General features: G+C 42.3%; 1 protein-coding gene across 1 annotated transcript; it reads left to right on the top strand.

Moving 5' to 3' along the window:
• The first annotated feature begins 70210 nt into the window (after positions 1-70210).
• LOC126267861 (uncharacterized) lies at positions 70211-133420 on the top strand. Its single transcript, XM_049973171.1, has 6 exons — positions 70211-70361; positions 90364-90545; positions 108310-108711; positions 121528-121652; positions 133039-133081; positions 133169-133420. The coding sequence occupies exons 1-6, from the start codon at positions 70211-70213 to the stop codon at positions 133418-133420; spliced, it is 1155 nt and encodes a 384-aa protein (XP_049829128.1).
• Positions 133421-144179: the final 10759 nt, after the last annotated feature.

Here is a 144179-nt window from a genome sequence, read left to right as displayed (position 1 = left end):
GTGGACAGGTCGAACAAGCGTGTCATAAACCATGTCAGTATTCGCCAACAGTACGATCGACTGGATTCCGCGGTGAGCACCTGCATTGCCACCTATGGATGGTACGCCACGTTCTAATATGGGTATTTCAGCATAGGTTGATACCTGCTACCTCAGAGCCGCTTGTGCTATTGATCTGTAAATGTAATCAGTTCATGTATTTCACATAGACTGTTGCAACAATAAATCTTGAGTGAACCGGAAATCTCTAAACGGGTGTACTCACTTTTTTCCGTCATTGTGTTGTACTGACTCGAATCTTTAATGTACAGAAGGAATGATGGATCAAAACTATAAATATTCTAAAGGTAAATACTAAAAACATTTTCTGGAACTGTAATCGATGAAAATATTCTGCAATGGAGTTGTGAAGTCGTCTGTGTGCTGAAGAAGAAATGGTTTACTTTGGCTGGTAACTTTGCAACAATGTCGGAAAATAGACTACCTACAATGACATTCCCTGGAGCAATAGTTGAAACGAGATGAAGTGAAAAACCTAGAATTAGGTGACGTTGCAACATCCGCCTCACACAGTTAGAATGAACATCAACCCAGTATGGGTGCCAATGTCCTCAACATAAGAGTTTAACAAAGCAGCAAATTCTTCTTAAGTTCGTTATCACACTTAAAATTAAATCAGATACCGTTCGACGGAGAATAAATATCACAAATCCTTTTAAAATATTCGTTTCATTAGTTTGCCGGTAATTTAAGAGATTGCCATTATTTTTGAAGTCGCTTCCAACGTTAGCGACAAATTTTGTGGGCACTTGCAGATATCCAGTTATTAACGGCAACGCATCTATTTATGCTGTGTTTCTAATTTCTTTATATTTTCAGAGATATATTTCTTAATAGTTCTTATATCTTAATACTCACTTGTTCAAGAAAATGACTGATAAATTAAGAGCCACAAGTACCAGGACATACTCCATTATATTTTCAGGTTATGTAATGACACTGTGCGAAACTGGAACCACATTAACGGGGGTTGTAAGTCAAACAGGCCAACTCGGAGCAAGAGAGGCACCACAGGACATTTAAATTTCAACTGTCTATACTTTTGCAAATAAATTCATAAAACTTTGTCAGCATGACCAGGAAGGATTCAGGATTCACGCTCATAGCAGTGGAAGTTCAAAACCATAACAAAATAATTTTTTTACGTGTGAAATTTCATCTTTTTTGACTTACTATCGGCTGCATTCGTTCCTATAAGTACACTTTTCCTCATAAGTAAGAGAGAGCCTTCGGTGAATTCTGCACAGCATACAAACCATACATAAAGGTGTATGAAACTATTTTCCAAATTTATTTAAAACTTTGGCAAAATCTGAGATAATTAACTAGAAAATTTAAGTTTCCTCTAAACATGAAGTTGAAGATGTAACATCTCATTTATTTTTTCATCAGTTAAATAAGTTCTAGAGATTCATACAGCTGTAAGTATGGTTTGTATGCTGTGCAAAAATCAAAGAATCTCTTACTTATAAGAAAAGTGTACTTACAGCAACGAATCCAGCCAATATTAAGTGAAAAAAATGATGAAATATTACATGCTATGTTTTTGAACTTTCACTGGCATGAGCGTGAATCCTGAATACTTCCTGGTCATGCTGACACAGTTTTAAGAATTTATTTGTAAAAGTATAGACAGGGGACATTAAAGTGTCCTGTGGTGTATTCCTGCTCAAAGTCGGCTCGTTGGACGTCCTACCCCCTTAAGTTCAAACACTGGAAGTCAATCTTTCAAGCCGTCTTGTGCGTGAAACAGACGCGTCTTTTAGATCTTTTGGGTTAATCAAACGAAAATGAGCCTTCTCTATAGTCGTCGAACACACATTAGCCAATATCCTAATTATGTAACGGGGGAGCTCGCTCAATGGTAAGACGCTGGAATCGCCTTCGGGAGGCTCGTGATTAAAACGCCGGTCCTCTGACCATTAAGATTTATATTGTATATCGTATCCATAATTCGCCTAAGAAAAATGACAGGGCAATATCCTTAAAAGAACATGGCCAGTTTCTTGTCCATCCTTACAAAAACCTGCTTCAGCTCTGTATCTGACAGCGTAGTGAGCGGCACGCTAAACCTTAATTCTTACTTCACTATTTAGTTTCTACACGGGATTTTAGAGCGTTGATGTATGCGGAAACAATTTCTGGGGCTGTACAGCCTTGTATGGTAATGAATCATGGACTGAGAGGAAACAGGAAAAGATAAGAATCGAAGTGTCTGACGTTTGGATGACTGATGAAATAAGAACTGATGGGGTTCTCCACAGAATAGCGGAAAGGAACATATGGGAAACATTGACATGTGTTATGAATTAATAGATTCTTTGGGACTCTAGACGAAAAAAACTGTAGGTGAAGACAGAGACTGAAATGTGTCCAGCAGGTAAGAGATGACGTTAAGAGCAGGTACTACTCTGTGAGACGAAGAATTTGGCTCGAATTCGCACTGACGCTGTTTTCTGTCTGAGACAGCGGTAGAGTATATTTGATAACTAATGTCTAGTTGGAGTTCAAATCGTTCAAATGGCTCTGAGCACTATGGGGCTTAACATCTGAGGTCTCAGTCCCGTAGGCCTCGAACTACTCAACTCTAAGTAACCTAAGGGCACCACACACATCCATGCCCGAGACAGGATTTGAACCTGCGACCGTAGCAGCAGCGCAGTTCAGGACTGGAGCGCCTAGAACCGCTCGGTCACAACGGCCGGCTTCTGATTGGAGATTAGCAAGCAGTACAGAAGCTGATGCTGTTGCAGTCACGACAATTAAGAATGAATGTTTTGAGCGACACTTCTTAACCACCAGAGCACAGACATCTGTAGAGTAGTTCGCCGTAAAGTGACGTGAGACCTGTCGTGTTCAGAAGTTTGACTGCGATATCTTACTGCATAGAAAGTAGAATATTTTCGTACCTTCCCTCACTCTGATAAATTCCGTTATAAGCTCGATCCTGGTAGTAACGTTTCGTCGATGCATTATGTGAACGGTCTTAGTTCATCGCAGATGACGTGGTTTGGGACATTTAATGATTCATCTGAAAACTGGAAGATTCTTCGCAATGTAACTCGGTGTTAGTTGGAAACGTTTGCTCCCAGTGCCAATTTCAGTAAACATATCTGCGCTTTACAGGCGAAAATTAATAATGCAATTCTCTTGATATAAAAACTGAGGTGACTTGTACATGAATCAATCCATTGTGCAAACATTTAAATACGTATTTTCATAAGAAAATGTACCAATTAACTATCCTCAAAGTTTCTAAACTCATTTACATACATAGAACTGCCAGGTACGTTTGAAATTATTCTTTACATTTTAGCAGTGCAAGTTGATATGGTGCATACTTTCAAAGAACTGTCAGAAAGGAAAGAAGGAATAATAATCATATTTCATAACTACTTTACATGTGGTTTGCAAAGGTACCTTAAATTTACAAGTCCAAATATTTTTACTCCATTGCAACAGTAGGAGACTCTCACACCTCACCATTCATTGCACCTAAACTCAAAGCGGGTAGTGAGTTATGAGTAGCGTACAAATAGGAGTGTCGAGGAACGGAGGCTCTATAGAATAGTGACTACTGTAATACTTTCTCCAATTCCAATAGTTAATTTGCCAAAGAAAGAAAAAAATATTTGGGAAGTTATTTGTCAGCTTCAGCCACAACGTTCAATAATGATGATGATAATTATAATGCCCTAGGATCTCGCGTATTCGGACTATATCTATATTTACACCCCTTCTCCACAATTCACCTTGCAATGTATTGGGGGAGCACTTTATGTACCAATTTCAGTTACTCTCTTTACTGTTCCATTTGCTAAAGGTTCGCAAGAAGAACGACGGTCTGTAACACTACATCCGAGCTCGAATATCTCTAATCTCATGTTCATAGTTCGTTTGAAGAGATATACTTACAAGGAAGTAACATATTTTTAACTCTTCTAGGAACATACTTTCTCGAAATTTTAACAGTAAACCCTGATATGATGTAGAGCGCCTCTCATGCAGTGCTGGCCACTGGAGCTGGTTTCATCGCCTCCGTGACACTTTCGTGCTTATTAAGTGAACCTGTAACGAAATGTGTTGCTCTTCTTTGAATCTTCTCTGTTTTCTCTATCAATTCTAATTGGTACGGATGCCGTATTGACGAGCAGTATTCAAGTTTTAGTCAAACGAGCTCTCGTAACATACATTTCTTGTTGACGCATTGTACTTCCTGATGATTTGTTCCAATGAACATCAGCCTGGAATTTGCCTTTCCTGCGATGTGTTTTTGGTGGTCATGCTCTTTAAATTGCTCCATACGCTTACTTCTAGTTATTTTATGGAAGTGATTGTTTCTATTGATTGTTGTGTAATCACCTAATCATAAATAATGGGTCTTTCTGTTTATGTATACGCAATACGTTACATTTATCTTGATGGTCACAGGTCTCCCCTTACACCAAGTGTCGACCACCTGCATATCTTTCTGCACTCCGTCACAATATTCTACCGTTTCGATTTTTCTGTATGCAACAGCACCATGAAACTTTCGACGTTGCCTACTAAGTCTTTTATATACGTGGTGAAAATTAATGTAATTATAACACTCGTTTGAGATACACCCGAAATTACTTTTACTTCTGAAGATTTCTTTCCGTTGAAAATGACATGTTGTGTTACGTTTTCTAGAAACTCTTCAGTCCAGTCACACATTCTGCTACCTCGCACGCTCGTATTTTATTCACTACGCGACAGTGTGAAACCGTTTCGAAGGCCTTCCGGAAGTTAAGGAAGACGGTATTTACCTGGGTGCCTGTATCTACTGCTTTCTAGGTCTGGTAGATGAACATAGTGAGCTACGTTTCACACGACCGTTTTTTCGGAACAGATCTTGATTCCTACAGCGGAGTTTCTCGGTATCCAGAAATGTCATACTACGGGAGCGTAAAACACTTTTAAGAGTTCCACAAGAGACCGACGTCAGGGACATAGGCTTATAGTTTTGTGAGTCTGTTGGAGAACCCTGCTTGAAAGCATGAATGACTTGTGCTTTTTGAAGTCATCAGGAGTGCTTGACTCCTATGGCCATCCACAGTAACCTGCTGCTAGAAGAATACACTGTGTAGAATCGTATTGATATTCTGTCGGGTCCAATGGCCTTTTCTCTGTTGAAAGATGGGACCACAGATCGTGCGGATTATCGAAAATCCGGGTAATCTGCAAATTCAGGGAAAAAGAATGACATGGATAAAATTCCATAAACTCACCCGTTATATGTACGTCTGTTTACACTTGTAATCGCCCCCTTCCTAATCGGACTATAAATGATAGTGACCGCTAATACCTAATGCAATTTTACAATGAGTTAAGCTATCGTTACCGAATGGAAGTGATGCCGGTTAGTGGAAGGAATATATGCAACAGACCCTTCTCAAGAAAGAATGTATTCTTAATCTAATCTAAATACTGACAATACTTTTGAAATGGGTGGAATTTAGTACAGTCGCTAACGAAGCAAACAGGGAGAAAATGGTTCAGCTTAATATTTAATACAAAACATAAAGATTAGGAGAACAAGGGTAATTAATCGGTCGCAAGTCCACTAGGGCAATGAATATCCAAAGGAAATCAAGCAAATAATCGCTGGCATGGCAACAAAAGGCTGTCACACTTTCCCATAACACAGTAGGTCACGACGAGATAAAAGAATCAGGAAGCACTGAGTCTGCAGTTACTTATTCTGAAATACTAAATTTTGAAACCAAAGTTAGATGAAGTTGCTGGTTAAATAAATGACTGACTATAACTGAAACTTTGTTATATAAAGAATGTCTTTCAATAATCTCAGCGTAACGTAATGCAAAATGTTGGAAAAGACAAGAAACTTCCCTTTAATTATTGAAAGACAGAACTGAATTTACTTTAAGCAAACGAGCAACCGATTCACTTTCAGCCTAAGCACAATAAAATACGTACCAAGCCAACAGACGTCACTCGCTAAGCCAAGTACAGAGTGAATGAAATTACGCTCTCTTTATTTGTGTTGTATATTTAGTTAATAGTTTTGCTAGTGACATTTTACGTTACTTTAAGTGAGTGAAGTTAATACTCGGAAACTACAAAACAGTTAAGCCTCTGTTACGAAACTTTGAAATTTGTGGTAAATTCCTATGGGACGAAGCTGCTGAGGTCATCGCTCCCTAGTCTTACCCATTATTTAACCTAATTTAAACTAACTTACGCTAAGGACAATACACACACCCATGCCAGAGAGAGAACTCTAACCTCAGATGGAGGGAGCCCGGCGAACCCTGGCAAGGCGCCTCACCCCGTGCGGCCACCCCGCGCATCTGTTATGCAATAAGAGAATAAACAGTTACTGAGGTAGCAAAATTTAGACTGATACTGGTCATTAGCAAACAAACAAAACTGGCAATAAATAGTTAATCAGTTTTCACATCTTTACGACACTCAGTGACTACATGGAAAGAAAAGGTACCCGGTTTCGTAATAATCTCTGAGGACAATGATTACCCAGGTGTCCTACAAACTTTAACTATTGTTGGTTATTATTTAAGAAAGTTAGTTATTAAAGTTTATTAAAGAAATGATACTGGGTAATGCCTGTACAACATAAATTATACTTTGTCAGTTAACAGTTTTAGGATGTTGTAGCTATTCGGACGACAAAGAATGTAGCCGACGACAATGCTCAACTGATGCTGCTGGTGGTCGTGGTTGAGAACCACGAGTCGTCCCCAGAGTCACAGATATTATTCGACAGCCAATAGTTAGGATTGCAGCTTCCTTCGTCTATCTACCCTGAACGTGCTCTCAATATTCGCTAGGTAATACATTAGGTGTGCCTACAGCGTCTCGCGATCAGAACTACTCACCGCGTCTTAGGGAGTGCCCCACAAACGCTTACGCACTCTTTCAAGACTCAAGCTCCTGCGTCTTCTCTCTGCTCGCAGCACGACAGAGACTCCCCATACGCAAAGATAACACCCGCACAGAGACTGCCAGTTCGTCGTTGTGTGGCGTTCGCTGTGTTATTCAGTGATTTGGTATTTAACTAATTCGTAAATGAAAATAATAATGATATTTCATTACAGTGACTAACTAGAAAATAATTTTTTATCCCGGCTAAAGATTTGGTCAAGTTGCTAAAGAAATCCAAGAAATGTTGTGTTAAAATGTTGTCTGTAAGCTGTGTCAATGTCACTAAATCACAGTCCATACAACAGATTCTACACAACTATTGATTATGATGGAAACAGTTATCTTCAGTAAAATGATCACTAAAAGCACAGAATATCAGCCACGCACAACACTGACGTATGTTACCTGAAACAATATTCTTCGCAACACGTGCGTCATTAATTTCGGCACCATACATCAGCAAGAAAAGTTTGTTATATGGATCGTGCTATGAGCACTGTTTTTAAAGAACCAATCTGATTTGAATTATATTCATTAAATAGAGTTCGGGACCACCGGCACACATTTATTTTTACTTTTTTTATTACCTTCGGCATTTACGTCTGCAGAGTTGCGCAATTTGAATTTTCCGCTGAGATAATTGTTAAGATGGCGGCAGATAATTGATCGAGACTTTCTATTGTTAGAGCAAATTTCCTTTTAACAGGATAAGTATTTGAAATGCTTATTAAACTTTACCATCATATTGTGCACTATTTAGAAAAATTTTCATCAAGCAAAGCTTTGATACTTTCGTAAGAAACACAGATACAAATAACTATCATCAATGGCTGCGCTCCTTGCAGCGGAAAGAAATAATTAACACAGATAATGCTTATTGAGTGAGGAATTAATGTTACACGTAATTATTCACTCATATTTATAATAATAAGGAACTCTATTCTAAAGTAATAATTAACAAATAATGACAATTTCTTAACAGGCCTCAGTTTGATATACGTCTTGCGTCCGCAACCTACAAAAGCCAACCAACAAAAGGTAAAAACAAAGAACGACAAACACAGATCATAAAAGAAATTTACAATTATCATTGTGTTTGTATGATACACGTCGATATGTCCAATTACATCAAAAATATTATATAAATAATTAATATTTATCTTAGTTTTGTTTCACTGTTTTTTCCTATGTTGGATAGGTAATGTTTATAACTGTTAGAGTCATAATTTCCTCTCGTCGCACTGTAGCTAAAATTCATCTAGTGGATGTTACAGTTTCTACATATACATTTAAACAAAGTTACCTTGACGATTACCCAGCAATTTACAATATTTACATTACAATTAAAATCAGTTATATACGTTCACAAATTAATACACTATCCCATTCATTAGGTATTGAATATAGTTTCTGTAATAAAGCTTATAGGTTCAGACATGGCAGTGTATTACAATTTATCAGCAGATATTAAACAGTGAAAAATTTTGGATGCTGAAGAAGGTATTTCATCTACATTTTAGGTGTTACACACTGACGAAAAAAATATCATCACCAAAAAGGAGTTGTGAGAGGCAAACAAAGTTGGTAGGCTATATCTAAAACATGAAGTCTATACAAATTTCTCGGTAGTCGCATAAGAGTGGCACTGTACGGTTTCATCAAGTTCTTTGATGTATCTTTCATAGTTGTCATGTTTTCATGCATATTTTTTATACTGTGGCACGAAATCGGAGCAGCTATTATATCCACGAGGCATTCAGTCGCACGTTACCATATTGCGATCCCCGATAGTCAAGATTACGAACAGATAGAGAGAAGGCAACTGAGGTCGGCAGTCACAAGAGGAAAAGTTTTCCAAGACTGCTTATCGCATTTGGAAAAGGTTTCCAAAATTGTTTTTCGCGTTATTGCAGGTGTTTACGGAAATATGTGTTCTATGAAGCTACAGGAACCCCGAAATCGATTATCAAAGTGAACAAGCTACTAACATGATGCCTTACGCTCAATGAACCGAGTAGACAGTGGCCGTCGGCTGTTGTAATTTCAGAGCGGATCCAATAGCGGAAACAACTTTGTGTAGTTTGGCTACATTAATTCATTAAAAATTCGATTCCAGCAACGAATGAGCAAAAGATAAGTGTACCAACTGTAGTCATAAAAGCAGTATTGCGTCATCACACCTTGCGTCGCTAAATTATGAAGTTACTTGCTCATTACAAAATTAAAAACCAGCGTACTTAGAAAATATACTTCCCGCAAGAAGTATTAATACAGGCCTAGTAGCTTATTAAGAGGATAGCAGTAATCTTTTTAATGGTAGACAAAATCTACTCCAAAGCTTGCTAAACTGCCATTCAAAGAACTTGTACCTGTGAACGAAAATCTGTGGAAGCATCACAGACACTGACGCACCCTCTCTAGAAGACGACATGAAGAGTAGGAAAACGAACAAAGAAATATAACATCGGACGTAGAAATACAGCATGTATTTATAACAAACATGGTCATAGTAGTAAATATAAAATGAAACATCACCATTTCGAATATTATCACGACTGAAGGCTTAGTAAACCACATGAGAAGCATGTGGTTACTTTTACACCTCGCAAGCTACGAGAAACATGAAACTCGAGAAATGGCATAAGAGACACACACAAGCTAGACTGCGATACAGGTTGGTTAAGCCCCTCACTCATCGATAAGTTGCGGTAGGACAAAGAACTGAGTTAAAGAATAGAAATATTAATACACGTGGTAACACTCTCTAACTGAAATAAATTCTATAGCATGATTAGGTGTGATCACACCTGAAACAAACGAATTAGAAACTAAACTAAGTTATACACGCTCCAAGATCCTAACTTACATTACTAGAGTTGACCTGAAAGGACATCCCCATTTACGAAGCCCCAGAACACAGTGCAGCTCCAGCTTACCAGACTAAGTTCCAGAGATAGCAAGGGAAGCGGTGAGAGGAAGTACGGCCCAAGCACCTGCACCAACCTATGCAATATCTGTTGACTAAAAACTTCCTGGAAGATTAGACGTATGTGCCAGACCGAGACGCTAACTCAGAACCTTTGCCTTTCGCGGGAAAATGACCTACCATCTGAACTACCCAAGCACGACTCACACACCGTCCTCACAGCTTCAATTCAGCCAGTACCTCGTCTCCTACCTTCCAAACTTCACAGAACCTCTTCTGAGAACCTTGCAGAGCTAGCACTCCCGGAAGAATGGATATTTGAGAGACATGGCTTAGCCACAGCCTGGGGGATGTTTCCAGACTGAGATTTGCACTCTGCTGCGGAGTGTGCACTAATATGAAACTTCCTGGAAGATTAAAACTGTGTGCCGGACTGAGACTCGAACTCGGAAACTTTGCCTTTCGCGGTTAAATGCTCTACCAACTTGCCCGCGAAAGGCAAAGGTCCTGAGTTTCAGTTTCGGTCCGGCACACAGTTTTAATGTTCCAGGAAGTTTCATATCAGCGCACACTCCGTTGCAGAGTGAAATTCTCATTCGAGCTGACGACTCATTTCCACAAAAATACTCATTGACCCCGAAGAATACTACTTGAGTTTAAGTAGCACAAAAGTTGGCTAAACTGCCATTAAAATAACCTATATCTGTGAACCAAAGTATTTTGGAAGCATCACACACAGACACTGACGAAGTCTCTCTAGTAGACGACGTAAGGAGTAGGAAAATAACAAAAAATATAGCTTGGGGCATAGAAATAAAGCACGGGTTCATAATAAACATGGTTGCAGGAGTAAACATAAAATGAAAAATCGCAAGATATGAATACTGAACTGAATGTGTGGCTGTCTAATGACGCACTCTGCAGTTCTTCTTTCCCACCAGTTTAAAGGACAGATGCACTGCCAATTAGGGGTGCTATGAAGTACCGGAAAGCTGAAGTCAGCTCTCCAGAACGAATGGGTGGCTCGCATAGGCACGTTTCGCCATTTGTTGTCTTGGCCTATTCTAGCTTTTCTGCATTACGCTGGGATTTTTTTTTATCAAGTTGTCAGCGTTAAAATGAAGCTGTAAAAGAGCTGATAACTTGTTTCCTTGCAGTTTATTAAATGAGAACGTGTGGGCTTTTACCACTCCTTTTCAATGTGTAACACTTAAGCGTCGCCTTCGATACCTTTGAGTCGATGCCACGTTAATATCATACGACAGATTCTTCATATTTGTTTAGTTTTCAAGGATTTATAGTTCGTTATACAGCTCTTCGTTGTACAGTTCTTCCAATTTGTCCTTTATATCGCATTGAAGAACATGAATTTTGTACACGCTGGCTTTCTGAAATTCATTATTCTTAACCTTAACTCTGTAGGTTCTTAGCTATGTGTTGTCAGTTTGACTGACAATATCCGCAAGCACAGCATGGATAGGAAAAAATACACAGAACACTTATGCAGAGCTAAAAGACATTAATAACAGATTAATTACTAATAAAAAATGGATGCGACTCAGAAACGTCACACGTTTGGTTTCCAGAACAATCTGGCAAGACGAAGGATAAAACCTATTTCCTGACATCGAACTGTTTTCGGTACCATCATCCGAGGCAAAGAGAAAATCGGTCAACCACAGGAAAAGCAGAAAGCGTTCATTTGATCAGAGCAGTGGCGGCCAGAGGATGTGGAGTTAACGATGAGTGTGCTCCGAACTACTGTTTCGCGTAATGTCGTTGCAGGCTAAGAAAAAATGAAGAAAGGTAAATGACATACTATATGGTTCATATAGAACAGCTTCTCTAAGAATACAGTTTGTGATGGAATATAAATTCGTATACTTACACTCCTGGAAATGGAAAAAAGAACACATTGACACCGGTGTGTCAGACTCACCATACTTGCTCCGGACACTGCGAGAGGGCTGTACAAGCAATGATCACACGCACGGCACAGCGGCCACACCAGGAACCGCGGTGTTGGCCGTCGAATGGCGCTAGCTGCGCAGCATTTGTGCACCACCGCCGTCAGTGTCAGCCAGTTTGCCGTGGCATACGGAGCTCCATCGCAGTCTTTAACACTGGTAGCATGCCGCGACAGCGTGGACGTGAACCGTATGTGCAGTTGACGGACTTTGAGCGACGGCGTATAGTGGGCATGCGGGAGGCCGGGTGGACGTACCGCCGAATTGCTCAACACGTGGGGCGTGAGGTCTCCACAGTACATCGATGTTGTCGCCAGTGGTCGGCGGAAGGTGCACGTGCCCGTCGACCTGGGACCGGACCGCAGCGACGCACGGATGCGCGCCAAGACCGTAGGATCCTACGCAGTGCCGTAGGGGACCGCACCGCCACTTCCCAGCAAATTAGGGACACTGTTGCTCCTGGGGTATCGGCGAGGACCATTCGCAACCGTCTCCATGAAGCTGGGCTACGGTCCCGCACACCGTTAGGCCGTCGTCTTCCGCTCAAGCCCCAACATCGTGCAGCCCGCCTCCAGTGGTGTCGCGACAGGCGTGAATGGAGGGACGAATGGAGACGTGTCGTCTTCAGCGATGAGAGTCGCTTCTGCCTTGGTGCCAATGATGGTCGTATGCATGTTTGGCGCCGTGCAGGTGAGCGCCACAATCAGGACTGCATACGACCGAGGCACACAGGGCCAACACCTGGCATCATGGTGTGGGGAGCGATCTCCTACACTGGCCGTACACCTCTGGAGATAGTCGAGGGGACACTGAATAGTGCACGGTACATCCAAACCGTCATCGAACCCATCGTTCTACCATTCCTAGACCGGCAAGGGAACTTGCTGTTCCAAAAGGACAATATACGTCCGCATGTATCCCGTGCCACCCAACGTGCTCTAGAAGGTGTAAGTCAACTACCCTGGCCAGCAAGATCTCCGGATCTGTCCCCCATTGAGCATGTTTGGGACTGGATGAAGCGCCGTCTCACGCGGTCTGCACGTCCAGCACGAACGCTGGTCCAACTGAGGCGCCAGGTGGAATTGGCATGGCAAGCCGTTCCACAGGACTACATCCAGCTTCTCTAGGATCGTCTCCATGGGAGAATAGCAACCTGCATTGCTGCGAAAGGTGGATATACACTGTACTAGTGCCGACATTGTGCATGCTCTGTTGCCTGTGTCTATGTGCCTGTGGTTCTGTCAGTGTGATCATGTGATGTATCTGACCCCAGGAATGTGTCAATAAAGTTTCCCCTTCCTGGGACAATGAATTCACAGTGTTCTTATTTCAATTTCCAGGAGTGTATTTCGAGGCACTGTTGTATGTAATTAAACGATAAGGGGTAGTTTATAGTTCGAAAAGTATATAATTTGATTCCTAATTAATTCAATGAGAGTGACAAACACTGGGCTCCAAATTTCATATGCACAGGTGCTCTGTGGAAAGAACCTGATCAGTATTCAAGAAGCAAGCTCTAACCACCAGCTTTTGCAAAATCTTCCAAGAAGACAAACTGTTGTGTCTAGGTGTAGAATTCTGCACTATGGTGACCAGTACATTAGGTGATGGAGGAGGCATTCATCTGATTTGTCTGGAAGATGATCGGCTCTCCCATGTGGGAGGTGCAGATTCGATGTGCTGTCAGGGGCGACTGGAATCCGTCGGAGGCGAAGGTGACTGCCGCAGGCTTTTGTGTAGAACGCTCAGCAACTGACTCACGAACATCATTCCAAACAAAATGTTGTCGATGACAAGCCATAACACCTAGGTAGCAGAAGGTAATGAAACTATAAAAGATATTGTCATTCAAGAACAGGTCATTCGAGATAGAACTAAATTTGGAGCCTCAGTTGGTGAGAAGCCTACAGGACCAAATTAATAACGGATAAAATAACGTAAAAAGAAACTTGGTGAATCTATGTAGAGATACTGAGAGGGAAAGAAGAAAAATTCTGCGAAGTGAGCTCTAACGTACCCCTTAGTTGGGCACAAAGAAATTTTAAAAAAACGCGTATCAAGTATATTAGTCTAGTGGATCCGCAGGGAATAAAAGGTAAGTGCCATTTAATGTCGTCCATTTTAAGGATAGGAGGTAGTGGTAATTATACATGTGATTTAATGCTTTCTCGGCGTATTACAATGATAAAATCTTCTCGGGTGATCACGTTTAGTGGTATCACCTCTTCGTAAGGTTTCACTGAGTTTCGTACCCATCATCAGCAGCTGAAGATGATGGATAAGAAACTCAATGAAACGTTGCGGCAAGACGACGCCACTACTCGGCTGATCATCCGAGAACATTTTATCAGCGGTTGTTATAGTTTAACAGCATTCAGCAGTCTTATGTCTTACACACAAGTCGACAACGCGTTTCGGGAGACACTGCTCTCATCATCAGGTTGTTATAACACTACGAAGTCTGCCAAGAAATTTTCGGCGTTCATAAAATGACATGGAATGAAAAAGACATCTGATTTCGGATCGTCGTATTACATTAAAATAATCGACTTGTGTCCGTAGTCGACCCATCTCACACCGAAAATCGTACCAGACCGCGTTCTCGTGATCAGCTGTGAACTCCACGGGTGTCAAGTTAACTTCCTCCAGGTGCCTGGAAGATGTTGGGAACTGACTTGCGCAAGGTGTTATTGTCCAAGTGTGCGGCAAATAAAACCGTTCAACATTAGCTGTTATTTCTGTTGGAGCCACTTATAAGAGGATGGAGGGCAATAACTAATTAGTGAGAAATAAAAAGAGAGCGATTGGCATACTGTTTCAGCGGAAGATCGGACGGTCCTCCACCAGACAGACGTTCGGAAACAAACCGTAGCATCTGCAAGGTGTGGCTACGAGACCGAACGGCCACCGCGCTGATTTTCTGGTTTCATCTTGCCCCCAGACTAGAGCGCTCTTCCTTTTTGCCTCGTGTGCCAGTCGGCACCGTCCCGTGTTCTTTCGTATCAGAGCGCCGGGCATAGCACGCGCTAGCGGGCCCTGGAGGCCGCACGAGAGTCCTCAATGCACGCCCTCATTAGCGTCGGCACCTCACCTCACCTCACCTCCGGCACCTCAGCTTGCCTCCGACACCTCCCCACGGAGAAAGCCGTAAACCTCCACCCGCTCGCCTTCTGTTGTTGAACGCCTTATCGATCTTTCGGCGTCCCGAGCTGCGGAGAAGAGCTTTCAGAGTTTGCTCGGTAATTTCTGAAGTGGCCAAGTCACACTGAGAGTAGTGCGCGAGACAAATATTTCTTCGGCCCTGACTTCGCTTGCGAAAATTAATGTTGCAGTTATTTTAAACTTCTAAAATTATGATCTTTGGTTTCGAAGTTAACGTTCAACTCTGGTATGTCCTTTGCTGCAGAGCAATTTTCGCTTAAAGCATTCTTTGCCTTCTGTCTCCTGTATCGCTATTACTCCATCAATAACTTTCGGGGTCAACTTCAGTTGATCTGTTATTTGTTTCCCTTTCGTCTTACATTAGATTCCCGTTAGAAGACCTAAATGAGTACCAGAACAGAAGAAATGTTTTCTTTGTCTAACGACATTCTTAGTTTAGCGATTAATAACAGGATACCGGAATTCTTCTTTTGTTTAGTTTGTATTGTTTGACACATTCGGGCGTTTAAGCTCTAATTGTTTAGTACTCCGTGGCACAGTCACGCTCGTAATATCATCTGCGTGTAACTTGTTTATGAGGCTAACCGACGCATGTGTGCGGGAATTATAAATGCTTGTATTTTAATGTACAGGAGAGATGGCAAACTTTTTCATCTCAAAAAGGTTTTGGATAATTGAAATATTCGTACTTTCTTTTCACGTATACAAATTGTAACTAAGGCCTCACGAAAAAAAATAAACATACTATCACGACTTCAATAATCACTTGGTACTTCTAGCAGTGCTTTAGCAGACCTGTGTGGAACACATACTGTGATTTGGTGTAACGAGAAATAATATATTAAATGTTGCGGTGGTTTGAATGGCGTGCCGCTTATAAGTCTACGTCACTCTACATGAAGAACACAGCTACCAAGACAAGAGATCCGTGATGTGTACACCACTCCCCTCGTTTCGATAGTGTCGCTAAGCATTACGAAATAGACTCCCTTTCTGCGAGTACCCATTGACGTCAGCTGTTTGCAGCACTCGAAAATTTGCGCGGGACCGGGAACGAACCCGGATTTCCCGTCTTGTCGCAAGCGGTCGCCTAAACCATTTCGACTATCCGAACACGGCTCCACGACAGATCCCAACTTTAACATGTCACGTATTCGCAACTGTTATTCTCGCACATTCATGATTCCCGTACATGGAGATTAAATATTATATAGTATTTTTAGCCCGTCGAGGCTGTTAACAGTTGATGGCTGGAGAGAGGACTTCACAGTTACAGGTAGGCCGCGTAAACCGGTTATGTTGGCCACTGATGCATCGTAAGTGTGGATCTTGGTAACCCCTCCAGCATCAGCTAAGGCCTGATAATGGTGCACTGAAGAGCCGAAACTGGTAGCTGCACAATGACTAACGTCTTAAGGAGGACTGTAGGTACTTCATATTTTAACAGAAGTGGTATGTGGCCAACCGTCAGTTGTTGCTTGGCGAGTGGAAAATTGAATATCGTTCTTAGCAATAAAAGCATTTATTTCACCTCCCACTTTCCCATACTGCGCATACATAGGAAAGGAAGTCCACTAGTGTATAGCTACACCGTTGATGACAAACCGTATCTGCCGTAAAATATCTAGGAGTAACTATCCGGAGAGACCTTAAGTGGTATGACTGCACAAAACAAATAGGGGGAAAAGCAGATGCCAGACTCACATTCATAGGAAGAATCTTTAGGAAATGTAAGTCACCCACGAAGGAAGTGGCTTATAAGGCGCTTGTCCGACCGATTCTTGACTATTGATCATCTATCTGGTACCCGTACCAGATAGGACTCATAGAAGAGATAGAGAAGATCCAATGAAGAGCGACAGTTTCGCGAGGGAATCGTTTAGTCGGCACTAGAGCGTTACGTAGATGCCCAACAAACTCCAGTAGCACATGTTAGAAGAGAGGCGTTGCGCATCACGGAGAGATTTACTACTGAAATTTCGAGAGAACATTCTCCGGGAAGAGTCGGATTACATGTTGCTTTTGCTCACATACATCTCGCGTAATGACTGTGAGACGAAAATTCGAGCCAATACAGAGACTTACCGACAGTCATTCTTTCCACGCGCTATCCGCGAGTTGAACAGTTAGTGGTACAAAATGTACCTTCCATTATACACCAATGGGTAACTCGTGGAGTATGATGTGGATGTAGATCTGCTGCAGTAAATAGAAAAACAGTGCAATTACAAAGAAGAGGTCCCTCTGCAAACCAATAGATCCGATACCAACTGACACATCGGGTGACAGGAAGCAAACACCGGCGTTGTCCTCTAGTCTGGACACGTCACAGCAGACATTGGTAGGGTAATGCAAGCATCTGGCACTTCTAGACCACATACACAATGTATCTTAACACACAAATAACAAATTCGTTTAATAAGCCAACTCAGGCTGTTAATAATCGAAACAATTAAGAAAAATGAATGTTTTTCCCGTAGTCAAATATTACGACTTTTTAGAAAAATAAATAATGTTAAGATCATGACACAGAATAAAATCTCGAAATGATACGATGCGTTAATTAATTAACAGGCTATTAGGAAGTTGCCATGTTTGATATCGGGATCTCTATCTGACCATGATGTAATATAACTGAAATCTTCCCGTATCACAAGGTCTTTTCCAAGTATACCTCGTTCTCTTGTGATTCTTGAACAGAGTATTCGCTGTTACTATCTGAACTTTATTACGTAACTCTATTATTCTTTCTCCCCTCTCATTATTTGTCTAAAGTCCACATTCTCTACTCCTTCCTCTACCAGTGCATTCCAGTCCCCCATGTCTACCGAGCACTGGCTAGCACACTGGACTCGCATGCAGGAGCACGACGGTTGAATCCCGCGTCCGGCCATCGTGATTTTGGTTTTCCACGATTTCCCTAAATCAATGTCGGGATATATCCTTTGAAAGGGGACGGCTGACTTCCTTCCCTAATCCGATGAGCCCGATGACCTCGCAGTTTGGTCTCCTCCTCCAAATCAGACCAACACTCCCCCATGTCTATTACAGTCTCCATTTACGTACTGTAATATCTTGTTTCTATCTCCTCAGTTTCCGCTTGCGAGGTCGGCATGTATACCTAAACTATCGTTGTCGGTGTTTGTCTGCTTTCGATTCTGATAAGAACGACCCTATCACTGTACATATAACCTCCCCCTCACGTGTCGACCTTAATGACAGTGAAAACTTAAACCGCGGGTACCTAATGGAAATTTCGGAAAAGCCATCGTCTCCGAAATTAATCCGCCCGTAAAGAGGGAGGAAGGGTTACATCTAAATGAAAGGAAATATGCAAATGAAATTGGTGTAACTTAATTTTGAAAAAGGGTAAAGTTAATAAAGAAAGTAAATGTGCGGTCGTTACATTAACAATAAACTGGCGTTAATTAGATATTTGAGATTTGGGGAAAATTACGGTCGCCAGTCCCATGGGCAACTACTATAATAACTGAAAATGAAAGATTAATGCACGTATAATCAGCACTAAAAGCATGGCAACTGAAGGCTGACTCGAGTTGCGTGAAAACTGAATGTTCGTCAGAAGTAACAAATTTCGCTACACACTGACTTAATTTAGCAAAAGAATTAAGAAAGGAAAATTGAAAGTTAATTTAGTGACTGAATTTAATAGTGAACTTTGTTTCTGAAGCAATACGAAATTAAATTAAATAAGGTTACTCTTGGGCTACCTCAACAATTATCTCAAAAGCTACTTGAAACTACTTACAAATAAGAGATTTAACTTTGAACTTTGAGTTAAATGATGTTGAACAATTAACAATAGTAAAATTTAGTACGTACCAAGCTGAGCTGCAGTCACAGGTAAGCTAAAACATGGTAACAAAACTCGCACTCTTAATTTGTGCTTGTATAATCTAAATATTGTAGCCAGCTATGAACACCTTAACTGAACTTTGAAATTAAAGCAGTGAAATGGAATAATATTACTTTAATGCTGGCGTTTGAATATCAACGACACACGGGTTCATTTCGGAAAAGGAAGGGACCCTGTTTGGTAATGCAATTGGGACAATGAGCAACAAAATTTCATGCCAAGTTGCCAAATTTTTGTGATGCAAATGGAACAGTTTGAAAAGCTGAGGTCTACCATACAGTTCAAAAACTTGACGTGCTTTCAGTCTTCCTTGTTGGTTGACTGAAGTCGTCGATCGAGGAGGTGGCGACAATCACTTATTATCGGCCGTCGCTGTTGCAGAAGCTGGATGTTGGAGCGCCTTGTTCTCGACATGGTCTCAAGGCGAAACGGGCTCTTGATGTGCGCCAGCTAATGCTTCCCGTCCGCGACACCGTGTCAGAAACTATTATAGCAAGTCGAGCGCAATTACATGCTGCCAAACCCCGAAAGCGAGGCAACTAGCGGGAGTGTCACACAACACACCTGCTCCACCGCCCTACTCCAGCCAGGCTCTGCTCTGCCCGCGCTCCACACGGCAGAGTTAACACTACCAAAGATCCTAAACACTTTGGTTCTCCACACGACCTATCGATGTAATCGTTCGATAGCATAGTTTTCCTTATGCAAGATCCAGCATAAAACTACAAATAATATTTACAAAACAAACCTATTAAACATCGACATAAATGCATAAATATATATACACAAATTGTAAAACAATTGCAATAAATAAAGACACTGAAACATCATATCTTCAGGTAACAAAATGAGGATAAAATTTATAATACAATAGATGGAAATAGGAAGATATGCATTTCCGGTGTTACATACTGTTCACAGTAACGTACTCTCTGACCTACCTTCCTGCTCGTAATGAATCCTACTCCCATTATACCATTTCCTGCTGCTGATATCACCCTATTCTCGTCTGACTCAGAAATTCTTGTCTCCTTTCCATTTCGCTTCACTGACCCCTAAAATATCTACCTTTAGGCTTTGCATTCAATCTTTTTCTCATGATCATTTCCCCCTTGGGAGATCCGAATGAAGGACTATTCCGGAACATTTGCCAATGGAGAGATCATACGGACACATTTTCACTTACAGGCGACATGGAGGGGTAGTACAAAACGAATAGAACTTATTTTGAATTCCATCTACGGAGTGGGTTCCAATAAGACAATTGCACATAGCAATGGATATAGTTAATGTCATGCTAGCAAGAGCGCTCAACAGCCGCCGGAGGGACAAACAGTGTACCGATAAACTAAAGACGTGCAAAACAGGGATCATTACCCCCATCCAGGCTCGCAAACTCACAACTGTGCGCAACAGTAAAAGGCCCGCAGTCAGTCAAGTTTAGCACAGACACTTGGAATACCGAGCATGTATTAGTAAATATTAAATTACAGAGACACCAACTACATGCACACCAAATCGGAGTAACACATGACGTCAGGACGAATTCCACATGTCAGGAAAAATTCCGCTCACTGCTGGTAAAATTATTCTTTATGAAAACACTACCGTTTTCGTGGCTTAAAGTCGTGTTTTAATAGACAACAGTTTTACCAGCTGTGAGCGGAATTCTTCCTGACATCAATCTTTTGAACAGTTTTGGTTACCCGGAATATAAAAATGTTTGTGGCGAATTAACGCAACTAAGCCCAGATGGCCCCAAGGAAAGCCAATATCATGACACAGGAAATATAAATTATGAGCACATAGGTGGCTACATTCAAATCAGGTGAACAAGAAATTTAAACCTAAAAATGCTCAGGTCAAAGCCACATCAAAGATGCTATAAATCTAGTTGAGAAAATACCCTGTTATAAATCTGCCTTACAGTTGAGACGTGGATTGCCAGTTTCTTACTTCAATAACATTGTCTGTCAGGTTAATATTCATATTTTAGGTCATGATCTTGGTGTTCCCCAGTAGTACATTTGTTATGTGTGATTTACGACATTTTTACATGAAGAAATTATAGCCAAAATGTACTTATAATTCTATGTGTAACATGTAGAGAACTTGTACCTGAGGGGTTCTAGTGGAGGCGACGGGGCACAGGCGAGATGGATTAAGGACTATAAATTCTGAGTGCAATGGCCAGGCTGTGTGAGTGGTTCCAATTGGCTCTGAGTTCTATGGGACTTGACATCTGAGGTCATCAGTCCCCTAGAACTTAGAACTACTTAAATCTAACTAATCTAAGGACATCACACACATCCATGTCCTAGGCAGGATTTGAACCTGCGACCGTTGCGGTCGCGCGGTTCCGGACTGATGCGCCTAGAACCGCTCGGCTACACCGGCCGGCGCTGTGTGAGTGGCTCTGGGAAGCCACACTCAGTGGATTGTACCTGCTGATGGACTTCTGGCCATATCACTCTTCTCCTTCCGCTTACAGTTGTACAAATGGGCACCAGTTCACAAAATATTTTATCTGGCCCAGGTGGTAATCCATCACAAAGGCAGGCAGTAGGGAGAAAGTGCTGGAGGAAGCCATTTAAGATAAACTGCTGAATACTGAGACTTCTTGCAAATGGTGGGAAGATCATAAAATTCCTTGCATTCTCATGTTAGAAGCTGGGACGATACGGACAGAGCAGCTGAAGTACGTGTTTAGTGGTGGAAAGACTGTAACACCACTGATGCCAGGAAATCGCCAGGTTCTTTTAGCGAGCAGTAAAAACATATACACTCCTGGAAATGGAAAAAAGAACACTTTGACACCGGTGTGTCAGACCCACCAGACTTGCTCCATCGCAGTCTTTAACACTCGTAGCATGCCGCGACAGCGTGGACGTGAACCGTATGTGCACTTGACGGACTTTGAGCGACGGCGTATAGTGGGCTTGCGGGAGGCCGGGTGGACGTACCGCCGAATTGCTCAACACGTGGGGCGTGAAATCTCCACAGTACATCGATGTTGTCGCCAGTGGTCAGCGGAAGGTGCACGTGCCCGTCGACCTGGGACCGGACCGCAGCGACGCACGGATGCACGCCAAGACCGTAGGATCCTACGCAGTGCCGTAGGGGACCGCACCGCCACTTCCCAGCAAATTAGGGACACTGTTGCTCCTGGGGTATCGGCGAGGACCATTCGCAACCGTCTCCATGAATCTGGGCTACGGTCCCACACACCGTTAGGCCGTCTTCTGCTCACGCCCCAACATCGTGCAGCCCGCCTCCAGTGGTGTCGCGACAGGCGTGAAAAGAGGGACGAATGGAGACGTGTCGTCTTCAGCGATGAGAGTCGCTTCTGCCTTGGTGCCAATGACGGTCGTATGCATGTTTGGCGCCGTGCAGGTGAGCGCCACAATCAGGACTGCATACGACCGAGGCACACAGGGCCAACACCCGGCATCATGGTGTGGGGAGCGATCTCCTACACTGGCCGTACACCTCTGGTGATCGTCGAGGGGACACTGAATAGTGCACGGTACATCCAAACCGTCATCGAACCCATCGTTCTACCATTCCTAGACCGGCAAGGGAACTTGCTATTCCAACAGGACAATGCACGTCCGCATGTATCCCGTGCCACCCAGCGTGCTCTAGAAGGTGTAAGTCAACTACCCTGGCCAGCAAGATCTCCGGATCTGTCCCCCATTGAGCATGTTTGGGAGTGGATGAAGCGTCGTCTCACGCGGTCTGCACGTCCAGCACGAACGCTGGTCCAACTGAGGCGCCAGGTGGAAATGGCATGGCAAGCCATTCCACAGGACTACATCCAGCATCTCTACGATCGTCTCCATGGGAGAATAGCAGCCTGCATTGCTGCGAAAGGTGGATATACACTGTACTAGTGCCGACATTGTGCATGCTCTGTTGCCTGTGTCTATGTGCCTCTGGTTCTGTCAGTGTGATCATGTGATGTATCTGACCCCAGGAATGTGTCAATAAAGTTTCCCCCTCCTGGGACAATGAATTCACGGTGTTCTTATTTCAATTTCCAGGAGTGTATTTCTGGGGCTTGACTGTCTGGCAAGCTTAACAGCATTCTTTCAGAATTTGGACATTGACACACCGAAAAGATTATATCTCCCCATAAAGGAGAGACTATGGTCTTTTCTAGGTAGATGTTTTTGCCGAACACATGGCCATGCTTACCATGAGAGCGACGCCTGCCAAGTCTAAAATCTTCCTTTTTCAGACAAGCGAAATTTCGAGCCGCTGAATGGCTTCTCTCATGGTATGCAAAGTGAAGCCTTGCTCGTCCAGTGTGGGAACCCTGGTGCTATGTCTGGATAGGCTACCAGGCTAAGAGAAAAGCAAAGAGTAGATATTCTATGAGTATGGGATAGTTGGAACGGTTTGTGCAATGTAAGTTGTTTCGTTCTTGCTAATTCGGCTCCTGTATGGAAACTTGATGGAAAGCGATGGTAATTCTTTGTTTCTTCATCTTCTGATCCTCTGCTGGAGGCGAACTTAGGTCTTTTCCAAGTGGGGGAGACTTGCGTTCTGTATCTTGTGGTGCACTAAGAGCCAGTGGCAGTTCCCAACTCTACCGGCAGTGGAACTGCATATCATGTCGGACATTTCGTGTGTCACGAGGGTGAACTTATCCGTTCTGAGTCGGCCGTCTGACGTTTGACCATTCCAGCACACACCTTCATAGCTGTGAGTCAAATTGATTTGGCCAGATCAGCAAACAAGTGCATCTCAAACTGGACTATGACGGGATTTCAGACCTTTGATAGCGAAGTTTCCAGCGTTCTGACCATCAGTACGCCTGACTGCCTACTTGACAAATTTTCGTGGACGCGTCAAAACATTACAGCTGCCGCAGCGCATCGCTACTTGCTTACAGCGGGCCTTTTTTGTTGCAGCCTGATTCAAGGTGAAAGGACGAAGTACCGCTGCACGGGGGTAGGATTGTGAAATAACATCCACAGCTCCCTGTCCTCAGGTGAACCTAATATACACTTGTTTGTAGATGATTCCGTTGGAACAGAGTTGGTCCTCACAGCGGATTCATGTAAAAAATGTCAGACTGCGTTATAAAAGGTATTAGTTCAGGGAGAATTTGTATAGTTTCCACCCCAATATATGCTTTGCAAATCAAACTCCTTCCTTTTCTGATTTTTGTTTGCTATTTTTGTGTAAGTTTATTAGCTAGTTGTACTAACAAAATGATTATTAAAATCGTCATTATTTGGTAAACGCAAATACGCCAGTGTTCCTGTTCATACTCCCTCAACAATTCATTGTTTTCATTTTGATATGTTGGTGCAGGGGTACACCAGCAATGTAAGGTTCAATCTTATTAAATTAATTAATTTTATTATTAAATTTTCTGAAAGTGACCGCAGGCATAGGCTTGGTTCAAATGGCTCTGAGCACTATGCGACTTAACTTCTGAGTTCATCAGTCGCCTAGAACCTAGAACTAATTAAACCTAACTAACCTAAGGACATCACACACATCCATGCCCGAGACAGGATTCGAATCTGCGACCGTAGCGCAGGCATAGGCTACAAACGTGCCAGGAGTAAATTCGCTAATTTCATATACGAAAACTAAGGGTGTAGCTCAAGATATGAAAGTTATTGAGAAAATAATACATATATTTATGTGAAGATTGTAACATTTAGCACCCCTCGGAAATATATGATGGAATAAGAAGGCTGTGGAATACGACCTCTGCTCGGCAATGCACAGTGCTGCCTGGAACAGACTAATTGCAAGTACTGAGAGAGGGTGTAACAACATAAGTATCATAGTTTTTCGATGCAACAATGACGGTGAAACAACTCAAAACTTGGTGCGGGTAACTTGCACTACCATTCAGCATCATTCTGAACCTAACGGATCGCTAACACCGACCCTCGCAATAAATCACGAACATTAAACGAGATTTCAGCAGGAAACCGAAAACAGCACTTAAAACAACTTTGGGGTAAACATACCTGCATATATAGAGGCCAGAAAACATGTTCAAATAACTCGAAGGAAGCCTAGGAATATAATCTTAAACCGTATTCAAGAGTCCACGTCTGATACCAGAGTTTCTCCAGTTAGCAGATATGTGGACCACGTCCACATAACAACAGCCATCAACTGCCGGCAAGTGCCTGGGCCCCCAGCTCATCCTCAACACACCGCAAATACTACCAACGCCGGCCAAATCGATGACCACTTCGCAAGACACTTGCTAGGCTCGTATTGCCCATACCTCTCTCCAGCGACCCGTTTCCTGTCCGCGAAAGCCTGCCACTTCGCGGCCGAGGACCAAGGATAAAAAACGCAGGGCAAGGGTCGATATCCAGAGAGCGGCCGCAGTTCATAAATATGTAATGTTTTGTATGAATATGGCACCAATTAACGGGAGCTTAATTCAGTAACTAGCAAAGGTGAAATCAATGCTCGTAACACGTTCATATCATCTGTTGTTCAACATTTTATACTACGAAAGTCATTCCTAGGTCACTCGTTATAAATACTTGCGTGGTACGAAATCACCATAGACGTCTACACGTTTTGATTTTGAAACACAGAAATAAACATATGAGCAATTTTTGTATGAAGGTTCTACGGTCCCCTACGTCCACCCGACGGTACTATGACCTGTATTCACTCTTGATGTCTCATGAGTAATAAGAAACCCGTTCTCAGATCCAGACCGAGGCTCATTCAGCACTCTATACCTGTGAAATCATGAATTTATAGTACTGAGCCTAGTTTTCAGCAATTTATTGTTTTTATCTTCAATTTGTATAAACATATAAATAACCCGTAACCTCTTCGTATTACGTTGCAGCACATAACTGTATCTCTCTTCCTTGCTGTAGGTAAAATGGTCCCTCTCATTGTTGCTCTGTACTAAGGACCGAAACTGAATGCACAGCAGATGTGTAGGATTAATCCTAATACAAACAATGACACAAGTAACGTTCATGTGGTTTGAATTAGTTTTTCACGTCTTTACTCATCTGTTGACCGATAGTTAGGTTTATAACTAACTGACAACTTGCTAAAGAATTTGCCGTGCTCCGTCAACTGCACACCTCGGACACTTACGTTAACTGTAATTGACACAAGTTCTGTCAACCGAGTGGAAAAAGGAGCCATACCGCATAAACGAAATTTCGACTATGAAGTAAATATACTGAATAATCTTGTAGTTTCATCTGCGAGAAATTTCACAGTTTTATCGTGTCAAATGAATGAAAGCAGTCACTGTAGTTTACTTCTCATTTGAAAGATTAATTGAACTGCTGGTTCTACTCCTAACTAGAACAGGGAATAGTTTTTTGACGTCACACTAGAGTTTTGCAAGGGATGACATTTCTGTAAATCTAAAAGTCACAGTGGGAGCTCGTTTGGAATTAATTTATTATCCTGTCCTATCACTTTTATTTCTACAAAATGACCAGTTTTCTTCAGATTATAAGAAAATGGCCGATACCAGCTTCAACCGGCCATAAAGGAAAAGTGACTGTGCGGGATAACAAATTAGTCTTAACCCTTGTGTTTATTGTCTTCCTTGCGTGGGAACCAAAGTTCACGAGATCGACTCTTATGCCTTAAATATAACGACATTTGGCTTTAAAATTATTTATGATAGTAAATAATTGATGAGATAACATAATATGTCACGTTATGAAAATCTGTTCTGTGTAGTTCGGTTAATGGTAGGATTTTCAATAAGGTTGGGTATTAAATTCATATACGCACTGACTGAATCAGTATAGATCGTACAGGTAGTTCTCTATGAGGTTAAAATGGGTGATCCCTTATCGATTGAAATCATACTGATTTCAATGTACTAAGTCCCCTCAGTTTGCCCTTTTGCACACGTTCTTTCTTCCACAATACTGTCTGTATAAATGAGCTTTCAAATAATGTCCCTTCTTGTTTATGTGTAGCACACCTGATACATAACCTCTTAAGCAGTTGCTTGTAAAAGTTACCCTTCAACCTGCAACAGTCTAGACACACTCTATACAACCTTCCACAAATATGATTACATTTTATGTCGTGTGTCTTAGCTTAACATACCACTCTCTCACAGCTTATCAACAAAAAACCTCCGAAAACGGTGTTACAGTCTCTCTCTCTCTATCTCTCCTGGCTTCGCTCGACTACAAACTATATGTCAACTCTCTCTAGTCACTTTATACAACACCGCACAGATGATTAGTATTGAATGTCCTTTACTGTAACATTTTGTGCTTCCCGTGCGTCATACCAACAACCAGTTCCAAAGACGCCATTATTCGTCCTCACCGATTCATTACTCTCCTTCATCTTCGTCTCCAGCTTCCCCTTATTTTACCCTCCTATACACTGGTTTCAATATTTCCAGACACTGATCTTAAATTACAGAATGCATGCAGATGCAATATTTAGCCTACAAACAGGTATAATTTGTGTATTCTCACAATGTTATCAACACAAACTGAATAAAAAGGAACAAAATAAAGAACACGCAACAAAGATAGTAAAAATTCCATTTATGGCTATGGTCACGCATGGTGTCGTAATGGTTAGAATTTTTTTCAAATTTTGATATTTTCGTGGACGCTTACAAAGGCGAGAAATACACTCCTGGAAATTAAAATAAGAACACCGTGAATTCATTGTCCCAGGAAGGGGAAACTTTATTGACACATTCCTGGTGTCAGATACATCACATGATCACACTGACAGAACCACAGGCACATAGACACAGGCAACAGAGCATGCACAATGTCGGCAGTAGTACAGTGTATATCCACCTTTCGCAGCAATGCAGGCTGCTATTCTCCCATGGAGACGATCGTAGAGATGCTGGATGTAGTCCTGTGGAACGGCTTGCCATGCCATTTCCACCTGGCGCCTCAGTTGGACCAGCGTTCGTGCTGGACGTGCAGACCGCGTGAGACGACGCTTCATCCAGTCCCAAACATGCTCAATGAGGGACAGATCCGGAGATCTTGCTGGCCAGGGTTGTTGACGTACACCTTCTAGAGCACGTTGGGTGGCACGGGATACATGCGGACGTGCATTGTCCTATTGTAACAGCAAGTTCCCTTGCAGGTCTAGGAATGGTAGAACGATGTGTTCGATGACGGTTTGGATGTACCGTGCACTATTCAGTGTCCCCTCGACTATCACCAGAGGTGTACGGCCAGTGTAGGAGGTCGCTCCCCACACCATGATGCCGGGTGTTGGCCCTGTGTGCCTCGGTCGTATGCAGTCCTGATTGTGGCGCTCACCTGCACGGCGCCAAACACTCATACGACCATCATTGGCACCAAGGCAGAAGCGACTCTCATCGCTGAAGACGACACGTCTCCATTCGTCCCTCCATTCACGCCTGTCGCGACACCACTGGAGGCGGGCTGCACGATGTTGGGGCGTGAGCGGAAGACGGCCTAACGGTGTGCGGGACCGTAGCCCAGGTTCATGGAGACGGTTGCGAATGGTCCTCGCCGATACCCCAGGAGCAACAGTGTCCCTAATTTGCTGGGAAGTGGCGGTGCGGTCCCCTACGGCACTGCGTAGGATCCTACGGTCTTGGCGTGCATCCGTGCGTCGCTTCGGTCCGGTCCCAGGTCGACGGGCACGTGCACCTTCCGCCGACCACTGGCGACAACATCGATGTACTGTGGAGACCTCACGCCCCACGTGTTGAGCAATTCGGCGGTACGTCCACCCGGCCTCCCGCATGCCCACTATACGCCCTCGCTCAAAGTCCGTCAACTGCACATACGGTTCACGTCCACGCTGTCGCGGCATGCTACCAGTGTTAAAGACTGCGATGGAGCTCCGTATGCCACGGCAAACTGGCTGACACTGACGGCGGCGGTACACAAATGCTGCGCAGCTAGCGCCATTCGACGGCCAACACCGCGGTTCCTGGTTTGTCCGCTGTGCCGTGCGTGTGATCATTGCTTGTACAGCCCTCTCGCAGTGTCCGGAGCAAGTATGGTGGGTCTGACACACCGGTGTCAATGTGTTCTTTTTTCCATTTCCAGGAGTGTAGCTTCTACTGAAAACGTATCCATGCCATCTCCCGAACTGATGACTTCCAGATGCACGGACGCCAAACAAGTGTGTCGGTCAGACAATGGAGCAGTACGAAATTAATAATAGACTATCTGCTGAAGAGACAGGAACTTCTGGTAAACCGTATGACACCATAAGTGATGTCCTAGTATTGTTAGGCGAAAGCAGGTCGTACAATAACTATTCACGTGGACAAGCTACAAACCATTTAGGCAAAAAACTGTCATCTAATTTCGCCTTCAAAGTCACAAAACAAAGCAAAAAGCAATTAAAAATAAAATTCTAAGAGTGGATTGTAGTCTTGGTGTGCGGGCGAGCATCTATGACCAGTGGCGCATTTATATGTAGGTCCACTAGGCACGGGCCTAGGGGCGGCACCTTAAGGAGGTTGGCATTTTTTGCTCTGCACTCATTTGATTAACATTTTACGTTTTTAATGCGCTTACAAACGACAAAATTTTTTTAATATTGTTTAACAGATTGCTATTTTAAATAAGCCTTAAGGAAGAAATTAGACAATACCTGCTTGGAAATATATGTAGTTCACTTAGTGACTGAGTGGAAAGTTAACACTGGGTTTTTGTCTGGTTTCATCTTCATGATTGTTCAAAATATTTTGAAGTAAGTTCTCACGACCGCAATCTACAATACAATGTTTGAAACGTTATTATTCCAAGAACGTTGACAGCTTCTACTTAATCCTACCATATTTTCCCCGCAAAAATACCGGGGCCTCTGAAAAGCTGCGATAAACTAATCAGCAGTTTCTTAAATACTGTAACATGTGTGGGCCTCAGTATGTAAAGCCTGACTCTACTTAAATATCTTGTAGAAATTACGGAGGAGTATAAGTCAATCCTCCATTAAAGCAAAAAAAAAAAAAGGTTCAAAGGGCTCTGAGCACTATTGTCATCAGTCCCCTAGAACTTTCAACTACTTAAACCTAACTAACCTTAGGACATCACACAACACCCAGGCATCACGAGGCAGAGAAAATCCCTGACCTCGCCGGGAATCGAAGCCGGGAACCCGGGCATCAGAAGCGAGAACGCTACCGTACGACTACGAACTGCGGATCCATTACTGCAATTAATGTGAAAGCAATTAATGTCGTCTTCAATATCGGAGCTTTGGTTTAATGACACCCGTTTAAAAAAACTTGTTGATACTGGGAATGTTTTAAATTTTTAAATACATGTTTATACAAAAAGAACATAAGCAGAATGCCTAATAATGTGTGAAATACACTTCACAACAGTTTAAAAAATTTATTTATTTACTTACTTACTTTTCTTGGCGAAAAAAGAAGAAGGATCCAACTTTTGTTTGTCTCACTTTTTGTCCTGCAGCCTGCACGATATCAAATTTTCCACTCTGTGCAATGAAATAGTACGTTGCATTACAAATTTAATATTAAACTTCTTAACTAACCTTTTTTTCTTCGAGGAAAGGTTGTTTTTATTTTATGTTGGAACAAAAGGTGCATTTGCGAGTTGATATAACTGCAGTATTCACACAAATGACAACACACCATATCAAATGCCAACAAGATTATTAAACTTTGTAGTCTGTCTTCTCTGCCCACAGAAACCGCTAAAATAGTATAAGAATAAATGAGATAAGAGACGATCGAGCACACCTCACTGCAAGAAATTGCAAAAATTATTTGCTTTTTAAATTAGAAAGGCAGTGTCAGGAGTATTAAGAACATATTTGCGTCGCAGCTAAAATTCCGGCAAGGCGAGAAACAGAAGCCAAAAAAGGGACTGTCTCATTTTCTTTACGAGACGAATTTCAACCAACTGGTGTGCTTCTTCTGTTCACTGACACCAGAAAAACAGGCGACAGTGAAATTAAATTATTCTGCATTGTTGTTCTTTCATAGCACAGTTACGTCGAGTAATCCGAGTTGGTCAGTTCATAGCTCCGTGTTTAAAGTAAAAATATTCATGCTCTTGTGCCATGTTTAAAGTAAAAAGCTTGGTGCTCATGTGCGGTGTATTACGATTAGAACTGGATACGGTCTTTCTTTCTTTCCTTTTACAATTTCTTTCTTTTGTTTTGACTGTTGCCTGACAATTTTGTAAGCCCCTTAACACGAATAACAGCGACAAAAGCACATGTGCAAAATTAAGAGACGCGGCATTTCGGAAATTATCGAAGGAAAGGCGAGAACGAGAAACCAATGTTGTAAAAACGCTTGGCAGAGTATATAAATTTTTCATAAAAAAATTTTGCTGGTTCGAATACACAGAAGCTACAATTGGTGTGAAAGGGTACTGTACCACCCGACATTGAAAATGGGTACAACGTTCTTCGTTATTCTTGTCAGAACAACATATTTTTTGTAATAATAACTCAATTTCACTTAATACACCGAAGCCGGATACCATTGTAGGAAAGAATGACAATTTATTTATTTAATTGATCACATGTGCACTCCCACAAAATAAAGCCCTACATCCAATTTAGTGAGATCTGTTAAATGAATGAATGTATGGTCGTCTGCTAACTGCAGATAGTGAATGTGAATATATGATCATCTTTGAGATGGTCCTTTGGTCTCCTTTGGTGGAACCAAAGAGATGAAATTTACCGAAGCTTTGAGCGCCTGAAATGTGGCTGCCCAATACGGTAGCAAGGTGCTCCCCCACTTCGGCAGAGGCGCGAGATGACTTGAAGAACGACCATGTTTTCAGCAATCTGTCGCTGAATCTTGTGTTGGTAAGACCGGTCTTAGGTGTGCTCCGTAAAGACAAAAGAGTGGAGGCATGGTATGCATGTGAAATACTTAAGAATAATTTGGAATAAAAATTTGTCTATTTTAGGAACTTTTGTGGGGAGAATTAAATGTCAGGCAGGTAATATTAAAGGGATCGTAGTAATCTTTGGAAGTGACCGACGGTCACAATGAAACCACGTGTAGCAATAAGTTGAAATACTTTCGAGTGCGAAAGTTAAGCTGAATTACTGGCGTGTGTACTATAAGTTGGAAAAATTTAAGAAATGGCGTGTGCAGGACTTGAAATTAGAGACGAGTACTTCCACGTGGTGAGTACTGTGTGAGTCTCAATCTGTGTATGAGACAAAGGATGAAGAGAAGTACTCGTCCATGGTATCAGTTGAGGACTCGCGTATGTGACGAATATGTTCTTAATATTACTTTGCTGTTATGTTTCCGTGTGGCGCTTGATTCAAACTATAATACTCTGAGAGTGCAGCAAGGTGAGTCAGCCGTCTATCCAGCAACGCCACTTGGCTTGCATTGCGCAGGAAGACGTGCATATATCCTCCAGAATTCATAGCAGGAAGGAAAATCTACGAAGTGGGGCAGTGTCGTGTGAAACTGGGATGAATTGTAATTGAAGTGGAAAAGCTGAAAGTGATGTAATTATAACGTTGTGACTATTCCTTGTGTTGTATTCCATGTTGCCAGTGTGGTGTATTTCATGAAATTTAAGTATGTGTGGTTGGCATGGGAGAGTAACAAGATAATTTCAGAGGCAGTGTGTTATGCATGTTCATTTTTGTACCACTCGGTCTGGAGAAAATTTTCGTGATGATGGGTGTGAGAGTCGAAGTGTGAGATATAGCAAAAGATCCACCACCCTATCCAGAAAGTGCACAGTAGTATTAGATAATTACGAGACCATAACATAGAGAATCGCCAATGTAAAGACATGCCCACTGGGCAGAGTTCCTCATGTGTAATTGTTGTAGATAGTGTAATGGGGTGTTTACGTTATAGAATTTATCGGAATAAAAAAGAGAGTGAAAGGAACAAGATTGGTGGCCTTTTACTTCGAATAGTATGTTGTCATGATATCCAGAATTTATAATGTGTACGCCCATTCATATTCAGTGCGATGGTCACGTGTTGATCAAAGCCGTTGAATAACAAAGAAAATGTGGTGTTGCCAGTGCGTAGTGAACAGTCAGAGTTGTGTAAATTACTAATAGCCAGATGTACGTTTCCGTTTCCGTTGTCTAATATTCAAACAGGAGAATAATTTGTAACTTAATTATAAGTACTAGAGGTCATGTTACTTGATAAATAAGAATGAATCCACTCGCTTTGCAGACCACTCATCTTGCATGCCTGACTGCTTGATGCCACAGTATGAGCAAGGCATGTGGATGCCTCTCAGGAGAAAAGCAAATTGCTCCTCATTTCGAGTTTCACTTGCAAAAAGAAATAACCTCGTTAGTGATGATCCTGCAGAATGGTGTGTCAATTAATCAACAATCGACATTCTTATACAGCGTGCCATTCATCAAAATTGTAACGGTGATTTTTCTAATTCAAGAAGATCAATAGGCGACAAAAGCAGATATTTGAACAATAATTTATTTTACCGTAAACTTGTAAATGGTTAATCAACCTTGCGTGATTTTCTAGTATACTCCTGTAGCATCGGTGTTGTTTTTGTGCACTATGTAAATTGTTCGGAGATAAGGCCGCGATTGCTACTAATGGTATTACAAATTGGAAGAATATTTCTAATGTTTTATGTTATCATAAGAATTCACTTGAACACAAAAATTCTGATTTATCACTGTTAGGAAGAAAACAGTCACTTGAAACAACAGATAACCATTTCAAGCCTTATGTTGAGACATAAATAAAGTACTGGCGCTGTGTGTTGAAAAGAGTGTTTGCAGTAGTGAAGAAGCTCACAAGTCGTGGATTTCCCCTACGTGGACATGTTGAAAGATTCCGTTCATTACATAATGGTCAGTTTATGATGTCTCTTGAACTTATAGCCGCGTTTGATCTTTTCTCCCAGATCACACTGAACGATGTGGAAATCCAGGGCAGGGACATACAAGTTATCTTTCTTCAATAATCTGTGATGAAATAATAGAGCTTCTTTGTGAATGAATAATAAGTGGAATAAAACAGTCTCAATATTTCTCTATAAAATTAGATTCTACGGAGGACATTTCACACATTGATCAATTATCTTTCATATTAAGATATGTGAATGAGAATGGTGAATCTGTTGAACGTTTCCTTCTGTTTTTACTAAACCCATGACACAAGTCCGAAAACTTAGCTGAGGCCATACTAAATGTCCTGCATACAACTTCCATTGATATTACTGACTGTAGAGGCTAGTTTTGTGGCAACGCAAGCAATATGTCAGGAACCTACACCGGTTTGCAGGCACTCATTAAAGAACGAAATCCGAAAGCGCATTGTGTGCCTTGTGCAGCACATTCTTCGAATTAGATCGGTACTAGTGCTGCAAGCTGTTGTCAGGAAGCATGTTCACGTTTCAGTGTAGTGCAAAATCTTTATAATTTTTTCCCTGCTTCTACACAGCGCTGAAATAAACTTCTTTCTTTCATGAAACCAGGAAGCAAAACGTTAAAAAGTTTATCAAAAACACGTTGGTCAACAAGAGAGGAAGCGTGTGTAAGTCCATATGAAAACGGGGAGGACGTTGTCAATGCCCTCACACATATTGACAATAATACGTTTGAAAAACCACTTGTGTGAAATGGGGCTTCAGCTTTATTGAATCATTTCAGAAGACTAGAAACAGTATTAATGATGACAGTTTGGAAGGACATACTCCAGAGATTTAAAAGTGTAAATCTGAAATAAATATTGACACTAAAATAGTGCACGAATTATATGAATCACTTGTAGGATTTATTGCATCTATTCGAGGTATGTTCGACTATTATGAAAATAAATCCACGGAGATTGTGACATATAGACAATGAATGGTCGTATAAAAGATCACGAAACCGCAACCTTCATGATGACGAAGAATCGGATTGTGAAGAAGTTTTTCTGACTGAAAGGGAAAAATTTAGAGTCGAAACATTTCTTCCAGTACTCGACAGCTTGTACGCGGAATTACTGAGGAGGAAGGAAAGCTATAAAACACTATTGGACTCCTTCACAGTTTTCAGTAACCTTAACAAAAGTACACCTGATGATATTGCTGAACGTGCAAAGAAACTCCAAGCGTCATATGACACAGATTTAGAGCCTTCCATCCCCAGTGAATGTGTACATTTCGTGGAAATTTTGAAACCTGCTGAGATTAGTGATATACCAGACGAAATGAGTAAATGTTTTTACGAAAAGAGAGGTTACAGTCCGTGTTTTCGAATGTTGACTATGCTCTTAGAATATTTCTATCTATGGTAATTACGAATTGCTCCGCAGAAAGCTCGTTTCCGGCGCATAAAAGACTGAAATCGTACCTACGTTCTACGGTGTCTGAGGAGAGATTGAACGCCTTGTCCACTCTTCTCATCCTAACCGACCTTGTAACTGGTAACCGTCTGAACTAAGAAGATATGATCAACGAGTTTTGTGCAGTCATAGCCAGACGCAAAACTTTGCTGACTGATGAGTTTGTATTATTTATTCATTTAGTTTTAAAAATTTAACATTATAATGTGATTTTTATTATAACTTAGAGTACATTCATTGGATTTACAAACTGCATATTACCTGTTTATTTTACAATTGCCGATGGCAGAACACGGATCGAAACCTCATTTATGTGCAGACGTAACCGAAGGCGCCCGACAGTGCTAAGCAACACCCGAATGACCCAGGCCGCTCGGCGCTAAAGAGTAAAGTCATACTGATACTCTGGTATAGTGCAACTGATGCGTATTCCTGGCGTTTACTGAAATGTATAGTTATCGGAGAGTGCGCTCAGATGAAACAGTGTTAATAAATAGCGTAGTTCAGTTCTGTCGATAAATATGAAAAGGTTTGCTAATGCCCTTAGAAAGAGGGCAGCTGCTGCAGTACAAAACTGTTCAGCCCTTGTATACTTGTATAGATTAATGGTATTGTGTACACTTATTATGCAGCGTCTAGCTACACAGACCCTAATGCTTTACACGTTAACAATTAGATTTTAAATCAAATTTCATTTTTCACACTAGACTGTAAAATTATGTAATCGAAAATCCAGTTCTGTGGTTGTTCGTCTGTATTTAGCTATTAGTTCGTACACCAAAATCTCTATTTCATTTTCATTTCTTACGCTTTTCTATGGAGACAGGTATTAATACCGAACGTGTTTTCTTTTGTGTGTTACACATTCAAGTTATTAGATCGTAAAACGACAGTTTAATTTTAGTATTGAACCCATCGCTGTAAAAGTACGCATTAATTTCTAATGTATGACACGGTCTCTTCAATTTTTAGATCGTAACACAACTTCTTTTATTTTCGTTTTCAACGGTTTCGTGTAAAAGAACGTATTAAAAGTGATTGTATAACAAAAATCCGTCGTCTGCTACACGCTCTTCTGAATAATTAGGCCATAAAAGGAAAGTTATTTTCCTTGTGTTCCTTTCTGTCGTCTTTCGACAGAAGAATGTGTTTACACAATGTAATTTTAAGTTTGTTTTATCCTCCGCCGTACACCAAGTGCAGTTCAGGAACCATACTACATTTTGATTGAGCTTACTAGAGCGCTGACGCGTCCTTCAGAACAACGAATACCAGAGTGCGGAAACAGCTTACACTGTTCCCACCATAAACGGCAGTTGTGAAGTGATCGGCCAATAGTTATAAACTGACTATGACGCCACTGATGATGTACTGCCAGTGTCTTTCGCTGGCCAACACGTTGGTGACCTTGAGATTACCCTTGAGGGATACGAATATCAAGTCGCACAGAGCATTTACTACATTTACACAGTCACAACAGATTTAATAAAGTCATCGTGGCACCATTAAAGAATAGCATTTTTCAGCAGACATACTGCCGGTAGTGTATTACAGTGGGTCTGATGCAGTGGCTCTGATACCTCGCCACTATAACATTGTGTAGACTCGAAATCTTGCGCCGATATCATTTCTATGGCCCGTAGTCCTACGTTTGGCAGACACAGTACACTGGATCGGCAGTCCGTATCTCTACACTGAAGCCTTCGGCATGCAGACTTTCAGATAGAATTATTACCTCACCAGTTTTGGGATGTGCTTGAATTTGGAACTCTGTTTCAAAATGTGCTCTTACGTCAGAGAATTTTGGGTTTAGTTATCGGATCTGCTTTTGGTTCACGTTACTTGCAATTTTAACATTCACTCTCCCTAACATATTCAGTTATCGATTACCCGTCAATTTTGGTAACGTCATCGCTCACTTACCTTCACAAACTCGACAAATTTGCTCTAGAATCTCCCTATCTGCCTCGTTCAATTTGGGTACTATCTTGCAGTTTAATTACCACTGACAGGGATCCATTCGTTGGGGCCAGATCCAGAAGACGTATGTGGAATTAGTATTACAATTAGCGTACAATCAGCAGACGTACTGTTTTCCTACAGAGAAATGACAGTTTTGGAGTACGAGCTGTTTATTTCCTACGTTCGTATCTGAACGATCTCCGCCTCAAATTTGACACTAAAAAATCCTGAAATGCTTAGTAGTTGTCCGCTTTGCATGCTGCTTTAACTGTTACAGGTGTTGCCAATAGCAACTTATGAATCCAGACACAACATAAGATCACCGAGTCAAAATTTTAGATTAAAATGTGTATGTACGTCGCTTCGGTGCACTGTAGATACTACATACGTGACCCAACCACTGACTACGTCATGGCAGCATGTGTCATTCGGTTGAACTGAAGCAGTCGAGTGACATACCTCAACGCGTAGAGGCAACAAAATGGCAGAAAGAAGTTGTTGATTTTAACTTGCACATGGTAACACCACGAACGGATTTGACGATTTGTTGCTGCATCAAAGCGAAATGTTCATCTTGTGTGCAAGCAACGGTTACTAGTCTCAGCCATGTACCATGGTTGAAGGAATAATGGCCAACAGTGCGTAAACGACAGGGAGGGAGACCAGTGTCGTGCGTAGTCATGCGAGTCGGTTTCAAACCCGACAGATAATGCTGATTCTCGATTCCAAGTTGTTTCCAAGTGAACACTGCGAAGGGTACTGCGTGCCGCCGACAGGCAACGGCAGTACATCATCAGTAGCGTCACAGCAGCTCGGCCGCACACTAAGACTGCAATCCCCTCCACGCGCTTTTCACTTTTTGTTCTTTTGCTTGGTTTATTCTGTGACCTCGGAAGCGAAACCAGACGACAGTTTCTTTTTTCCATAATAGGGTTGCAGCTTGTCCATGTGAGCAGTTACTATACAGGAGTTCTAATGACGACCTGCATTCGCCTAACAATACTAAATCACTTACGGTGTCATACAGCTTATTAGACGTTCAAACCTCCTTAGTTGGTAGTTTATTGCCGATTCTTACTCCTCCATTGTCTCACTTGCCTCGCATTTGTACATCTGGACGTCTTAAGCTAGTGGTCTGACACAATAAGTTTTTAGTTGAAGCTATTTTTGTCTTTAGAAACGTCTACGAAAATAGCAAAATTTGAGAAAATTGTAACTATTACGGCACAAATTGTGATCGTTGTCCTAAATGGGACTTTTATTCGCTTGTTTTCTACTTTGTTTCTTTTTTATTCAATTAATATTGCTTACATTTACATCCATTTTGTAATTTAAATACTATACGTAGATATATTAATATCAACTTAAAATATGCCAAAATAATAGATAAGCTGCAGGTGAAGACAGTTGAAAGAGAGCAGTGAATTGGAAGATTCGAGTAATGGCGTTAATTGGATTTGTTGGTGTCACGATCGGTGGGAAGCAGAAAGTGTTACTGTACATGCCTTTCACAATTAATCATCTCTGCAATGTGGATGAAAGGGACGAGAGAGAATCAACTTACAGTGTGTAGTCGACTAAGCTAGGAGGGAACAAGAATGTAATGCCATTTTCGGAGACTGATTGCTGTTAAGAGGTTTAAATGTAATTATCTTTGTGTAAGGTAGTTTAGAGTGATTCTATACAGTTGGGTGTTGAAGAGCAACATTTACAAGCAAACTGAAGTGCACTTTTGGAGTTCTGTAGCTAGCTAAAGGTCATTCGTGCTAAAATGGACCGTTTACCAATTGCGGAAAAGGTCGATATTGTGTTGAGGTATGGCTATTGTGATAAAAATACCCAACGGGCATGTGCTATGTATGCTGCTCGGTATCCTGGACGACATCATCCAAGTGTCCAGACCGTTCGCCGGATAGTTACGTTATTTAACGAAACAGGAAGTGTTCAAACACATGTGAAACGTCAACCACGACCTGCAACAAATGATGATGCCCAAGTAGGTGTTTTAGCTACTGTCGCGGCTAATCCGCATATCGGTAGCGAACAAATTGCGCGAGAATCGGGAATCTCAAAAACGTCGATGTTGAGAATGCTACATCAACATCGACTGCACACGTACCATATTTCTGTGCACCAGGAATTGCATGGTGACGACTCTGAACGTCGTGTCCAGTTCTGCCACTGGGCACATAGAGAAACTACGGGACGATGACAGGTTTTTGAACGCGTTCTATTTAGCGACGAAGAGTCATTCACCAACATCGGTAATGTAAACCAGCATAATCTGCACTATTGGGCAACGGAAAACTCACGATGGCTGCGACAAGTGGAACATCAGCAACCTTGGCGGGTTAATGTATGAAGCAGCATTATGGGAGGAAGGATAATTGGCCCCAATTTTATCGATGGCAATGTACGCTGATTTCCTACGTAATTTTCTACCGATGTTACTACAAGATGTTTTACTGCATGACAGAATGGCGATGTACTTCCAACATAATGGATGTCCGGCACATAGCTCGCGTGCGGTTGAAGCGGTATTGAATAGCATATATCATGACAGGTGGATTGGTCGTCGAAGCAACATACCATGGCCCGCACGTTCACCGGATCTGACGTCCCCGGACATCTTTCTGTGGGGAAACTTGAAGGATATTTGCTATCACGGTCCACCGACAACGCCTGACAACATGCGTCAGCGTATTATCAATGCATTTGTGAACATTACGGAAGGCACACTATTCGCTGTTGAGAGGAATGTCGTTACACGTATTGCCAAATGTATTGAGGTTTACGGACATCATTTTGACCATTTATTGTATTAATGTGGTATTTACAGTGTAACCTCCCAAAAAAATGGTTAAAATGGCTCTGAGCACTATGGGACTCAACTGCTGAGGTCATCAGTCCCCTAGAACTTAGAACTACTTAAACCTAACTAACCTAAGGACAGCACACAACACCCAGTCATCACGAGGCAGAGAAAATCCCAAACCCCGCCGGGAATCGAACCCGGGAACCCGGTACCTAACAAAAGTAAAAATATTTGTATCATTCACATTCATTGTAACCTCCCAAAAGTTTATTATTACGTAACCTCACAATAATAACGTGACTAATCTCCCAATAAAAAAAAAAAACGTGCCTCATATATAACCTTCAATAATTAACTGACTGTTAATCTAAACTGATAAATTTGGACGTTAGCCCCATGGCCCTGAAAAATCATTCTGAATAAATTGATAATTCTTACCTCAATGAAGTCGCCGGATAACGCGTATATGTCTGCTCCTATAAGAGATTTTTCTGGCACAGCCCAGTGCAATGTTGTAACAAACTACATATGCGCGAGGCTGCTTTTACCTTATACTACATCGCTCAGGTACCTCCATCGCTCCCCACGACCGGCCCAGCCAGCTCTATACACCACACAGCTAGCTACTACTTACTCCTACCGCCACTGCTCTTACTGCAGCCAACACTGCTCTCTGGTCTGAGATTGTTTTATAGCTTACATATCGCAGGCAGCGTGTGAGCAATCCACCGAAATTACCTCTTCTCGAATGCACATTCATGAATAATACACACAACAAGGTAAAAACCTTGAAGCATATCAATATCATGAACATCTTCTCTTGGAAAAAGTACAAAGTGAAAGAAGAAATGTATTCATATTATGCTAAAAAGTAGTAAACTTCGAATTAACTGGTAATGAAATTTGTACTTAATATGTATGTACTCTAGCTATCTGTCCCAAAACATTCAGTCATTATACTATGCGACTTATGACATACTGTCAAAAACAACTGCAACAAATACTTTAAAAAACTACATAGCATTTCGTACCTAATAGAAAATATATAAACTTCATCATTATCATCATCTGCAAAGAAAAACTTCATTATTCATATTACCATATTCTTAATGCAACTGTTCATCATGATTTCTTATCATCTGCAAAAAACTAGACACTTCATTATTCACTATTCATTATTCATATTCGTATTACCATTTTCCTCATACAACTATTCATTATTCATACATTATTTTATATATTATAGAGTTTCTTACTTCTAACATATTTAATCACTAACATTAACATGCGTAGTTCTGTCTGACAGCCAGCAATAATCACCTCGTATTCTGAAAGAAAAATAATTAGTCAAGACTGCTATCATACAGTGTGTATAGTACATTCTTGGTAATGCTTGTTAATTCTGATCCATTTACTCTTCATCACTAGATATTGCATTTTATTTCGTTCATTCCAATGGTGAAATTTCCATTTCATAGTAAACCATTGTAGTTTGTTTAATTTATTTCTTTTACACGTTAGTGCTTACTGAAAATGATGAATATGGATTAATATCTTGCATTTAAATCATATACTCATTAAATGAAAATTTGTTTCTAGTGATATAACTAAGCACACAGCATAGCAAGACAGAAAACGTATTAGGCCAGAAACATAGACAGTTTTCAATGGTGAAAATGTACACAGAATATCATAATGTAGTAGCAAAATTGTAGAGTAGTCAAGATATTGGGATATCAAAAGGCAAAACGTCAAAGTCAAGTGGTGTTTGTTATATTTTCAAGATTTCATAGTGCATACACATAAAATTCTACTTTCGATAGGAAAACCGTCATATATACATTGAAAATGGAAAATTTGCATGGTCTGATATCTAACTACAGGAAAAGCGACCGGCTAACCTTACCTTACCGGGAACTTGCCAAAAAAACATTATCATCATCAGTAAGTGGTCACATAGATATAATTGCATAAGTGGTCACATAATATGTAAGTTTATCTGGAAAGATGTGCACGGTCTGATGTATAACGACAAGAAAAGCGAGCTGCTAACCTTACCTTGCCGGGCACTTGCCAAGAAAAAATATGATCATCAGCAGTAACTGGTCATATAAATATCTGGAAATGCCGTTACAGTGCGATAAATCGTAAAGTATCTTCATTCAATAATGGGTTTAATATTGGAAATATGGTAGTTGCCCTTGGTTTCTCTGGTTCTCAAAGTTTCGACATGTATGATATTGGGGTGAGGAATGCTGCAAATTCTATATGGACCTGCTTATAGAAGCTCAAATTTATTGCATTTACTCTTTCCTTGGTTGCATAAATAATGTGTGCGTACTAATATCCGCTGTCTAATGTGAAAAATCTCGAGGAATACAAACCTGTATTTGCTGTCTTCTCCGGCGCTCTGCGGCATGTCTGATGTTGTTGAGCGCAATGTCAATTATTTAATGGTGACGTAGTCGACGAGATGTAGGAAAATATACTAATTCTTTAATTAGTGGTTCGACATTTTTCGATATAACAGTCGGAGATAACATAGTAGATTCATTTGGTATGGAGGTAATTACACCCTGGAATAAGAGTATGTGTGTGTCCCAAGCAATATGTCTTTTATGGCAGTATATTCTACATAGTTTACAAATTTCTTTCATCAGTCGTTCAGAACGGATCGAGGAAGCGTGATACCTGGATATACAGATCGGAGAAATGTTTCTAGCTCGTAACATACGTGTCCATATCGCAGATAGAAATTGTCGTCCATTGTCAGAAATTACTTTCAATACATGCTCTACATGAAATGAAAAATTATTTACAAATGTATTCGAAATAGACTTTGCAGTAGCTTTGCGTAACGGAGTGAAGGTAACAAATTTCGAAGTGAGTTCAACAGCGATAAATATGTAACAAAAACCTCGATTAGATCTTGAAATAGGTCCAAAAATGTCTACAGTGGCCATATGTCTCAATTTAATCGGTGCAATGGGATGTACCGGAAGAATATGTGAAATCGTGTCTGATTTAGCTTTCTGGCACATTTTATATGCCACTAAAACTCGTCGAATACGTTTCTCCATGTTGGCAAAATATCAGTTCTGTCTCAGTATAAGAAAACATTATCTGGCTCCATAATGTGCGTAACTTAAATGAGTATACCAAGTTAATTTGTTAATAAGCTCGTCAGGAATGCATAATAACCAGTTGTTGCTGTCAGAATGAGAGCGACGAAATAAAACGTTGTTGCGTACAGTATAATGGTTCCTAACGGTAACGTTATTCCTATCCTGTCAAAGGTGTTTAATTTCTTTCCATACGTTATCTTTGCTCTGCTCTTGTGCTATGTCTCCTAATGAAGACGAAATGAAATCTTCAAATGCAACTTGTTGAATATACATGACGCTAAAATTTGCTTGGCAGAACTTGGTTCCCATGTCTTGCTGATTGTTGCTGAGAGAAAGAGATAGTGCGTCTGCAACAATAATTTGTGTACCGGGAATGTGCACAATTGTAAAATTAAATTTCTGTAAATAAAGTTTCTATCTGCTTAACCTGTCATGTGTAAATTTAGCGGAAAGTAAAAACTGTATAGCTCTATGATCTGTATATACGGTAGCATGTCTTCCATAAAGAAAATGCCTAAATCTGGTAAATGCCCATACAACACATATTTAAAGTTCTGTAACAGAATAATTGCGTCCAGCAGGTGACAGACTCCGACTAGCAAAGGCGATGTTTTTAGTTACTGTAGTACCTTCTTTCTCAATTTCCTGAAACACGTGTACGCCTAAAGCGGTGTTAGAACTGTCGGTGGCAATGGAAAAATTTCTGGTGGGATCTGGGTGTGATAAAAGTGGTGCGTTCAACAAGGTATGTTTCATATTAGCAAATTCAGACCGTACTTGGCTATCCCAGGACTAGATAGCGTTTCTACCCGCCAACTGGCGTAATCCCTAGGGGTGTCTAGAGCAGAGTAATGAATAAATTTACGGAAAAAGTTAATTAATCCCAGAAAGCTGCGTAGTTGTTTCATGGTCGGTGTAACAGTCATGTCACGTAAAGCTTGAAGTTTTTCCGGGTCAGGCGCAATGCCTCCTACTGAAATTACATGTCCAAGAAATTTTATAAAAGTTTTGCCAAAGTGTGATTTGCTAAGATTAACTGTGAGTCCTTGTGCACGAAAAGTTTGCAACAGTTGTTCAAGAAACAAATTGTGTTCAGACTAGTTTGCTTTTGCTATAAGGATGTCGTCTACATACGTTGTGATTCTGTCTTTCAGTTCTGTCGGAAGTATACTATTCAAACCGCGAATAAATGCTGCTGAAGAAATTGTTAGACCGAGCGGTGATTTGGAAAATTGATAACAATCACCAAAAGAGAGAAAAGCTGTGTACTTTCTGCAGTTTGGATGGAGCTGAATTTACCGAAATCCCGATATTAAATCTAATGTGGAATAAATAGGGTTACCATGAAATTTCTGTAGAAGTTCTTCTAGTGTCTGTGGGCGATCTGTTTCATTAATAATAATGTCGTTGACATGACGCGAATCAAGAACGAGGCGAAGTGATCCATCCTTTTTCTTAACAATATGGAGCGGGTTTATGTACGGACTAACTGCCGGTTCAATAATTCCATGGTCAAGCATATCTTGTAATTATTTCTTAATTTGTTCTCTGTGGATCTAAGGAATGAAATAATGGTTGGCTTTAAATGTGTCGTGCTGTTTAACTTGAAATTCATACATAAAACCAGACAGAGTACCAGGGATGTAGTCAGAAACAGGATCTTGCTGTAAAAGATTGTTGCGTAGTTGAGTACGTTCGTCATTTGTATTTGCATTGATCTGTTTTACTTTATTAGAAATCATATGCATAACGTCAAAGTCGGCTTCGTCTTGTGTATTGTGGTTGAGTAGATACGTATCTGTGAACAATGTGGAATGACAGTCTGTGTTACATGATGTACAAATGACCTTTGTTCGCTTAATTGCTTGTTCTTCTGCAGATAAAGCGTGCTGAAATTCTAATACCAGTTGCACTTTTCATCCTTTAACATTAAATAGGAATTTTGAAAGTCAGTAATTGCGTCATGTTGTATAAAAAAAAATCGTACCTAAAATAACGTCTGCTGTCATTAAGGGAACAATCCAAAAATTTGTGTGGAATGTATGACCTGCAATACAAAATGATAAGTGTGTTTGTAATTTTACATCTACTCCTTTACCAGATACTGATCCTTTTACTTTAGTTTTGCCTAATGGTAACGTAGTATAAGTGTTCTCTTTTTTACATTAGTTTAAAGTTTCTTCATTGATAACTGACATAGGTGACCCAGAATCGATTACTGCTGAAAATGTAGATGATTCAATCTTTGATTGAATAATAGGGTGAGAAATGGTTTTTTGAATAAGTGGTTTTTCATGTAAAAGTGTATTCTGTGTATCAAAAGTATTGCTTACGTTGCTAGAAGATGCAACATGTACTGTATCTAGTCAAATTCTTTCTGACGCGCTGTTATTTGCTGGGGGATGCTGTGGCATTTCGACTATTTGTACTGTTCTGTTATTTCGTCCTGACGTAATAGGTTCGGGATGATACCGATTGTCTGGTTCATTCATTCATGATAATCTGTGATTGTGGATGATTCTGCTGCTGATAAAACCGACTGTTACGCTGAAAACTGTGCTCATTATTTTTACGTCTGTCATGATATTCATTACTATACGGCGATAGGAGTTGAAATGATGCGTCTTCTGTACATAGTGATATTATTGTTGCTGTGCGTTACTATTTCGTGGAGCCGCCGCTATACATAGTGATATTATTGTTGCTGTGCGTTACTATTTCGTGGAGCCGCCGCTATACGTGTAGGCGGCCCAACATTAAAGCTTGGTGGACCATGCACATTACATTGTTGGTTAGGTATACTAACCGGATGGTTCTGGTTTTGTCGTGTGGAAAATCCTCTATTATTTCCAAAATGTGTTTGCTGTTGCTGATAATTTTGACGATATTGATAATTAAAATTTTGTCTCTTATTAAAGTTGCGGTAGTAGTCATTTCTGGAGCGTCTGTCACCTTTGTTATTAAAATATCGTGGCTGATATTAATTGCTGTATGCTTGTTGGCCTTGATTATGATGTGAAAATGTTTTGTTTATGAAGGAATAGTCTGATTGCTGAACTTCCAAAAGCTGTAACAGATCTCTAAATGCCGAAATATTTTCTATCTGCTGTCCTGTTAAAAGTGATACTCTTAACGATCGTGGTAACTTTGAAACAGATAATAGGATAAATGCTAATTCACCGTATGGCTCACACAAATATTGGTTTGTTGTACCATATGTTCAAAAAATTGTGTGACAGTGGGAAAATTTGAGTTCTCATAATTCGGTAAGCTAAAATTAACTGATCCTTGATTACGCGCTGTATCGTCTTCGACCATTATACTGACAGAAAAGCGTTCTGAAATTCTTCTACGGAGTAACATTGTCTCGCGATCGGTCTCATACGAGTTGTTGGTTCGCCTTCCAAAAAACTGCAAATAAACTCATGTTTGCGTTTACGGGGCAAGTTGGTGGAAATGCAAAACTAAATTGTAGTATCCAGTCCAAAGAGTGAATCTGTGTTCTATCAGTTTTAAATACGGATAGAAAGTGCTTATAATCAAAATTATCGTCTCTGAATGTCTGAGCAGATTCATGATTGCATGAGAGTTTATTTGTCTTTGTCTATTTGTAATCTAAGCCATGTAATCTCTGCAAATTATCTAAATTATACTGGCTGTGTAAGTGTGACAAATTTTCAGAATATGGCATATATAGCTCTGACATGTTAGAGGCTGAAACATTTTTCATTTCTATCACTTCTTGCTATAAAGATGACAATCTTCTACGTAATATATTATTGGACGAACCTATCTCACTGATTATCTGCTGTATGTTTTGGAATTCGGGTGCTTGATTGAACGAAATTGGTGACGTATCGTCTGATTTGGTGTCATAGCTATTTTCGATAACGTCAATGCGACTGGCCAATTCATCTTTTTTTTTCAGTCAGTGCTTTCACCTGATCATCATTTCTAGTGTCACAAGCATTAATATGTTTTTGCATTTTACTTGTGGTTTAGGTCAATTGCTAAACGTCTGCTTTAATGGCATCAGGATCCTGTATAAATTCCAATTGTTCAAGTCTGCTTGTCATTGTCTGAAAGTCTACTGTGTGTGTGTGTGTCAGTTTTTTTATTTTATTTTTATTTTTTAAGATCAGAGATTTCATCATGCAATTCGGTGTTCAACTGTTTGATAGTATTTATTTCGTCTGATACTGTCGCAATATTGGTGTCTAAGTATGTTTTTGCTTATGTAAACAACTTAAACTTGTCTTCCTGTCTCTGTGCAGTAATTGTTTCCATGACTTGTTTCTTTACTTTGTTCCGTCTATGTATGAATTTACTGTAACGCGTTTCACTGTTTTGTAGATGGTGATTAAAAAGTTCGTCAATTCGGCTGTTCAGTTGTTCAAATTTCTAGTCTACTTCCGCATCCAGTGTGCGTGAAAGTTCTACTGACATTAATTTAAACTCGTCATGTGACTGTGTTGCCTTTTCTGAACATTGTTTAGCAACTGCACTGATTTCATCTCAAAGACATTTTGTTGTGTCTGCAAGTGTATTAATTATTGCTTACGGATCTATATTCTTCACTACTGTTCCTAGCACAAGCCTTAATTTCCTAACGTAATTGTTCTTTCGTATCATAACATTACACGGCAACGGCTGCAACCTGCTCATTAACCTGTTTAAAGTTCTAATTAATTTGTTTGATCTATCTGTTGTGTTTTGCATTCTGCTGTTTGAGATTTTCATTAATCTGTTTGTTCGATTCATTAATTTGACTATAATTGTTGTCTTGTTTTTCATTAAGTTGTATGAATTGTTCTCGTGTTTTCATTGAGTTGTAGTAATAATGCCACAATTTGATCCATGCCAAAATTAGCGACTCTGTTTTCTGTGCTGTGTGATTGTGTATCTGCATGTGTCACGTTTTGTGCAACCATTAGATCATTCTCTGAGTCACGAAAGGGTCTGCTAATTCGATGTTGTCTGTTGGTCACTACATCGGAATCAAATAACTCTGACCTATTTTGATTACATTGTTCATCTCAGTTAGAAACATTTATCTGGTCACTGTGTAAATTTTGCAGATCACGTGTGTCACACTGGGAACCGTTCATTGCAACGGAACGTGCCGCGTTATCAATTGTCAATAAATTTACTGTGGACATAGTTGAATTTGCTTGCTCATCATTTAGAGTAGAATCATTACTGGTGGTCGGCACGCACTGACTATCTGTAACTGGAGGATTATCATCAAGACACTGAGTGTCGCTAGTATTATCAGTCAAATCATTCAAGTCGGCTTTTTCACTCATTGCGCATCGCGATGTACTGTCGGCAGTTTTTCACGGCATTTTCACAAGTCAAAAGTAGGCACAGAATCAGAGACAAAGCAAAGATAGAACAAATGCAATAACAACAAAGAGCAATAAATTGCCGATGATCTGTGAAAGAAGGAGTGACAAATTAGTAAATGCATTGCGCCAGATGCAAAGTACATTTAAATTATGTAAATAAGAGCAGATATATAACTGACTACTACTCAGAAATTCACAAAAAATACGGTCCTGGCCGGTTGTCGACAAGTGTAACCAAAAATGGTTCAAATGGCTCTGAACACTATAGGACATAACTTCTGAGGTCATCAGTCCCCTAGAACTTATCTTTTTTTTTTGTCGTCAGTCTACTGACTGGTTTGATGCGGCCCGCCACGAATTCCTTTCCTGTGCTAACCTCTTCATCTCAGAGTAGCACTTGCAACCTACGTCCTCAATTATTTGCTTGACGTATTCCAGTCTCTGTTTTCCTCTACAGTTTTTGCCCTCTACAGTTCCCTCTAGTACCATGGAAGTCATTCCCTCATGTCTTAGCAGATGTCCTATCATCCTGTCCCTTCTCCTTATCAGTGTTTTCCCCACATTCCTTTCCTCTCAGATTCTGCGTAGAACCTCCTCATTCCTTACCTTACCAGTCCACCTAATTTTCAACATTCGTCTACAGCACCACATCTCAAATCCTTCGATTCCCTTCTGTTCCGGTTTTCCCGCAGTCCATGTTTCACTACCATACAATGCTGTACTCCAGACCTACATCCTCAGAAATTTCTTCCGCAAATTAAGGCCGGTATTTGATATTAGTATACTTCTCTTGGCCAGAAATGCCTTTTTTGCCATAGCGAGTGTGCTTTTGATGTCTTCCTTGCGCCGTCCGTCATTGGTTATTTTACTGCCTAGGTAGCAGAATTCCTTAACTTCATTGATTACGTGACCATCAATCCTGATGTTAAGTTTCTCGCTGTTCTCATTTCTACTACTTCTCATTACCTTCGTCTTTCTCCGATTTACTCTCAAACCATACTGTGTACTCATTAGACTGTTCATTCCGTTCAGCAGATCATTTAATTCTTCTGCACTTTCACTCAGGATAGCAATGTCATCAGCGAATCGTATCATTGATATCCTTTCACCTTGTATTTTAATTCCTCTCCTGAACCTTTCTTTTATTTCCATCATTGCTTCCTCGATGTACAGATTGAAGAATAGGGGCGAAAGGCTACAGCCTTGTCTTACACCCTTCTTAATACGAGCACTTCGTTCTTGATCGTCCACTCTTATTATTCCCTCTTGGTTGTTGTACATATTGTATATGACCCGTCTCTCCCTATAGCTTACCCCTACTTTTTTCAGTATCTCGAACAGTTTGCACCATTTTATATTGTCGAACGCTTTTTCCAGGTCGACAAATCCTATGAACGTGTCTCCCAATAAAAAAAACGTGCCTCATATATAACCTTCAATAATTAACTGACTGTGAATGTCAACTGATAAATTTGGACGTCAGCAGTGCTCCCTCATGGCCCTGAAAGATCATTCGGAATAAATTGATAATTCGTACCTCAATGAAGTCGCCGGATAACGCGTGAATATCTGCTCCTATAAGAATATTTCTGGCTCAGCCCAGTGCAATGCTGGCCGCTAGATTTGTCATGTATAAAAAGAAACAACTGATTTTTCTTTACGTTAATCGGGTTGACAATGGATTGCAGAAATAAGTAAATTCTTTAAATTCAGATGAATGTATTTCAAAGAGTAAATTTTCTAAAAAAAACATTATTATTAAAAGATTTTTTGTTTTAAATTTACATGGGACTTGATATAACAATAGAACAAATTTTGTTGTGACTAACTACATAAGCGCGAGGCTGCTTTTACCGTATACTACATCGCTCTGGCACCGCCATCGCTCCCCACGTCCAGCCCAGCGAACTCCATACACACGACTGCTAGCAACTACTTACTCCTACCGCCACTGCTCTTACTGCAGCCAACACTGCTCTCTGGTCTGAGATTCTCTTGTAGCTTACATACCGCAGGCAGCGCGTGAGCAATCCATCGAAATTACACCTGCTCTAGTACGCTAGCGATATATTTCTTAGTCATGGACCTCTTACAACAGATAATGACGCTGTAACAGCATGCGTTCTCAGAGATGATAAGTTCACTAAGGTACATGTATCACATTGGAACAACCGAAATAAAATGTTCAACCGTAACTACGTTCCGTATTTTAATGTAAAAAACCTACCTGTTTCCAACTGTTCGTCTAAAATTGTTAGCCATATGTTAGTGACTATTACAGCGCCATCTATCACAAAGCGAAAAAAGTGGTCCAACTTAAACATTCATATTTCTTTACGTACTACACGAATATGTAATAAAAATGTGGGTTCCTGTTTTACAAAATCGCTGTTGATATCCATTTGACCTATAGTAGTGCCATCTAGCGGACCAAACATAGGGCCATGTGGTTCCCCCTTCAAGCTAGACAAGTTTCGTTATTTGTAGTTTTTTCGTTTGACGCTTATTTCGTGAGATATTTGGCCCAGTCACGATCAGTGGACCACCCTGTATATAGGATGGAATGTCTGGGAGCGATACCTCACATCGTTGTGAAAAGTTTTGTTCGAGACAAAATGTTTGCTGATGCTTTCCATCGACGCTAGGTGTTATTTCTATGCGTTCAACCCTGAGAGAAGCAGGGCGCAGGTACGCTCTTCCATATGTATATCTTGTATCTTTCCTACAGTCCAGGCATTTGCTGCATGAAAGCAAAATTAAAGTTCCTTATTCGCGTTTAAAGTTTCCTTCTTCACTTAGAAACACTCATTGATGATGAAACCGACGCTATGAAGTTACCGGGACATGTTGTATGCAGCCCTCCTGGTTAGCAAACCCCGCTGTACAGGATAGTCAGAAACAGTATGAAAAAGTTGTAAGGGTAGATTGTCCTGAGAAATAATTGTCAAGAAAAAATTCGATACTTTGCGCCGTTTCCGAGTTAACTAGCATTGAAGTTAGCCAATGAGGTCGTTGTGCCTGCAAATTCAAGTGATCAACCAGACACCAGTGGAATAAGTTGTTCTCATAGCTTAGATGACAGATCACGAGACTGCTCAGCGTTTGGCTCAAGCTCCATCATTACTGCCGTCCCTCGTAAAATTTTTGCATCATCAAATTGTTAGGTTTTAGGAAGCCGAACAAAGAACATGTTCAGCAACACAGTCTCTGGCGATCCGCTTGAATTTGCTTGCGCAACTACACGTCAGCGCTAATTAACTCGAAAACGGCGCAATGTATCTTTTTTAATTTTTTTTTTTTTTTTACCGGTTATTCCTCAGCACAGCCTGCCCTACAATACACAAGCTCTTCAGACGTTTCAGACCACCCTGTACAAACATTACTGTAAAAGTAATATGAATGGTAAATCCTAGAATTAACTGGTGAAACCTAAGACATACCATCACGGTGTGGTAAAAGTCCGAAATTTCTTATCATACGCATAGATTTCGAACTTTTACCAAGAGACATTGGTAAATATTAGGATGTACCCATAACAACTGATACAAACACATTCATTTAAATAGATTGTATTTATTGGAAATTTATGTACTCGTATTTTAAACATTCTTGCATTCCAAACTGATTACAAGGAGAAATATTCCATATTAGTGAAAAATGTTGTAAAAAGTGTTACCTCGTGAATGTTAATTTTTGTTACAAGGCTGACTATTGTGAAATTTCGAATTATATAATATGGAAGACGATTCACAGAAGTTTTTAGTTGAACACTTTTTTTAAGCAATTGCACTATTTGAGCCCTTGTCCTCCAACAAAATATTATTTGACAGCCACTTCCCATAGACTATTTTCTTCTCTTGCTGCTTCTTCGACGTTGAAAAATTTTCCTTGCACGCTGTAAATTGGTTCCTAGTGCACAATAAGTACAGTTTCCCAGCCATGGTACCAAGATAAAATTCATCACTACTGCTGTTATAGATTTTGCATCAATTTTTGCCCTATTTACATCCGATACTTTAATTCTCACATTCTGTCCAACTGAAAGTTTCGAAATTTTGTTACATGAGGCCGCTTTCATTTTATTTGCCTGAAACTGAAGACCTTCTTTGCAGCTTCTCGAATCCATTTCACTTTATTAACACCGTTGGAAGTTGCCAGCGTCTCGTCACAACCATCATCAGTGGGTGCCGGGGTGTCGTTAACTGTCGTCACATCCTGTGTCTCTGGTGCTTCCTCACGTGCTGCAGCCTCACTTCCCCCCCCCCCCCCCCCTTTCCTTTTGCTCCATTACTTTATCCGCTGGCATCAATTACCTTGCCGTCATTTTCAATTTCCAGTGAGCCAGTGGAAGCGGTGTTTAGCATTTTTCCAAGTCTTCTTCAGTGTTTACATTTCTTATGATATCACGTGGAACTTTTGAGGTCGTAATTCCAATTTTCATTGAAATTCAAACAAGGCTTCGTATGATGAACATCTGATCCCTTCATGATAAGCCCTATTTTTCACGGCTTGCACAAACTTCAGCCCTTCAGGTCATTCTGAGGTTTCATTTGTTTCCATTAAAATTGATCACATGTGTTCGATATTTTGATTTGCTCTTTCGACTTATCCCTGAGACTGACTGTGCCTCGGCTCCCCGTGGACTGTCTTTATATCACTCCACACTCCGCCCCCGGTACATAAGTGGTCAGCGCGACAGACTGTCAATCCTACGAGCCCAGGTTCGATTCACGGCTGGGTCGGATACTTTCTCCGCTCAGGGACTGGGTGTTGTCTTGTCCTGATCATCATTTTATCCCCATCGACTCGCAAGTCGCCGAGGTGGCGTCAAATCGAAAGACTTGCACCAGGCGAGCGGTCAACCCGACGGGAGGCCCTCGTCACATGCCATTATTATCACTCCCCAACCCACATAAACTTTGAACGAATTGGTTACAAAACTCTCTGCCATTATCAGAAAGTGTCCCAAAAGATGATATGCTACTTCATAAGCACTTTTCGAAGTTAGTGTGCGGAGGATAACAAATTTTGTCAAACGATCTCGGTATACAAGTATGAACTTCGACTTCGGGTTTGCCTGCATTTGGTATTGTGAATTCATTTCACTGTGTATGATAGGTTTCACTATACCAACCCATTTCAATGTTTTTTTTTGTTTTTTATTTTTTTATTTTTCTAGCATGGTTGACGTAATCACAAATAAGTAACGATTGCTTCAACAGTCACATTCTTCTACTTACGATTCAGTTCCACAATCATTCGTGTTCGACCACCAAGGCGTATAGCAACGTGGGTCTCAAGTAGTATGTTAAACAATTCATCAAAACGAAAGTAATAACAAATTTCATCTTTTCCACCAGACACCAGCGCTATGAGTTTTTCTTCAACTCCGATGTTGAGAACATCATATCGCTTCAAACGCCTGTAGTGAACAGATTTTATATTGGAAACGAGTTTTGCATTTTTAACTTTATGTAACATATTATATTACTCAGCAGTTACATAAAAGTTGTTGTTCTTCTTCTTATTCACTAATTCGCTTAAAAGTTAGTAAAATCTGTTATCCATAACATCACTCATTCTGCTACAAATCTGCAGAAGAAACATCACTAAAACGAGTCGCAAAGACGGCCGTACGCACGATGCTCGACACTGACTGAAACTACGCAGCCGTGAGAGGACTGAGAACTCATAATTGCTAACAAAGAAACTTACCTGAACACAAAATTGGCAGCAGTGAAACTTGTCTGAACCTGCACGGCGGAGGCGAGAGTCTTCGATCCAGCTTTTATCAGTCTGCATTCTTAAATCCTAAGATTTACCACTGTCTCTTGGTAAAGTTTGAAATCTATGCATATAATAAGAAATTTAGGACTTTTACCACACCTAAATGATAGATCTTAGGTTTCACCGGTTAATTCCAGGATTTACCAATTATCTTACTTTTACAGCAACATATACACTCCTGGAAATGGAAAAAAGAACACATTGACACCGGTGTGTTAGGCCCACCATACTTGCTCCAGACACTGCGAGAGGGCTGTACAAGCAATGATCACATGGACGGCACAGTGGACACACCAGGAACCGCGGTGTTGGCCGTCGAATGGCGCTAGCTGCGCAGCATTTGTGCACCGCTGCCGTCAGTGTCAGCCAGTTTGCCGTGGCATTCGGAGCTCCATCGCAGTCTTTAACACTGGTAGCATGCCGCGACAGCGTGGACGTGAACCGTATGTGCAGTTGACGGACGTTGAGCGAGGGCGTATAGTGGGCATGCGGGAGGCCAGGTGGACGTACCGCCGAATTGCTCAACACGTGGGGCGTAAGGTTTCCACAGTACATCGATGTTGTCGCCAGTGGTCGGCGGAAGGTGCACGTGCCCGTCGACCTGGGACCGGACCGCAGCGACGCACGGATGCACGCCAAGACCATAGGATCCTAAGCAGTACCGTAGGGGACCGCACCGTCACTTCCCAGCAAATTAGGGACACTGTTGCTCCTGGGGTATCGGCGAGGACCATTCGCAACCGTCTCCATGAAGCTGGGCTACGGTCCCGCACACCGTTAGGCCGTCTTCCGCTCACGCCCCAACATCGTGCAGCCCGCCTCCAGTGGTGTCGCGACAGGCGTGAATGGAGGGACGAATGGAGACGTGTCGTCTTCAGCGATGAGAGTCGCTTCTGCCTTGGTGCCAATGATGGTCGTATGCGTGTTTGGCGCCGTGCAGGTGAGCGCCACAATCAGGACTGCATACGACCGAGGCACACAGGGCCAACACCCGGCATCATGGTGTGGGGAGCGATCTCCTACACTGGCCGTACACCATCTGGTGATCGTCGAGGGGACACTGAATAGTGCACGGTACATCCAAACCGTCATCGAACCCATCGTTCTACCATTCCTAGACCGGCAAGGGAACTTGCTGTTCCAACAGGACAATGCACGTCCGCATGTATCCCGTGGCACCCAACTTGTTCTAGAAGGTGTAAGTCAACTACCCTGGCCAGCAACATCTCCGGATCTGTCCGCCATTGAGCAGGTTTGGGACTGGATGAAGCGTCGTCTCACGCGGTCTGCACGTCCAGCACGAACGCTGGTCCAACTGAAGCGCCAGATGGAAATGGCATGGCAAGCCGTTCCATAGGACTACATCCAGCATCTCTACGATCGTCTCCATGGGATAATAGCAGCCTGCATTGCTGCGAAAGGTGTATATACACTGTACTAGTGCCGACATTGTGCATGCTCTGTTGCCTGTGTCTATGTGCCTGTGGTTCTGTCAGTGTGATCATGTGATGTATCTGACCCCAGGAATGTGTCAATACAGTTTCCCCTTCTTGGGACAATGAATTCACGGTGTTCTTATTTCAATTTCCAGGAGTGTATATACAGGGTGCCTCAGGTGTCCCTCTCTTTGGGCTTTGGGAACCCCACATTGCCTGTAAAAACCACTTGCGAGATTTTCATATTCCCTCGCTTGCTCCACGCAAACTATTAGACATATATATAAAATGAAAAGGACTGAGACGCCCTGCTAAACGCTCAGGGGCCAAAATAAGCGTCTGTCAGTTACACTCGAACATACAATTTTATTTATTTGACCAAACATTACAAATAATTAAAAAAAACAGCATTAATCTTTGGAACTTAATTACCGGCTGATTCCCGGATTAATTTAAAATCGGCTAAAAGCCAACAACTGAAGACTCAAACCAAAATAAGAAATGTAAAAGGCAGAAGGCCTTATCTTTAATCAGTTCTTTCAATTAGGCTGAAGGCCCAAACAATCTGTCACCTTAAGAGCAAAACAACTTTAATTTAAAAATCGGCTGAAGGCCCATCACTTAGGACTCAAACCAAATAAATTTTTAAAAGGCCAAAGGCCTTACCTTAAAACAGTTCTTTAAATTATACTGAAGGCCCAAACAATTTTACGCCTTGAGGGTAAAACAACCTTAATTTAAAAATCGGCTAGAAGTCATACAAATGCAAACAACAAGAACAAATAAGAAAAGACAGTACACTGAACGGCGCTCAGAAGTTTCCGTGGGTCGGCCTGGAATTCAAAGACTAACGCTCGCTTGGGTGAGACAGGCAGTCGTCCCAACCATTCTCGATCCGACGACAACCAAACTGACAGACAGTCAACGGGCCCACCGACAAGATAACGTGCACTCCAACCGACCAGCACTCAACAGGGAGTTCGATGGAACAACGTAGAAGGTATTGGCGCCCACAACCAATTATACATTGAGCTGTCAAACTACGCACGGTGCTGGACAGCGACAACACGATGAGGAAAATACACTGCCTAAATTTACGTCAACGGCCATGGCAGGTAACCGGAACGTTAACGGCCAAACTGAAGAAAATTCCGCTGGTGCGCTTCAATTCAAACAACGAAGTACAGTTAAATCCGCCGGAAGGTGGCTAAACTTGAAAACACACGTTGTTGCTAGCGGGAAAGTCCCAACAGCCGGACTGAACGGTCGCAGGTTCGAATCCTGTCTCGGGCATGGATGTGTGATGTCCTTAGGTTAGGTAGATTTAAGTAGTTCTAAAATTCTAAGTTCCAGGGAACTGATGACCTTAGATGTTAAGTGCCATAGTGCTCAGACCCATTTTTTTAACGCAACAGCCGATAACGAAATCCAAACGACACAATGTGAACAGACGTGACTTCGTGTCCAGGAACGGTGAGCCACGGATTTAGCAATGGGAACAGCAACACACACTCCGACGACGCGTGGATACCCCCAGTGGCTTCTGGAGAAGTACGCTCCGCGGAGATATCCTCGCTGCTGCACGGCAACCGACCGACTGCTCAGCCCGGAAACGGCGAAAGGAGCAAATTTATACGTCAACCGATGAGACGACCAAGCGAAGGACCAACCAACGGTCGTCCCGCTCCAATCTCCCTCGGTCGGACAGATCACGTGTGTCGCCAGCGGCCGGCGAGCACTGGCTGTCGGCGCCTCACCGGCGCTCCGTCCCCCGACTTCACTGCTGCTGCGTCCAGACTTCACTGCTGGTCCGTCTCCAACTGACTGCCAGACACACGACGTCCCGGAAATACTATCGGACGCTTCAGAGATGGTACGACAGTTGACTTATCTACACGCGCTGTTGCTGTCGCTCACGAGCAAGTAATGTAGGAAGTTAGAGATGCCAGTAAATGGAGTAAGAAAACGAGGCGGCAGTACCGCAATAGAAGATGACAAACAATAAATGGGATAGACGGGAACAGTGCAAAAAATAAATAAATAAATATGGTTCAAATGGCTCTGAGCTCTATGGGACTTAACATCTGAGGTCATCAGTCTCCTAGAACTTAGAACTAATTAAACCCAACTAACGTAAGGATGTCACACACATCCATGCCCGAGGCAGGTTTCGAACCTGCGACCGTAGCAGTCGCGCGGTTCCAGACTGAAGCACCTAGAACCTGCGACGGGTCAGGCTCTTATCGCGCAGTTTCCTTTCCCTGAAAGAAAATCCACCTACCTCGTTTCTTAGGTAGTTGCTGCACTCGCCTCTCCTGATAGCAGCTACTGGAAAAATTGCAGAAAAGCAGTGTTGAAGAAACTGCAATTTAATAGCCGCTCACCGGAGGCCGCGATACATGTTTGCTGAAATACAATCTATGAGCAATCTTCCTAAATAAATTGAGTTATTGGAATGGTAGTAATTGTTTACTCAAACGAGAACGCGAAGTTGGTAATTCTATTTAAGCTCTTTATTGTCTTTAAGCCTGATCATCAGCCCGCTAATCTACGTTTGAAGAAAGTTCAGTTCACAATTCTATCCACACTCAAACCCCGCCAGAATTAGCTTTCAAAGTTACGGAATTTACTTAACTGCAACACAGACGATTTTCTAACATACACGTTTGCAGTCGATGTTCAATAATAGTTCGTTTTTTAACGTTAATGCTCGCCATAAGCACTTAGTAAAAGTTTACGAAGTACCGCCACGCTTTTAATTATTAAAGTTACTCGCGTCTTTCGCGGAACGAAAAGTCACAACTCGCTCAAACTCACACTACGCGTTACTGGACTCTTCCAGTCTCAAATCGCACAGTACCGAACCGATGAAGCCGTTTTATGACTTCATTTTACACATTATTCGCGAGGACACATCAAGCATGTCTCTTCTCGATCACAGTTCCTTCGCGACTCCCATCCACTCGCGACTCACTCTCCTAGTCTGCTAACCGTCCTCGCATCTCATTGGCTCACACATCACACAGCCAATCAGAATTAACTCTTTGGGTGCGCCTCGCGCCAAAATCTAGCACGCACCAGTCATGACTTCTGAATCATTTACGTCATGATTTCTTGTTACACAAAATTTACTGTATAATTTAACAAACCGAAAGGAAAACTAGACTTTACTTTATTTCCAGAAATTATTTAAATACTCGCGAACGTTCTGGCTGCTTGTACAATACCATACACTCTTGGACATCCGACATTCACTAAGATGGGGAACCACTGGCGACTCTGTTCCCACGGTTACATCGTCTGAACACTTGCGAGTTCCAACCTAGATTTTATACACTTGCAAAGAATGGCGAATGTCCCTCTTTCATTCACTCAGGCACACTCATTCACTCTCACCTACTCATATAAAATAACTGTTCACAAAAATTCAAAACATTTATGGTTTTAACAAAGTTATAGGTGAATTTCTAAAAGTAAAATTCTCAAAATAAATACAAAAGCACGGAAGGTGATTTTGTTTCATAGTTGGATGGTCACTGAAGGTGATCTATACATAATGGTATTTATTTAGACTCGAAAATTGTAGAAATTTGCGTTTTCTGTAAGATTTTTCTAATTTCCAAAATATGCAGGTTTCAAAGCTCAAATTTGGATGACTTATTTTTATTTATAACAGAAACTAGTATATTAACTTTTAATTTCCTCAGGTTCCTCAGTTAGAAGTTATTAAAGATGAAAGTTCCACGTTATACACGCGGCTAGTTAGCGCACAGGTCTTACATTCTCACGGTACAGACATGCCATATGGTCGTGACGTCAGACGAACGGACACCGGTAATCTGCCCGCTACAGCACATATGCTAATCTGATGGCTACTTTACAGTCTGTCTACATTTCACAGTAAATATTTGATAGAAAACTGTGCGCTCGCACTAGTTGCGACGCCACACACCTCCTGAGGAAACTAAATTTTTTCATTCATGACAAACTTTTAGTTTTCTAAAAAAATTTCTATTAAAGATTTACTCAAACAGCTATTTAACATTTATAGTTCCTGTACATCAATCATCCACTTATACCTAGGGCTGACGACCTACAAAACATCTTATATCTAAACATGCACTTTTATCATCATTCAAAAAAAATTTTTCAGATTACAAAATTCTATTTACAAATTCCTGAAAGAGAAAACAAACCTAAATACTATCTTGATGTACGTCACACGCACACTAACACTACTATCGCTATGGTGAGCGTCACTTTTTTACCACTTACACTTAAGATTTTGATAGCACTCGTAGTTCGACCGGGTCCTGCTTGGGAGGTCCATTTCAAGTCTCGTGCTACCACCTCTGTTTACTTCGGCGCACCTGAAACATCAGTTGGCCTCAGTTCCCTTTCTAACTGCTACGTCTTAACCTACAGCAGCGATAAATGGCGCTATCTGCTTGACTCTAAAGTCTCATATTTTTGATAAAATTTACTTTACAGTATGTACAATTTTCAAATTTTTTTTTTTTTTTTTTTTTTTTTTTTTTTTTTTTTTTTTTTTAAGTGAAAAGTGAATTGACTTTCCTAATGCAGTACCGAAGTGGCACATTTACTCTTTAATTACTTCTTCATCTCATAATCAAACAAGTTATGGTTACCTAAGAAATACTAAGAAAAACAATTCCTACAAATAGTTCACAAATACATAATAAATCTCCGCCAGCACTGGTGACTCTCCAGTTCCTGTACAATACACAACAATATAAAATATACACAAAATTATCAATATTACAATTCTGTCTCCAGGCAATCTCCTGTAGTCCTGTATCATAAATTAAACACTGAAAAATACATATTTACTTATTCATTTATCAACACTACAATCCTTATACTAATCTCTACGACAAACTTGGGGAGCTTTGTGTGTCTCTGGTCAAAAATGGAATCGATGTCATGGGTACTTTCCTCATCTCACATATCTGGAGTTACTTCAATTTCTTGTCAACATCAGGTTTTCTCTAGTCACATTCGGGTTTAATTTACAACTCTCATACTCATACTTCACACACTCAGGTTAGTATTTGTTAAAGCGTTTCCTACTAATCTGCGAAACCTCGTTACCCATACTTTCTAACATACATCCACCTCCTGAGTTACCAACGTCGCCTCAGCTCTGTTTACATTCGTAGCCTCACTTCCTTTTGTTTACAAACATCTCCTCTGTTTACCAACAAACGCCACCTCTGGTTACCAACATTAAGCTTTTTATTTACTCACCTTCGTAGCCTCACTTTTTCCTAATATCGAGCTAGCCAAACACTATGCTCATTCTTTCTCCTTTTCTCACATATTTCTCTTCATTTGACAGTCAGTCCTGCTGCACTGTCCCTTTAACTTAACTTCCTTTACCCCTTTGACAGTCAACCTTGTTGCACTGTACCTTTACTCATTTTACCACTAAATCACCTCCTGAGGCTCTGACTTCATTGAACAGACAGTTTTGCTGTACTGCTCCATTTCCTTTCCTAAACATTAGCTTAATGCTACGTCTTAACATATCGTTCTGTTACTTAACAAACAGCTTCAATGTTCGTCACCATATTTTCTGAGGCTCTTACATTTCTTAGTTATTTTACCTTTCTAAGGGCATTACTCACACCTTAGGCCAAACATTTACTTTACTGAGACTTATTACTTATCTGAGGTATCTTAATCCTTTTTGATTTTCTCTTACACTCATTCCTTACGCTTAACCTATACTGCACTGAGGTTCTTTCCTACTCATTACTTAAACACTTTATCACTTAAAAACTACGATAGAGAAGAAGGAAAGACGATAGAATTTTAGTTCTGAATGAAAGAAGAGGTAGGTTGACAATACGGAAAAGAAAGTGGAAGAAATATTGTCAAACGACTCGAGACCTAGTGCTCGTCACGCACTTAGCTCTGCAAAGAGTGCAAAGCTCTCTGAGGTATCTACTCACTCCTGGCCACGTCTCTCTTTTGAACATATCTTTTCAAATCCACAATGTTCCTAAGCCCTAACACCTTATGTGATTTCACAAACTCCAGTCTATAAGCATTTGGGTGAGGCTTCTCTACGATTCTAAATGGGCCCACGTACTCATCGGTAAACTTCTTTGTTTCTGACGTAAGTTTCTTGGATCTTTCCCTAGTTTTCACTAGCACTAGATCCCCTACCTGAAAACTAGTGGGATCAGCTCTTGCGTCATGCCTTCTCTTTCTTTCCAGGGCCTTCTTTCTTATATTAATACGTGCCAGTCTCTCCTTCTCTTCGATGGCTATGTCTGTGAGATTTGGAAACTCGACCAGGTCGAATAAAATATTATTCGGCCTAATGTCACACATTAGCTCTACTGGTGCATATCCTGTGGCTTCATGCTTCAGATGGTTTATTACTTCTTCGAAGTATTCAATATAATTGGCCCAAGCGGAGTGTTTTTTATGACAATATGTTCTACACAATCTGTTTAACTCCTTCATAATTCGCTCACACATGTTCCCTTGAGGAAAGTACGCGGAGATTTTTATGTGATCGATACCTCTCTGTTGTAAACATTCACTAAATTTCTTAGAGATAAACTGGGGCCCATTGTCTGACAATATTGCCTTTGGCACTCCTATCTTCCCAAAATAGTCCTTCTCCAACTTATTCACTAATACTTTAGAGTTGGCTTTCTTAATTGGGTAAAATTTTACGTACTTAGTAAACCCATCCACCATCACAAACACATATTCACATCCCCCTCTAGACACTGGTAGTGGACCAAATAAATCTACAGCTACTAAATCCAGCCGATTTTGTGGTTCTACTGAATACATCTGTCCTTGGATAGTTCTATTGTTGGCCCTAACTTTCTGGCAACGATCACAGGATTCTAATCGCTGTTGCACCCTTCTCCACATATTATCAAAAATTACCACTTCACTTAACTTAGCTATACATTTACGAGCGCCATAATGCCCATACTTACAATGTACGTAGTCTATAAGTGCATCTACATGTTGCTCCGGAAAACATATTTTCCAATTCTCCTCACTGTCTTTCCTGCGCCTAAATAAGACATCTTTATGCACTTTATAGTAGACCAGTAATTTTGGGTAGTCTGGATGACCTAATCTACTCTTTACTAATTTAATGTTGTCATCCTGGTTCTGTTCCCTCCGTAGGTTCTTACAAATGCGCTTAATTAAGCCATCGTCCTGGAGCTGCATGATGGCCAACATTACTTCATTATTATCGGTATTTCTTAAAGATTTCCCTTCTTGTCCTGTATCTTTCACACTTCTTGATAAGGCGTCCGCCACGATGTTCTCGGAACCCTTAATGTATATCATCTTATAATTAAATTGCTGTAAATACAGGGACCACCTTCTTAATCTAGCATGTTTTAGCTGACATGAGTCTAAATATGTAAGGGCACTATGGTCTGTGTAGATCCAAATTTCATGTCCTAAAAGGTACTTTTCAAATTTTTGCAGGCCGAAAATAACAGCTAATGCTTCAAGTTCAGATATACTATAATTTTTCTCGAATTGTTGCAATGACCTGCTCGCAAAGGCTATGGTCTTGTGGACTTCCTCTTCTCCTTCTTTTTCCAACTGAAATAGTTCAACTCCTAACCCGTAACCACAAGCATCAGATCCCAGACAAAATGGTTTCGAAAAATCGGGATGGTTCAAAATCTTACTATTAATAAGAGCTTCTTTCAATTCTTCAAACGCCTTCTGACACTCAGAAGTCCATTTATAAACTACATTTTTCTTTAAGAGTTCTCGCAGGCACGGTGCATTGAATAATTGTCCAGACACAAATTTTCTATAAAACCCAAACAAACCAAACATCCCCTTTAATGCTTTACATGTTGTAGGTGCAGCATAATCCCTTATTGCTCTAATCTTTTCTGGATCCGGCATGATACCATCGCCACTCACTATGTGCCCCAAGAATTTAATTTCTTTCTTCACAAATTCAGTTTTGTCTAGCTTCAATTTCATACCCCCCAATTTTATGGCCCTCAATACTTCATCCAATAACATACAGTGTTCCTCCCACGTTGGTGTCGATATCAAAACGTCGTCTACATACACTGTAATTCTTCTTAGTAGATGGTCCCCTAATACCTGCGACATAGCTCTTACAAAGGCACATACACTTATATTTAAACCAAACGGCACCACCTTATACTGATAACATCTACCTTCGAATAAGAATGCCGTGTACTTTCTTGATTCCTTTGCTAACGGTAGGTTCCAATATCCACAGGTCACATCCATGGATGTAAAGAACTTAGCACCTTTAAACTTTTGTAGCAGTTCTTCAATATTCTCCGGACGGTCACTCTCAGGTAGTACTATTTTGTTTAATGCTCGAGCATCCAACACTAGTCTAATTGAACCATCCTTCTTAGGAACTATGACTAGCGGGTTATTGTACACACTAACAGCCCTTTCAATAATTCCCCACTCTAACATATTTTGAATTAAGTCACGTACTGCCTCCTTATGTACTTCTGGGATTGCAAATGGTTTTTTGAAGAAATGAGCGTCTTTCTGCACTGTCAAAAAACACTCATAATCCTTTACTAGCCCTGGTTGATCTGAGAAAACCTCGGCATGTTTGACTAGTATTTGTCTTAAATCGTTTTTCCTTGCTTCATCAATATCAATTAATTCTAGTAATTTCTCCTCGATCCTATTTCTGACACTCACAAGCTCAGACGGATCCTCTACTTTTTTGCCACCGTACTCATTATAGCCCTCCAAGAATTTCTCTGTTTTACAAATACATATAGGAAAATCATTCTGCTCAGGATCCTCACATAGCTGCTTACCGATGAAAGGTATAGTAATTAGTTTACCCTTAATTTTTACCATAACATCATTGGTAGAAAAATTCACCCATCCTTCATATTTATTCAAAAAGTCAGCCCCCACCAATATGTCTACACTCAGTCCATTTATAACTAAGAAGTTCTGTCTTATTTCTACTTCCTTAAATGCTATGGGTAGAAACACTTCCTGTTTTACTGTCTTCTTAGTCTTACCGGTTGCTACTACAATGTTCAAGCCACTTACTGGCATCTTAACAATCTGTTTACTGTTAGGGAGTTCATTTACCAAGTTCTGGGATACTGCACAGACTTCCGATCCAGTATCTATCAAACATTTAACTGGTTCATTTAATACTCTTAGCTCTACTATCGGTTGCCCTAAGTACTCTTTATTTATTTTGGGTTCTGCTTCCTCCAATAAATCTTGCACAATTTCTCTCCTTTCGAAGCCTGTCTTTTGGGTGGCAATCACATTCACACTTACAGGGTTTATTTCATGCTTATTATCACCCTCAATTCTAGTGGCAGCTCCTATTAGCCTATCCACTATTGCTAAGTCAAAACATTTTTCCAATGTTTCCCCCTCTTTCTCATTAACCTCCTTTTCTACGACCCTATCCAAGGCGTCGTCATTAACCTCTACCTCCTCCTCTAATCTATCCTCTTCTTCGTAACTATCTACAACATCAATTATCTTATCAAGCACAGTCACAACCCTGCCATTATTACTGTTCTCACCCCTATCCGACAGCTCTTCATTAGTTTTACTGTGCATAATGTCTTTCTGATTATTACCCTTATAACTAGTACTTAGTTCTTCAATAAGTGGCTTCTTATGATTATTCTTACAGTTAATTGGTTCATTAACCTCCACTTGACTTAAAGCTACTATCTCTGTCTGTTTTACGTTATCCTCCCTAAATTTTGTAGCAACAACATTTATGTTAGGTGGTCGTTCAGGCTGCTTTCTTATGAATGGTTTTGCCAGCGGATTTAACTTTAAACGCTGTTGCCTACGATCGCCAGCACACTCGTAGACAATTAATGGTTTTCCGAGCGCGGTGCGTCATCACTATGCCTCCAGCTGACCGCCTCACCTCCTGACATCTGTCGGCCGCTGTCATACTGCTCGCGTTCATTGAACCTGTTAACATATGTTCTTCCTCTACCACGTGAACTGCCACGGTATCCGCCGCCTCTCTGAACACCCATCCTATTAATGTTTACATCCGCGCGATTGTCATTCTGCCTAGCAGGCGGGCGATGCTCCCTCCTCATGTTTTCTTCTTCTTTTTGGACGGATTCAACCCTTTCTAAATACTGCACGAACTTGTCAATGTTATCTCGGGGCGCAGATATGATCTTAGTTTTCCAGTTCCACGGTAGCTTATTTTCTACCCCTAATATGATCTGTTCTGTTTCTAACTTATTACTAAGGTAGGACAGAGTTGTTACCCACCTTTGAACAAATCGTTTGATGCCCTCTCTCTTGGGGTCATACTTCTCTCCCGACCAGAACCGATTAAGAACATCCATCTGCTTTCTCTTTCCCCAGTATTCCTCAAAGAACGCTAATTTAAATTCTGACAATTTCGCGTATTTTTCAGAGGCTAAATTCCCCCATACTCTGGCCTCTCCCATCAAATTTGAAGTGATAAAGCCTATCTTTTGTTTATCGCTCCATACTTTCGGCAAAACGTCTTCAAAATCGTTCCAAAATTCTCTGGGGTGCATGTTCTTACTTGGGTCAAATTTTAAAAACTGTCTGTGGGTAACATACGCAACCTCGGTAGATTCAATTATTCCACTGGAAATTATACTACCACTATGGTTAGAAACACACTGTTCTACTTTGGTTAGTCTGCATTCATGCCCACAAAGTTGCTCATTCACACTTTCACTGAAATGGCTTATGTGAGTCTCTAAATTATTGACCTTATTTACAACTTGCTCTCCAAGTTTCTCACACCGAATTTTGGTATCATTTACTTTACATTCTAAGGCGGCATGATTAATTTCATTGGAATTCTCTACCACTTTTATGTGCTCACATACTTTATCTAATTCTGCATCAACATGGGATTTAAATTGCTGTTGATCCTCAGTAACCTGTTCGATTCGTGTCGTCAATTCACTTTGCACTTGAACAATATTTTCTGTACATTCTAGTTTAACCTGCTGTATTTCAACATTTACTTTACTACTGAGCACTGCTAAATCTTGCTTCCAACAGTCTCTGAGATCGGATATTTTGGAATCTAAATCAGCGCCCATTTTAGTCATCTCATTACTTAAATCAGATCCTAATTTAGACATTTTTGAATCCATTTTACTTGACATATTAGTTTCCATTTGTGACATATTAGTTTCCAATTTTGACATACTGGAATCCATCTTACTTGACATATTGGAATCCAACACGTTCATCTTAGTTAATAGATTCATCAGCATACTGGCGACATTATCCTTCGCCCCCTCATTTGCTGATACAATGTCCCTATTAACATTAACTACCGGCATGGGTAACTGTAACTCACTGGGCACTGACATATTTGGATCTGACTCCAAACTATAATTAACATAGGATGAATCAGTCAAACTACTACTGAAATTGGGTTGAGACACGTCTAAACTAAAATTCATGGGGTCATTTTCCCCTGTCTCCATCCCACTATCACAACTTAGTTCCGCCTTTTTGTCACTTGGTTGAAACTCAGCCATTTTTCTCAGTTTGACTCCACAAACACACAAAGTTTTCAAAAGCACTGTACTTAACTTTGTGCTTCGGCGTGCTGCGTTGCTGCTAGATGAAACTGCGGGTCCGTTCACCATACACTGCAATGCTGTACCAGTTTCCGGGCCCCCGCTCGAATCAGCGCTGCCAACTGCCACTGCTGTCGTCGCCTCTGCGTAGTCTCCGTAGCTCGTCGTCTGCCAGACGCCGTCGTAGACTGCTATTCCAATCGGCGCGTAGTCACCGAAAAATTCTTCCGTTCCGTACACTTTCACTGTCCTTCCTATTCACGTGGCGATATCAATTTGTACGCTACACAGTTCCTACACATAGCGAGCACTTCTGTATTGTCCGGTAATTGTCACTACTGCTTTTTTTTTTGAAATTCACTGGAATTTACTATTTTTATTTCCCGGCCGATGCACCACTTGCGACGGGTCAGGCTCTTATCGCGCAGTTTCCTTTCCCTGAAAGAAAATCCACCTACCTCGTTTCTTAGGTAGTTGCTGCACTCGCCTCTCCTGATAGCAGCTACTGGAAAAATTGCAGAAAAGCAGTGTTGAAGAAACTGCAATTTAATAGCCGCTCACCGGAGGCCGCGATACATGTTTGCTGAAATACAATCTATGAGCAATCTTCCTAAATAAATTGAGTTATTGGAATGGTAGTAATTGTTTACTCAAACGAGAACGCGAAGTTGGTAATTCTATTTAAGCTCTTTATTGTCTTTAAGCCTGATCATCAGCCCGCTAATCTACGTTTGAAGAAAGTTCAGTTCACAATTCTATCCACACTCAAACCCCGCCAGAATTAGCTTTCAAAGTTACGGAATTTACTTAACTGCAACACAGACGATTTTCTAACATACACGTTTGCAGTCGATGTTCAATAATAGTTCGTTTTTTAACGTTAATGCTCGCCATAAGCACTTAGTAAAAGTTTACGAAGTACCGCCACGCTTTTAATTATTAAAGTTACTCGCGTCTTTCGCGGAACGAAAAGTCACAACTCGCTCAAACTCACACTACGCGTTACTGGACTCTTCCAGTCTCAAATCGCACAGTACCGAACCGATGAAGCCGTTTTATGACTTCATTTTACACATTATTCGCGAGGACACATCAAGCATGTCTCTTCTCGATCACAGTTCCTTCGCGACTCCCATCCACTCGCGACTCACTCTCCTAGTCTGCTAACCGTCCTCGCATCTCATTGGCTCACACATCACACAGCCAATCAGAATTAACTCTTTGGGTGCGCCTCGCGCCAAAATCTAGCACGCACCAGTCATGACTTCTGAATCATTTACGTCATGATTTCTTGTTACACAAAATTTACTGTATAATTTAACAAACCGAAAGGAAAACTAGACTTTACTTTATTTCCAGAAATTATTTAAATACTCGCGAACGTTCTGGCTGCTTGTACAATACCATACACTCTTGGACATCCGACATTCACTAAGATGGGGAACCACTGGCGACTCTGTTCCCACGGTTACATCGTCTGAACACTTGCGAGTTCCAACCTAGATTTTATACACTTGCAAAGAATGGCGAATGTCCCTCTTTCATTCACTCAGGCACACTCATTCACTCTCACCTACTCATATAAAATAACTGTTCACAAAAATTCAAAACATTTATGGTTTTAACAAAGTTATAGGTGAATTTCTAAAAGTAAAATTCTCAAAATAAATACAAAAGCACGGAAGGTGATTTTGTTTCATAGTTGGATGGTCACTGAAGGTGATCTATACATAATGGTATTTATTTAGACTCGAAAATTGTAGAAATTTGCGTTTTCTGTAAGATTTTTCTAATTTCCAAAATATGCAGGTTTCAAAGCTCAAATTTGGATGACTTATTTTTATTCATAACAGAAACTAGTATATTAACTTTTAATTTCCTCAGGTTCCTCAGTTAGAAGTTATTAAAGATGAAAGTTCCACGTTATACACGCGGCTAGTTAGCGCACAGGTCTTACATTCTCACGGTACAGACATGCCATATGGTCGTGACGTCAGACGAACGGACACCGGTAATCTGCCCGCTACAGCACATATGCTAATCTGATGGCTACTTTACAGTCTGTCTACATTTCACAGTAAATATTTGATAGAAAACTGTGCGCTCGCACTAGTTGCGACGCCACAAACCGTCTCTCTCTCTCCCTCTCTCTCTCTCTCTCTCTCTCTCTCTCTCTCTCTCTCTCTCTCTCTCTTTAAGTAATCATATTATATTCTTCACACACTCCATACGGGAATGGAACAAGAAGAAATTCTAAAAACTGGTGCAATGGGACGCACTCTCTGCTATGCACCTCACGATGATTTCCAAAGTATAGATGCTTATATAACTGAATGAATGCCCATCTTTCCTGCTGAGGCATTCATATTAAGTCTAAGTAACGTGCAACAATCGCCCATTTAACATTGCCATCAATACTAACCACACAATCAGGAATAAGCAAATGAAGTTGAAATATAGTCGGCCACCGCGGTCGGCGAGCCATGCACAATTCAAGTACATTTTCGTAGGAAATTGAATGTAGTTAAATATTGTAGCTAGATACATTTTTGCTGTAGACCACGGTTTTGCAGTCATTCAAAATAATTCTCGTCTGTAGGTCATTTTTCTAATTTTTCTTGAATAATTCGGAATATGGCCTCTAGCGAAAACGTGTCCCAGTACAAAATTCAGCTGCATTAAATATCCTACAAGAAACCTATTCTCTTCTTCTCTGTAGGACTAATAGTTTGCGCTTAGCGAGCTGGAGTGTATGGAAATCTAGCAGATGGTATTTGAAGGTGTTGCGGGTTGCATAAGACCCACAGTTAAGGGCAACTGAATCGCCCTGTACGCTTGTAGGCACACGTGATGTGTTGCGCTGTGCAGATGCGGCTAGGCGCGGAGCGGCGCGCCGGCAGGTGGTGCGCGGGTTGATGGCGCGCCAGTCGGGCCCCGGCGGGGGCGGCGGCCAGGCGGCGGAGGGCGCCGTCGCGTGGCACGAGAGCCTGCTGCTGGCCGGCGCCGGGCTCGTGGCGGCCGTCGGCGTCGCCGCCAACGCCGCGCTGCTCGTCGCGCTCTGCACAGGTGAGGATCGCCGAGGCTTGCCGAAAGCTACGCAAGGCGACGCTTCACCTCTGTGGAATACAGCAGGTACTAAAAGTAATTAATACACTTGACACTACTCAACCTACACTACTGGCCATTAAAATTGCTACACCACGAACATGACGTGCTACAGAGGCGAAATTTAACCGACAGGAAGAAGATGCTGTGATATGCAAATGATTGGCTTTTCAGAGCATTCAAACAAGGTTGGGGCCGGTGGCGACACCTACAACGTGCTGACATGAGGAATGTTTCCAACCGACTTCTCATACACAAACAGCAGTTGACCGGCATTGCCTGGTGACACGTTGTTGTGATGCCTCGTGTAAGGAGGAGAAATGCGTACCACCACGTTTCCGACTTTGATAAAGGTCGCATTGTAGCCCATCGCGATTGCTGTTTATCGTATCACGACATTATTGCTCACGTTGGTCGAGACCCAATGACTGCTAGCAGAATATGGAATCGGTGGGTTCAGGAGGTTAATACGGAACGCCGTGCTAGATCCCAACGGCCTCGTACCACTAGCAGTCGAGATGACAGGCATCTTATGTGCATGGCTGGAACGGCTCCTGCAGCCACGTCTCGATCCCAGAGTCAAAAGATTGACACGTTCGCAAGACAAAACCATCTGCACGAACAGTTCGACGACTTTTACAGCAGCATGGACTATCAGCTCGGAGACCATGGCTGCGGTTACCGTTGACGCTGCGTCACAGACAGGAGCGCCTGCGATTATGTACTCAGCGACGAACCTGGGTGCGCGAATGGCAAAACTTCATTTTTTCGCATGAATCCAGGTTCTGTTTACAACATCATCATGGTCGCATCCGTGTTTGGCGACATCGCGGTGAAAGTACATTGAAAGCATGTATTCGTCATCGCCATACTGGCGTATCACCCGGCGTGATGGTATGGGGTGCCATTGGTTACACGTCTCGGTCACTTCTTGTTCGTACTGACGGCACTTTGAACAGCGCAGGTTACATTTCAGATGTGTTACGACCAGTGGCTCTACTCTTCATTCGATCCCTGATAAACCCTATATTTAAGCAGGACAGTGCACGACCCCATGTTACAGGTCCTGTACTAGCCTCTCTGGATACAGAAAATGTTCGACTGCTGCCCTTGGCAGCTCATTCTCCAGATTTCTCACCAATAGAAAACGTCTCGTCAATGGTGGCCGATTAACTGGCTCGTCAAACTAAGCCAGTCAATACTCTTTATGAACTGTGGTATCGTTTTGAAGCTGCATGGGCAGTTGTACCTGTACACGCCATCCAAGCTCTGACTGACTCAATGCCCAGGCGTATCAAGGCCGTTATTACGGCCAGAGCTGGTTGTTGTGGGTACTGATTTCTCAGGATCTATGCACGCAGATTGCGTGAAAATGTAATCACATGTCAGTTCCAGTATAATATATTTGTCCAATGAATACCCGTTTATCATCTGCATTTCTTCTTGGTGTAGCAATTTTAATGTGTAGTAATGTAGATTACTACGACATACAGAACCGGAAAAAAATTACTCAAGATTTATTATTGCAACAGAGCATACGCAGCACACAAAATAGTTGCGCTTACATATCATAAGCACGTGCTGAAACACGCATATTAGTATATTATGTAGCCTCCATGCATGGCAATGCTTGCGCTGACCCGGGCATGAAGCTGATCATGCACAAGGCGAATACTGTCCTGGGATATTTTATGCCACGTTCTTGTCACGTAGTTCAGTTGACTGATGAGTCATAGGAGCCACGTCTCATCCCATCATGTGCCATAGCTGCCCGACTGGAGACACGTCCGGAGATCAAGCTTACTGTGAAAGCTGCTGCACGTCTTGCACAGCATGTGCAGTTTCACGGGTATTGTGTCGGTGAGTATTATCCTGTTGGAAAACCGTATTATGTTTCAGTCGTAAGAACGCCAAACGAACGGGTGTAACAACGTTCAGCACTTAGGGAGTGCTGGTTAGCGCTCCTCCTGAAACACCACAGGTGTACGAGAGCTGTAGTATATCACATCCCACATAGTAAAGGTAGGGCCAGTGTGTCACGAACGAATGCATTCTACGAGACAGTGCTCACCAGGTCTGCGTGTTATTCGTAAACGAATATCATTTGCATCTTCTTCCAATGCTGAAGACCACGGAGCACATTTCCATTTTACAAGTGGTTTTCTGACGGCACAGTCTAGTCAAGCTCGTTGATGCTGTGGCGTGAGTGGAAGACGGGCAATGGATGAGTATCACCGTAGTCACACTGGTAATAACCGTTCATAACAGTCCGTGTTGACACGCCTGAGCTCACAAGCCCTCTTATTTGAGCCGTGGTAGCTGTGTGATCTGCCATTGCTGCCCTTACTGCACGACGATACTCGAGGATGTCTGTGGTCCGTGGACGTCCAGAAACGCGCCTCTCGGTGCGAGAAGTTCACTGATACCGGCAGCATTGCACAACTGGCGCAGCACGTCAAACTTGTCTGAAAATTCTCCCATTCGTAAGGCCAGAATTTGACGGCTTCCAAACTCGCTCATTTGGCTGTAGGAAGCACGAATGCTTCTCCGTGGCGTTGTTGCCTGCTTTTCTCACACCTTTGCACCACACTGAGCCTTCCGGCTGTGAGTATTCCTTTTTAAAGTGTAGACACATGCGGCGCTCTAGTAGCTATGCCACTAATGTGTTGGCGGACGACGTGGAAACAATTATCAGTATATCTACCATCCCTCAGGGGGCATACGCTATCATGATATCAAAGTCGACGTCGCCTCTCTAGGTGTACAGCTTTTTTTCCCAGAAGTGCAAGAAGTATAAACTTCAAACATCCAAGATCGCTATAGTACAACGTTTATTTTGGTCACCGCTTTAAGTAAGCTGTTCACTACATTTCAATGAATCTCGACCATGTGCAAATTCATTAAGCGTGGTATGTTATGTAACGCCATTTTTATGCTTGACGTGTCGACATACTAAGGTTGTTTATGTTTTCAAAATATCATGATGTAATACAGTATAATTTACACTTCACCGACATTCATCGAAATGCATTGCTTACATCCGGAGATGGCAACATACCTTGCTGAAATGATAACCAGATCAAAAGCTGTACTATAGCGATCTTGGCCGTTCAGTGCTTTTACTTCTGATAGGTTGGTGAATAAGTTCGCAGTCTTTTTTTTTCATGATGGTATTCTCGTTACTATGGGCTTATTTATCGATTTCCAGTTTTTATCTGTCGTTCACTGTTGCTATTTGAATTTACATATTGTCTTCCTGTCTTTTGGAGATAGTGAAGGAGCTGTGGAAGCTAGAAAATAGAGTGTCGAGTATACAAATCGGAATATTTCCGACATATTACTCCTTTTGAGTTCAGTAGAGGGATGAGGACAGTGGAGGAATCGAGAAACATTTTGCGCCGTGCATGGGGTAACGCCATGGACAGAATACGGTAAAAATGGTTTTCTCGTTTCAAGAACTGTGTTTTTGTTTGTAGTGGCTATCCACGTTCAGGAAGACCTTCAGTGTTTGATGAAGATATTTTAGGCGCATTAATCCACAATGATCCATGTCAGTATACTCGTTAACTGGCAAATGCCATGAATTGTAATCATTCCACCATCGTGCAACATTTGCACTCAGTGGGGAAAGTTCGAAAACCGTGTGTAAGCCAAAAACACAAAAATCAGCGTGTGCATCTCTGCTCTTTCGTCATTAATTGGGTCGTGAACAACACAGACCATTTCTATCAGTATCGTTAATGGTGGCGAGAAATGGTGTCTTTAAGTTCACGTAGGGAATAGTTGAGCCCAAACCAAGCAGCAGCTACCAAATTTAGACCTGCGCACATCTACAATACATAATTATATGGTACAGCGAATTAAGAATGTTTCCGCAAGCTGTAACTCTCATTATTGATGTTTTTTGACATTATTTGAGACGTCTTGCAGACGCAAGCCAAGAACAACGACCAGGAAGATTGCGTGAGGTGATGCTTCTCCACGATAGCGCACGCCCAACTCCTGCGGGCTGTCAGAAAACACGGTGCAAGAGTTGGGCTGGGAAACCATTCCGCAACCACCTTATTCATCTCATCTTGCCCCTCAGCGTTTCATCTTTCCCGATCTCTATCCAACAATCTTCTGTGGGTTCTTACTTTCCGGATGAAAATGTGCTCATTGCGTGGCTGGATGGTTTCCATAGTAGCAGAATCTTAATGTTAATGCAGCGTTGACAGATAGTTGTAAGTAATGTTACATTGTTGATGACTGAAATATCTGCCATGTGTATCTGTTGTGTTTATTAACGTTATGGAAAAATATTACGTACTTGCGAACCAACCTAATATTTTCGTAATAGTCATAAACCTATGGTCGAATTGATTTCCAGGACAAACCAAAGTTTACTCTTCGGAAGAAACAATCTTTATTGATCGTTGCTAAAATTTGCCACACACAGTGGTTTAACGCTCACTGAGATAAGTTCTTAGCGGGGTATAACTTTGCCAGTGTGTGACGTCACGGGTTATTAAAATTCGAGTGCAGCTGGCCTCTTCTGAATGTCATAATGTAGCACTTTGTAGGAGCTGAACAGGTCGCTTCAGAAATGTCATACAGCCAGGAAAAAATGACTTTATTACTCAGATTGCACAAATCTAGCGTTTCGGATTTATTTCCATCATCAGATATCCACAGGATACAAGCGTTAATAGATGCACACGCAACAGTAGTCTGTCGGCTTACGTTACATGCTCACCTCGAAACGCTCGTATCTTCCGACCAATCTGCGCACCTGAATATCTAAAGATGGAAATAAATCCGACACGCGTCAAGTGAGCATATCATTTTCACATTATAATGCAACCACAGTCACCTGACTCCTACGATATTTCATGTCTCACCTATATTGTTGTTCAATGCTGTTGTATACTTCGAAACTTCGCTATTTTAATGTGTGTGTCTGTACTTAAATTCCTGAATGCCTTAGAAGATGAAACTTTTACGTTGTTTGATTCTGAAACAGCTGAGTAAAACTGAACTTAGTGAGCCTACTTTCTCTTTAATTTTTCTTACCATGTCAACACTGACCCACAATATTCTAGCGCAACGCAATCTGACAGCTCAAAAAATTACTATCTGACTTCAAATAATTAATACAAAAGAATGGCCCTGGCTAAAAAGGAATCTTAACAAAAACCTATACATTTCATTAAGCACTTACCTCACAAAAATCTTCATTACGCGAACTATTGCAATACATCGAACGTGAATACTGCCAGCTAAACAAAAGATTCTAACTACTAAAGCCACTAACTACAAATCGGCATGTGGTTAGCAAAGAAAAGATTTTGTTGCAAATAAAACAATGTATTTTTTACCTTAAAAATGTGGCATTCAAACACGAATATAAATCGTCATTGACATCCAGTACAAAGATAGATAATCATGAATGATTTTCAGTCTCCAAGTCGGATACTTCCAGATCGTTAACCAACGCTAACACTTCAGACCTCTACTCTCCATCAATACTAACTTCTCACATGTAACATCCATCACTGTTGGCTGTTCATCTCCAGCTGTCCAACTGTACTTCCATCACTGCTGGCGCCTAACTTCCAACTGCCCAACACTACTGGCGGTTAACTTCCAACAACGAGTCCAACCAGCCATAGAGTCTCTTACAAAGAAAGCGCAGTCTGAAATCCAATGCAAAGCGCTACACAGCGCTGCAAACACAGAAGCAGCCCACTTACAACTAGCGATAGAATTTAACTGTCTCTAATATTATTATCCATTTATACGAACGCGGAGTTCTCGGTTCTGGCCCTCATGGACAGATCATCGTAGTACCCCCTTATATGTCCCAGTGACTGTGCTTGCTTTTTTTCTTTTTTTTTTTCAGAAGAGAAGGAACGCTATTCTTCTGACTGATTACATGGTGCCTGTCACGGCTTCCTCTCTTGCGTCAAGCTCTTCCCGTGTCGACTTCTTTATCTCATAATAGTGTTTACACGAGCGTCCTCAGTTATTTGTTGAATATTTTCCGGTCTCTGAACTCGCGTGCAGCCTTGGTCCTTACGGCACCGTCTAATACCGTAAAACCTATTCAATGGTGTCGTAAGACGTTTCTTATAATCACGTCTCTTCTTCTGCACAGTGTTTCTCAGATATTTCTTTCCTCGTTCTGTGGAGGACCTCCTCATTTCTTAACTTAGATAAAATTTTATAAGCCCAAGCTTTTTCTATGGAGAAAAATTGACATTACCACTAAGTGGCCTTCATTCGTGAAAGTGATCGTTGCCGTTCATGACGAACATTCATTTTCCTCTTGACAGGTTTCCAGCTGTCGTTCAGCACTCCGGCAGTGGATATGGCAACACATTTCTCGCTTAGCGGCACTTGAATATACACTCCTGGAAATGGAAAAAAGAACACATTGACACCGGTGTGTCAGACCCACCATACTTGCTCCGGACACTGCGAGAGGGCTGTACAAGCAATGATCACACGCACGGCACAGCGGACACACCAGGAACCGCGGTGTTGGCCTCTAATGGCGCTAGCTGCGCAGCATTTGTGCACCGCCGCCGTCAGTGTCAGCCAGTTTGCCATGGCATACGGAGCTCCATCGCAGTCTTTAACACTGGTAGCTTGCCGCGACAGCGTGGACGTGAACCGTATGTGCAGTTGACGGACTTTGAGCGAGGGCGTATAGTGGGCATGCGGGAGGCCGGGTGGACGTACCGCCGAATTGCTCAACACGTGGGGCGTGAGGTATCCACAGTGCATCGATGTTGTCGCCAGTGGTCGGCGGAAGGTGCACGTGCCCGTCGACCTGGGACCGGACCGCAGCGACGCACGGATGCACGCCAAGACCGTAGGATCCTACGCAGTGCCGTAGGGGACCGCACCGCCACTTCCCAGCAAATTAGGGACACTGTTGCTCCTGAGCTATCGGCGAGGACCATTCGCAACCGTCTCCATGAAGCTGGGCTACGGTCCCGCACACCGTTAGGCCGTCTTCCGCTCACGCCCCAACATCGTGCACCCCGCCTCCAGTGGTGTCGCGACAGGCGTGAATGGAGGGACGAATGGAGACGTGTCGTCTTCAGCGATGAGAGTCGCTTCTGCCTCGGTGCCAATGATGGTCGTATGCGTGTTTGGCGCCGTGCAGGTGAGCGCCACAATCAGGACTGCATACGACCGAGGCACATAGAGCCAACACCCGGCATCATGGTGTGGGGAGCGATCTCCTACACTGGCCGTACACCTCTGGTGATCGTCGAGGGGACACTGAATAGTGCACGGTACATCCAAACCGTCATCGAACCCATCGTTCTACCACTCCTAGACCGGCAAGGGAACTTGCTGTTCCAACAGGACAATGCACGTCCGCATGTGTCCCGTGCCACCCAATGTGCTCTAGAAGGTGTAAGTCAACTACCCTGGCCAGCAAGATCTCCGGATCTGTCCCCCATTGAGCATGTTTGGGACTGGATGAAGCGTCTTCTCACGCGGTCTGCACGTCCAGCATGAACGATGGTCCAACTGAGGCGCCAGGTGGAAATGGCATGGCAAGCCGTTCCACAGGATTACATCCAGCATCTCTACGATCGTCTCCATGGGAGAATAGCAGCCTGCATTGCTGCGAAAGGTGGATATACACTGTACTAGTGCCGACATTGTGCATGCTCTGTTGCCTGTGTCTATGTGCCTGTGGTTCTGTCAGTGTGATCATGTGATGTATCTGACCCCAGGAATGTGTCAATAAAGTTTCCCCTTCCTGGGACAATGAATTCACGGTGTTCTTATTTCAATTTCCAGGAGTGTACTATAGTAGCGGAACGAAACGAAAACTAATACAAATGGCTGCTGCTAATATACTACTGCAACGTATGATATACGGTACGTTAATGAACAAAAAAGACGAACTTCGAGTTGTGGATATTATTCCTAGAATAATTCCTCTTGGATACCCACTTCTTCCATAATCTCAACGCCCTTGAGATACGATTTTTAATAGTTTGTAAATGAAACGGAAAATGAGTTAATTTACTTAGGTCGTTAAATTTATTTTGTTTTCACAGGAACCATTTAATGAACAAACTAATGCAGATTATGTTAGCCATTCTCCGTTAAGGTCTACGCACTTTTGACGTCGTTCTATCAGCATCTCCATTTGTATCGTAAAGCATTCTTTGAGGGTATCCTGGCACCACTTGTTCACAACTGAATGAAATTCGTCATCGGTGGTGAATTTCTTACCCATATAATGGATCAGGAACGAGACGTGGGCAGCAATGATCAAACAGGGGAGAAAGGTGTAATACTGATTTTATTGCCGCTCGGAGTGGCCACGCGGTTTTAGCCGCCGTGTCACGAATTGCGCGGTTCCTCCCGCCGGAGGTTCGAATCCTCCCTCGGGTGTGGGTGTGTGTGTTGTTCTTAGCATAAGTTACTCTGAGTTAGTTTAAATAAAGTGTAAGTCTGGGACCGACGGCCTCAGCAGTTTGGTCCCTTAGGAATTCACTCACATTTGAACATTTTTCATAACTAATTTTATTACTGACCGCTGCTTACACAATCTGTTCAATATGAGCACCAGGGACAATGAAAAGATGTTGTACAGCGACAGATTTGCCCCAGTGGCCAAAATACAAATCACCTTTTTTCAGCATCAATCGATTCCACATAAACACGTTAGCATATCTACCAAATTTCGCTGCCGTACGATAACTATATCCCACAGTGCACCTCCATCAGCAGCAGTACTATACCCATCTGGTATCAGAAGGCTCTCTGTGTAAGCTAATACCGTAGAATTCAACTCTGAATTAGTGTACGCAGTAACTGAACCAAATAGACATTGAACTTATAGCTTGTCAGGAGTATTTCTTGTTGTAAGGGCTTGTGACAGAAATATTGCACTAAAACTCAATACCCACTAAATAAGAGTCACATTCACTATAGAGATACTCATCACTCTCACAGCTAACACACCAAAAGCGCCACTTTATCGAAGGGAGACTACTAAACAAGCCTTCGGAGAACTTTCAATGAACAGTTTCATATGGATTTTGGGTACATAACGATTTCATCTGCCTCTACACAACTACCTCGTTTGCGAGCAGTGTCGCAGAGCTACTGATATTTGAATACATGTACACTACAGGCCATTAAAATTGCGACACCACGAAGATGCCGTGCTACAGACGCGAAATTTAACCGACAGGAAGAAGATGCTGTGATATGCAAATGATTAGTTTTTCAGAGCAAACACACAAGGTTGGAAGCAGTGGCGACACCTACAACGTGCTGACATGAGGAAAGTTTCAAATCGATTTCTCATACACAAATAGCAGCTGATCGGCGTTGCCTGGTGAAACGTTATTGTGATGCCTCGTTTCAGGAAGAGAAATGCGTACCATCACATTTCCGACTTTGATAAAGGTCGGATTGCAGTCTATCACGAATGCGGGTTATCGTAGCGCGACATTGCTGCTCGCGTCGGTTGATATCCAATGACTGTATGACTGTTAGCAGAATATGGAATCGGTGGGTTCAGGAGGGTAATACGGAACGCCGTGCTGGATCCCAACGGCCTCGTATCACTAGCAGTCGAGATGACAGGCATCTTATCCGCATGGCTACGACGGATCGTGCAGCCACGTCTCGATCCCTGAGTTAACAGATGGGGACGTTTGCAAGGCAACAACCAGGATGGACTATCAGCTCGGAGACCATGGCTGCGGTTACCATTGACGTTGCATCACAGACAGGAGCGCCTGCGATGATGTACTCAAGGACGAACCTGGGTGCACGAATGGCGAGATGTCATTTTTTCGGATGAATCCAGGTTCCGTTCACTGCATCATGATGGTCGCATCCGTGTTTGGCGACATCGCTGTGAGCTCACATTGGAAGTGTGTATTCGTCATCGCCATACTGGCGTATCACCCGGCGTGATGGTATGGGGTGCCATTAGTTACACGTCTCAGTCACCTCCTGTTCGCATTGACGGCACTTTCAACAGTGGACGTTACATTTCAGATGTGTTACGACCCGTGGCTCTACCCTTCTTTCGATCCCTGCGAAACCCTACATTTCGGAAGGATATTGCACGACCGCATGTTGCACGTCCTGTACGGGCCTTTCTGATTGCAGAAAATATTCGACAGCTGCCCTGGCCAGCACATTCTCCAGATCTCTCACCAATTGAAAACGTCTGCTCAATGGTGGCCGAGAAACTGACTCGTCACAATACACCAGTCGCTACTACTGATGAACTGTGGTACCGTGTTGAAGCTACATGGGCAGCTGTACCTGTACACGCCATCCAAGCTCTGTTTGACTCAATGCCCAGGCGTGTCAAGACGGTTATTACGGCCAGAGATGGTTGTTCTGGGTACTGATTTCTCAGGATCTATGCACCCAAGTTGCGTGAAAATGTAATCACATGTCAGTTCTAGTATAATATATTTGTACAATGAATACCCGTTTATCATTTGCATTTCTTCTTGGTGTAGCAATTTTAATGGCCAGTTGCGTAAATTAGTATATCTAGTGCCGGAATTAAGGGTGTAATTTATTGGCTGACAGATACTAGCATGTAATGACACCAGACGATAAGTTGTACTCAATAAGAATTTCGCAGGTCGCAGTACACGTCTCCATCACTAAATGGTATCTAATTGACACCATTTCTAGAGCATGCATTATGCTCGCATGTAATGAGGTTTATGGTGGGGCAAACAACTTGGTTGCCGGAAGCACTGATCGTGTAAACTCCAGCTAGGCCTGTTCCTCAGTTATACCCTAAAGGCAACTGAAAGCTGAGCTCTGGTTGATGTGTTTCTTGAATTTTACAGCGTCTCAGATACAATTTCGTTCAGTCGTCTGATGAAAAGAGTTCAGTGATCTCAAACGTCTCTAGTTATGCGCATCCACCGCGAAACAATTAAAATACGCACTCCTAAAATAAATACAAAGTCTCTGCTGGGTGTGAAAACGAAAGTTGATAAGCCTGGTTCCTCTCTTACAGATAGTTCATCATCTCTTCTCTCACGTACCATCACATTACCCAGTTAAGATCTACTTCGCGAACTTTGTTGAAAGATTAAAAACGAAATTCAGAGAATTCTTTAAACATGGCGTAGGTTCTAAACCTACGTAAGTCACTATGCCATGTATCACTGTCTCAGATTGCTGTTGAAATTTTTCACGTTGGACACTATTTTGAAAAGGCAAATTAACTTTTGATGATGAACGGTATCCAGACAACCTAATAAACTTCTCTGTTATTATTTCTTCTTGCGTCATTGTACATAACAATTTGAACTACCAACCTGAGCTATCTCCTTCCAAGGTTTGGTTGTCTATGGTCTGTGGCTTTTCTGAGCAGCAAATCCCTCCTTTTCGTTTGAACACAGTTTCTGCCGGCTGGTGTGAGAAGGTTCGTCCAACAAGGCTGCTGAAATCTGAAGCTGAGTAGAGAAGTCTGTGACGTCAGAATCGCTAAGTAAGAAAGCGTGTTCTCTCCGTGCGTAACAACAATACATTAGCTCCTGATCGATCGCAGAGTTAAGACGAGATTTACAGAGTGCGATGCTAGCTTTGGAGATAATCTGTTTGCAATCACATATTGGAAGGAAATGACTCAAAATAATAAAGAGCAGCAATCAGTCGTCTTTTCCGTTATAGCTTTATTATAGCAGGTACTGGTTTCGGGTAGTAGCTGGCCGATATCAATGCAGTATTTCGGAGCATTCATAATGGCTAGTTCCTAGCCGAAATCTGTGTCTCGTATGATAAAGCTAAATAAGAAATAACGACTGAATGGCTACTGTTTACCATTTTAAAAGTTGTATCACAGTGGGGGGCGCACTGCACTTTCCTATTGGAGGATAATGTGGTAAATAAATATCAGCAGATTTTCTTCTTTCACGACTTTCTCAATGTCACTTTTGTTGTTGAAAAGATAGGATATTCGGCGGTGACACTTTCAACGCACATATGTATACCTGTTAAACAAAAGTCTGGTACTTCTATGTCACTTTAGATTTATCAAGGTCCGTTCAGAATAGATGACCTGGTAGTGGTTGTTGGTGTTGTTGTTGCGGTCTTCAGTCCTGAGACTGGTTTGATGCAGCTCTCCATGCTACTCTATCATGTGCAAGCTTCTTCATCTCCCAGTACCTACGGCAACCTACATCCTTCTGAATCTGCTTGGAGTACTCATCTCTTGGTCTCCATCTACGATTTTGTCCCTCCACGCTGCCCTCCAATACAAAATTGGTGATCCCTTGATGCCTCAGAACATGTCCTACCAACCGATCCCTTCTTTCAGTCAAGTTGTGCCAGAAACGTCTCTTCACCCCAATCCTTTTCAATACTTCCTCATGAGTTATGAGATCTACCCATCTAATCTTCAGCATTCTTCTGTAGCACCACATTTCGAAAGATTCTATTCTCTTCTTGTCCAAACTATTTATCGTCCATGTTTCACTTCCATACATGGCTACACTCCATACAAATACTTTCAGAAATGACTTCCTGACACTAAAATCTATACTCGATGTTAACAAATTTCTCTTCTTCAGAAACGCTTTCCTTGCCATTGCCAGTCTACATTTTATATCCTGTCTACTTCGACCATCATCAGTTATTTTGCTCCCCAAATAGCAAAACTCCTTTACTACTTTAAGTGTCTCATTTCCTATTCTAATTCCCTCAGCATCACCCGACTTAATTCGACTACATTCCATTATCCTCGTTTTGCTTTTGTTGATGTTCATCTTATATCCTCCTTTCAAGACACTGTCCATTCCACTCAACTGCTCATCCAAGTCCTTTGCTGTCTCTGACTGAATTACAATGTCATCGGCAAACCTCAAAGTTTTTATTTCTTCTCCATGGATTTTAATACCTACTCCGAATTTTTCTTTTGTTTCCTTTACTGCTCGCTCAATATACAGATTGAATAACATCGGGGGGAGGCTACAACCCTGTCTTACTCCCTTCCCGACCACTGCTTCCCTTTCATGTTCCTCGACTCTTATAACTGCCATCTGGTTTCTGTACAAATTGTAAATAGCCTTTCGCTCCCTCTATTTTACCCCTGCTACCTTTAGAATTTGAAAGAGAGTATTCCAGTCAACATTGTCAAAAGCTTTCACTAAGTCTACAAATGCTAGAAATGTGGGTTTGCTTTTCCTTAATCTTTCTTCTAAGATAAGTCGTAAGGTCAGTATCGCCTCACGTGTTTCAGTGTTTCTGCGGAATCCAAACTGATCTACCCCGAGGTCGGCTTCTACTAGTTTTTCCATTCGTCTGTAAAGAATTCGAGTTAGTATTTTGCAGCTGTGGCTTATTAAACTGATTGTTCGGTAATTTTCACATCTGTCAACACCTGCTTTCTTTGGGATTGGAATTATTATATTCTTCTTGAAGTCTGAGGGTATTTCGACTGTTTCATACTTCTTGCTCACCAGATGGTAGAGTTTTGTCAGGACTGGCTCTCCCAAGGCCGTCAGAAGTTCCAATGGAATGTTGTCTACTCCGGGGGCCTTGTTTCGACTCAGGTCTTTCGGTGCTCTGTCAAACTCTTCACGCAGTATCATATCTCCCATTTCATCTACATCCTCTTCCATTTCCATAATATTGTCCTCAAGTGCATCGCCCTTGTATAAACCCTCTATATACTCCTTCCACCTTTCTGCTTTCCCTTCTTTGCTAAGAACTGGGTTTCCATCTGAGCTCTTGATATTCATGGTAGTGGTATAGCAGCAAATAGTTCCCAACTTTGAGAGTTACACCTGCTTTACGAAGAACTGTATAGCTTCCCCTTTGCAGTGCTTTGCTATAGTCGTGGGACACTCTCCTCGTTTGGGTTCCTTTTATAAGTTACCTACCTACTTCATTCCACAATGATAGTCACGTTAGTATCATGTCTACAGCATGAAATGATTCCACCGTCTTGTCTTGGCGCGAGGATAATTTCATGCTGATAGCACCAGATCGTTCCCTGTTGCTAAAGGGCATACTGTTCCGCCTTTTCCTTTTCTTTTCGTCATCAGTCTTCTGACTGGTTTGATGCGGCTCACTACGAATTCCTCACCCGTGCTAACCTCTTCATCTCAGAGTAGCACTTGCAACCTACATCCTCAATTATTTCCTGGATGTTGTCCAAACTCTGTCTTCCTCTGCAGTTTTTGCCCTCTACAGCTCCTTCCAGAACCATGGAAATCCTCATGTCGTATCAGATGTCGTATCATCCTGTCCTTTCTCCTTGTCAGTGTTTTCCACATATTCCTTTCCTCTCCGTTTCTGCGCAGAACCTCCTCATTCCTTACCTTATCAGTCCATCTAATTTTAGATTTTTTTTCTGTAGCACCACATCTCAAATGCTTCGATCCTTTTCTTTTCCGATTTTCCCAGAGTCCATGTTTCACTACTATACGAGGGTGTACTCCAGACGTTCATTTTCGGAAATTTCTTCCTCAAATTAAGGCCGATATTTGATATTAGTAGAATTCTCTTCGCCCGGAAAACACTTTTTGCCATTGCTAGTCTGATTTTAATGTCCTCCTTGATCCGTCCTTCATTGGTTATTTTACTACCTAGGTATCTCAACTCCTTAATTTCAACTACTTCGTGACCATTAATCCTGATGTTGAGTTTCTCGCTGTTCTCATTTCTACTACTTCTCATGACCTTCCTCTGTTTTGGATTTACTCTCAACTCATACTATGTACTCGTTAGACTGTTCATTCCGTTCATCAGCGAATGGTATCATTCATGTCTTCTCACTCCGAAATTTAACTCCACTCCTGATACCTTTCTTTTATTTCCATAATTGCTTCATCGATGCTCAGATTGAAGAGTGGGGCGAAAGGCCACATCCTTGTCTTACACCCTTTTTAATACGTGCACTTCGTTCTTGGCCCTCCATTATTATTATTCCCTCTTGGCTGTTGTGCATATTGTATATGACCCGTCTCTCCCTTGCACCATTTTACGTTAACGGACGCTTTTTCCAGATCGACATATACTATGGACGTGTGTTGATTTTTCTTTAGTCTTGCTTCCATTACTAACGGCAACATCAGAATTGCCTCTCCCGTGCCTCTATTCTTGTAAGCAACTTGGATGCATGAGCTGTTAAGCTGATCGTGCGGTAATCCTCGCACTTGTCAGCTCTTGCCGTCTTTGGAATTGTGTGTATGATGCTTTGCCGAAAGTCAGAAGACATGTCGACAGACTCATACATTCTACACACCAACGTGAATAGTCGTTTTGTTGCCACTTTACTCGGTGATTTTAGAAACTCTGATGGAATGTTGTCTATCTCTTCTTCCTTATTCGATCTTAAGTCCTCCAAAGCTCTTTTAAATTCTAATCCTGGATCCCCTATCTCTTCTGACTCGACTCCTGTTTATTTTTCTACCACATCAGACAAATCTTCCCACTCATAGACGCTTACAGTATATTCTTTCCACCTATCCGCTCTCTCCTCTGCGTTTAACAGTGGAATTCCCGTAGCACTCTTATGTTATCACCTTTGCTTTCATTGTCACCGAAGGTTGTTTTGGCTCTCCTGTATGCTGAGTCTGACCTTCTGACAATTATTTCTTTTTCGATGTTTTCACATTTTTCCTGTAGCCATTTCGTCTTAGCTTCCCTGCATTTCCTATTTATTTCATTCTTCAGCGACATGTATTTCTGTATTCCTCAGTTTTTGGAACATTTTTGTACTTCCTCCTTTCATCGATCAGTTTAAGTATTTTCTCTGTTACCCATTGTTTCTTCACGGTTACCTTATTTGTACGTATGTCTTCCTCCCCAACTTCTGTGATGACCCTTTTTAGAGATGTCCATTCCTCTTCAGCTGTACTGCTTACTGAGCTATTCCTTATTACTGTATCTGTAGCTTTAGACAACTTCAACCATATCTCATCATTCCTTAGAACTTCCTTATCACACATCTTTGCGTATTGATTCTTCGTGACTAATGTCTTGAACTTTAGCGTACTCTTCATCACTAATATATTGTGATCTGAGTGTATGTCTGCTCCTGGGTACGCCTTACAATCCAGTTGTAACATCCCCTTAGAAAAATTATCAATGATTGTGCTAGTAAACTACTACGTTATTTAATACAAAGACAGCTGAATAAAACTGAACGTATTCAGACAGTTCTCTCTTACTTATTCTGATAATCACTAAACTGACACACAATATTTTTTAGCTCAACGGAATCTGACTTTCAATAATCCCTAAAAAATAATGGCCCTGACGAACAATAACCTATACCTTCCATGAATCACTTACCTCACAGAAATATTATTTACTCGAACTACTGCAATACAGCGAGCGCCAATACTGCCAGTTAAATAAAAGATTCTAACTACTGAAGGCACTAACTACTGATAGGGTTAGTTAGCAAATAAAAGATCTTGATAGAGAACAAACAATGTATTTACCTTACTAGCGTTCAAAAGTCATAACATAAATATAATTTTGTGACATCGAATTAAACAAATTTCCTTTTCCTGAAGGACACACGTCCAGATCGTCCGCTCAAAACTCTGGCATCTCTCTCCCCACATCCACCACTGCTGGCAGCTCACCTCCAACTGCCCAACGCTACGCGCTGTTCACATCCAACTACCCAACACTACAATAGCGAATATTCCAACAATGCCAACCAGCCACAGACTGCACACAGCACAGTCAGTGATTTTCATACAGAACGCTACGTGGCGTTACCAACATAAAAACCTAAACAGCCTACTTACACAGTATCTATCTAAATAACATAATCAATCGGATTATGCTGTGAATCACGAGAGGGTAGGCGATTATATGTGTGTTAAGTATGATCTATCTTGTCCCGTCTGCCTGCATTGTAATTTGCCATAAAAAGTAAATTAATTTTGTCTTATACCTTCTCATTGCTTGCAGGGACTGCGTGTCCTATACATACCAGCAGTTCTCGGAGAAGCTCATCATTTCTTAAAATACACATAGACGCCTGTATAAACGTACTCTGTATCTATAGTTAAATTTCCGGTTTCAAGACGCTTTAGAGAACCACTGCTCAGAATTATGGCAAATTTGAACAGTATAATATTGACGCAGAGGGAAACGCCAAGGAACAAAAAAGTGTTTAACAATATTTGACCAATAGATGTCACTGTAAGCTTCGGAAAATGCACCCCAACAGACGTGCGATACACGGCTGTTCCTTAGCTTGCATCCGAGACACACATGACTCTTTCCACGAAGAATCGCACGCTATTGCTAAAGCTCTTTCATAAGAACTGAGACTGGCGTTAGTAGACCTGCAGAAGTTCCGGGCACTCAAGAGTACCAGAAACGACAATGGTCGGATGTCTCCAAAGGGTCTTGAGAAAATGAATCCTTACCCCAAAAAGATAGTGCAAGGTGGCAGAGGGAGGAAAGCAATTAATGCGACACCTGTCGAAGATGTGGCCACAGCGTTGCAGGAGAGGTCAAGCGGTGGTATGCCAGCATACAATGCACAGGGAATTCCCCAAATGTTGGTCATTCCTGCGAGCACGGTGTATAAAGTCCTTGGAAGTATCCTGCTCTGCTGTCTATAGAAAATCACCCATGTTCAGGAGTTACTCCCTGATGACATGCTAGCAAGGTAAACGTTCGCTCTGGAATTTCTTGCTCGCATGGAAGTGGACAATGAATGGCCGTGGAACGTTCTGTGGACAGATGAAACCCATTTCCATCTCCAATGACATGTCAATATGCAGAATTGGAAAATATGGTTAGTTGGAATCGGCATGCACATTAAGCGGTACTACTTTACACTGCAAGGTGACTGTGTGGAGCGGGATGACTGCATGATTTATCGCACGGCCGTATTCACTCACCCTTATAACGGTTATCAAATATCGGAGGTTTTGGAGCTGCAGCAAAGTGCTCGCAGCACTTCCACTCTCTCTCTGTATCTCTCTCTCTCTCTCTCTCTCTCTCTCTCTCTCTCTCTTTCTCTCTCCTTCTCTCTTCCACTCTCACTCATTTCGCTGTCATGTCGCTGGCATTGTATCAGATATTGTCGATCTCCTTTGTCTGACTACTTCGAGCCTTAAAGGGGACGTAACACTGTTCCAAACTCCCTGCTTAACAGGAATTACAAATTTCCTGAAACCGAATGCGGAGCTTTTGTAATCTCAAAACGCAGAATGACGTATCTCTATCAAGTTAAGTTGCTTTAAAATTTTACGCAACATAAATACAAAAATATTTACAGCACTTAATGAATAATTATCGCTACAGTATATCTGCTACAGTTTTAACAATTGAACTCAAATTATCGACGATTTATCAGACTGAGGGTAGGAGTAAAGTAATTACGGTATCAAACCTTTCTTTTGTACGTGGAAATGATGGCTTAGTTTCGTCATTGAGAGCAAAAAGTATTATTTAAATTTTACCCCAACCTTAAAGGCAATACACATTTAATTCATATTGGAAGAAAGTACTGGTCATACCTGTCTACAAGAAAGGTAGTAGCACTGATCCATTTAACTACCAGCCGGCCGTAGTGGCCGAGCGGTTCTAGGCGCTACAGTCTGGAGCTGCGCGACCGCTACGGTCGCAGGTTCGGATCCTACCTCGGGCATGGAAGTGTGTGATGTCCTTAGGTTAGTTAGGTTTAAGTAGTTCTAGAGGAGTGATGACCTCAGAAGTTAAGTCGCATAGTGCTCAGAGCCATTTGAACCATTTTGAACTTAACTACCATCCCGTATCCTTGGCATCGATTCCTAGTAGGATCTTAGAACATATTCGGAACTCATAATGGGGTATCTCAAACAGAATTATCTCCATGCCAGCCACCATGAATTCCAGAAACAACGATCTTGTGAAGCTCAGTTCGCACTTTTATGACGTTACATGCTGAAATCTCTGAATCGAGGCAGTCAGACAGATGCAGTAATTCTCATTTTTCAAAAAGCATTTGACTGAGTACGAGATCTGCACTTGTTATTAAAAGTTGTTTGTCGTAGGAAATTTACGGACGGCATACTTACTGACTTTAATACGCAAGTGTCGTTATGCACCCAGACATACTCAGATCCTAATTATGTATTTGAAGAACTTTAAAGTTCTTATGTACGTGGAAATGATGGCGTAGTTTAGTCATTGAGAACAAAAAGTAATATTTCAACTTCACGCCAACCTTGGTCTATGGTCTATAATTTCTCAAGGAAAGACGCAATGTTGTAAATGGTAACTTAGTGTGATTATTTCATTCCAACTCGCCTCTAACCAAATATTTTAACTATCATCTTTACACGTAGTACTTACTATATTTGCTCTTATACTATCAACAGGTGTTCAGTAGAGCGGCAGGGAAGTGGTAAGAACCACTAATTAGAAAATTATTCTTTACATGGTATATACACTGAAACCCAGGTTGTTGGACAGCAAACAATGCATTTAGAAGATTTTACCTTATTCATGTGACATCCAGTTCCAAAAAACTATATAGTTGTCAATAATTCCACTACCAAACATTACCAACTACATCCATCCTCATTTTACAATGCGAGTCCTACCAACACTGAGTCTCCACTAAGACATCATGTCCAAACCCTTCACTGTCTGCACGCTAACTGCTATTCCGTCCAACCACAGAATCTCTTGCCGAGGCGGAGAGCGCTGCCAGCGATATTAATACAGTCTGTAGTACTGCCAGCATACAAACAGGCTACTTACAGTACCTGGGATCCTGCCTATCAGAATCATGTAGAATAGGTGTCAGAGTGTGGCTGTGGAACTTTTTGCACCGACTTGTCTGTGTGTCAGTGTGTGTGTGTGTGTGTCTGTGTCTGTGTGTGTGTGTGTGTGTGTGTGTGTGTGTGTGTGTTTAGAAAGACCAACTTGTGTGTAGTGTAGTGGTGCCAGAGATACCAAGGAGTCTGACCACCAATACCATGTTTGACAGGTGGCGGAGCCCGGCTGCGAAACCTGCTGCACGTGCACGCCTGCGTGGCAGACCTGCTGGTGTGTGGCGTGGCGGCGCCGCTTGCAGCCTGGGAGTCCCGGTGGTGGCTGCACGACCCTTCAGCCGCCGCTGCTGCTGACCTACCCCCACCCCTGGTGCGGCGAGCCGTTGCCTTCGCTCAGGTACCAGGACTAACTGACAAACTTGATTCTTTTACCCGCACACATCTGATCCACGTCACACCCCGCGTATGGTACTTCTGGTACCACTAATTGATCCCCTCTATCCACTTAATCATAGCTAACACTTGGTTTAATTCATGAAGGAAGATTGTGTACGTGAAAGAGATTTGGAGACACCAGAAGGTTTCAGACTGATTACGTAATAGCTAGACAGAGATTTAGGAACTAAGACGTGTCCAGGGGCAGATGTGGACTCTGATCATAATTTATCGGTTGTGAACTGTAGATTAAAACTGAAGAAACTGCAAAAAGGAAGGCATTTAGTGAGATGGGACCTGGGTAAGCTGAAAGATCCAGAGGTTGAAGAGAGTTTCCGAGGGAGCATTAGGGAACGGATGAAAGAATAGGGGAAAGGAAAACAGTAGAAGAATCATGGATAGCTTTGAGAGATAAAATATTGAAGGAAGCAGAGGATGAAGTAGGTAAAAAGACGAGGGATATTAGACATCCTTGGGTAACATAATATATAATGAATATAACTGATGAAAGGAGAAAATATAAACATTCAATAACTGAAGTAGGCAACAGGGAATACAAACGTCACAAAAATGAGATCGACAGAAAGTGAAAAATGACTAAACAGGAATGGCTGGAGGACAAATGTAAGTATGTAGAAGCATATATCGCTAGAAGTGAGACAGATACCACCTACAGGAAAATTGAAGAGGCCTTTCGAGAAAACAGAACTACCTGTATGACTATCAAGAGCTCAGTTGGAACAAAGGTCCTCAGCAAATAAGGAAAATAACAAAGGTGGAAGGAGTGTATACATTGTCTATAGAAGAGAAATGTACTTGAGGGCAGTACTACAGAAATGGAAGAGGGCGTAGATGAAGGTGAAATGCGAGATATGATACTGCGTGAAGAATCTGACAGAGGAATGAAAGACTTAAGTCGACACTAGGCTCTGGGAGTAGACAACATTCCATTATAACTACTGATAGTTTTGGGAGAGACAGCCATGACGAAATTCCTGCACCTGGTGAGCAATATGTTTGTGACAGGCGAAATACTGTCATACTTCAAGAAGAATATAATAATTCCAACCCCAAAGAAATCGGGTGTTGACAGGTGTGAAAATTACCGAACTATGAGTTTAATAAGCCAAGATTGCAAAATACTGCCACAAATTCTTTACAGATGATGCGAAAAACTTGTAGAAGCCGACTTCGGGGAATACCAGTTTGGCTTCAGCGAAACTGTAGGAACACGCTAGGCAGTGCTAACCCCAAGACGTCTCATATAAGGTAGGTTAAGGAAAGGTCAACCAACGTTTATAGTGTTTGTAGACTCAGAGAAAGCTTTTTACATTTTTGATTGAACTACTGTCTTTCAAATTCTAAAGGTGGTACGGGTAAAATGCAGGGAGCAATAGGTTACTTATAACTTGTACAGAAACCAGATAGTAGTTATAAGAGTCGAGGGGCAGAAAAGGAAAACGGTGGTTGAGGAGGAAGTGAAACAGGGCTGTAGCCTATACCCAACTGTAACTATGATGTTGTCCACTGTTACTGCCATCTCATGCATTGGTATCACATAAAAAAGCTATTTTACAATTGTACTGTATATGTACAGTTACATACATTGTAGTAGTCTTTCGGTTTGTTAATTTTTGATGGATATAGATCAGTATAAAAAATACAGATTTCTGTAGCTCTTCTCCGTACATGTTTTTCATAAAACTGAGAAAAGCCCCACTTCCCTTTCCATACAATAACAATAGATTACTCACCACCCCTTTCCTTAGATTCTTCAGCCATTCCGCCTCCCCCACCTCTCCCCCCACTTCAAGTACACAATACATACAGCCTTTTATGCATGTGATGTACAGTATTTTGACAGAATACATAGTTGTTATATCTCTTTAATAGGATTTTAATTTGTTTTTGTAACACTGTGTGTGTTTGTGAACTCTTATGTGACTTAACTGCTAAGTTCATCAGCCCCTAAGCTTACACACTATGTAACCTAAATTATCCTAAGGACAAACACACACACCCATGCCCGTGGGAGGACTCGAATCTCCGCCGGGACCAGCTGCACAGTCCAGGACTGCAGCCCCTTAGACTGCATGGCTAATCCCAAGCGGCTTTTGTAATTGTCTGTTTGAAAGACTGCAACAAATGACATCTTAATGGGAAGCATGGGACTGGCAGTTTGTGACGTGTGTACAACTATGTTATGGTTTTTGTAATGCTGAACGACTATGCTTTGCTATCTAATTTTAAAGCTGTGAACAATGTATACCATTGCTTTGGTTTGTATTCCAATGTTTGGTTTGCGTTTATATTTAAACTAGAGACTAGTTTCGTTAAAACTGGACAGTGGCGCCTAGCGCCTGTTATTGTCCATTGTGTAGGTCCTGTTTGGTTTTTTGATTTTGGATACTACATTTATGCCCGCTAGTGACAGAATGAGTTACTAGTGAAATGGAGCAATGTTGTGTTAGCAAGATAGTAGTGTGTGAGACCTACATGAGAGCACACAGTGTTTTGAGACTATTTTTTGGGAACATAGTAATATTATTTGCTGCATTCCATATGGAATCTAGCTGTGCTTGATACACTTACGGTGAAGTTGTTATATGTTGTTTATCTCATGGGAGTTTGCGTCATGATGAAATATACATTTGTGTGTCTGATTTTCAGACTTGTGAATTTATATCAGTTGTACGATCATTGTGTAGACAGCAGGACACCTTGCAAGAATCCTTGGAAATTATTATCCTGGTGTAGTTTTAATCTATTCTACATTAGGACACGGAGTGAACGGTTGGGCAAGCATGGGCATAATTTATGGTGACTCGACTGTGCCACCATTGCCTTGGTTCCCTGTCTCACTAGCTTTAATAATTGTTGTCAGACGTATGGTCACAATTCCCATTATACATTCTCCAACTGATGTTTAAATTTCGTTCGTTGAATCCAGGAATGTAACCTAGTTTTTTAAAGAAAAATTTTATGCACTGTGACTACAACTTCACTACTTAAGTGTCAAACAAACTTATATTATAGTCACACTCCTTTATGAGAGTTATGTCAGAGTATAGAATCTATTGGATTGATCGACAAATTAATTAAATCGTTACCCTTTGTGTTTTGCCAGTTTTTCCTTGTATCCGGTTGGTGGGATTCTTTCCGGCAACTGCCCAGTTTCCAAATCCTGATTTACACCAATCCCGATTTGTTTTCTTACATCCTGTTGGTGAGTACTGGCTTAGCTAGGTGGTTTGGCGTGAAAACCATTATTCTGGAGGTAGCTGAACATTTCAGATTTCAGCTCCATAGCATGCTGTGTCCTTCCGTAAGTGTGGAAGAATGAGAACAAAGGGATGTACCAACTACCAACACCAGGTCTGCATGAGTCGCGATGGGTGGAATGGGAAGGAATGGAAGGAAGGGGGGGGGGGGGGTGGAGTAAAATCTTGCTCTGTGTGTGTTTGCTTACGTTGGTTCACGCAAACATATAGCATCCACAAGAGAGACAGGGAAAGTGACAGAGTGAGAGAGAGAGTGTATTTTGACAAGAATTCCTCAGGTATCAATATCAAAGGGTGTCCTTTTGGGTGAACCTTTTGTTAGAGGGATTAGCATGACTTCTGGTCTGTAGGCTGAACTAGCCAACACTGTGTGCAGGTCTGTCTCCTGGCCTGCAGTTGAAGGAATATGTGAAGTGGCTGGCGCAAGGTGCGGCCTGGCGGAAGACGGGCGGTGCATTTTCACGATCGAAAGGTTTCTAACAGTGTAATTACATTTGAGTGTTCCTTATGCTGTGATGGTATTTATCGTGCGATCAGAATAAGAAAGCTCCATAGTTGTTAAATATTTCATACCGCCTTGTCACCCTCGAAATGATTAAAGAAATAGTATTCCATACACTGCAGTCAGTGTCCCAACAAATTATTTAAATAAATAAATGAACCCTTTTCCCAACACTGCCTTCTAACCCATAAAGTGTTTAAATAAACAATATTCGTTGCCTTGTCTACCAATAACTGTTTAAATAGTATTCCATACCCTGTAATCGATTTCCTGCTAAATTCTTTCAAATAAATAAACTATATTCTATACACAGCCTTGTATCCATAAATTGTTTAAATAAACATCACTCCACACCTTCTCTTGTCTACCAGCAATTGTTTAAACAATATTCCTGCCAACTATCCAACCAATTGAGCCTTTTTCCACAAATGTCGAGGTTTGGGGGGGGGGGGGGAGGGGGCTAATGGGCGTGGGCTAAAATGGTTCAAATGGCTCTGAGCACTATGGAACTTAACATCTGTGGTCATCAGTCCCCTAGAAGTTAGAACTACTTAAACTTAACTAACCTAATGACAACACACACATCCCAACCCGAGGCACAATTCGAACCTGCGACCGTAGCAGTCACGCAGTTCCAGACTGAAGCGCCTATAACCGCACGGTCACACCGGCCGGCGGTGGGCGTGGGAGGAGTTCATTAATTGACGAATTAACTTAATTAGTCCCCAAATTGAGTGGGAGTGGGCTATTTGAATAATTCAGGCCTGGAAGTTTTCTTCTATCAGCGATAGGGTGGAGGGGGGGGGGGGGTTCTCAGAAAGACATATTATCCCCAGAGGCTAATAAATCAACCTCCAGGGAGTCATAAATCAATTAAGAGAACAGTAGGTTAAGGGGAGGAGAACGAGGCGGTCGTAAATGAATCAAGTTTGCCCCTGAATGTATGTAGCCTGCACTAACAAAGGGGATCAGAATCTCCCTTGTCCCCTACTGTAGTTCTAGAACCAGAAAGTAACATAATTCTTTTCGAAGAAAAAATCGTTGACTCTCTTATTTCACAGATTACAAAAAGACACTCGTCGCTTTTTTAGGGACCAATTGTGATCATTATCTAGGTAAAATGTATTTTGGCTAAAAACGTTAATTGTGGTATGCTGCGTGTTGCGGTGGTAGATATAGGGAAAGAAGAGGGACTGTGGATGGGTTGGTATGTTAGTATTGTGTCACTCTACATGACACGACTAACAAATATTTGCTGAGAAACAAGTAGTGAGAGAAATTGGAAGGTACTGAAGGCGTGAGAAGGAACAGAGGGAGGTGTCGGAGGGAGTATGATACAAAAAGCTGTGAGTGATCATCTAGAACTTGTACGAAAACAGGTCCAGTGCTAATGCGCTTCGCTGGACCTGTTGTTAGCACCAACGAATAGCTGTCAGCAGACTGCTTTTACCTGTTGCTCCGCAGCGAATCTGGATGGCCCGGAATGTTCGCTCCATTGTTCTGCCAGTGTGTGACGTCTGCTAATTAATAACGCAGCGAGACGCCGCTCCGTAGATCTGAATTATGCGAATGCGGGGACAATGCCAGGGCCCGCAGCTCCGTCGTTGGGGCGCAATAACACAGCCACACAGATAACGCCCGGCAGCTCTCTCAGACCCCTAGTCTGGCCAGTGAACAAAGCAGTAGCACATGGGTAGCATCTAGAGGCAGCGGACAGACTGCTAGTGTGTTTACAGGGGCAATAGCTAAACAAAGCGTGTCACATGAAGGGAAACTCGTTTAATATCATATTGATACTTTATTTAACATTTTGGAAACATCATTACACTACCTAAGCAAGTCGTAAACTACCACCTAAAAAAATATTAGCTGCAGCCATGGAGCTTACTTCTAAGGACAAAAAAGAACGTGAGAAAATCGACAGGCAAAAGTTAGTAGAAATACGTTGCATCTACAAAAAGATAGATGCGGGAAGCACTCAGTAGCTTCCACCGACATAAAACTAAACTAAACTTAACTTCGTCCGAACAGGCCTTGGAAGGGCCAACGGTACCGACCGGCCGCCGTGGCATCCTCAGTCCACAGGCGTCACTGGATGCGGATATGGAGGGGCATGTGGTCTGCACACCGCTCTACCAGCTCTATTTCAGCGTACCAGACCGAAGCCGCTACTTCTCAACCACGTAGCTCCTCAGTTTGCCTCACAAGGGCTGAGTGCACCCCGCTCGCTAAAAGCACTCGGCAGATCGAATGGTCACCCAACCAAGTGTTAGCCCAGCCTGACAGCGCTTAACTTCGGTGATCTGACGAGAACCGGTGTTACCACAGCGGCAAGGCCATTGCGTGCCACCGTCATGCCGGAGCAAAAGACCCTGCCGAGAACCAGAGAAAATTTTTGCCCTACGAAAAATCACTAAGTGGGTAGAAGGCTTGTAAACAGCGTGTTACAAAAAGGTACGGCCTAACTTTCAGGAAACATTCCTCACACACAAATAAAGAAAAGATTTTAAGTGGACATGCGTCCGGAAATGCTTAATTTCCATGTTAGAGCTCATTATAGTTTCGACAGTATGTAGAGTACTTCCTCGATTCATCGCCCAGTTGAAGGAAGGTAATGTTGACTTCGGTGCTTGTGTTGACTTACGACTCATTGCTCTACAGTACTAGCATCAAGCACATCAGTGCGTAGCATTAACAGCTTCATCATGAACGTAGTTTTGCAGTCAGTGCTATGTTTACATATGCGGAGTTGGCAGATGCCCATTTGATGTATGGATTAGCACGGGGCAATAGCCGTGCCGCGGTACGTTTGTATCGAGACAGATTTCCAGAACGAAGATGTCCCGACAGGACGACGTTCGAAGCAATTGATCGGCGTCTTAGGGAGCACAAAACATTCCAGCCTATGACTCGCGACTGGGGAAGACCTAGAACGACGAGGACACCTGCAATGGACGAAGCAATTCTTCGTGCAGTTGACGATAACCCTAATGTCGGCATCAGAGAAGTTGCTGTTGTACAAGGTAACGTTGACCACGTCACTGTATGGAGAGTGCTACGGGAGAACCAGTTGTTTCCGTACCACGTACAGCGAGTGCAGGCACTATCAGCAGCTGATTGGCCTCCACGGGTACACTTCTGCGAATGGTTCATCCAACAATGTGTCAATCCTCATTTCGGTGCAAATGGTCTCTTTACGGATGAGGCTTCATTCCAACGTGATCAAATTGTAAATTTTCCCAATCAACATGTGTGGGCTGACGAGAATCCGCACGCAGTTGTGCAATCACCCCATCAACACAGATTTTCTGTGAACTTTTGGGCAGGCATTGTTGGTGATGTCTTGATTGGGCCCCCTGTTCTTCCACCTACGTTCAATGGAGCACATTATTATGATTTCATACGGGATACCCTAGCTGTGCTGCTGGAACATGTGCCTTTACAAGTACGACACAACTTGTGGTTCATGCACGATGGAGCTCCTGCACATTTCAGTCGAAGTGTTCGTACGCTTCTCAACAACAGATTCGGTGACCGATAGATTGGTAGAGGCGGACTAATTCCATGGCCTCCACGCTCTCCTGACCTCAAACCTCTTGACTTTCATTTATGGGGGCATTTGAAAGCTCTTGTCTACGCAACCGCGGTACCAAATATAGAGACCCTTAATGCTCGTTTTGTGGACGGCTGTGATACAACACGCCATTCTCCAGGGCTGCATCGACGCATCAAGGATTCCATGCGACGGCGGATGTATGCATGTATCCTCGCTAACGGAGGACATTTTGAACATTTCCTGTAACAAAGTGTTTGAAGTCACGCTCGTACGTTCTCTTGCTGTGTGTTTCCATTCCATGATTAATGTGATTTGAAGAGAAGTAATAAAATGAGCTCTAACATGGAAAGTAAGCGTTTCCGGATACATGTCCACATAACATATTTTCTTTCTTTCTGCATGAGGAATGTTTCCTGAAGGTTTGGCCGTACCTTTTTGTAACACCTTGTACAGTCACTCTTCGACCAGTCTGGTGTGATAATAGGAAAAGGGAAGCTGAAGTTTTACATTTTACGTTTCAAAAACCATTCTCGCGATAGTATCGTGCAGAGACACCGTCGCTTGACCGTTGCACAGATTCCCGTATGAAGGACATAGTAGTTGGCATTCCTAGCGTAGAGAAGCATCTGAAAGAGTTCAAAAAAAGTAAGTTTCCAGGTCCGGATGCAACAACAGTTCGCTTTTACAAAGCGTACTCTGCAACATTGGCTCTTTACATAGCTTACATACATGGCGAATCTCTTGCCAAGCGCAAAGTCCCAAGAGACTGGAAAAAAAAGCGCAGGTGACTATAGTATATAAAAAGGAAAAAAACTGTCCCGTAAAAGTACAGACCAATACCATTAACACCGGTTGACTGTAGAATCATTGAACATATTCTAAGATCGAATATAATAAATTTCCTGAGAAAGTAGAGCTTCTGTCGACAAATCAGCACGAATTTAGAAAGCACTAGTCATGAGAAAAGAGCCTTGCCCATTTCTCGCACGATATTCTGCGAACTATCGATGAAGAGCAACAGACAGTTTCCATATTCCTTGATTTCCGGGAAGTTCGCCAGTGCAGAGTCTTAACGAAGGTCCGAAAGTACGGAATAGTTCCGCAGATACGTGAGTGCCTTGAAGATTTCTTAAGTAATGAAACCCAGTACGTTGCCCTGTACGTCGAGTGTTCATCACAGACAACGCTTCGTCAGGGGTAACTGTAGAAGGATACAGAATGACTTCGAATTTCTATTTGTTGTGATGAACGTCAGCCTGCTCTGTGAATGGAAAGTGTAATTTAATGTTGATTATTAAGAAAACAAATTTTGTAATGCTCGAATACTTTGTTACTGGTCTTCTGGCGTTACCACAAGCGCCGGAACGACGAAGACGAACGGAAGGCCAGAGAAGGCGATGAGGAAACGTGGGCCAATGGTCCGCGGAATTAGACCGCACTTCGCAAAGAGCGTCATCTGAAAGAAGTGAATAAAAGCGCAGTTCCTGCCAGCCTCAGGAGTCATATCGCCTCAGTGTACTGACATGAGTAGACGTATTGGCGGAGTGTGCTGCAGAGGAACTAGTTGTGATCCTCATCAGTTACTTGTCCGGACTTTGCCAGCTGCGAGGACTACTACTGTTTGCATGTTACTTGTGACACCTACGTATCTTCAAAGTTAGGTATTGTCAGTCGCTTTATAGAAATAATTAATGTTATTTGTTGTTTGAATTGTTGTGTAGCATTCCGAGAACGCTGCATCCCCTAGGCACCCTATTAGTGACGAGTGGGAGAGACCCCACAACTGGTGTTCTGCTTAACACAGTCTCGTCGATCGTACAGGGTGATCACAAATAGCATGTAAAACTTGAAATGTCGTTTCAGGGTAGATTGCACTGAGAAATAACTGCTAAGAAATTCGATGCACTGCGCCGTTTCCGAGTTAATTAGCATTGAACATACTAATCAGATTCCTGCCCATGCTGACTGAAGCGGCCAGCCAGTGACAGTGTCGCCAAAAGTGTTCTTCGTTTGGTTTCCTAAAACTGTACAAGAAAGCGATTCAAAAATTGGACATGGGACGGCAGTAAGAATCGAATCAGAGCAAGAGGCTGAGCAGCCTCATGCGCTATCGTCTTCGCTATGAGAGCAACACACACTAATTGTGTCAGGCAGGACTCTTCAATTTCGACAAATGAAGTCGATAACGGCACGACGTGTCTAATTTTTTTGAAGAGGTTGAAAAATCAGCCAATATTTCGAAATTTAGTCCTTATTAAATATTACTCAGCAAGACCCACAAGATTTCAGATTGTTTTGTGACCACCTTGTATATCTCGGCGTAAAATTGCGAAGCGATAAGGAATGGGAATAACATATATGGATGGTAGTAGGATAGACTAATGATCGACTACGGTTCATTGTCATAATTTTAGGAAAATGTACAGTCGTGGTCAAAATTATCCGAACGACCTGAATTGCATTTCGCCTGATTCGCATGCATCCCACATAACGCAGCTGTCTACCAGGTCCTCTAATCGCTCCTTGGTACAGTCGTTTGACTATTCAAAATGGCTCCAACAAGTCACCACTAGAAAACTCGGCTCTGTATCGCAATAATACAAAATGTAAAGTAATATAACGATTAAAGTAATATCACGATACTACAAATATCAGGGAACACCTTATCACAGATAAGACTGTCCTTAACGCTTGTAAGCTCACATTTATTGCAATAAATGACGTACCTGAAATGTTACCACTCTCATTATTACGCCAGATAGGTAATGCACGTCGTAAGTTTGTCGTATTCATGATTTCCTCTTCAAAGTAATATGCTGTACTTCTTATTTAACACAAAATGATATTAAAAATTTATTCAGGAGCAGCGCTGTTTTGAAACCTTATAGCACAATAATAACATGTGCCACGGCGGTACTCAAATTTGAAAGCTTGCCTTTGGCGAGCAAGGCTGTTTGGTACTGAGCTATTCGCGACCAGCCATCATATATTCAGAGTGCGCCCTTATCTGTAGAGTGAGAGATTCATCCTGTAAATATTCTCTTAGCCTCTGGCTAAGCTATTTCTCTGCAGTATCTTCTCCTCCACTCCACGGTACTCCCGCAACGTACACAGAAATTCAGTGGAAGATAGGACTGAGGCTGTGAAGCTTTAAAGGCACGTCGTGAAACATGCCTTTATAGCGTAGCCTTTATAGCTAAGTCGGTAACAGCATTTCTCGTAAGAGGCCACATCCCAGGTTCGAGTTTCGGTCCAGCACACAGCTTTAATAACACGCGCAGTTTTCGTCTGTAGAACGCTGTTTTTTGCTGTCTCAGACTGTTTCTATCTTCAGATCTGTTAAATACCGTACAAATTACTGATTAGAAAAGTGAAGCAACCGGAAACAGAAGTGTGAGATGCCGCGTGATGTTATTTCAGTGATTACAAAATCGAGTGACATTTGCAAAGATCTGGCCATTTGAGTTCTCTTATCAGCATGACTCGACGCACACGAGCAACTTATCATCGCGAGCTCGCTGCGCCATTTTCTCACGAGTTTCAGCATCGCATGTGAAACAACTCGTCGTGAGAATAACTCTCGCCAACCGCTGCTGCATCGCAGCAATCTCACCGATCGAGCGAAGCAGCAGCCTTAAGTGAATCGGGCAGCAACAGCTGCCATCAGCCAACTATGGGTGAAGCCGGACTGGATATGGAATTTTTCTTTGAAAGGGTGAAAATGAATACACGACTTGCTTAAGAAGAGAGCCACGTAGTTTCAAGTATGCGCTAAGTTTTGTGCTGATTTTGCTGGGAAATCTAATCAGGAGAGAAATGATATAATACGTAAACGTCAGTGTTAAAATGCATGGTGTTTGTGTTAGAGAGGTGGCGGTTTTGCTCGAATATGGGTTTTCAAAATTCAAATAGAGAGAGGACCAAATGCTTTCTGCCCTAGCAAGAGCGCTTTCGTCTCAAAGAACACATCTTCCGTTGATTAATAACAGTTTAGAATACATAAAGTTGATTGTAATCAGTGCTCCATTGTATTGCAGCCACAAAATACATAACTGCACACATTTCGATACTGATGTAAATTTAGTAATCTTTCACGTTCACGAATAAATTTATTTACTATTCAGTAAGATTGTTGCGGACCCGATTTAGACACATTTGTCTTGCATGGTACCTTGTCAGCACTGTCTGTAATGTAATCACCGAAAACATTTCTTCTACTGTTGAGTGAAATTCCTCCTTGGGTTAGTGGGATTTCACTGTCTCAATCGCGCAGCTTGGTTTTCAGATACCCTGGCGTTTTTCAGCCATCTTTCTTCTCTGAATATTTTGATACGCACTCTTTGTGCAAGGGTTTCAACAGAGATTTATAAAATTTCCTTGCTATTTCACACAGTATTCTGTAGCCGATTTTGTCCTGATAATGCAGATCAATTACAGTGCATCCACTACTCAGACACCTGGTGAAGATGAATAGTTGACGCTACCGCTGATCTACTCGTATTACTGATAATTCATCAAATGGCCGTTCATTCATTCGAAAATAATGAATTTAGTTTCATCTTCTCTTAAATAAAAAAAAGGAAAACAGCTACTTTTATCGTGAACCAATCAATGGGTAAGACAAGAGTGTCCTGATATGTTTCTTGATATAATCATTGCAACGCAACAATCCTCCCGGTGGTACGGGTAAACTTCGACCGGGTAGGATGTTTTTAGTCCCTTATCTTTTCCTACTGCTTCTGGCCGACCGGGGTGGCCAAGCGGTTGTAGGCGCTGCAGTCTGGAACCGCTCGACCGCTACGGTCGCAGGATCGAAGCCTGCCTCGGGCATGGATGTGTGTGATGTCCTTAGGTTAGTTCGGTTTAAGCAGTTTTAAGTTCTAGGGGACTGATGACCTCAGCAGTTAAGTCTCATGGAGCCATTTTTGAAAAAAAAACTACTGGTTCTGCAAGTTACCCCCTTTAGTGCTGGTTTAACAAAGTCGTGTGCACCACGAAATTACAGGCCCCTGCGAGTTACTGCTGGCGTATTAATAATTTCTAGCGGGTGGGTTTAACCTACCGGTAAAAATTTTAAGGCAACGGATAACGCTATCATTTTTTTTTTACCACTACAGAAGGCACCTTTGCAGGCTTAATAGGGAGCATACAGCTTTTATTTTATTTTCATTTGTTGATCCAGTAAGCGACTGAGGTAGAGACTAACTTTAGGTTTCACCTATTCTTTATGTTGTTTGTGATAAAGGGGAGAAATGATCAGTCGAGGATCTAGATTAACTGATATTTGTTGGCTACCTACATCATCTGAACAATTAGCCGTGAATCTACTGAAATTGTTACTTCCCATTTTTATGCAACAGCAGGGGCTCTCATTTTATACATCATGACAAATGGTCCCTCTAGTCAACAGGACTTACTTTCGCCACGTAATTAGGGAAGGGAGAGGGTAGCGCAGACCTGGCATCAATGAAATTTTATGCACGCACACAATAAGACCTAAACCCATGCCTTCTTTTGATATTACCTTTAATTACTATTGGTCACGGAGATCAAGTTCAGCAAAAGACACTACAAGTGAACTCGGAAAGGGCGGAAGACCGTTGACACAGTTTCGGGCCAAAGAGAATAAGCGTACATTTCATAATTCAGAGTTCTTATTCTCCGCACAAATTTACTGTTTCCGAGCTGAGCTATGGAAACTGTAGTGAAGCTACTGTACATTTTTGGGTCGAAACTGCACTTTATTAATGTGGCGGTTGCTGCAACGGACCATGAGGCGGGAAACTAAGTACACAAAGAAAACATATCAGAAATATAAAAAAAATGTCACTGTGAAAGTAAAATCACATTAAAATACATGAACTGAGTTAACTTCTGTTATGCTCTGAGCAATAATACGACAGTGGCTTTAAGGCCCATGGCACGTTCCTCACCAAATTTAATGAACTTACGAAAATAAACTCCCGTATGCGGTTTTCGTGGCAATGTCACACTTGATTTCAACATCTGGATCTTAGTAACGAACAGAATTGAAACATTCTAAAACCTTTGACAATATTACCATAAATCGAGAACAACGTGTTCAAGGTGTGCACCACTGCGCTATCCAGAAACCTGTGGCCTCCGAGCCATATCACCTAACCGTTGCAGGTTCAAAAGCAGGGGTGGAGGGGGTGATTCGCCAACCTGACAGAGCCTATACTCGTACCTCTCTGACCTGACTTGCACACTTTGTCCTTGCCAAGCTTGTTCCCACTTGGAGGTTGGTACTATAGTGCCACAGAACAACTCTACTCATGCACTGCGGCACCATCTGACTAAAGCTTTCTTCTACTTCACACACTACCTCATTCATGAAGCCCAGGTCCAAAAGAGAAAGGATGAAGGGAAACGTGGCACACAGGGACCGAAATCAATAATTAAATAAATAAACACCGTTTGGTCCATTCTTTCCTGCTTGTTACCCAATGATTTATTTCCTCCGAGTAAAAACACTCTCGCTATTAATTATCTTGTATCGGAAATGTATTGAGAAAATGTGGAACGGTACAACTAGTTCCGTTTCGTCATAAATGAAACAATCAAACGCTGGCAGCATTCTTGTCCCTACGTGCATAATCATTTGCTTGCACCCCATTACTGATGCGTGCTTATCGCTGCGATCCCGTCGTGCGTGCACTGAAACGATTTCTGATGCTACGATCTCACTGTGAGCACTGGCGGCTATTACTCGCTGTTGTGTATCTGGCATATGACGTTGCCCTGGATGGAGGCTGAGAAGGGTATAACAGGGCTGTTGTACCCTCTTCTGAGGTAAGATAGTCGGCCACTGTTGTAACTCTTCCTTGGTATCCTGGATGTTAATTTTGGGATGGGTTGACGTTCTAAGTGATCCAAGCAAGTAATATCAGCGACAAACTTATGGCTCTTTCTGTCCATGAGTGTACCTCGACATCACGCACTATCCCGCTGAAAACTACCACCAGGGTACTGTCGCATGTGGAATAACATGTGTCGTTAGTGTCGTCAGAATTCCCTCAACAATTACCAACCGTGAAGTGAAGTAAGGAGTAACACAACTGTGTCTCTCCAAAACATTCGAAGAGACGTGCCTCTCCCTCGAACGAGACCGTACTCGCGAATGATGTGCATCTGGGGTAGTTCATAACCGTAAATCATCGCTGAAAACAGTACATATAGGACGCATATTCTCCAACCGATGACACAGGTTGTTGCAGACACACTATTAATTGCTCTTGTGAATGCCCACGATGTGGCTGGTGCACAATACAGTGATCCTTCCTTATGGCGGTCAGACCTCACTGACGGGAACCTTGATAACGAGTATGCCAGCTGTCGCGTTCGCTTTCAGTAGAACATCAGGCCCTTGTCACATCCAAGTGCTCCCCACATTCCACGTTGCCCCAGCAGTTGGAATGGAGACCCACAATAAGGACGCTTATAAACATTGTCAGAAACTGATAAGGCTGTCTCATATGATTACGAGACATCTCTGTGTCATTCACGGTAATCACTCAACTTTTCCTTTACTGTTATTTCATCCCCGCTCCACAGAAGGGAGAGGGAGACAGACTGTCGCCGGTACAATCAATCTGCTCTTCAGCCACCGGTCAACAAAAACGAAATGAGAAGAAAAACAAGAAATGCAAACGTGAAATATTTCAAATTAAATTAAACTTTTTCAAAGGAGAATATAGAACGGAACTTCTTATTTATACAAGATATATGACTTCTTACACGTGTAGCTCTGTAATAATAAAAGGATGGATGATGTGCATAGTGTCGATGGGGTAGCAGTGGTAGTTGGTACAGAACAAGGACTAGAGGGAGAGGGGGGTATTGGTGAATCTAAAAGTTCATGGGACAGGGCGTGCAGGCAGACAAGGCAGATGGGGGAAAAGAGGAGTAAACAAGCATAGGTAGCAGAGGGAGCGGAATGGGTGGGGCAGACTTAGACCTGGTCTTCTTCTTCTTCTTCTTTCGTGGCTCTACAGCTCATGATGAGTCTTGGCCTCTTCTACAATTTTCTTCTATATCTCTCGGTCCTTTGCCAATACTATCCAGTTTCTATAGACCATCTTTCTAAGATCTTCGATTACTCCATCTTCCCATCTGGCTCTTGTTCGACAACGTCCTCTCTGCCCTCCTGGCTTTCCTTGTAATATTCTTTTTGGTACTTCGGTATCATTCATGCGAGGCACATGTCCCGCCCACCCCAGTCTGGATGATTTCACTATCCTTCTGATGGGTTGTTCTTTGTATATGATATACAACTCATGGTTGTATCTCCTCCTTCATATTCCTCTTTCACAGATTGGGCTGATAATTCGTAAGTACCTTTCCTTCAAATGCATCCTGTGTTTCAATATCTTTAGTTGTTAATGTCCCTGCTTCAGAGGCATGTGTAAGCACTGGTCATGTAAGTGATTTATACAATTTCGTGGTACGAGTCAGGAGCCTTAAGGATAGAAGTCTTGTTAGGGCAAAATAGGCTCTATTGGCTAGTATTAATCTCTGCTTAACTTCATAGGAGGTATCAGCCCAGGTACTTGAAATGTTCAGCTCTCTCAAACGTATAATCGCCCATTGTTATTGCATTTGGCATATTTTCTCTGTGTGCTTTTCCAGCTGCCATGAATTTTGTTTTTTGTTCATTAATAATTAACCCCATATTCCTACTAGCCTGTTCAGGAGCTGTAAATGTCTCTTCCATTGCTTTTTGGATTCTTGCTATTACCTGCGTAGGACAGTATCTGCTCTGATTTATAGGAGAGCGTTCGCCTATTCAGAAGGCAGCTTTAAAGAAAAGACATGCCAATGCATCCCCTTGTTACACTCCGTTTTTAATATTCAATGTATTGGACATCATTCCTCCTATTCTTACACTCCCTCGTGTTTCGCTCATTCTCATACTCACCAACCATACCAACTGCATCGAGATTCCCAGTTCATCTAGAGCTTGATACAACTGCTCTCTATTTATGCTACCATAAGCTGCTTTGAAATATATAAAGAGGTGATGTGTGCCAACCCGGTATTCATTTGTTTTTTTCCAAGATTTTTTCAAAAAATAGTTCAAATGGCTCCGAGCACTGTGGGACTTAAGTTCTGAGGTCATCAGTCCCCTAGAACTTAGAACTACTTAAACCTAACTAACCTAAGGACAGCACACACATCCATGCCCGAGGCAGGATTTGAACCTGCGACCGTAGTGGCCGCGCGGTTCCAGACTGTAGTGCCTAGAACCGCTCGGCCACTCTGGTCGGCCAGGATTTGTCTTAAGGTGAATATTTGATCTATGGTTGACTTCTGGCAAGGAATCCGCATTGGTACAACTCCGTCTCCCTCTGTATGATCGAGAGTATTCTGTCGAAGAGTATATTAGAGAATATTTTATATGCCAAATTACGTAGTGTGATCCGTCTGTAATTGGCACACTCCATCTTATCTCCTTTCTTATACATGTGACATATGATACCCTGGTAGGCTGGGTAAGTGACAAAATGGAGTTGATGATATGGAAGGTAACATGGTTGAAGTTCCTTTGAGAGAGTATAGGGAGGGTGTGACCATGCACCATTGGTGGGTGTGTTGATAAAGGTATACCAGCATAAGCGGGTTGTAAACTAAAGGTAAAACTATAGGGTTATCGGATCGAGTTTGCAGATGGTGTAGGTTGTCTGAAGATGTTCAGTGTCAACCATTGCTGCTGTTCATGCCTCATACACATCTTTCCAACTGTTGTTGTTGTTGTTGTTGTTGTCTTCAGTCCTGAGACTGGTTTGATGCAGCTCTCCATGCTAATCTATCCTATGCAAGCTTCTTCATCTCCCAGTGCTTACTGTAACCTACATCCTTCTGAATCTGCTTAGGGTATTCATCTCTTGGTCTCCCTCTACGATTTTTACTCTCCACGCTGCCCTCAAATGCTAAATTTATGATCCCTTGATGCCTCAGAACATGTCCTACCAACTGGTCCCTTCTTCTTGTCAAGTAGTTCCACAAACTCCTCTTCTCCCCAATCCTATTCAATACCATCTCATTAGTTATGTGATCTACCCATCTAATCTTCAGCATTGTTCCGTAGCACCACATTTCGAAAGCTTCTATTCTCTTCTTGTGCAAACTATTTATCGTGCATGTTTCATTTCCATACATGGCTACACTCCATACAAATACTTTCAGAAACGACTTCCTGACACCAACTAACCACACTGAATATGAACGACACCAGAGCAGTCTGGTGACTGTTCCAGCCGTCACATAGAAAGCGACTCGAATCATTTCCATAGCTAGAAGTGCTGTGCGGCCGGATTGGCAGCCGGCCAGTACTTTTTGCCAGCTGGTGTGGACGGGTTCCCCGCAGGGCGTGCCGGTGGCGGCGAGCACGCTCCTGCTGGCGCTGCTGGCGGCGGACCGGCTGGCGGCGGTGCGCCGGCCGCGGCTGTACGCGGCGTGGCGGCGGCTGGGGGCGCGCGTGGCGGCCGCCGCCTGGCTGGGGGCGGCGCTGTCGGCGGCGCCGCTGCTGGCGGTGGGCGCGCCGCCCGCTCCCGCGCCGGCCTGGCTGTCGCTGGCGCGCCTGCTGGCGGTGCACGCGCTGCCCTGCGCCGCCGTCGCCGCCTGCCACGCCGCCGTCTGCGCCACTCTGGGCCGCGCCTCGCTCCTGGCCGCCGCCGCCCGCGGGGAGGTGCCGCTGCCCATGCCGCTGCTCTGCAGGCCCCGCCACGTCATCATCGTCGCCTCCGTCGCCAACGACGCGCCCTCCAAGGTACCCCTCGTATCGTCAATGTCACATCCAGTTTTGAGCTGTTCTAGTTCTAAGTAGAATGCAGCTGATCTTCCTATCTCTTCTCGGGAAGCTCTTCATTCCTTTTTCTTGAATTTTATAACTGTATATTAATTTAGGCATTCGTTCTTCTGATATCCATTGAATACGATCATGCCATTTATTTCAGCACTCCTCTGTTCTCTGTAGTACGCCTTTGACACCCAGTTAATTCCCTGTGTGACTATCTGGTGGTTAAAATTCAAGTTTCCCTTTTGAACACGTCATAACAAGGATACTAATTACCATCAGAGTACCAAACTTTGTAACATTAAGGTCCAGGGTGTGGGATACACGATTTCCATGCGTCACAGCGCCACCGTCCAGTACCAACCATGGCCAACAGGTGCTTAGATCACTCATTGTGATTTAAAATCTCACACACCTGACCAGTCACAGTGCATTTGTTGATGTGTCAACATCAGCTTGGACAAAAGGAGCTGCACATTATTGGTGAAGCTCTACTATCGAAACAACAGTAATGCTGCAGCTGCATTTCGAGAACATCGCCGGCTAAAAGGATTACGGAACGCTCCTGCTTCTCCAGCTGGAGAATTGGGCGTCGCTCTGGCAAAAGGCCGACGACCTGTTGCACCACAGGTGGTTGATGAAATCGCTGTAGCTATGGGACACAACGGTGCACACAATCTCCTATCGCCATGCAGCGCGCGTGCTCTGTCACAACAGTTGAACATCCCGTGGTCTACTATCCAGAAGGTGCTTCGAATCATTCTCATATTTTATCCATACAAGATCAATACCGTACAGCGTCTTTCACCATAGGACGCACATAGACGAGATGACTTCGCTCTCCACTTTCTCGCAAGGAATGAAACTGACAAAGACTGGCCCTGGGCCATTCTTGGGACTGACGAAACTCATTTTTCTCTGACAGGTGAGGTGAACACTCTCAATTGCAGAGAGTAGGGTTCTCCACCTTCAGTCACTGTGCATAAAGTTTCTCTGTACGATGAACATGTCACCGTATCTGTCCGCAGCTCTTGGTCTAGTGGGTAGCGTTGCTCCATCTGGATCACTAGGACCCACGTTCTGATTCCTGGCCGCGTTGGGAACCTTCTCTGCCTGGGGACTGGGTGTTTGTGTTGTCCTCATAATTTCATCATCATCATCATCATTTGTGACAGTGACTGGATTGGATTCTCAATAAAAAAATGAAAATGGACTGTCTCAAAATTGGGACTTTGTATGGGCGCTGATAACCGCGCCCCACAAACCAAACATCAACGTGTCACTGGATGGTGTGGCTTCACGGCTATGTCCATCATTGGCCCATTCTTTTTTGAACAGGTTGGCGCTCAAGGACAATGATGTCCAGTGTTATTGCGATACGTTTCCCCAGCATGCAATATCTCCATATCTGCCGTACAGGAGAGAGACGCATTGAACTCAAATGTGTTGCAAGATGGTACATCGGACGTGAAGTAAACCAGCACCTCCGAAACACGTTTGGAAAAGATCGTGCTTGGCCGGCACGATCACCTGATCTCACTTCCTATGCTTTGTGGTTGTGGGGCTACCTGAAGGACAAGGTTTACCAGGGAAACATTCACACGTGTGCTTATCTGAAGAGCATCATTTAAAGACAGGCAGCCAGCATATGTACGGACATGCTTCGTTCTGCTGTGCAGAATGCAATCCTGCGCTTTCAGGCGCTTCTGGACACTGATGGGCGCCATATTGAGCCCCTTTTGTAGCAGAAATGGCACAGATATATAATGGTATGAAGTACAGAAGCAGCACGTTAAAAGTGCTTCAATTGAATTGATTCTGCATTATTTTTCTTCTCCATGACCTTGACTTTAATGCTAGCAGGGTTGGTCCTCGTATGGCAGTTAGTTTCCTTGTTATAACTTGTTAATACCACCTGGTATTTTTTGTCAGTTCTGTGTTTTTGTAAACAGTTGGAGGTCTCAGGTCAGACATGGTCAAATGGCTCTCAGCACTATGAGACTTAACATCTGACGTCATCAGTCCCCTAGAACCTAGAGAACTAATTAAACCTAACTAACCTAAGGACACCACATACATTCATGCCCGAGGCAGGATTCGAACCTGACACCGTAGCAGTCGCGCGGCTCCGGACTGAAGCGCCCAGAACCGAGGTCTCAGGAATATAATCTCTACTGCCTCACTCCTCCTCCTTTGACTACCGAGACCCTAAGTGAACCGAGAGGTGATGCAGTGATTAGCAATTGGACTCACATTCGGGAGGACGACGGTTCAAACCCGCGTCCGGCCATCCTGATTTAGGTTCTCCGTGATTTCCCTAAATCGTTCCAGGAAAATGCTGCGATGGATGCTTTGAATGGGCATGGCCGATTTCCTACCCCATACTTTCCTTATCCGGTGGGACCGATGACCTCGCTGTTTGACCCCTCCCCAAATCAAACGACCAACTCCAGGAGTCTGACCCACACCTTAGAAATACCTGCCAACTCTTGCAATTTTTGCAGGTCGTAGTCTTCATCACTGTGTATTTGAAAATATTTATTTGTTCTAGCGGTTTATCATCAATCATTATTTTTGCACTTAAATGATCCTTCCCATGGAAAGCAATTATCTTATTTTTACCTTTAGATATTCTCATACTATAATCATTTTCCTCCTTGTGCAAGGGCCACATTGCTTTCTGTAATTGATCTTCTGAGACCACTAAGGTTATTGATCATCTTCAAACAGGAGTGTATTTATAACTTTATTATCAAGCTTATAATGGTGCACTACTTTTTCTCTTTCTTTATGATGTCGTCTGTTTATGCATATTAAATGATATGGGTAGTAAAGGACATCCTTGTCTCACTCCTTGAGAAACTTCGATTTCTTTCCCAAAATTTCGCTTAATGTAATTCTGTTAACTTCATCAAAAGCTTTCTCATAATTAATAATTGCTTTCTGTGTGAGATGACTGTATTCTCTGAGTTTTTCCATAATTTGGCAGACTGGAAAAACACTTTCTAAGTAAGACCTTCCCACCCGAATTACATTCCGTCCCTGAGTAAGAGAAGCCCAAAAATACCTTTACTCGGTTTGTTATTGATTGTATCCAGAGCTCAGAAGACTGATCCTTCGGTAATTGTAACATTTCCTGCAATCCCCTTTTTTAAATAATGCGATAACAACTGCTATCTTCCAATCCTCTACTATGTTGCTGTATTTTCAAAAATATTTACGATATTCAATAGTTTTAAGTGTAACAGCTCCCAAGCATATGTAAATAATTCCACATTGAGATTGTCTTCCTCTGGGGTTTTCCTCTTTTAACACAATCCATTGATGTAAGATCAACGTGAAGTGCATGAAATATTTGCATAGTTTGCCACAGAAACCTGATCTTTTCTCTGATCGTAACACAAGTTCTGCTTGCATCACAGCAGGACTGACTACCATCAAGATAAAGTTGTTCTTCTCAAGAATCACTATTACTGGAAATCAAGATTCTGTCCAGTTGTAACACAGGGTGCCTGGTGAAGAAGTATCTGATGTTAAAATTAAATGCCTAGAAAACTAAGACCGATGGGCAGTATTTTTATTGTGAAATCTGTAAGAAAATTTGTACGTAAGTTTGTAAACCCTCTTGGAATACATAATACGTGTCGTGTGTATGTGTGGTTGCCTAATGTCTCATCATTGGCATATTTGTGCTTATAACTGATTAAAACGACACAGCCATTGACAACTTACACCTAGGGATGCACAGAAAACGAGGTATCATATTGTGGTTTTACTTCAGTTTTGCACATCAAACCAATTATTACTATCGAGCTGTTACTAGAATGAATCACAACTCAATACCGAGAAATATTTATTCTCAGAAATCACATACTGTAGAAATTTTTTTATAAATATGTGGTACACGATGTCGGATTCTACCTTATACGTAATTTTGGGGTTAGCAGAAGTCTATGTTTGACCCAGCAGTCGTACTGCAACTCTGCCTACACAGTGGGGCAGTATGCAGTCCTCGAACTTGTACTGCTGAAATTACCTCAGTACAAGGCAGAACGTGACTTAAGATTTCCGTTTGCTCACCAGCCAGAAGTTCGACTCAAGTATTCTCCCGTAAAGACGAACTTTACTGTATATCAGACTCCACAAAGAGCTAAAGAATCGTCACTGGAGTATGCAGAATAACAACTATTACAGAGAAAAAACTTCACGGTGAGAGTGCAAACGAACAATGAAATTTGCCATCTTATCGTATGGTATCTCAACAGATGCCACATGGATGGTAGACTCAAGCTCGTCCAGCGTGGTCGGATGGTTTTGGTAGAGAGTGTCTTTCCATGTGCCTCAAAAAAGCAGTTACTTGGAGTCAAATCTGAAGAACATAGACGCCAGTCCATCACAGCCAGTAAATTTGTAAAAATCCAACGCTATGTCTAAGTTCCCGAAGTATTCACCATGAAAGCGAAATATCTGTTCATTACGATGTGATCTGCTCACAACTTGCATTAACCACTCAAAACTGGGATGTAAGGCTTACTAGCCGATAATACCTCTGCAGCCAATCGCAGTCTAATTGGCAATTTGGGGAATACAGTGGTTTCGCTGCACAAAAAATGGATATTTTCGGATCCCCAAAATCGCCAGTTTAATTTATTCAAGACTCTATTCAAGTTTAAGTATGCTTCATCCGTGAACGAGAGGCAGGCAACATCAAATCCTACATTATCGATCATTGTGAAAATCTGGTTGGCTAGTCAGCCCTCTGCGTACAACACATTCATGTACGGCCTGACGGCTTTGGATTTAGAATGGAAACATATGTAGGCTCTGTCTCAGTATTTTCTGCGTGGTGGAACGTTTCAAACCAGACCCTTCTGTTATTTTTCGGATGGATTTCCTTGGAGTATGTTGAATAATCCAAAATCCGTGACGACCTTTTCAGGTTTAATTGCTGTGCGCCTGGATCAACATTCCCTGCTAGATTATGTGTCACACTGCCTGCTCATTGAAGAGCTTCTGAATGGTTTTTGCTTGGGGTCCTTTAGGAACATTAAATCGTGTTTGACAACTGCACCTTGTTGCCGTACTACTGTATTCTAACATCTGGTATTCCAGTACCAGAAAAACACGTTGTTACGAACGCTAACCACCTATCACGTTTCAGTGGTGAAGCCGATCTACCTGTGCTGCAGCGCATTATGTAGAGGCAGTAGGTACTGCGATGCATAAAATTATTATAAATTTCACAGTAAATATAAGGTTTGTTGCACTCGTCCATAGGGCTTAGTTTTCTAGCCACTTAATTTTGAAATCGGGAACTCCGTCGCTGAACACCCTAAGATGAAACGAAACCTAAGGAACTGGGCAAAATCTTGATTTCACGTAATCATGAATAGTGAGTACAAGAACAATTTTACTCCAGAGGGTAACGATTCCAGCCGTCAACCAATAATTCGAATTCTGGAAGACTTATAATGATTACAGAGTTTACATGGTCTGTCATAAGCAGACGTAGAAGAATTCTAACTAGTACTAAAGTTCCTTGTAGGAGTAGGTGGTGTGTGATCACCGAGTCGTAGATCAGGGACCTCTGACACTACATTGATACCGTAGGATTGAATAAACGATACACTTCACTCAGAGGTAAGACTTCTTATTGGTCTGTACAACGGTAAGGTGGAAGCAAGCAGTGATGAATAGCACAGCACAAGTGGCCCATCGGGACAATCCGACCGCCGTGTCATCCTCAGATGAGGATGCGGATAGGAGGGGCGTGTGGTCAGCACACCGCTCTCCCGGTCATTATGATGGTGACCAGAGCTATTCGATCGAGTAGCTCTTCAATTGGCATCACGAGGCTGAGTGCTCCCGGAAAAATGCCAACAACACATGGCGGCCCGAATGGTCACCCATCCAAGTGCCGGCCACGCCCCACAGCACTTAAAACCGACGATCTGATTTGAACAGGTGTATCCACTGCTCCAAGGCCGTTGCCCAGTGATGAACAGGGTGGTTGTAATTAAACGTTCGCTACTTGAGCCCGTGTAGAGGGAAAACTATTTACTGTGTGATGTCCAGCTTCATTCATATCACGTTCAGATTGTTCACTGCAAGTGTTTCGTTTTTAATAGTGTTATTGTTATGAATTGCCGTTAGGCGCCGGCACTGGATTGAAACGAAAACGTCAGTGTGCGTTACAGTTACAGACAGCCAACATGGGCCTCGAGTAGGTGAGCAGGGTGTTACTCATCAAAACAAAAACTGTCTTACCTTACAACTTTTACCTTCGACAGCTTGCTCTAGCTCCATGGACGCTATTGCCTGATGCCTTAACACATATCGTATCATGCCGTTCCGACTTCTTGTCAGTGTCTTCCGTAGGTAAATCCTCAAAATTTCATAAAGTTACGGCCAATTTTTCTTACCAGTAGATTCCTTTTGGTCTTCTAGTGTTAGGACCTCTTTCTCCTGGGACGTGTAACGAACATCGCCTGAAAATAAGAAATAAGAAGCAAGTAAAAGGGGAGGAGAAACAAATAACACTTTTCGGATTGAGAGAGTGTGTGATGTTAATTTCTATGATTGCGAAGTCTAGCCAGATTAACAAAGAATGTGATACCATCCATCAATATGACGTTGCACCCTCTCGCTCCATGACTTAATGCATGCAGTGGTTTGGTTGGTGTGTCAAAGACGTTTTATCCTCTCCTGAGGCAAGCTTCCTCTCCACTATCGTAACTGGTACTTGATGTCTTGGATACTGACACTTGGAGGGAGTTTAAATGCGAGTTGATCCCACACATGTTTTACTGGGAACGTATTTGTCGAATTTGCTGACGACGGGCATACCTCAACGTCACACAAACAGTTCTTCGAGACGAGTGCCGTATGTGGGGGCGTGTTATCCTATTGAAAAATGGCGCCACGACAATGTACTATGAGAGGTAACACATGAGGACGCAGCATGTTCGTGACGTTCCAGTCTCCCGGTCTGAAGTAGTGCTGGAGGGAATTGACGCCTTGAATCGAGCAGGGCCATCCATAAATCCGTAAGAGCATGAGGGGGTGGAGATATCTTCTGAACGGCACGCCGCAAGGCATCACAGATATGCTCAGTACTGTTAATCTCTGGGAAGCTTCGTGGCCAGCGGAAGTGTTTAAACTCAGAAGAGTATTCCTAGAGCTTGTCTGCAGCAATTATTGACGTGTGCGTTGCCGCATTGGCCCGCTGAAATTGACCAAGTCCGTCGGAACTTACAGTGGACATGAATTAATGCAGCTGATCATAAAGCATTCTTACGTACTTGTCACCTGTCAGAGTCGTATCTAAATGTATCGGGGGTTCCACATGACTACAAATGCACAAGCCCCACACAATTACAGAGCCTTCACCAGCTTGAACACTGCCCTAGTCCATGGATTCATGAGGTTGTCTCCATATCTGTACTTCTCCATCTGCTCGATACAATTTGAAACGAGACTCGTCCGACCTGGAAACTTCTTTCCAGACGTACAGTCCATCGTCGATGTTGACCGGCCCAAGCGAGGCGTAACGATTTATGCTGTGTAGTCATCAAGGTTACACGAGGGGGCCTTCGGCATTGAAAGCCCATTCCCGTAGCGATGATGTTTCTTTGAATGGTTCTCACGCTAACGCTTGTTGACGGCCCAGCACTGAAATCTGCAGAAATTTGCGAAAGGGTTGCACTTCTGTCACGTTGAACGATTCTCTTCAGTCGTCGTTGGTCCCGTTCTTGCAGCATCTTTTTCCGGGAGCAGTGATGTCAGAGATTTGATGTTTTACCGGATTCCTGAAATTCACGGTACACTCGTGAAACGGTCGCACGGGAGAATCCCATCGCTCGTGCGCCGACTATAGCACCACGTTCAAGCTCACTTAAATCTTGATAACCAGTGATTGTAGTAGCAGTAATCGATCTAACAACTACGCCAGACCCTTGATGCCTTATACAGACGCTGCCGACCACAGTGTCGTATTATACCTTTGAATATATCTCTGTATTTTAATACGCATGATTCTCCCAGTTTCCGTGGTGCTTCAGTGTAATTATGCTGCGGCACTTGAAATCGACAAAAGAATGGGTCCCCTGCCATCATCGCTGCTGCTCTTTCCGACGACGATCATCGGGGTGATGAATAACAGCTACTGGTCGCAGAAAACGGTGCGACGCTGTCGATCAGTTGTCCTTGCTTGCTGTTCTCGATACCACTACCAGTGCTGCTGTTTGTGTTGTAGTAGCCTCCGTACGGTGCAGTAACTAGCTTGTCTCCGACAATCGTGGATGACACACAGTGTTGCAGTGAGTCCATTACTAGTTCTCGGATGGCAGGTGCAAATGTGAAGAGGTTGCAGTGTGCTTAATGCACAATATGGTGATCCTCCGTTGTAGTGGGTCATATGACAAGTACGATTGGCCCCATTATCACACAGTCCAATATCACGTCATTGACACATCAAAATTGTTCACTGATTTGCATGATTTGACCAGCTGGCCAAATGGAGACCCGCAATGAAGTCCCTTTCAAACTCTGTCATATGCTGATAATACGGTCTCATACTCTTCCGCGGCATCTCCACGTCCTTGACAGCAGTCACTGAACTTCTAATGATGTTTTCACTCCTTATACGCCTTGTCAGGCCTGGTAACAACACGAAAAGCGAACAACACTAATGCACTCTAGTGGCCAGTCTACCTTTCACAGAAAATTTATCCTCTGCTTATTTACACATCCGCTGATGGTGTGTGCGTTTACGAAGTTACCTCCAACGTTTTTAAACGTTCAATTACCGGAGCGACGAAGATGGAACAGGAGCAGTATGGCACGGTCTCTTGTTGAGGGTATGTTCTACAATGGCCTCTTCTTCGAATAGGATGTGAGAGCTATACCGTTTACTTCAAACTCGGCAAAGAAAACATATTTTATGTCCCAGACCTCGTGTACATCGACCTTATGAAATTCCACAGAGACAAAGTCTTTTGTCGGCTCCGTGTATTCGAAAGTGCCTACGACACCGGTTGGATTGGCAATTCGAGAGAAAAATGATGGAACAGCAAAAACTCTTTACCTCTCTGATATGGCTTAGGAAACTGATTGGCATTCAAAATAGCTTCCACAAATCTCATGCAGCAGACTGTCTGACACCACACGTGAATGAAAGGCCAACCGTTTTCGATATGGTACTAGAGCCCACTTATAGATGAACAGTGTTATGGAGGATACCGATGAAGTGCTTCCGATGCTAGATCCATGCGATATTGGCGTAATTGTCGCCGCAGCAACACACACTATATTATGAAGGTAAATCTTCCGTTCTTAGAAAAATCCTAGCAATATTGTTTCTCCTTCTAATAATTTCCGGGTATGCAGCCGGATCCCGTCGACGGGATCCGGCTGGTCACAATATTGTTTCTCTTCTTCCTTCTGAGCTTACGAGTTTCTCTGTTTTCCTTGTTGAAAGTTGTGCATAGAAATGCTTAAGAATACATGCAATTGTTTAACAAGGTTCGTGTGTTACAAATTCTCTTTATTAAACAGACAATAGATTGTTTGACGCTACCCCCACCCATCTTGCAACCGTGACGTCCAAACCTGCATGCAGGACTCACTCGTTTCCATTTGATCTAGAATATTTCTGTTCCGATTAATGTACGCAACCGCACGTTCATGGAAATCTAAAGACCATATTTTATTCATTTGATGGAATTACATTCCGCTGGAGACATATAAGTCTCAGCTGAGGCAAGGCACGATTTCCCCATTATGCACAAAGCCGGGGTGCCATTCCAGTGTTTGAGAATCTCGCCAATATTGGCGATTTAAGAAGGGGGAAATGGTCTGAAGGCATGAATTGAAGTTTGTGTTATGGAGGGAATTGCGGTAGGCAAGTCCGTGCAGTGATGCTAGACATAGTATTGCGGCGTTGTAGTAGTTACTACATCCGCCTAATAAACAGGAGACTGGTCCAAGACCCGTGGGTGGCATAATTCTTAATTCATTGCTTCAGCTCCTATCCTTATCAAAGTATTTTATTCTATTATTAGCTGATAGTTCCGGCATTGTTCGGCATTCATTCCGCCAATTTTCTACTAGAACCGAAAACAAACAAGGAACTGTGTTAGCAATTACGTATTGAAAAAAAATCAGTGCCATGTATTCGTGAAAACACCTTTGAGTTTATGAAACAACTATACAAAGAAATAGGGCCAATGTACAATCGTGTCAATTCAGTACTCAGATTAAGATATGTGAGGGCTGTTCGGAAAGTAAGAAACGATCGGTCGCGAAATAGAACAAAAACTATACTGGAAACCCGACCGAGCTTTCCCAGACGTGTTGAGCAGTGTCTCTAGTATGCCCGTACATAGCGTCAGTTCGTTCTTCTCAGATCTGAGCGCACAGTAAGCGTGTAAAGATACCTAGAAAATTGGATCTCCCGCCAAGTGTGAGTGCCTCCCAAATGAGGTCGCCAGATTTCGTGCAGCCCCACAAAACGAAATTGTCAATCAGTTCTTTCCAAAGGCTGTTTCTCGACAGCGCACTGCACGGGCAATGTAAACTCTCCTGCACGTTTCCGATGCAAAGTTTTCGATCACCAGCCATACAGCCCGGGTCTGGCTCTCGCCGATTAGGCTATCTGGAGCCTTCGGCACCACCTCAGCAAATGCACTGTGTGTGGTGCTCGGAATATGCCCCAGAGATATCACGATGAAATACAGAGCTGCAAGGTAGTGGTTCAAGGTGGGAAGACTAGATAAGGTACACACAATAATTGGTGTTCCCATAGAGACGATACGTCACCTTAAAAGTTGGCGTTTGGATACATAGCGAAGTGAGTGGGGTGTAGACTGCGCGACTTCCTCCCTGACATAAGGGAGCGGTTGAGAATGAGACATATCGATCCCAGGCGCGGAATGGCACATTTCTTAACCAGAGACGGACCTTATCCCACGCACTGCCGTGTGAATCTGAGGCAGACACCTACTTGCACATGCGGGGAAGAAGGTTCCCCAGAACACACTTTTTCTTCGGGGAATACGCGAACAAAAGACATTCACTACACTTAAACTACACAGATACAGACATAGATATATACACAGCAATACGAGAAGAAGAACAATGGGCACAATTAAACGTACTGACAAACAGTATTTCAAAAACAACACATGAAGATTACATGCGGACACGACATAACATACATGCCTATGTGCAACGTAACAAAAATCTACAGAGGGCGGACAGCGATACCCACAGTGACAGCAAAAATAGTGACAATGAGGAGAAACAGGAGGAGGAAGCCGATATGAGACAGTAAATAAGCATAAGGTGCAGGCGATGTAGCCAAGAATTCACCAAATGGTGTACACGGATGGGAACCTAAAGTAGTTAATACCGAGGCTTAGTAATAAATAGGATAAGAAGTATTATTTCTATTGTAATAACCATTTGTATGTATGTATGTGTGTGTGTGTGTGTGTGTGTGTGTGTGTGTGTGTGTGTTTGTGCGACCGGCGGTCAACGGCTTATTTATATTTCAACTTCGAATTATTGTTATTTTGAAAAGTATCGTTCTTTGTAAATGTTGCAGATAAAACAAAAGAAAAGAAAACTGTAAAGAGATGAAAAACGAAAATTGTAAGATGTACGACATGTTTTAAACATCAGGTAACTGGTCTATAATTTGGCAATAAATAAATAAATCTCCCTGATTTTCATCTTTGCTCAAGTGAACCGGTGGCTACCAAGACATTTGGGCACAGACAACAAGCTGTTGTCAAGCTTAGAAAATTGTCGGAAAGCACAGGAGGCTGCCTTCTATGACGATGGTATTGGAAAGCGGTTACAACTCTACGACGAGTGTCTAAGTCAGAGAAGTAGCTGAAAGATGTAGCTAACTGTTGCAACTGCGGTTTCTCTTTCGCGACATATTGTTCCTTACTTTCAGAATAGCCGTCGCAAATACTTACATTTGAAACATCCCCCTAGAAAAATTTATGAATTACTGTGCTTGCATACCCCTTACGTTATTTGATTTTCAAACTGCTGAGCAGAACTGAACGTATTCAGACATTTCGCTCTTTACTTACCCTGATCAACACTAAACTGACACACAATATTTTTATCGCAACGCAATCTGACTTTCAATCATCCCTACAAAGGAATGGCCCTGACTAACAGTAACCTACACCTTTCACTAATCAATTACCTCACAAAAATATTCATTACTCGAACTACTGCAATACAGCGAGCGCCAATACTGCCAGCTAAATAAAAGATTCTAACTACTGAAGGCACAAGCTACTGATAGGCATAGTTAGCAAATGAAAGATTTTGATAGAGAACAAACAATGTATTTACCTTAATAGTGTTCAAAAGTCATAGTATGTATATCAGTTCATGACATCCAGTCTTACAAATTTATGTCTCTGACGGACACACGTCCAGATCGTCCGGTCAAAACTCTGGCATCTCCCTCTCCACATCCACCACTGCTGGCGGCTCACCTACAACTGAGCAACGCTACGGGCTGTTCACATCGAACTGCTCAATATTACAATAGCGAATATTGCAACAATGCCAACCAGCCACAGATTGCACACAGCACAGCCCGTGATTTTCTTACAGAGCGCTACGTGGCGTTACTAACATAAAAACCTAAACAGCCTACTTAGACATTTTCATAATACGTGTGGGTTTCAACTCCAGCAGTGGGTGGCATGCCTAGGTAATTGGTGTGAGGCGAGGGTGTACCATCACACTTTGTGCCCGCAGGTGATCCCATTCGTGCGCGGCGACACGATGATGCGGCGGGTGGCGGGTGGCGACTCCGACTCGGAGGACGACTCCCGCATCCAGGCGGACCTGGCGGACCTGCGGAGGAGCAGCCGGCGCCGGGGGCGGGACGGGGGCGGCGGGGGCCGCGGGGGGCAGGGCCGCAACCACAGCGCCTCTCCGTCGGGGCCCGCGCGGCGCCCCATGCGGCCGCCGCCGCTGCTCGCCAGGTGCGTTCGCCACGGCTCCAGCAGTGGGGACTGCCCGCGACGGTAGGCGGAGGACGTCAGCGGAGCGGAAGGCGACATCACCATCAAATACCTGTCCAAACACACGCTGTCGCATTTTACACAGAGTACGCGAAGGAACTTGCCCCCCTTCTTGCAGCGGTGTGCCGTAGGTGTCTAGAAGAGCGTAGCGTTCCAAAGGATTGGAAAAGGGCACAGGGCATCCCCGTTTTCAAGAAGGGACGTCGAACAGATCTGCATAAATATAGACCTATATGTCTAACGTCGATCAGTTGTAGAATTTTGGAACACGTATTATGTTCGAGTATAATGACTTTTCTGGAGACTAGAAATCTACTCTCTAGGAATCAGCATGGGTTTCGAATAAGACGGTCGTGTGAAACCCAGCTCGCGCTATTCGTCCACGAGACTCAGAGGTCCATAGACACGGATTCACAGGTAGATGCAGTGTTTCTTGACTTCCGCAAGGCGTTCGATACAGTTCCCCACAGTCGTTTAATGAACAAAGTAAGACCAATTGTGTGATTGGATCGAAGAGTTCCTAGATAACTTAACGCAGCATGTCATTCTCAATGGAGAGAAGTCTTCCGAAGTAAGAGCGATTTCAGGTGTGTGACCGGGGAGTGTCGTAGGACCGCAGATAATCACAATATACATAAATAACCTTGTGGACGACATCGGAACTTCACTGAGGGTTTTTGTGGATGATGCTGTGGTACATCGGGAGGTTGTAACAATGGAAAATTGTTCTAAAATGTTGGAGGATCTGCAGCGAATTGACGCATAATGCAAGGAATGGCAATTTAATCTCAATGTAGACAACTGTAATGTGCTGCAAATACATAGAAAGAAAGATCCATCATTTAGCTACAATATAACAGGTCACCAACTGGAAGCAGTTAATTCCTTAAATTATCTGGGAGAACGCATTAGCAGTGTTTAAAATGGAATGATCATATAAAGTTGTTCATCGGTAAAGCAGATGCCAGTCTCAGATTCATTGGAAGAATCCTAAGGAAATGCAATCCGAAAACAAAGGAAGTAGGTTACAGTACGCTTGTTCGCCCACTGCTTGAATACTGCTCAGCAGTGTGGGATCCGTACCAGATAGGGTTGATAGAAGAGATAGAGAAGATCCAACGGAGAGCAGCGCGCTTAGTTACAGGATCATTTAGTAATCGCGAAAGCGTTACGGAGATGATAGATAAACTCCAGTGGAGGAAACTGCAGGAGAGACGCTCAGTAGCTCGGTACGGGCTTTTGTTAAAGATTCGAGAATAAACCTGCACCGAGGAGTCAAGCAGTATATTGCTCCCTCCTACCTGTATCTCCTTACACCATTGTCGACTGCTGGTGGTGTCACTCCTGTCTACATAACGGCAGGAAACTATCAATAGTTTCTTGCCGTTATGTAGACATGAGTGACACCACCAGCAGTCGACGAATGGTGTAAACGCCCAGAAGATGACTCCCATGTCGGATTGAAACCGGCTGGCGGCATTATAGCACTAATAAATGCGATGAATACTGTTCTTGAATTATTGGTTCATGACCGGAAACTCTACTTTTCGGTCAAATAGCTCCTCAGTTGGCCGCACAACGGCTGAGTGCGACCCGCTTGCCAACAGCGCTCGATGCTGGATGCTCACCAATCCAAATGCTAGCCAATTCCAAGAGCGCTTAACTTCACTCATCTGACGGTAATCGGTGTCACCGCTACGGCCAGGCCGTTGGCGAATTAAGAAATTAGAATTTTCTTATTGCATATTAATATCTCAAAGCAAAATTCATAATCGATGTTCCTTCCATAGATTGTATGGTAAATCTACACTCCTGCGATGTAGCAAAATTTTCGTTCAAGGTTTTCAAGCTTGACACTAGTTGCTCGACAAACAATACTTACAGTGCGATACATGGGGCCCTTTTAACGTATCTAAAGTGTTCTGTTGCCAGTCACTGTTAGAAAAGTCTTTTATAAAATTTGTTTCTTCTAGTTATTTTTTATTATATATACAGGATGGTCCATTGATCGTGACCGGACCAAATATCTCACAAAATAAGCGTCAAACGAAAAAACTAACAGGATGGTCCATTGATCGTGACCGGGCCAAATATCTCACAAAATAAGCGGCAAACGAAAAAACTACAAATAACGGAACTTGTCTAGCTTGAAGGGGGAAACCAGATGGCGCTATGTTTGGCCCGCTAGATGGCACTACCATAGGACAAACGGATATCAACTGCGCTTCTTTAAATAGGAATCCCCATTTTTATTACATATTAGTGTAGTACGTAAAGAAATATGAATGTTTTAGTTGGACCACTGTTTTCGCTTTGTGGTAGATGGCACTGTAATAGTCACAAACATATGACACACAATTTTAGACGAACAGTAGGTTTTTTAAATTAAAATACAGAACGTAAGTACGTCTGAACCTTTTATTTGCGTTGTTCCAATGTGATACATGTACCTTTGTGTACTTATCATTTCTGAGAAACCCTGTAAATACCACATTAATGCAATAAATGTTCAAAATGATGTCTGTCAACCTCAATGCATTTGGCAATACGTGTAACGACATTCCTCTCAACAGCGAGTAGTTCGCCTTCCGTAATGTTCGCACGTACATTGACAATGCGCTGACGCATGTTGTCAGGATTACGATTACGATAGCAAATATCCTTCAACTTTCCCCACAGAAAGAAATCCGGGGACGTCAGATAGGGTGAACGTGTGGGCCATGGTATGGTGCTTCGACCACCAATACACCCGTCATGAAATATGCTATTCAATACCGCTTCAACCGCACGCGAGCTATGTGCCATACATCCATCATGTTGGAAGTACATCGCCATTCTCTCACCCAGCGAAACATCTTGTAGTAACATCGGCAGAACATACGTAGGAAAACAGCATACATTGCACCATTTATATTGCCATCGATAAAATAGGGTCCAATTATCCTTCCTCCCACTATGCCGCACCATACATTAAACCGCCAAGGTCGCTGATGTTCCACTTGTCGCAGCCATCGTGGATTTTCCGTTGCCCAATAGTGCATATTATGCCGGTTTACGCTATCGTTGTTGGTGAATGACGCTTTCTCGCTGAATATAGCGCGTGCAAAAAATCTGTCATCGTCCCGTAATTTCTCTATGTGCCCAGTGGCAGAACTGTACACGACGTTCACAATCGTCGCCATGCAATTCCTGGTGCGTAGAAATATGGTACGGGTGCAATCGATGTTGATGTAGCATTCTCAACACCGACGTTTTTGAGATTCGCGATTCTCGTGCAGTTTGTCTGCTACTAATTTGTGGATTAGCCGCCACAGCATCTAAAACACCTACTTAGGCATCATCATTTGTTGCAGGTCGCGGTTGACGTTTCACACGAGGCTGAACACTCTGTTTCCTTAAATAACATAACTATCCGGCGAACGGTCCTGACTCCTGGATGATGTCGTTCAGGATACCGAGCAGCATACACAGCACATGCCCGTTGGGCATTTTGATCACAATAGCCACACATCAACATGATATCAACCTTTTCCACAATTGGTATACGGTCCATGTTAACACGGGTGATGTATCACGAAGCAAATACCGTCCGCGCTGGCGGAATGTTACGTGATACTACGTACTTATACATTTGTGACTATTACAGCGCCATCTATCACAAAGCGAAAAAAGTGGTCCAAATAAAACATTCATATTTCTTAACGTACTAAACGAATATGTAATAAAAATGGGGGTTCCTATTTTTAAAAAACGCAGTTGATATCCGTTTGACCTATGGCAGCGCCATCTAGTGGGCGAACCATAACGCTCACTATCAATGGACCACCCTGTATATACAGACTGAAGCGACGAAGAAAAATGTGTACCATGGCCAGGATTCGAATCCGTGTTTCCTGCTCACTAGGCAATGCTGTTTCAGTTTACGGGGAATACCAGGTGCTGAGGTTTGATTGGGTATTTCGATTGAGGTGGGATACTCGCTAGGATAGTTCGTGCAGCTGAACGAAGCCACTCTACTGGGATGGGATAGTGGTTAGTGCATCTCCTTAATGAGCAGGAGACAGAGGTTCGATTCTCGGCCTTGGTACAAATTTTCATTCGTCTCTTCAGCCTGCAGATGTAGGTGATAGATGTTTGTGACTTGAAAACATCTCTTGAACCTTACAGTTTCTTTTTCTTCTTTATGCACAGTGTATGCGTTTCCTCTGTCCTAGTATTTTGACAATTAAGTCGCTTTTCATTTCCAGATATTTTACTCCCTTCGTGGAGCAACGCTCGTAGGATAATCAAGTCCTCATGGGACCTTTCTGTGTGTCATAAAAACAACGCAAACAGTAAAATAAATACTGAGAAGACATATAAGCACTAAATCCGCTGCCATAAAAAGAGATCGCAGGGCAAGCAGATTAATTTCCGATGATAGTTGACGTCACCGTGCAACCACCAAGGTCAGTGTCAAAGCTTTCTCTCCAAAAAACCATGACCTTGACGTCCTGTTCTGTACCGATCATTCTTTTTCGTTGTCCGTCTGTGAGAATGTCACCATTTTAAATACATTATGGAACGTTTCGACCTCCAGTTTCGTCAAGTGTGAATGGTCTTCATGATTCGAACCCCTCTGTATGTCACCAAAGCTGACGTATTAATCATGAGAAGATTCAGGAACTTTGTTGATATTTGAAAGTTTATATTCCGTTTATCTATCTGTCTCAGTCATACGTTCCTTTTTTTTACCATATGTTTTCATCATACTCGATTATTTTCAGATGTGTGTAATTGCATAAGCAACACGTTGTAAGGTTGCGCTTCATAACGGAGGAAGGCAAAAGAAAAACCAAGAAACGTTCATAGCCGGCCGTGGTGACCGAGCGGTTCTAGGTGCTCAGTCCGGAACCGCTCGACTGCTACGGTCGCAGGTTCGAATCCTGCCTCAGGCATGGATGTGTGTGAAGTCCTTAGGTTAGTTAGGTTTAAGTAGTTCTAAGTTCTAGGGGACTGTTGACCACAGATGTTACGTCCCATAGTGCTGAGAGCCATTTTGAACGAAACATTCATAGGATTTGTTGATCTAGAATAAGCGTTCTGTAATGTAAAACTGTGGAAGATGCTCGAAATTCTGAGAAAAATATAAGTAAGGGGAAGACAAAACATATAGGTACATATGACCAAGGAACATTGCATCGGTCTTCTTAATAATACAGGCACTGCAATACAGTATCGAAAATTTATTAAATCACCACAAATTGAGTACATGAGCTGACATAGTTTTATTTTTATCCCACAAGCACTTGTATGTTGTGCTAAGAAAACTGTTTTTCTGATTAACGCTTTCCTGTGTAACGTACGTCACAATTGTGGAAACTCATTGATAGATATACAGGGGGTGGAAAAAAATAAGGAAACGTTAGGAACACAACACTTTACCTGCCTAATACGGCATGGGAAACCCGCTGGCATTCAAAAGAGCTTCCAGTCGTCTCGGAATTGGTAAATATAAGTCCTGCGTGGTTTTCGAGGGAATTTTATACCATTCTTCTTGCAACATAATAGCAAGTTCTGATAATAATTATGGAGGTGGATAGTCATTGAGGTCTGCAGTGACTTTTGCAGCTGTCGTCCTCTTAAATTTTTTCTCTTCAATGACCGTTTGTCACGATCGCTCAACATACAAACTATCGTACGCGTTGTGTTTCTCATCAGGGGATGTAAATCTTCCGTTAAAATGAATAGTCGAGGTCACAACAATATTTGTGTATTTACCGGTTTCGGTTTATGTAAAACCACGAGGAGCCGCTAGCACTAGCCATAGGGGGCCGAAAATTCTAAAGATCGGCTTTACCTCAGCCGAAACGGTAAATAAACAAATATTGTTGTGATCTCCACTGATCATATTAACTTAAATATAGCAACAGGTCGCTGCTTTCCATAAATTCTTCTACATGCTGCCTCTTGAAGCGCCAAACACGTTAGTTCCCGTGGTTACAGAAGCACCACCATACGAGCACCATTAATTTTATTGGATTAGAATTCACTTACCTTCAACATAATGCACTCACATCTACACAGACCACTCCTCTGTTCACGACTGACACGTGTAACATATTTGGGGCAACACATAAGTGCCGTTCATGCGGCACTCCCTGCAGGCTTGCCTAAAATCTGCAATTATATTCAAGCTTGCTTTTCTCTCGCTGTTTCCATATTTCGTCCAATGCCTGTATATTGTAATAAAATCTCTTTTTCGCTAAACACACATAGCGAAACATCAACGTAAGTGACGTTCGATGCCTTGTCAAGTCGGACGTCAGTCAAAATTTGTGTCAAACGCGTAAGATACAATCTATATTTGACAAAAACGTAAAACAGACCCACAAACTTTCAAATAAATTCACAAACTAGATGATTTCGACAAACTCTTTGATCGTGTACATGGGCCTTCAAGGTCAGATGTCACTCAAAATTTCTGTCAAACACAGTCTATGTCTGATAAAAACGTAAAACACATCCACAAACTGCCAAATAAATTAAAAAACTAGTGAAGTTCGACACATTGTTTGATCGTTTACATGGCCCTTCACGGTGAGAAGCAACCGGCACGTGTGGTTAGAGAATATTTACGATGTAGTAAATCATGGGGTTATTGGTAGCATAGGTAGGGGAAAAAGACACTAATGAAAGTGTAACAGAAAAACTGGGAGCCGCCGCCTTTTTTTCGCACGTAATTAGTAATTAGAGTGATAAGCCACTGGGCAATTTATATCCTTGTAAAATATAAGTTTCATTTTATAAGTAGGCCTATCCAGAAATAGTTGATTGTGCAACATCTGCTCTTTTATGAAACCAAAGCCACTACTTTTGGTACAAGTATAGTTTACATGCACAAGCATACAAAATCTATATTTAATTATAGTTGTTATTTTGTACTTAATGGAAATTCTTTCGCAATGATGAAAGGCAAGCGATTGCTATTATTATCGATGGGTGCGAAAATGGTTTCTAAATTACAGGCACATGTTTTATACACCGAAGAGCCAAAGAAGCTGGAACACAGGCCTAATATCGCCTAGGGCTTCGGCGAGCACGCAGAAGTGCCGCAACAAGACGTGGCGTGGACTCCACTAATGTCTGAAGTAGTTCTGAAAGGAATTGATACCATGAATCCTGCAGGGATGTCCGTAAATCTGTAAGAGTACGAAGGGATGGAGATCTCTTCTGAGCAGCAAGTTGCAAGGCATCCCAGATATGATAAATAATGTTCATATCAATGGAGTCCAGTAAGCAGCTCAAGTGTTTAAACTCTGAGGAATGTTCCTGGAGACACTCTGTAGCAGTTATGGACGTATGCGGTGTCGCATTGTCCCGTTGGAATTGTCCAATTCTGTCGGAATTCACAATGGGCATGAATGGATGCAGGTGATGAGACAGGATGGTTAGTAGATACGTGTTACCTGTGAGAGTCGTATCTAGACGTATCAGGAGCCCCATATCACTCACATTGCACACGCCCCACCCCTTTACAGAGTCTCCACCAGAGTCCCTTGCTGACCTACAGTGTCCATGGATTCATGACGTATTCTCTGTAGGCGTAATCGTCCGTCCGCTCGATACAGTTTCAAACGAGAGTCGTCCCACCAGGAAATATTTTCCCAGTCGTCAACAGTACAGTGTCGGTATTGATGCGTCCAGGCGAAAGGTAAACCTTTGTGTTGTGCATCATCAAGAGTACACGACTGGGCCTTCGGCTCCGAAAGCCCATATTGATGATGATTCGTTGAGTGGTTCGCACGCTGACACTTGTTGATGGCCCAGTATTGGAATCTGCAGCAATTTGCGGAAGGGTTGCACTTCTGTCACGTTGAACGATTCTCTTCAGTCGTAGATGGTCCCGTTCTTGCAAGATCATTTTCCGGCCGCAGTGATGTCGGAGATTTGGTGTTTTACAGGATTCCTAATATTCACGGTACACTCGGCAAATGGTAGTACTGGAAAGTCCCCACTTCATCGTTACCTCGGAAATGCTGTATCCCACCTAACAACTGCTCGATACACTTGTTGTCTTATATAGGCGTCGCCGACAGCAGCGCTGTACTCTGGCTGTTTAGATATCCCTGTATTGTGTATGCAGGCCTATACCAGTTTCTTAAGCACTTCAGTGTACAATACCATGCAGAATGAATTTAAAGATTTAGCTGAGAATGAATGAGCAAAAAAATTACATCGATCGGCAAACAGAACTCATCGTTCTGGTACATCTACATCTACATCTACATCGAAAGGCACTTTGTGCCAAATTTACAGACCTGTAGCACGTGGAAGGATTGACAGTACGAATAATAAAATTCCTGAAGTCGCACACATTACTCCATATTCAGTTGAAACAGATTTTAATGTAACTCAATGAAGAGTATGGATAGTTCATATATTACTGGAAAGTATGTTGGTTAAGTCAAGGGGCATGCATGCAGCGACTTCTCGACTTAAAACTCGCTATTCTTGAATTTATGATGAAGAAAGGAGTGCAGGAGTGTAGATTTCGCGTTACAACTGGACTTGATTGCACACTGCCACTGTAACACACTGCAAAGTAACTTCTTTCTGCTTAGATGGCGATACGTTTGAAAAGAAAATCACGTTGTAGAAGGGACACATTTTGACCAAGTCCAGTTACGTAAGCTCACTGGCGTTAAGTAAAATGCGAGGTTTGAAGAATTCACGGTGTCCTTGAAAGAAGTGCGAGAATAATTTTACAAAGATTTTGAGCACATAGTGAACCATACACCTTTTTTATAAATGCTGGAGGGCAGCAATCAGTCGTCCTTCTTTTTTTGGTTTTATTACTTAAATCCAGATTTCGGGCCAGCCGGAGTTGCCGAGTGGTTCTACAGCCTGGAACCGCGCGACCTCTACGGTCGCAGGTTCGAATCCCGCCTCGGGCATGGATGTGTGTGATGTCCTTAGGTTAGTTAGGTTTAAGTAGTACCTAGCCAAAATCTGTTTGTAAGCATCACTGTGTATGTGCAAATGTAACTGATTGACCTGAGAGGTACTTACAGTTTCAATGACAAATCTTTTTAAGTTAGAGCTCTCAAAGATGTCTACATTGCTTTCCACAGGTAGAGTTTCCAAGTCTCCGTACTGAGGCAGCAAAAGTGCAGAAACACTTCGCTCAAACAAATTTATGTGAAAGACATTTTAACAATTATGAAACTACGTGTCACGATTATGTGGGAGCTTGATGGCGAAACTATGTGAAATTTTTTGCGACTGTCTGTAAGCTGACGGATTGTGCCAGATACGAAACATACACTACTGGCCATTAAAATTGCTGCACCAAGAAGAAATGCAGGTTATAAACAGTTATACATTGGACAAATATATTATACTAAAACTGATACGTGATTACATTTTCACGCAATTTGGAAACGTAGATCCTGAGAAATCAGTACCCACAACAACCACCTCTGGCCGTAATAATGGCCTTGATACGCCTGGGCATTGAGTCAAACAGAGCTTGGATGGCGTGTACAGGTACAGCTCCCCATGCAGCTTCAACACGATACCACATTTCATCAAGAGTAGTGACTGGTGTATTGTGACGAGCCAGTTGCTTGGCTACCATTGACCAGAAGTTTTCAGTTGGTGAGAGAGCTGGAGAATGTGTTGGCCACTGCATCAGTCGAACATTTTCTGTATCCAGAAAGGCCCGTACAGGACCTGCAACATGCGGTAGTGCATTATACTGCTGAAATGTAGGGTTTCGCAATGATCGAATGAAGGGTAGAGCCACGGGTCGTAACACATCTGAAATTTAACGTCCACTGTTCAAAGTGCCGACAATGCGATCAAGAGGTGACCGAGACGTGTAACCAAAGGCACCCCATACCATGACGCCATGTGATACGCCAGTATGGCGATGACGAATACACGCTTCCAATGTGCGTTCACCGCGATGTCGCCAAACACGGATGTGACCATCATGATGCTGTAATTAGAACTTGGATTCAACCGAAGAAATGACGTTTTGCCATTCGTCGTTGAGTACACCATCTTGTCTGTGATGCAGTTAAGGGTAACCGCAGCCATAGTCCTCGAGCTGATAGTCCATGCTGCTGCATATGTCGTCGAACTGTTCGTGCAGATGGTTGTTGTCTTGCAAACATCCCCATCTGTTGACTCAGGGATCGAGACGTGGCTGCACGATCAGTTACAACCATGCGGATAAGATGCCCGTCATCTCGACTGCTAGTGATACGAGGCCGTTGGGATCCAGCACGGCGTTCCGTATTAACCTCCTGAACCCACCGATTCCATATTCTGCTAACAGACATTGGATGTCGACCAACGCGAGAAGTAGTGTCGCGATACGATAAACCGCAATCGCGATATGCTACAATCCGACCTTTATCAAAGTCGGAAACGTGATGGTACGCATTTCTCCTCCTTACACGAGGCATCACAACAACGTTTCATCAGGCAACGCCTGTCAACTCCTGTTTGTGTGTGAGAAATCGGTTGGAAACTTCCCTCATGTCAGCATGATGTAGGTGTCGCCACCAGCGCCAACCTTGTGTGAATGCTCTGAAAAGCTAATCATTTACATATCATAGCATCTTCTTCCTGTCGGTTAAATTTCGCGTCTGTAGCACGTCATCTTCGTGGTGTATCAATTTTAGTGGCCAGTAGTGTATTTGGTCTTCATCACGACAAAACGAATTATATAACACTGAAAACTTGTTTAGTTTGTGGTCTATGTTGTTGAGAAATGTGAAATACGTATAAGATCAAGCTGCATACCGTGCGAGTGCACTTCCATTTAAATGCAGCGTGTTCGCAGTTTGCCGTATTCACGGTGCTCTGGTGGCGGTGTGGGAAATGTGAAGCAAGACTGAGCACTTTGGTATTCATGTCGGGCACGGCCCGCGAGCAGAAATCTTGGCTGCCTCTTGATTAAGGCTTCTCGGAGAACTACCGTTCAAATGGCTCAAATGGCTCTGAGCACTATGGGACTTAACACCTGAAGTCATTAGTCCCCTAGAACTTAGAACTACCTAAACCTAACTAACCTAAGCATACCACACACATCCACGCCCGAGGCAGGATTCTTACCTGCGACCGTAGCGGACGCGTAGTTTCAGACTGAAGTGCCTAGAACCACTCGGCCATACCGGCCGGCGAAAACTACCGTAGTCCGCGCTAGCTCGCAACAGCGTACGGTAGTTTTATGACTACCGCCTCTTTCCAGGCCGCAGTCCCTGCGCAGCCGGAGGCGCCTGGCGCGCATGCTGGCGGCGCAGCTGGCGCTGTTCGCGGGCTGCTGGCTGCCGCACGCGGCGGCGGCGGCAGTGGCGGCGGCGCAGCTGGGGGCTCCGGGGGTGGCGGCGGGGGCGGCGCGTCGGCTGCTGCTGCTGGGCCACGCGCACTCGGCGGCGGCGCCGCTGCTCTACTGGGCGCTCAACCGGCGCGCGCTCGCCTGCGGCCACTGGGCGCCCCGGCTGCGCGCCGGCAGAACACAGCAGCCGCCGCCGCCCTCCTCCACCAACGAGGCCGCGCTCGGGCCCTTCCACCCGCGCTTCATCACGCCCAGGCCACAGCCGCGCTGCGAGACCTCTCACTTCCTGCGATAGCCGCGGGAGCGTGGGCTGCTCGACGAGGACGCTTCCCAATGCTGGGGAAGCTGGGACATATCTCAAAGTAGCGTTCCTCTCGTCTGTGAGAACATTCTTTCAATCCATTCACACTCAGCGACCTCAGTTCAGCAAAGTTGGGAATAGTTGAGGTCACTGCAGACTTCTCTGGCTGCCACCAGCTGACGATAAATTTACTGGATTACTACTGGACGAGGATATCTCGGAGGATTTTCACTGACTGAGGATGATGACATATAACAGGTGTTTATAACTAAACTGCAGCTACTCACGGAGATCCAGTGTTGGCTGTAACTATCCCATGGCAGCGAAACGTTTTAGACATTATTATGCGATAATGCGGAGCCGAATTACACAGCAAACAAGTAGTTTTTGGCCACCAGGTACAAATCTGGCGCTGCGAATACAAGAATGACTATTTCAACATGTTATGGATTACGACCGGGGTGTGGGCAAGGAAGGTCGAACAAGAGGGAAAGACGTAATGTAAAGTTTGCTGTTAACCACGTCTTACACGATGTGTTCAGTACGAACATCAGACATGTCAACGAGTTGCTACACCCAACCAGACTTGTACCTGATGGCTACAACTGGAGCTGTTTTTTCCTAGCGTACATCCATTCCAGATTAATGCATTAGTGTACCTACCAAGTTCCGCTGCCATACGATAATTACAACCCACACTCAACATCTACATCTGCATCTACATCTATATCTACATGGGTACTCAGCAAATCACATTTAAGTACCTGGCACATCTGTAAGTAAATGCAATTTAATCATGACCATCCGGTACGTCAATGTAGTCTCACCTATCTCCCTTTCTCAACTTCCCAGCGATGAATACTTACAGTAATTTCCACCCTCAAGCAGAATACCTACTTCCCTTTATTTGCAATCAGGAAAAATCCTTTTTCATATTAGGTAAATTATACACCAGACCAGAAACACCAGAAAGCTAGGCAGAGAAGGCCGTTCATCCAATTTTACATACACACTCAACAAGCCACCCTGTACCATAGCTAATGTCCACTGTGTAATCAGAGAGTCTGATGGCCATGCGAAATGTATGTTGAAGACAGTAGAATCGATCTGCAGTCAGCTTCAAAAGCTGGTTCTTTAAAATTTTCTCAGTAGTGTTCCTCTAAAAGAACATAACGTTCCCTCGAGGGATTCTCATTTGAATACCGAACCCCTGTCTGTAGAACTTCCGTGTTGTTGGAACCTACCAGCAACAAATCTGGTTGCACGGCTCTGTTGTATAGCTTTGATATCAGTAACTCCACAACAAACGTGACCTGAATATTCAACAGTAATGTAAAATCTGTCCTATTATGGTGTAAAGCAAGGTCACCAAAGTGATTTCAAAGAACTAAAGAAGAGTAAACCTTCTTCAGTTAGTTTCATTGTGCCAAGGGTCTATAGAAGCACTAAAGTTCTCGAAGTTTAGAGTTGTTTTGTCACTTTTAGCTGTTTTCGGTTATGCAATGATTGCTTCTTTATTTCAACATTCGCTGGCAGACTTAGATACGTAGCCATCACAAGTGCTTATGTGCAATGGAACATTATATGGAACAATGATTTTTATCGTATAAACATGAGTGTGTCAGATACACTCATTCCGAAACTAAAAATATTTGGTTGTAGATTACAGAATGGGAACATGAATTCTTGAAGGAATTTGACTGTAACAAAGATGAGAAATTCTGTATTTCACGGTAATCTCTGATTAATGGAATACAGATAAAGGGATTGACTAGTAAAAGCAACCAGATTTCTTTCGTGGATGATCTGCAGCCACAAATATTGGTGATGACAACATTCAAGACATTCTCCACAACAGAGACCTATGAGCGAACCCTTTCTTTTTGTGTGCACACTCAGGTGAGAGTGACTCCGTGTTAAATGTAGAACTTGTGAGACGTCAAAACTTAACACAGTATGGATTAATGCAAAGAGGCCTATGCAGCATACGAAACTGGTTCAGAGGCTGCAGGCAAGTCAAGTTATACCAGAGCTTCCATATAGAGCATGAGCGCATAGTAACATCATGGCTCACTTATTTCATTATTATTCAACAGTCAGTGAACGAAAACTGTTCAATCAGTTGTGAAATTTTTCTAAATTTACAACTCTTTGATTCCGTTCTCCAAATATTTATATCTTGAGCTAACTTTTTACCACTCCATATTTACTCCAGCTAGCATCCTCCACCACCTACTGCTGATATTTCAATGTTTGTTTCCCACTACAGTTATTCATTTCTCCTCCCTAAATTCACTTAAAGTCTCTTCTAAAGCTTACTATGACTCTTACCTCCAATAACACAATGTAAGAGATATTATTTGGGTGTATCGCAATGAAACCTCAAACAGACTTATGACTCACAAAACCCTCATGAACAGTCTATAGAGTATTGGAAGTAAGACCATTCGTTTAATGTACTGTTGAAATCTTTGTGGAGATGTAGCATTATTCGTAAGGCTATACTGAGCGGATGTTCATTGAACGTACTTCGATGGTGAGCTGTGGGGCGGCTTCCGCAGCAGTATTAGCCAGAAGGTCATTTTAAATTACGTGGAAATAGGAAAGATATAGTTTTGAAAATTACCTTGATAGAAAATAACAGTCGAATTAGGTTTGTTCTGGCTGTGCACCAGTAGCTAGACGTCAGAGTGGAATAAAATCAAAGATATGTGGAATTAGTTACAACAGGCTTCCTAAAAGACGATAATACCGTCTTCCGGTCAGACCACTCATATAAAAGCGTGACATAGAAAGAACTAGCCGCACAACGGAGTGCACTATTCACATAAGCAATCAAAGGAAAAACTAATACGTCGGTAGAAGTTTTGAAGAATTTCACTCATTCAGTAGACAGGAAAATAAAATGGTGCTGGTGCTGGAGACTATGAAGAGGAAAATACGTAAATTTTATTCTTCCATCTGTTTACGTCCTAAAACTGCACTAGAAGTAAACTCTTTTGTCATTGTAAGTTACACTGATCTTCACAGTAAAACAAGAAGAAAATGTTGAAAAATGGCTATTTTTTCATTGCTTTGATGTTATTGCAGATGTTTACTTTACAAGGGAAGAGCAAAATTATATCAGTTTTCCTTTCAGGGGAACTCAGCAACAGTACCTTCCTAAAATTTCCAGATATTCCTCTGTAATCCACACCACAACGACCAAGTCGCTTATGACACTGCCAATAATGTGGTCTACAGTAGTTCTTGGAACCAGATACTTCCATCCATTGCATTATGTAATCGCTCAGAAAAGTTCATTTCACCCATGTTATCATAGTAAGGAAAACTATTATGGTGCGTTCGGGTAGAGTTGATGGTTGCCAGCTTTGGTGCAGCATTTAGGAGGGAAGTGCAAGTGGCTACTCGCGAAAACAATAGTCGTTTGTAGTCATACGACAAGACCGAGTCGTTGCTATAGAGACGTTTACAAAATCACATTAGGTGATCGACTGAGGCAGATACACCAATCAGTTGTGCCAAGCCCAATGTAATTGGCAGGGATCTTCTCTCGCAGAAGTAATAGTAAGAAATATATCAAACGTTTACTGGCATGACGTCCGCCCGAAATAGATATTGTTGACCCACAAACGAAACGCAGATAAACACAAAATTATTTCAAGACAAAGCTCCATCGACGTTTCTGTGTTGCATAATGGAAATCGCCATCTTGTAAAATCAGTGAAGATTCGGACGAAATTCCTATTTGTTCGCACCAAAACTTAAACTGAGTTTTAACACCTAACATAAAGTGAATGTTAGTGGTAAATCACAAGTTTTTTTAGAATGTAAACTCATTGTGTTGCCAAAACTGTCATCTCTTTTTAATGTCTAAATGCATTTAAGGAACTGCACCGGTGCCTGGAATAATGCAATGGCACCGAATGTGATTTTTGTTCTGTAAATTTCCACTTTCCATAGTACGCCAGAGAATAAGACTTTATTCTACGTTTTCCTAAGAATGCATTGCATGTGCTTCTACAATAATTGCATTTTCGTGCGAAATCATCGAACCGCCTTCATCAGTGTCTCCCCTGAAGCGTTCTTATTACACACGAAAAAATCTTGCTGTTAATCACTGATTACAAAGCTGCCGCTCAAACATGGAATTAATTCAGTCCAGAAAGTAATCACGATTTAGCATGAACATTTTAAAACAAGTAGAACGATTTTCAGTAAATGGTTTGATTGCATCGTCCTTCACCAATTTCCAAAACGGTTACCAGTCTAAATACCCGCACTTCTAGGACTATTCATACCATTATTTAAGAGGTTTTGTACATACAGCATAAAAGTTAGGTTAGGACCAATGCTTCCTCCTGTTAATGGTTACTATGAAGGATTTCACTGTGTAGCAATAGCAATAAGTGGAAACGAAATTAAATTGCCAATATATTTACAAGCATTTTGGTAATTTTCATATGTTATTCGACGCTCATTAAAGAAATTGGTACTAAAAAGAATCCAGTTGTGTCTTTAGAGCTTCCCTGCCATTTAACTTGAAATGTGTCTTGATCAGAAGGTACTGTTTGTTATTCCACGCGTTTGACGTATCTGAGAGGTTCTAAAGAATCCTCAGGCACCGCCATTGTTGACCTCTCGTAAATGGTGCTGAAATAATTTTATTTCGCAAATAATTTCTGATTAAATAAGACATATTTTTTTCTTTTACCTCAGGTATAGAGGAATAGCCTTGGATGTAATAGGAAAATACTTGCAGTAACTATAGAATTTGTACTGGCATTATCTACAATTTTTAATAAAACATATACCCATATGACAGAATGAGTATTTCAAAAGTACACTCTTTCATTCTTACACCATAATATGTAAGAATTTTTATTTTTACCCAAGCAGGTAAACCGACACATCATATTTAAAATGAACGTATGTACTAAATTTTGTAATGGGTGTATCAATTGTGTGACATATCTCTTTAAAACCGGAAATCTTGCTTTCATGTATTTTAACTAACTGTTTCAAGATGATAAAAGAATTACATAAAATGTGTACACATAAGTCTATAAATGAATTAGATATTTTGTCATGCTTCAAAATTTCCTGCTATTCTTCTAGCATCTTGTAAAATTGAAAATCAAATTCTAATTCCGAATTGTGTTACATATTTTTATATCTATAACTGCTTTACTTTAGGTCTATCCAAGGCACTATGTCTGCCAATTTGGCTGTGTACTGTTGAGTCTATCGAGTGAGAAGTTTTGAGAGAGAGAAATCCGTCTTCACAAAATTTGTACCTGAACTGTGTAACTATTTTGCTTAGTGACTGTCACTACAAACTGTATGGTGAAATTTGTTTCTAATCTTAAATTAAATCGCAATTTGCATTTCACATTATTTGAAGACCACAGTTACTTGTGATAACAATATATTGATGTATTTTCCTGTTTATAATATTGAAATAAATTATTTATGTATGACTCGTTTATTGTATTGTCATTCCGTTTTCGTACATCCTAAATCATTCTCCAAATCCCATTGATAATTTAAATGTAAACAATAAAAAGGTACATAATTTCCATGTAGAGATTACAGATTACTTAGTTAATGTTTATCTGTTGAAACTGTAACATGCAGACTCCAGTCTGGACTAATATACGTTACAAATAGCGATCATTGAATCCAATATAGATTTTCAATCACTCTTGTAACTTCTATAACTTCTACAAGTTGTTCTTACTTATCCACAATCAAGGTGTAACTTGATAGAGCGATTCTTAGATATGAGATTGCTTATCCTGTACGTACTGTTCCAAATATGGAAAGTCTGTAATTAGAAGAAATGACTCGTGCTACGGAAACTTAATAAATGAAAATGTGAAATCGGTGATTAAACGCTTTCCGAACGTCTTTCACGCTACCTGAACCCAATACCTTCATACCGCTTTTATTCAAGAATCTACCCATTTTCGTGTACCAGTATTTCGACTTCTTTTGTAATCCTCTTGTATCACTCCGTATTTTGTCCACATCTTTATGACTCTACCGATTGACTACAGCGAATACTCAATATATTTATTATATATATTCGATAGTTTCCAGGAGAATTAAACTCTAATAACTTTTCAAAATAGCATGAGGTATTTCGAGAAAAAGTCGTATTTTCAAAATTTGTTTACTACCTTGCATTAATAAATGTACAGGTTTAAGGTATTTTACAAAACACTTTTCTTTTTCTACCTACGGGCCTCAAAAAATAGGGGTTGTTTCGGACTATTTGCGTTTCAGAACGTGCTTAACACAACACTAACATACTTTGGAATAATATCTCGACATAGTTAATTACAGACTCCTTAAAAGGTATTTCTTGTAATTCGTTCCTGCGTGCCCCCTTCTTATACTGACACTAAAACATATTCCAATAAATCTGCTTTTACTTTAGCAGCTACTAGCTTTAATACCTCTAGATCTTTAATGTCCGCCGAAAAACACAAAAGTTTTTTTTTCGATGAAATATAGTGCTAGACCAATATACTCTGTCAGAAATTCTTGGAATGGTTGGTAGACTTCGTGAACAGCTTATTTTAGAACGTACGTTCCATACTATTTACGCATCCTGTTATAGATTGTTCCTTGCTTTGAGCCATGTACTCCTCTAATCGTTCAGTTTGGTTGCCCATGGGCAGAGAACTATCACCTACTTCCGCTATTTCCAACATCCATCCCAGAGAGGAACACACGTAGCAGCAGTCAGACTCACAGGGCTTGGACAAAGACGCGGCAATCCAGATGCTAGCCAAGCTTACATGTGTAGCGGTTGTAATTGACCACGAACGAACGGGTCCTGTGCTATTCCCTCAACACATTGCAAATTTCAGTCGCGGTAATAACATGTTCTGTGTAGTTGTCTGTGCATTATGTCGAATCTAAATGAATTAAAAAGTGGGAAAATTGTTGGAGGTCGTATGGTTGGTGCATCCATAACCAAGGTAGCCAAAGTTTTTGATGATTCATAAAACACTGTATCGAAGATTTACACCTCATACAGGAAAAGCAGAATAGCGAGATATACTAAGTGACAACGAGGACGAAAGTGTGTGCTCAGTGATCGTGTGGACGAAAGAGTGTGTTGACATGTCGTGACCCGTTCACTGCAGAGGATTATTAAGAAAGATAAGAGGACGACAACCGCAAAAGTCTATGCAGAACTCAGTGTCGCACTTGCGAACTCTATCAGCACCAACAAAGCACGGTGGGGACTTCATAAGTCGAGAACTGAAGAGCGAGATAGGACTCTAAAACCAGAAACTAGTGACCAAACGTCCTGAAGTCATAAAACCTGGACTCGAGCAATGGAAGAAAGACATTGTGTCGGATGACTCTAGCGTCACACTGTTTCCAACTTTTGGAGGAGTTTACAATTGGCGTATGCCGTCCTAAAACTAGGCTGCAGACCGCTTGCTATCAAGAGTGAAACGTGGTAGTTGTTCGCTAGCGGCTTGGACAGTCATATTGTGATATTCCTTGGGCCATGTTGTGTGGCGAGGCTACACGGCCTCTCTTCGTCGAGGACTTGTTTTTTGAGCACGAGGATGAATTGCTGCACTTCCCTTGGCCATCATAGTCTTCAATATTATTGAACCTTTTCGGGGTACTTTGGGGAGAAGGGAGCGTGATCGCTATCCACTTCCATCATCGTTACGTGTAAATTCAACTATTTAGCAAGAATAATGGTATAGAATTCTCTTGAAAACCATACAAGATCTTTATTTATCCGTTCTGTGGGAACTGAAAGCTTGTTTTAAAAGCCAGTGGTTTTCTTACACTGTCCTATGTTTGGTAACGTGTTGTGTTTTTACAAAAAGGCAAGATAGCTATACAGGGTAAGTCAGGGGGAAAGGTACATGGTTTGACGGGTGATACTACTGGTGATTCTGAACAAAAAACTTTCAATAAACATATGCCCTTTTCTTAACCGTGTCCGGGTACACCAATGAAAACTGCTAGGAACCGGAAAGGTGCGGGTGACGGTAAGTTAAGATACTGTTATGTTATTGTTTGTTCAGACAGTCCACCGTCAATTTCACTGCATGTTGCTACTCTTATAGACAGGTGCTGTGTCGTCGATCGGAGCTCAGTTTTGCATTCCTTTACCTGGGCACAGGCCTGTAAAATACGACCAAGAAGTTCCTCTCTTGCGTCCACTCTGCACTAGTAGACGTCGCTCGTCAGGCACCACCACAAATAGTAATCCAATGGTGTCAGTTGGGGTGACCTGGGTAGCCAAGAAATTGCTCCACGGAGACTGATCTAACACCCAGGATATGTGTCACTGGCCACAAGGAAAGCGAAGGAGCTCCGTCATGGTGAAAGTACATATGAGCTCGTGTTGCCAAAGGGATATCCTCCACGTATTCTGGTAACACATTTGACACTCAATATACCGTGTCCCAGTAAGATGGCTAACTAAAACAACTGGACCGATGTGTCAGTAGTCAACAATACCGCACCACACGCTGACTGAGAAACGTCGTTGAAAATTCGTTTCCACAGTATCGTGCACATTTTCATTTGCCCATACATGAGAGTTGGACGTGTTGTTGATCCCATTGCGGGTAAATGTTGACTCATGAGTGAACACAATAAGTGGAATTAATCGCTCATTGGCAACGATCCATTGACGGAATTCTTGGAGGGAGGCAACATCTCCTTCGTGCAGATATTGCACCCCCTTCCGATAGAAGGTATACAGACCGTGCTCGTGTACTGTCCGTGTCACTCGTGTTTGTGGAATACCAAGTTGGGCAGCAAATCTCCTAGAGCTAGTAGTATGGTTGCGTTCCACTACTTGAAGAATGTTCTCAACTTCATTAAGAGCTTGTTTTACGGGAAGTTCAGAGACAACATTTACGCTGGCAAGTGTACCACGCTCACGCAATCCGTGAAACACCCTGCTAAACACCCTGCTACCTGTCACTTTCCGATTCGGAAATCGTTGTTAGTATTCTCGCACAGCAGATCTGTAATTCCCTTTGGACAAACCGTAGATAAACACCATGTCAGCATACTCTGCATGTGTGAAGATCCGTGGCATTTTCGCTACACAAAACTGTATACGTTGTTCAGGTAACAGCACTGTAGTACCGTGTACTACGACAAACACTGTCGGACTGAGACTTGGGATAAACAACGCACCATGGCAAGTGACCTGCGTATGACTCGGTTAGTAAGGAAGACGTTACACGTTTCCCGTTCCTAGCTGCTTTCATTGGTTTTCTCGGAAACGGTTAAGAAGAGGGCTTTTCTTTATTAGGAGTTTCTTGTTCACAGTCACCACTAGTATCACCCCTCAAAGCATGTACCTTTGCTGATGACTCACCCTGCATAATGAAATAATTTACCGGTTTCGGGAACTTAGTGGTCTTCTTCAGAAGATCATACCAATCGCATTATTTGCGAGTGTCAGCAATAAGGTGCATGCAGCAACATGCCACGGTCATGATCACGGCGTTTTGCTCTATGCATCTTTTTGTTCACACTATCAAATAATGCGATGGGTACAACCTGCTGAGGAAGAGCAATACGTGCCCGAAACCGCTAAATAAATTAAATTTCTTTTATGCAACTGATTGCTTATTATTTTACTATATACGATTATAGTTGCCGAGGATGGTTAAGGTATTAAAGATAGTTATGCATACTAAACAGTTAATTTTGGTTGTATCTCATTTTAGTGGTATGTCTTTGCACTCAACAAACCATACTCTGCTACCAATTTTTCTGCTGCTGCTTGACCTTTTTCTTGATGTCACGGGTTGATTGTGGGTGAAGTTTTACAACCCATGTTGTGCATTTCAATTTAACTCAGACCTAAAATTACAACCGCCGTTGAAATTTTTAAAATTCAATTCCAAAGAGAATATTTTCTTTTCCTTTCACAAACTATGATAAATAAATTAACAAGTGCCATTTTAACTAACGGCTTCCGTTTGTAAACTGCAAAATATCAAATTTAAAAGTATTTTTTACAACTAAAACAAACTCTCTCCGACTGAAACAATGACACATGGAATGTGACAATACGTACATTTTTGAAACTGAGTGATCAAATGAATATACACATCAACGAGAACACAACCACCACCAACCTACTACCGATATAAACCCGTCCAGGCGGTGACAGCGTGACCTGGCGGGGAATGACTGCTCGTGAGACATGCACGGTGCATGTAGTAACAGGGAGCGTGCGGTCCGTGTGTAGAATGGGGAAGGCGCGCTATCTGCTTGAATTTGGCCGTGGGCACATTTTGGTGGACCTGAGGCTCCGTACGAGCGTTTCGGAAACTGAACGGGTTGTCTCGTGTTCTAGGAGTGCTGTGGTGAGTGTCTTCAAGACTTGTGGTTGAGTGGTGACACCCCTCATTACGGATATCGGACGTCGTGTGTTGTCAGACTGGTCAAGCAGGGCAGGTGGCGAATTGTGGGGGAACTAACATCAGACTTTAATGCTTGGCATAGTACAAGTGTATCTGCACGCACAGTGCACCGAACACTCCTAACGATAGGCCTCCACAGCCGACGTCCGATACATGTGCCGATGTCACCACCACGACAGTCGGCAACTGCTACTGAAATGGGCACTTGACTACCGACATTGGACGTTGGCGCAGTGTGATAGCACTGAGTGGTCTGATGAATCACGAACCTACTTCATCATGCCGATGGGAGAGCGGGAATCCGCCGTCTTCCAGGT

The sequence above is a fragment of the Schistocerca gregaria genome, chromosome 4 (assembly GCF_023897955.1).
Source record: "Schistocerca gregaria isolate iqSchGreg1 chromosome 4, iqSchGreg1.2, whole genome shotgun sequence".
Classification (NCBI taxonomy): Eukaryota; Metazoa; Arthropoda; class Insecta; order Orthoptera; family Acrididae; genus Schistocerca; species Schistocerca gregaria.
The sequence above is the reverse complement of the archived record's forward strand: the minus strand, read 5'-3'. Positions and strand labels throughout refer to the sequence as shown.

What these genes read in the sequence shown, in the direction of transcription:
- LOC126267861 (XM_049973171.1), top strand. Translation starts at nt 70,211, where the DNA reads ATGGCGCGCCAGTCGGGCCCCGGCGGGGGCGGCGGCCAGGCGGCGGAG. An exon ending in GCTCGTCGCGCTCTGCACAG is followed by an intron (nt 70,362 to 90,363) that starts GTGAGGATCGCC and finishes CATGTTTGACAG; the next exon opens with GTGGCGGAGCCCGGCTGCGA. An exon ending in AGGAGCAGCCGGCGCCGGGG is followed by an intron (nt 121,653 to 133,038) that starts GCGGGACGGGGG and finishes GCCTCTTTCCAG; the next exon opens with GCCGCAGTCCCTGCGCAGCC.